General features: G+C 44.5%; 21 protein-coding genes and 1 pseudogene across 27 annotated transcripts in view; 12 read left to right on the top strand and 10 right to left on the bottom strand.

Annotated features, from left to right (window-relative positions):
- Positions 1-3216, bottom strand: part of LOC117862843 (3'(2'),5'-bisphosphate nucleotidase) — a 4044-nt gene extending 828 nt beyond the window's left edge. The window contains exons 1-6 of the mRNA XM_034746370.1: positions 2914-3216; positions 2333-2408; positions 1746-1816; positions 1458-1660; positions 184-394; positions 1-14 (exon numbers count right to left, since the gene is read on the bottom strand). The exon at positions 1-14 is cut by the window's left edge and continues 85 nt beyond it. Coding sequence (XP_034602261.1) covers positions 1-14; positions 184-394; positions 1458-1660; positions 1746-1816; positions 2333-2408; positions 2914-3201 — 863 coding nt within the window. The 5' untranslated portion in view covers positions 3202-3216. The remainder of the gene's footprint in view (positions 15-183; positions 395-1457; positions 1661-1745; positions 1817-2332; positions 2409-2913) is intronic.
- Positions 3217-7344: 4128 nt separating this feature from the next.
- On the top strand, positions 7345-9012 carry LOC117862444 (glycine cleavage system H protein, mitochondrial). Its single transcript, XM_034745924.2, has 4 exons — positions 7345-7575; positions 7918-8009; positions 8436-8606; positions 8759-9012. The coding sequence occupies exons 1-4, from the start codon at positions 7473-7475 to the stop codon at positions 8882-8884; spliced, it is 492 nt and encodes a 163-aa protein (XP_034601815.1). The 5' UTR covers positions 7345-7472; the 3' UTR covers positions 8885-9012.
- A 5771-nt stretch (positions 9013-14783) lies between these two features.
- LOC117862488 (multiple C2 domain and transmembrane region protein 5-like) lies at positions 14784-19142 on the top strand (annotated as a pseudogene).
- Positions 19106-23606, top strand: LOC117864889 (uncharacterized). Its single transcript, XM_034748957.1, has 4 exons — positions 19106-19971; positions 20089-20752; positions 23208-23282; positions 23577-23606. The coding sequence occupies exons 1-4, from the start codon at positions 19106-19108 to the stop codon at positions 23604-23606; spliced, it is 1635 nt and encodes a 544-aa protein (XP_034604848.1).
- Positions 23607-24831: 1225 nt separating this feature from the next.
- LOC117865096 (uncharacterized) lies at positions 24832-26626 on the bottom strand. The gene is made up of 2 exons (XM_034749177.2): positions 26344-26626; positions 24832-25326 (listed from the first exon to the last, which is right to left on the bottom strand). The coding sequence occupies exons 1-2, from the start codon at positions 26464-26466 to the stop codon at positions 25096-25098; spliced, it is 354 nt and encodes a 117-aa protein (XP_034605068.1). The 5' UTR covers positions 26467-26626; the 3' UTR covers positions 24832-25095.
- Positions 26627-29663: 3037 nt separating this feature from the next.
- LOC117865727 (uncharacterized) lies at positions 29664-33364 on the bottom strand. Of its 4 annotated transcripts, none has more exons than XM_034749967.2 (10): positions 33126-33364; positions 32364-32401; positions 31844-31983; positions 31390-31436; positions 31266-31298; positions 31031-31152; positions 30819-30949; positions 30425-30648; positions 30089-30303; positions 29664-29972 (listed from the first exon to the last, which is right to left on the bottom strand). In XM_034749967.2, the coding sequence occupies exons 2-10, from the start codon at positions 32364-32366 to the stop codon at positions 29886-29888; spliced, it is 1002 nt and encodes a 333-aa protein (XP_034605858.1). In that variant the 5' UTR covers positions 32367-32401; positions 33126-33364; the 3' UTR covers positions 29664-29885. The 4 variants fall into 4 exon arrangements, with proteins under 4 accessions (XP_034605858.1, XP_072151180.1, XP_072151181.1 ...); XM_072295079.1 differs by having other exon boundaries at positions 31844-31921; XM_072295080.1 differs by having other exon boundaries at positions 31031-31116; positions 31390-31414; positions 31844-31921.
- A 3963-nt stretch (positions 33365-37327) lies between these two features.
- On the bottom strand, positions 37328-42666 carry LOC117864996 (acetyl-CoA acetyltransferase 2). Of its 2 annotated transcripts, none has more exons than XM_034749059.2 (15): positions 42513-42666; positions 42339-42410; positions 41567-41665; positions 41288-41461; positions 41078-41183; positions 40686-40824; positions 39985-40062; positions 39840-39905; positions 39592-39677; positions 38963-39062; positions 38520-38630; positions 38402-38443; positions 38176-38262; positions 37707-37810; positions 37328-37521 (listed from the first exon to the last, which is right to left on the bottom strand). In XM_034749059.2, the coding sequence occupies exons 2-14, from the start codon at positions 42364-42366 to the stop codon at positions 37721-37723; spliced, it is 1206 nt and encodes a 401-aa protein (XP_034604950.1). In that variant the 5' UTR covers positions 42367-42410; positions 42513-42666; the 3' UTR covers positions 37328-37521; positions 37707-37720. The 2 variants fall into 2 exon arrangements, with proteins under 2 accessions (XP_034604950.1, XP_034604952.1); XM_034749061.2 differs by having other exon boundaries at positions 42339-42407.
- A 6316-nt stretch (positions 42667-48982) lies between these two features.
- Positions 48983-52975, top strand: LOC117865082 (BTB/POZ domain-containing protein At2g13690). Its single transcript, XM_034749165.2, has 2 exons — positions 48983-49614; positions 51496-52975. The coding sequence occupies exons 1-2, from the start codon at positions 48988-48990 to the stop codon at positions 52417-52419; spliced, it is 1551 nt and encodes a 516-aa protein (XP_034605056.1). The 5' UTR covers positions 48983-48987; the 3' UTR covers positions 52420-52975.
- Positions 52976-57227: 4252 nt separating this feature from the next.
- Positions 57228-64248, top strand: LOC117864024 (transcriptional corepressor SEUSS). Its single transcript, XM_034747990.2, has 9 exons — positions 57228-59058; positions 59140-59259; positions 59457-59505; positions 59605-59819; positions 60324-60392; positions 60493-60587; positions 61863-61956; positions 62160-62229; positions 62788-64248. Exons 1-9 carry the CDS (start codon positions 57874-57876, stop codon positions 63696-63698), a joined length of 2808 nt encoding a protein of 935 aa, XP_034603881.1. The 5' UTR covers positions 57228-57873; the 3' UTR covers positions 63699-64248.
- Positions 64249-64596: 348 nt separating this feature from the next.
- LOC117864027 (thioredoxin M-type, chloroplastic) lies at positions 64597-65566 on the bottom strand. Its single transcript, XM_034747992.2, has 2 exons — positions 65275-65566; positions 64597-65164 (listed from the first exon to the last, which is right to left on the bottom strand). The coding sequence occupies exons 1-2, from the start codon at positions 65471-65473 to the stop codon at positions 64845-64847; spliced, it is 519 nt and encodes a 172-aa protein (XP_034603883.1). The 5' UTR covers positions 65474-65566; the 3' UTR covers positions 64597-64844.
- Positions 65567-65981: 415 nt separating this feature from the next.
- On the top strand, positions 65982-71810 carry LOC117864025 (small RNA degrading nuclease 5). 3 transcript variants are annotated; one of them, XM_072295006.1, is made up of 15 exons: positions 65984-66594; positions 67548-67604; positions 67688-67753; positions 68050-68183; positions 68287-68393; positions 68921-69028; positions 69110-69180; positions 69410-69469; positions 69681-69736; positions 69892-69952; positions 70052-70319; positions 70389-70570; positions 70650-70942; positions 71229-71354; positions 71582-71810. In XM_072295006.1, exons 1-14 carry the CDS (start codon positions 66361-66363, stop codon positions 71350-71352), a joined length of 1821 nt encoding a protein of 606 aa, XP_072151107.1. In that variant the 5' UTR covers positions 65984-66360; the 3' UTR covers positions 71353-71354; positions 71582-71810. The 3 variants fall into 3 exon arrangements, with proteins under 3 accessions (XP_072151108.1, XP_072151107.1, XP_034603882.1); XM_034747991.2 differs by having other exon boundaries at positions 65985-66594; positions 71431-71810; XM_072295007.1 differs by lacking the exons at positions 70650-70942; positions 71229-71354; positions 71582-71810 and having other exon boundaries at positions 65982-66594; positions 70423-70566.
- A 3090-nt stretch (positions 71811-74900) lies between these two features.
- Positions 74901-76848, top strand: LOC117865345 (uncharacterized). The gene is made up of 2 exons (XM_034749518.2): positions 74901-75467; positions 76153-76848. Exons 1-2 carry the CDS (start codon positions 75293-75295, stop codon positions 76755-76757), a joined length of 780 nt encoding a protein of 259 aa, XP_034605409.1. The 5' UTR covers positions 74901-75292; the 3' UTR covers positions 76758-76848.
- A 1030-nt stretch (positions 76849-77878) lies between these two features.
- On the top strand, positions 77879-78781 carry LOC117865346 (photosystem I reaction center subunit N, chloroplastic). Its single transcript, XM_034749519.2, has 3 exons — positions 77879-78175; positions 78283-78408; positions 78492-78781. Exons 1-3 carry the CDS (start codon positions 77948-77950, stop codon positions 78579-78581), a joined length of 444 nt encoding a protein of 147 aa, XP_034605410.1. The 5' UTR covers positions 77879-77947; the 3' UTR covers positions 78582-78781.
- A 10129-nt stretch (positions 78782-88910) lies between these two features.
- LOC117865224 (cis-prenyltransferase 4, chloroplastic) lies at positions 88911-91128 on the top strand. The gene is made up of 3 exons (XM_034749377.2): positions 88911-89184; positions 89263-89330; positions 90497-91128. Exons 1-3 carry the CDS (start codon positions 88939-88941, stop codon positions 90957-90959), a joined length of 777 nt encoding a protein of 258 aa, XP_034605268.1. The 5' UTR covers positions 88911-88938; the 3' UTR covers positions 90960-91128.
- Positions 91129-95978: 4850 nt separating this feature from the next.
- LOC117865245 (cis-prenyltransferase 4, chloroplastic) lies at positions 95979-97137 on the top strand. Its single transcript, XM_034749400.2, has 3 exons — positions 95979-96263; positions 96358-96425; positions 96523-97137. The coding sequence occupies exons 1-3, from the start codon at positions 96018-96020 to the stop codon at positions 96983-96985; spliced, it is 777 nt and encodes a 258-aa protein (XP_034605291.1). The 5' UTR covers positions 95979-96017; the 3' UTR covers positions 96986-97137.
- Positions 97138-98465: 1328 nt separating this feature from the next.
- LOC117864886 (probable indole-3-pyruvate monooxygenase YUCCA11) lies at positions 98466-100195 on the bottom strand. The gene is made up of 4 exons (XM_034748953.1): positions 99584-100195; positions 99222-99458; positions 99002-99124; positions 98466-98651 (listed from the first exon to the last, which is right to left on the bottom strand). The coding sequence occupies exons 1-4, from the start codon at positions 100193-100195 to the stop codon at positions 98466-98468; spliced, it is 1158 nt and encodes a 385-aa protein (XP_034604844.1).
- An 8321-nt stretch (positions 100196-108516) lies between these two features.
- Positions 108517-109821, top strand: LOC117865737 (uncharacterized). The gene is made up of 2 exons (XM_034749977.2): positions 108517-109231; positions 109337-109821. The coding sequence occupies exons 1-2, from the start codon at positions 108736-108738 to the stop codon at positions 109519-109521; spliced, it is 681 nt and encodes a 226-aa protein (XP_034605868.1). The 5' UTR covers positions 108517-108735; the 3' UTR covers positions 109522-109821.
- Positions 109822-110516: 695 nt separating this feature from the next.
- Positions 110517-112581, bottom strand: LOC117865738 (dolabradiene monooxygenase-like). The gene is made up of 2 exons (XM_034749978.2): positions 111422-112581; positions 110517-111346 (listed from the first exon to the last, which is right to left on the bottom strand). Exon 1 carries the CDS (start codon positions 112283-112285, stop codon positions 111842-111844), a length of 444 nt encoding a protein of 147 aa, XP_034605869.1. The 5' UTR covers positions 112286-112581; the 3' UTR covers positions 110517-111346; positions 111422-111841.
- On the bottom strand, positions 110723-111622 carry LOC117864885 (zealexin A1 synthase). The gene is made up of 2 exons (XM_034748952.1): positions 111422-111622; positions 110723-111346 (listed from the first exon to the last, which is right to left on the bottom strand). Exons 1-2 carry the CDS (start codon positions 111620-111622, stop codon positions 110723-110725), a joined length of 825 nt encoding a protein of 274 aa, XP_034604843.1.
- Positions 112582-115777: 3196 nt separating the features above from the next.
- LOC117865302 (uncharacterized) lies at positions 115778-117983 on the bottom strand. The gene is made up of 2 exons (XM_034749460.1): positions 117848-117983; positions 115778-117736 (listed from the first exon to the last, which is right to left on the bottom strand). Exons 1-2 carry the CDS (start codon positions 117891-117893, stop codon positions 116037-116039), a joined length of 1746 nt encoding a protein of 581 aa, XP_034605351.1. The 5' UTR covers positions 117894-117983; the 3' UTR covers positions 115778-116036.
- Positions 117984-121087: 3104 nt separating this feature from the next.
- Positions 121088-123103, bottom strand: LOC117865144 (uncharacterized). The gene is made up of 2 exons (XM_034749266.2): positions 122948-123103; positions 121088-122826 (listed from the first exon to the last, which is right to left on the bottom strand). Exons 1-2 carry the CDS (start codon positions 122991-122993, stop codon positions 121274-121276), a joined length of 1599 nt encoding a protein of 532 aa, XP_034605157.1. The 5' UTR covers positions 122994-123103; the 3' UTR covers positions 121088-121273.
- A 2984-nt stretch (positions 123104-126087) lies between these two features.
- Positions 126088-128632, top strand: LOC117865009 (uncharacterized). The gene is made up of 3 exons (XM_034749081.2): positions 126088-126238; positions 126335-126745; positions 126835-128632. The coding sequence occupies exons 1-3, from the start codon at positions 126188-126190 to the stop codon at positions 128326-128328; spliced, it is 1956 nt and encodes a 651-aa protein (XP_034604972.1). The 5' UTR covers positions 126088-126187; the 3' UTR covers positions 128329-128632.
- Positions 128633-134194: the final 5562 nt, after the last annotated feature.

Genomic DNA, 134194 nt, shown 5'->3' with positions numbered 1-134194 from the left:
GAGCAAACACCAATCTGAATTATATTCAGCCATGAGTCAGTAAAAAACCAGAATTAGAAACTTAGTTAGCCAAAATGTGAGCAAAAGAAATTAATATATAAAACACAGAGAGGAGGAAGTAGGTTAAAATCATCATATCAAACAAAAAGAGCTATAACCTAGTTTCAAAAAAAAAACTATAACCTTTTGTGGCGGAGAACCATCTAGAGACTCTACTTCAGCTCCACAACCAATTGTAGCAGAAAAAAGGGCACCAACTTGATTGCCCGAAGAGCTACCATTGGGGTTGCTTATTGATGACAAAGGAAGATTTGGACAAGCCAATACACCCAAAACAATTTTACCTTCATCAAGCAGGGCCAGTGCAATTGCATATTGGTCACCCCTTAAGAAACTGATTCAAATTACAAAAAGATTGGATGAGAAAAGGGCATTTATTAGCATGGCAGGGAAATAGTAGTAGCTGAGGGAGGTAAAAGATAGGCAAATAAAAAGGGAAAATGAATGATTGAAAACTATTCTATAACTATAACTATTACAATGGTTTATTGGAAGAGTATAGGTAAGAATGCACAGGTATTCAATGTGGCCAGGCAACTACCAATACCATCAATTTACATTCCTTATTTGGAAAGAGAACCACAAATGGTGTGTTCAGAAGCAGTTCATTTAAATTCCATAGTAGATCAGTACTTCAACTAGGTAATAGTTTTGCTGGTTCCACTGCCTTCATGGTTCTGGTACTAGGTTGCTATGACATGTCAGACACTCAGATGTTAGTATCATTCAAATTCTTTGTGCTATGGTATGTCAATGGGGAAAAGGTTTTCCGATGTAGCAGTATGAAATGTGGTATTCTTTAGTAGTTCCACGACTAATTTTTAATTTAACGAAACTCGTGTGTTTCTACGTGCCTAGGCTATGGCTGACAACAAAACGATGGAATAGATAACAACTGAAATTTTAGCTTTTTATTTATTATTACGTAAAAACAGGAACACATATTAATGTAACTTGGCATTTACTGTATATAAAAGCTTACATCCAATTGTAGAAAAAAAATGTCCACACATGCCATGTCTGTCGATGACTCTATGCCATATTGAATTTACAGTCTAATTTAGTGTAGTCTAAACTAGATCTGAAAAAAATATGGAAAAATGCGTCCATTATCTGTCAATGGTAAAGAAATCAATCACAATAAATGAGCACATCTTAGTGTGCAGACATTAGAGAGGTGGGCTAGAAACACCAGTCCGCGAAATGAAAAATGTAGTACCTGCTACCTTATTCTACTAGAAAAGAGTTAAAGCAGTGACACTAGCTTTTGCAAGCCAGAAGACATTTCTATAAAAGCTATAGTACTATAGTAGATGGAGTAGTAGATAGTGGAAGGAATCTGCCATTTATTGCAGTCAAAGGATTTGAAACCTGTTGGTTTAAGCAATTGAACTCACCCTTTAGTACCATCGATTGGATCTAGGACCCAATGTCGTCCAGATGATCCTCCCTCAGACTTGCCATCATCAATCGCTGAGAGGATACCTTCCTTTGAAAATGAAATGTTATATGAACCATCATCAACGATGGTTTCATTCACAAGATCAGTAATTTCTTCCAAAATTTCTTCAGCACCATCTTTTCTCAATTCTTCCGAGTCCTATGCAAGCATTTGGTGCCATTTAATTACAAAATATATTGATGAATTCTACATGGAAACAGGTAAAAGAAAAGATTATAATTACCTCCTCAGCCACCAATGAAAATGGGCCAGATACTTCCATCGTCAAGGCAAGACTGACCAATATTTGAGACCCTACATGAGTGAAAAAAAATGTAACGAGTTAACAGCAAGTTTGAAGAAAGAACGAGTTTCACATATTAAGATGACCAACATATTATTCCAAGCATTCTCTCCACCTCTAACCATTTCTCACTAAAAAACATCTGTGCAAACATTAAAAAGCTACAAAACTAACTCCAAATTTGATTTTAGTACTGCCAAATATTGAATTACAAGCCCTTTCCTCATTACTTGAGCTTTTAGAGTGAATTGGTTAGTGCGTGCCAGAGGTGCTAAGTGCCTTTCCTTGTTACTTTGGAGTCCTAGCTACCACAATCCATATAAAAATTACCGCCAAACCTTATTCCATGTAGATCTAAGGGAGCCTGCCTGTGAGGGTTAGTGTTGAAGTATAAGTGAATTTCCCTTTTTTTGTGTCATCAGCTTAAGTTTTGGAGTCTTATGCATTAACGCAATAGCATTAACAATTCATTACTAAACAGAAAATTCAGGCACTTGCAGATATACATTTGCAGGATCAGCATGTACCATAATCGGCCACGGTGACAGGACTTTTGTCTGCCTTAGACTGAATACCCGAATGCACAATGTCCTGTTGCACTGTCTGGGGAGGAAACACAAAGAAATAGCAACAGATTCAAACAGCAGCGTCAAGAATCAAAACAATCGATTACAGAAATCAATCATCCTATCTGAAGGCTTCTACCAGATCCAAGACCACCCATACTAGCCTGTACGACTACACCAGCATTCAAATTTGGCAACAACTAAAAATCATGAATACATTGCAACAGCTGGTGTCAATTTAAGTACATTATATCTGGATCATGGACTGTAAGGTGTAAGCTACGCTGCAGTGCACGGTTCTTCACCATTCTTAGGAGCACAACCCAAAAATTCAGACGGTTCGAGGTAATTATGTGTTCTCAGTCAGTTTTTTTTTTAAATCATAAGCAGCGGATTACAGCCGCGGCTGGACCATGTTAATCGCGAACCAGCAACATTTTTCATTCTCCTGAGCGTTGACAATCGAAGAACGACCCGGCAGCGAGGGGCCGCGCCGCACGAGGGCGGAGAGAAGGGGAGCGCCGCGGAGGGGCAGGAGGCACCTTGCAGAGGCGGGCGGCGAGGGTGACGGCCTTCTTTGCCGCGGCGAGCTCGGCGGCGTAGGGGTTCCCAGACGCCATGGAGCGGACCGGCAGGACACGCGGCGACGCGCGGTGGGAGCGGGAGCGGAGGCGCGGCGGCGAGGCGGAGGAGGAGGAGGCGCCGCGGTGGTAGGTAGTAGGGAAGGTGGGAGGAGGATTGGGGAGGCGAGCACGGGCACGGCACGAGGTGAGAGCTCGGGAGGAGGCGAGGAGCGCGTGCGGGAGGACCAGGCCCGCGCGCGCAGCCATGTCCCTGTCTGCTGGCGAGCGAGGGGGTGGGTGTGGAGAAGAAGAGAGAAAGACGACAAACGAATCCAGCCCAACTCAGCCCAACGAGATTCCGCCTTTGCGCCTGATCGAACAGCCAATAATCCGTGGGCCACATTCTTGGCGTAGGGACGGACAGCGCCAATCCTATCGGGCTTCCGGCAGCCAGCTTGTTATACGGCTTCCGGTGTTTAAGATTCGTGTGAGGAGTTCAGTTCATTGGATCCCCAAACCAAAATCCCATCCGTGCCCTGCCCTCTTCTCCCAAGCGCCGCTACTGCTTTTTTTTATGCGGGTAGCTCGTGCTCCTTACGTAGTCGATGAAGTGAGTAGTTCAGTCTGCATCAATCATTATAACCTCCCGATCTGGTGCGATAGGATCTCGATCAGTGGTTGTTAATGGTGCCGGCTTCGTTATTGATGGCTTGTATAGCTCATGAATGAAAACTCCTGCTGAAACTTGAGCGCGGGTGGATCCGAGCTTTGATAGGACGTCCGTAGCAACGTTGTTATCGTGGGTGATATGGTGAAACTTCAAATCAGAGAATTTGTTCTCTAGCTTGCGTACTTCTAGGCAGTACACATCCATGTTCTCCTTGTGGCGGTCCCACTCATCGTTGATTTGATTCATCACCACCAGTGAGTCGTCGTAGACTAACAATCGCTTTATTCCTAGCGAGACTGCCAGGCGAAGCTGGTGCAAGAAGCACCTCGTATTCAGCTTCGTTGTTGGACACTTCAGGACGTACTTGAGTTGTTCACCTTTGGGAGATATTAAGAGTACTTCTACACCGGCACCCTCGAGCTTGAGTGATCCATCGAAATACATGACCCAATGCTCTAGACGTTCCGCTGGCATTGGTAGTTGATTCTCCTACCACTCTGTCATGAAATCAACTAGGATCTGGGACTTGATTGCAGTCTTGTCTTTCCATGTAGACTACACCGTCCTGCGCTATGGTCTCCATATCAGATGCGTCTCGGTGTCTAGCCTCATATTTAGAACTGTCCAAACCTTCTGGTGGGCCCATTGATGTATGTATGATAGACGTCCCTACCGGGCGCCGCCGCCCCTGCTTGCTACAACTGCCCCGGCCCGTGCGCCGCCGCCCCTGCACGTGGCCTCGGGCACCGCCACCCCTAAAGCGTGCCGACCTCGACGCCACCATCCCTAGGGTGCGCCGGCCCTGTGCACCGCTAGGGCACTGTTGCCCTTGGCCACATCGGTCCCGCGCGCCCCCTGGACATGCCGCCTCCATTGAGGATGAGGAAGAAGCTGCCTCAAGGTTGAAGAAGGTACAAAATTTTGAAATGTTGAACTTTGTTTGAAAAAATGTTGAACCGGATTTGTCCAAATGTTGAATTAGGAGGTGTAAGATGTCGAAAGTAGCTATTTTTCCAAAAATGTTATATGTAGTATTTCTAAATGTTGATCTATTTCTCAGAAAATGTTGAATATAATCTTCGAAAATGTTGAATTTATTTATCTATAAGTTGAGCCTATTAATTAGTCCTAATGGGCTTTAAAACCATGTTGCTTATCTAGCACACGGAAGCTACATTGGAGCTTCGTTGAACAGCCCATAACGCGGCCACAAGGTCCTGTTACAAGAGCTCCTATCGATGATCTCAAGAGGAAATTTTTTCTTTTTTATATTTTTTATTTTAGTATTTTGTTAAAATATATGTCCAAACATTTTTTTTTGCAAAACTATACCTATAGCCACTTGAATTAGCGGAATGTCTATCGTACCCACCTTACCGCCATTCAATTAGTTGAATGTCCCCTTTCCAACCTTACCGCCATTCAATTAGTTGAATGTCCCCTTTCCACGCTGCACATTTTAAAATAATTCTAACTTTTTCATACGAACTCGGATGGAGATAAACTTTATATAAAAATTGTAGCTCTCGACGAGATCTACAACTTTTTGATTCAAACATTTTTTTATCTGAAATAGTCTTTGTGCCAAAATAATCGATGCAATGTTTAGATCTAAACGTTTGAGCTACAAAGTTTGTCTTCGTCAGAGTTCATATGAAAAAGTTATGATTTTTTAAAAGTACATTACGCAAAGAAGGAATATACCACCGATTCAACCGACGGTAGGAAACATTGAACTAGCTATAACCATTTCAAATGACTATATGGGTATATATTTGCAATTTTTTATTGGAGCATTTATTTTTGTAAAATAAAAAAAATTCCTCTCAAGAGTGCAGCACCATCCAGAGGACTTTGAGTAGATGAATAAAATAGCCCTCCCAAATGCATAGAAACACTCATAGTATGTAATGCGTAACAAATGAGGTTAGAGAATACTTGACGAAATAAAACTTCTACACCCAGTATAAGTGTGGAATGGCTTCCAATTATTGGAAACATTGCGCGCACACATTTTCATCTGGATGAACACACATCTCGCCTCTCTCTCTTCCTTTTTTTGCGGCCAAAGATTGCACTTTATTAACTAGACAGTAGAGGCACTACAGTCGTTTGTGATGAGGTCTAGGACACCTGTAACCACTTGAATTAGCGGAATGTCTCTCGTACCCACCTTACCGCCATTCAATTAGCTGAATGTTCCCTTTCCATGCTGCACATTTTAAAATAATCCTAACTTTTTCGTACGAACTCGGATGGAGATAAACTTTATATGAAAATTGTAGCTCTCGACGAGGTCTACAACTTTTTAATTCAAACCTTTTTTATCTGGAATAGTCTTTGTGCCGAAATAATCGATGCAATGTTCAGATCTAACATTTGAGCTACAAAGTTTGTCTTTGTCCGAGTCCACATGAAAAAATTATGATTTTTTAAAAGTACATTACACAAAGAAGGAATATACCGCCGATTCAACTGACGGTAGGAAACATTCCGTCATTGAACTACCTATAGCCATTTCAAATGGCTATATGAGTATATATTTGCAATTTTTTTATTGGAGCATTTATTTTTGTAAAATAAAAAAATCCTCTCAAGAGTGCAGCACCATCCAGAGGACTTTGAGTAGATGAATAAAATAGCCCTCCCAGATGCATAGAAACACTCATAGTATGTAATGCGTAACAAATGAGGTAGAGAATACTTGACGAAACAAAACTTCTACACCCAGGATAAGTGTGGAATGGCTTCCAATTATTGGAAACATTGCGCGCGCACATTTTCATCTGGATGAACACACATCTCGCCTCTCTCTCTTCCTTTTTTTGCGGCCAAAGATAGCACTTTATTAACCAGACAGTAGAGGCACTACAGTCGTTTGTGATGAGGTCTAAGACACCTGTCCTAACCACACCGCTGTGTGAATGCTACGTCTAGCTAAGGCTGCCAACTCATTGGCTACGTTGTTTCATCTTTGCTATCTTCCAATCAACGAGGAGATGGGATTAGCTCCTTTCCTTTAGCAGTGCTAAATCCGATTTCTGATCTATCCGTCACCTTCTCATGAAAGCCTGGACCACCCGTGCACACTGCACAGTCCGATTCCACAATAACTGGGTCTTGGCACCATTGGGCGTGGCAAGTCAGATTCCTTCCACGCACGCTATGGGCTCCAAAACAAGGTGAAATGGGATTCTCGAGGCTGAAAAATTTATTCTCGTTAAATACGTTGCCACATGAACAAACGGATTCTGTTTCAGACGATGCCAAAGTTGTTTTTTTAAATGACAAATGTCGGTATACTTTCGGCTTCAAATGGCAAAGTGGTGCCGTCATCTCCGTTCCCATCGGTGATTGGTGAGAAAGAGATGAGAGAGAGAAAGAAAAAGCTTATTGGAAAAGAAAGAATCTACTTTATTATTTTTTTCGGAAAAGCTAGCACCCAACAGGGTATGGTGCCGTTGGTCTGCTGTAGCTGAGTAGCTGGCTCATCATATTCAGCAAATTAATTGACCATTTCTGTTCCTAGCTAATTACCTCCAATGATCACTATAACAAAATTAGTAATAACATTGTATAGTTTCTGATGTCACGGACCACTCACCCTAATCCTTGATCTTGGATCTGGTTGGGGAGAATTAAAGGCTCTGATCTAATCAAGAAAAGCTGAGGCTATGCACACCCCAGAACCATACAAACCCTATCCCTACACACCTTTGTTCCTGGGCCAAACAATCAAAACCCTCTATCCTCTCATAGTGCCCATCGTCCACTACCATCTACCGTACCTACTACCTGCCCATCCCGTAGTAAGAGATAGGAGAGCGAAAACGGAGAAGAACACTTGCACTCGCATTGGCAGTGCAGCATGGCTCTGAGGCTGTGGGCTAGCTCAGCCGCCAAGGCGCTCAAGCTCTCCGGAGCCAGGGCTGTCGCCCCGGCCTTCTCCATCTCCAGATTCTTCTCCACAGGTATGGTATGGTATGTAGCTGCCCTCTCTACGTCAGCAAGTAGATGTCAATATTCTCTGTCTCTTATGGGAAACAAACATTTGGTTCTGCAATAATGTATTGTTGTTTCTTTGCATTCTTGCATTGTGACATGCTTGTCTTTTTTTTTTGTTCGTATGCTTGTGTATGGACCGGTTCAATTCGTCCGTCCTGAGTGCATGCTTTCCCTGTCGCGTCACAACAAAAAACTAGCTCTTACAAAAGACAGAGTAGCAACTTGTTCTGATGGAAGTTGGTCTCTGAGAATGCTGAATGCTGCAACCAAAACCCACGGTCATGTTTGATATATGATGTGTTGTGCAGTTCATGATGGGTTGAAGTACACTCACTCTCATGAATGGGTCAAGCACCATGAGGACGGCGTCGTCACGGTTGGCATCACGGACCATGCTCAGGTGAGGGGAACCAGCTGCAACCTAGCGTTCTTCTTCCATCTGAATAAAGCGCAGTGTGGCTTTTCAAAAAAAAAAAATTCTAACTTTGGTCCCTGTAGCATAGCATATGAATAATGTATCATACTCCTTTTGTTCCAAATTATAGGTCGTTTTGATTTTTTTAGATTCGCAAATTTTGTTATGCACTTAGATATACCTCATGTCTAGATCTATGCATCTAGAAAAACAAAACCACTTGTAATTTGGGACGGAGGGAGTAGAATCTAATAGAATGATCATGTCATAGACAGACACATGCTTGGTGTCAGTGTTTGAGAGTGATGGTTTTGGCAATTTGCGTGTGTAGATTGTTGCAGCACTGCAGCACACCCTGCAACTTAAATGCAAAAGATTTTAAACGGAAACCACTTGGTTTGCTCGGTGCAGAGCCACCTTGGAGAGGTGGTGTTCGTGGAGCTGCCGGAAGCCGGCGCCCAGGTCTCGGCAGGAGGATCCTTCGGCAACGTGGAGAGTGTGAAGGCCACCAGCGACGTCAACTCCCCAATCTCCGGCGAGGTCGTCGAGGTCAACTCCAAGCTCTCGGAGACGCCCGGCCTGGTACGCCGTTGCCACACGCACTGGCCATGATCATTGATCACACCTCCTCATCAATTTCCTGTTGACAAACTCTCTCTGCATACTTACTGAGTTACTGATGATAATGCTTTGTGATCGATATTGCGATCATGTGCTCCTTTATATATATGCAGATCAACTCGAGCCCGTACGAGGACGGGTGGATGATTAAGGTGAAGCCGAGCAGCCCTGGGGAGGCGGACGGCCTGCTGGACGCCGCCAAGTACACCAAGCACTGCGAGGAGGAAGACGCTCACTAGAGCCAGCATGCGTTCTTTGCCTATGACACTGTGTTCTTGGTTGTTTCAGTCATTTTTGCTTTGTTGCAAAAACTCCACCGTCGTCCAAACGCAATAACCAGAGTTGCCATGCCTTCCTTTGTTGACAAGCGACGGGACGATGGACGTCCATTTACTAATTGCGTTGACAGTATAAGAAACCTGACGACAACAAGAACTTCACGAGAACATTATTGCTAATGGACATCCAAAGCATGCATTCCTAGCTGCTTGACTCCCAGAAATCGTTGAAACATCATAGGAATTGGGGCTAGTCGGCTAGTCGGTGGCTATGATGTATTTGTTTATTTTACTACCTGCGCCTTTCAGCTGCATAAGGAAAAGATTTGTACTTCCACACTCTGCGATTACTTATCGCAACTCTTTGTTGGAACTGTTGTTCCTCCAATGCGAATATAGTGAACTTTATGGTGAAAAAAGTAATCTTCCTACCACTTCTCTACACCAATGCTTGCACATTGTTTTTCATTTCCCGGGTGTTCTTGGCTGCCGGAACCCTAAACAGGTCCTGATTAGATTCCTCGGCTGCTCTTGGGAGTTCTGACCTTTTGCAATTTCCTTGTTCATCGCCTGGTTTTACTGAGATTCTACTCCACCGTGGTCGGATTTGGTGTTGACGATAGCTAGCTATAGCGTGTGTGAAAGTGCTGCCAACTTGTGCTAAAGAAATGCACCGGTAGTTTGAGGCACATGTCGACGGGGACCAATTTTCCCCTTTTCTTGCCGAGTTGAATCATCCTAGGCGAAGGTGTCCTTTTCTTTTTCAACAGATGTGTGGAGCATGCATATTAGTATCCGTTTGGCCGCATTCTATCAGGACAAGGGAATTTGGATGCTAATGTTCGTTCAACGTGTTAGTTTTTAATGGGAAAAATAGTCTGATAGAGAAAGATCCATCAGCTGCTCTCTACCTTTGGACTATCATTCTAACATTAGTTACAATACGTTGGCGCAACAGCATCGCGCAACACGCGCCTTCTGACCTCCATTCCTGAGCGTCCGACTCCTGTCTCACTAAACACAAGTGCACCGGCCCCAGGCCTAGTTGAGCTGCTTCACACAAGCCGGCCCAATATGGAGAGCAACAACAAAGTGATACTTGAGTCATCTCCCCCAAAAGACTAGCTAGCCCAATGGGTGAACACTCCCTCATACTTATAAGTTGTGCTACTCCGCTCTCCATAAGTAAGTTGGGACTATTCTCAACATAACTCGGCACCTTTCACAAATTGTTTGTAGGTGTTGTTGGAACTGCATCTTTCAACAATTTCTTGTTATCATCCTCAAGTGATGATTTATAAGTATAAGAAATCTGACTACAACAGTAACTTCACGAGAACACTATTGCTAATGGACATCCAAAGCATGCATTCCTAGCTTTTTTTTTCCGAAGGGACTGGGTCCCATTTATAAAAGCTCAGCTTTTACATCTCGCACCCTGGAGGAAAAGAGAATTACAACAAAGTCCACAAACCCTATCCTCCAGAAGTGCAAATTTACGTACAAGATCCTAACAAAGAAAAAATTTAAGAACACAGTCCTTGGATCTTTACGCATTGCTTCTGGACGTCGCACGTCTTCCGGATCCGCCGAAGTCGGGGAAGAAGCACAACACCCAACAGAAAAGCTCATCCAAGACACCCAACGTGACCTCCCACTTGTAGCCGCAAGTCGTCTCCCCTCTGGCACGCATCGGCCGCTGGCTACTGTAGCAGGAGAAAGGAAGAAGAGTCGCTCGTCACATGCATTCCTAGCTTGACTTCCAGAAATCTTTGAACATCACGGGGGAGGTTGCGACCGCTTAGGCCCCAATTCTTAGAGAGACTTTTTTTAAAGTAAATTGCACCCACCATATAACAACTTGTCAGGTGGGTGCAAATTGGTCCAAGAACTTGTAAAATGCTCAATCTAGTACAATAACTTGACAGGTGGGTGTAGATTGATCCAAGAACTTGTAAAAGGCTCAATTTAGTGCAATAACTTGGCAAATTGGTGCATCCGCAGTCAAATGCTATAACAAGTAATATATTTGCTGCCAGGCGCATTATTTGACAATCGATAATAGTGTCGCAATGGTAATGTATTCGGCAAGGACTGGAACCTTCGGTGTTCAATAAATTAATATCATGTCCTTGTATTAATTAATTTTTATACAATGATTTAATTTTGATTAGTAATATTTAATTTTCTATTTAATATTGATAAATTCGTCTTCACTACTTCTACATGTTTGATTATATGCTTCTTTGTTCGGCTCAAAAACTCCAATATGTTAATAAATACTAATAATACTTTTAGAAGTTGACATAAATATTTTCTAAAGGCTCATGTACTTGTTTAGAAAGTAAACAAAGTAAAATAAGCTAAAATAACAAAAATAAACTTGCTTCTCTAGAGTTGTTGAATACATGAGTAGAACCGCAGAAGCAAACTAAGGTCCCACGTCTCTCTTATGGACAAACTAAGGTCCCATGTCTCTCTTATAGACTTTAGTCTTTTCAGTAATGCCAATGGCATAATTCTAACATTTGATTCAGTTTTAAGTAATGTACATAGTTGAGAACCACACATACTGGTCACAATTAATGATTTTTATTGACAAAAAATAAGAATTATTGATCGGAAGAAAATTCACATGTCGATCTACTTTGCTTAATATGTTGTGTTGTAGAGTTTGGACCGTAGGTGCACCAATTTGCCAAGTTATTAAATTAAATTGAGCATTTTATAAGTTGTTGGACTAATTTGCACCCACCTATCAAGTTATTGTACTAAATTGAACATTTTACAAGTTGTTGGACTAATTTGCACCCACCTGACAAGTTGTTGTATGGTGGGTGCAATTTACTCTTTCTTTTTTTATGATAAAGGGACTTTTTTTTTGTTCCGGTCACTGCATAAGTTGTGCACTCAACCGTCCATTATTACAGATCTTATCTAATTATTAAACAAAAATTCCCAGCAAATAGAAAAAAATGTAAAAACAACCCGCAATGCAAAGACTAAGCACAGAGCATATCGGTAGACTTCCACCCGTGATCTGCCACTTGGTTCTACATCTTACAAAAATGGCACTGACAATTGTAGAGTATATTGCAGGAACAGATAAAGTATGCACGGCGTTTTTGCCGTTGCCCGTTGGACCTGCCCACAAATCTCATGCACGTGAGCTGCACGCTACACACGCTCGCTGGCACACGAGTTGAGCTGACCGCGAGGGCCATTTTAGCCAAGGCAATTAATGACCACTTGTTCATGTTTTGTCGCTTTCGAGTGCCATTAGTCAATAATAGAAGGGCTTAATCTCTAGTCAATGGCGACATAACATATACAACGTCGTCTCGATCCAAAGTAGGAGTATTAGGTACGGTTCATCACTTCATTGGCATGCAGATGCAGTGTGTACTCCATCACGTCTAAGCTCCGAGTGTGCTCTGCAGCCGACGCAGATCGAGTGAGTTCGTTCCTGCTGCGAGCCTTCGCGAAGGCTAAGGTAGCTCTGAGATCAAGATCTAGCTCGAACTAGCAAGGTAATTAACACCATGCATGCTTAATTCTTTGCTTCTTATTTACATTTTCGCTCCTTGGATGATCTGTAGCCACATTGCTCTCCATTACCACCTCTCCGAGTCAGTCAAGTCGCCAGACACTGAGCTTCGACCAAATTCATTTCGTAAAGATCACAAGGTTTGCTGCATATTTGGTTTGTTTCAGCTTATCATATATAGCTTGCACCCAGAACTCAGTGCTTAATTGTTCTGAAATGAGCATGCGCATCTGCTTGTAGCAAATTCAATTCGTCTCTTATAGCTAGTCCCTATGTAATCTTGGTGTTTACACATACAGCAAAATAATATTATTGTAAATCTACACTATCATTCTTAAATAGCCAAACTCAGCACACAAGATAAGTGCATATATAATCAAAGTCTACAATGGTTCGACTTTGAACAACTCAAAACACTGCTCCCTCCAATGTACGTAGCTACTTTTAAATTTGTTCTAAGTCAAATCTTTTTAACTTTGACTATAAATAGAAAAAAATGGTGATTGACTATGTAAACGTGTTAGCATATTCATCGTGAAATTCAACTATCATAGCGTGTAATTTTTATACTTGAAATACATTACTTTTAGAGAAATTTTTGTCAAAGATGAAAATGTTTGATTTTAAAAGTAGCTATATTTTAAGATAGAGAAATGAGTTATTTGTGAGTGGGGGAGCGATTGTTTTCTAGTATTTCACGTTTTTATTTTACATATTATACACTGCTCCCTCTGTGAGTGGCGGAGGCAGGATTTTGAAGTTGGGTATTCCCAACATAAAATGTGTAAACACAAAAATATATACAACAACATACATTTTAGTGCAAATGATTTACATATGCATAGACATCATATTAATTTAGAGAAAATAGTTCAATGATACTACAAATTTTGGACTTGAAATATGAAAAAAAAGAATTCAGCACAGCAGGTCTGGGCCCTTGGGCCTGAGCTCCTAGCTACCCACCTAGCTTGATCTGTTCCTACGTACCTCCTCTTGGCCATCTCTGCGGTGCCACACGCCTAGCCCAAGCTTTGGATTTGCGTGACACAGGTAACATGTGAGACTTGAGCAATGCAGAGAGACTGAGACACTAAGGGTATGTTTGGTTGCATGTAACATATGATGCATGTATGGATGATCCTGGATGGTGCGGTTAAACCAATTTGCTTGTACCATATAGAATAATATATTAAGTAGAATGACTTCATCCCAGATGAGTCTTCTGAGGAACTTACAAACAACGGAATTAAACTTAACACAAACTATATATGTATTTATACTTTATATATACTTGCTCTTTGGCAAAATAAGTTAGGTATTCCTGGGAATACAGAATACCCTCTAGCTCCGCCATGCCCGCTGTCCCAAAATATTAGTATCTCTAGTTACTGTGTTAAGCTTAGTTAAATTTATATACATGAGCATTAATATCTATCACATCAAAGTGCATTATATGAATCCAACAGTAGTAACTAAAAAAACTCAGCCAATCTAATACTCCCTCCATCCTAAATTGTAAGTCATTTCAAAAATCTTGGAGAGTCAAAGTATCTCAAGTTTGACCAAATTTATATGATAATATAATAACATTTATGATGTTAACTAAGTGTCATTAGATTCTTCATCAATTATATTTTCATAGTATACCTATTTGATGTCATAAATCTTTATAATTTTCTCTATAATTTTGGTCAAACTTAAGATGTTTTGACTCTCCAAGATTCTTGGAATGACTTATAATTTGGAATGGAGGGAGTATAATAAATGTTGTTTTCTCTTTTGAAAACTTAGTCAAATTGAAAATGATTTGACTATAAATACTTTATATTTTAGAACGGAGGGAGTAGTATCATCACTAATGTCATGTTTGCTTAGAGGTAGTTGGTGCAAGGGAATATGAGTTCAAAAGGGCTTATACTCTTTGTTTTGTGGGATAAGAATTTTGATGGGACGGTGAATGAGAATTTATAGGTCCAAACTCTCATTGATTATTACTTTCGAGGGACAAAATTTGATAATTAGGGTGGATATTGTGCTTTAAGTTGAAGACGACACAATCATCATGACTTATGATACTAAATTCATTCCAAAACCCATACACCAAATATGAATTCCCTCTCTTAATTCACTCCACAAACCGAGCAAGAGATTATATTAACAATCAAATTCCTATCTTAATTCCTTTTATCAACTTCTAATGCCACAACAAATTTTCGAGTAAGAAGTACAGTAAGTCGAGGCCGAAGGTCCGAGGAACGGAATTATACGAAAAATTCCTGCGTGGGACCCACCCTACCGGCCATGGTAATTGCAATCGTCACTTACCCCGTCGTTCCCGAGTACCGGCGGCTGGCGGCGCGCGGCGAGGCAAGTGCGGCGGCCGCGGATTCGGAGGGCCAGCCAGGCTCTCCGTCACGGAGGCGGCGAGAAGCTCAAACTAGAGCCGTAGGTAGCCATGCCTCTTGTTTTCGCATTGTTGGATGCCGCGAAGCAACATCGGCTTCGCGGTTTCCGCTGCGAGCGCATCCACCGTTCGAGTAAGGGGATGCCGGCGAGATCTGGGCGCAGGCGTCGGCGCGGCTGCAATCGCGGCCGCGGCGGCAGGGAGCAGGCGAACGAGGTCTGTCGGCGATGGCGCCGTGCCATTCGGCCGTCGAGGTGCTCCAGTTTTTCTTTTCCTTTACACTGATTTAGATTTTTTTTCCATAGCTTTTGTTGAGTCGTTGCCCTCTTAAATCGAAAACACAGGTTCGTATCTTTTCTTTCTCCCCAGAATCCATTGAACGTGTACTGAAACCTGCATTTGGAATCTGAAGAAAAAGCTTGCAAATGGCAACCACATGAAACTTTGATATTGGGCTTCAAAATGGGATGAAACTTGGTGAAAGTTGACATTTCGGTTTTGTTGGCACTAATTGCAATGTCAGTGTGTCCTGTAGTTGCTTACAGAAAGATATAAAATTGCAACAGCTGAAATCTTAAGTTCTCAGTTAAGCCACTTGTGCTTTCTTATGGGAAGCTGGTTCAATCATGTCCACACTCAACCGAATGAGAGAAGTTTTGTTGGAAGACTTACTTGAGGACTAAATATCACCTGCATAGTTCTTCAAATGTGCTGACTTATACAAAAATCACTAATCTGATCAAGAAAAATTTGCAAGTATGAAATGTACCTCGCCAGTCACAACAATAAAAAAAAATAAAAGGCAAAGATTTCTCAAATCAGCTTCAATAGGATAAGTAATAATAGCTTCTAATATGATAATTTATTATTCTATATTCTCTAAACAAATCTGCTTTCCTAGAAATAAGGTCCAAATAAGAGAGACACCTTCAAATATGTAGTACTTGTCGCCACAAAAAAAAAAGACTAGTTTCTCACTCCTAATGTCTTCAAACGTGAATTATTAAAGATTAGATTGAAAGTGTAAAATAATCAGCTTTAATATTTTCTGTTTTAATATAATATTGTCAACTTCACAATAATAAAGTAATGGTAGAAATCATATGTATCTGTACTTTCATCTGTATAACAGTTCAAAGTCAGATCCAAAGGAATAAACCATTACTTAAGTTTTAGGAGTAACAGGTCTCTTGTTAAAAAGAATCTAATATATTCCCGTAGGCCATCATTGTTCTAATTCAAAGAAATTACAAAAGCTGTATTAACTTTTTGCAGGCCACTACCAGCTCAGATTTGAAGATATGATGTTGAGGCTTAAACTGGTCGTGGAGGTTGTAAGTGCCAATGGCCTTTCGGACCGCCAAGAGCTACTGAATCCATTTGTTCAGCTTCATTTTGCTGGGCAAAGTTTCACTACATCGATCAAAAGGATGGTTCGCTGCCCTGTATGGTCAGAGAGGACCACTTTTGATGTGCTGGACAAACAAAGGCTTCCTTCTCTTACTCTTGAAGCTTCTGTCTACAATGCAATTGATGGCTGCCAGGTTTTCCTTGGCAAGGTCCGGCTTTCTGGGGCTACCTTCTCTGAATCAACTGATGAAGTCATCAAAGACTATCAGCTGAAGGGTGGACTATTCAAGCGATCAAAGGGAGTGCTACTTCTTAGAGTATTTCTGAAAAATGAAGCCCCTGTATCACAAGTTATTCGCCCTCCAGTTCCGCGACAACCCCTGCAGGTTCCTGTGGATGCTGTACCAAAGGAAATTCAGCCTAAGTTTGAAGATGGGATGATTGTTTGGCGTATACATTACTTGTTTGTACGTGTGGTTAAGGCTCGTTGCTTGCCTAATGTGGACATCGACGAAAAACCCGATCCCTATGTAGAGGTAAATGCTGGTAACCTTAGAGGCATCACCAAGTTTGCCCACGAGGAGCAGAATCCAGAGTGGAACTCAACTTTTGCCTTCTCCAAACGCCAGTTGGACAGCGCCCTAGAATCTATGCTGTTATCTATGATGGGGTAACATTTGGTTTTATTGGGTTGGTGTCATTTGACCTAAATGATGTTCCTTTGCGTTCCCAAAATGACAAACCAGTGGTACCACAGTGGCACCGTCTTATTGACGAAAGCGGAAGGACAACTCAAGGCGAGTTGATGCTTTCAGTTTGGAGGGGCACGCAGGCTGATGAGGCATTCAGTGAGTCATGGAAGTCTGATTGGTTAGAGGCAAGTGTGACTGCAAGACCCCACATTGTGCCCAAAGTGTATAATTTGCCAAGGCTGTGGTGTCTGCGTGTCCATATAAACGAGTTTAAATGTATTTCACTCGCTTCTGGAACCAAATTTGTAGAGGCATGGGTCAAAGTGGTGGTAGGTTGTCAGCATAAGAGGACAAAGATAGTGAAGAAGCCACTAGCCCATTATGTCTGGGATGAAGAACTGACATTTGTTGCTGCAGAACCATTTGAGGATGGCCTTCAAATTTCTGTCTACGCACATCTAGTGCCTCGCATAGGCGAGGTTATTGGTCAAACTGTCATACCCTTGGAAACAGTTCAGCGTCAAGTTGGGGGTCTCTCTACTGGACTTGAGAGGCAATGGCTTGATCTTCAAATTCCACCCAATGCATCAGATTCCGATGGTGGTGGGGTTGAGTTGACTGTGTCATCGTGCCGGATTAATCTCACTACCTGCCTCGATGGTGGATATGGTGCCCAGTATGGCTTTGGAGAGTACAAAAAGGACTTGAGACTAGCAGCTGAGAAAACCTCAAATCCTCCAGTTGTTGGCTTGTTTGAACTTGGTATTCTTGGAGCTCAGGGTCTCCCTCCTATCAGAAGAGGAAATGGGAGATTTTCGCTGCATCCATATTGTGTGGCAAAATATGGCCGGAAGTGGGTACGAACTCGTACCATCATCAACAACTGCCATCCTTCATTCAATGAGCAGTACTCATGGGATGTGTACGATACAGCAACCGTCCTGACCATTGGACTGTTTGATAATGGCCTGGTGGAAGAGTCTAGTTCAGGCAAGTACAAGGATGTCAGCATTGGAAAAGTACGGATACGCCTTTCCAATCTCCAACCTGGCCGGATCTATTCTCATGGGTACCCTCTTCTCATCCTACAGCCTGCAGGGGTGAAGAAATTGGGTGAACTGTACCTATCAGTAAGATTTACCACAAGATCATTAGTAAACACGGTGCGTATGTATGCATCCCCCAATCTACCAACAATGCACTATGAGGACCCTCTTTCAGTGATCCTGAAAGACAATTTGGAGCTCCCTGCTATCCAGATTGTCACATCCCGACTGAGCCGGATGGAACCACCCCTAAGCAAGGAAGCCGTGGAATACATGTTTGACGTGCAAAGCAACTTTTGGAGCTTGAGGAAAAGCAGGGTCAACTGGAACAGAATCATGTCAGTCCTCTCAATCTTCAACACATTTTGGAGATTTTTTTCCTATATTTGTTCATGGCAGAATCCTGCAGTCACTTTGCTGGCCCATCCTGTTTTCCTCCTAGCTCTTGCGTTTCATCAGTTCATACTCCCATCAGCGCTCTTATATATCTTCTTGATTACAATATGGAACTACCGGTGTCGGCCAAGTTATCCTTCGCACGCTGATATCAAGATATCTTTAGCAGACACAGTACACCCAGATGAGCTCGACGAGGAATTTGATACCTTCCCTACTTCTCGGACCATTGATTTAGTAATGATGAGGTATGATAGACTAAGGAGTATCGCCGGCAGGATACAGGCGGTCATGGGAGACGTGGCATCGTGTGGGGAGAGGATTACTTCATTGACAACATGGAGGGATCCAACGGCAACAGCAATATTTGGGCTCTTTACTTTAGCAGTAGCCATTATGCTCTGCTTTACACCATGGAAAATTCTTGTCGCAATAGCTGGAGCCTACACCATGAGGCACCCCAAGCTTTGGCGGAAGACGCCATCATTTGTCAGGAACTTCTACCAGCGATTGCCACAGAAGACAGACAGTTTGCTCTGAGTATCTTCTGTAATATGTGCTGTTTCTTGAGTCTGTTGGTTGCAACTCTATTGTGATACTTTCTCATGTTACTTTGTTCTGTTCCTTTTTTTTTTTGAAACGAATTGTTCTGTTCCTTTAGTCTGTTAGTTGCAACTCTCTTCTGTAAACTCTTTGTTGTGTCATCGGGCCTGGCTGTAAGATTTCATTTCCATGCTTAGTAATATGCGCCTGGTCCGTGTGGAGGTGCTGGTCACCCTCAGCTGCACCCTCCTCGTCACACTGGTGTTGCTAGGCTCCAGCCGGCGCGCCAGCCGCAGTGCCGCCTTCCGCCTTGTTGTCTGGTCGGCACTCATGTTGAGTTATCCAGCGGTGTCCTACACCATTGGGCTGATGCAGTCTGGCTCTTTCAGCAATGAGCTCGTTATCGTCTGGGCTTGCTTCCTCGGCTGTGCCGATGGCATTGCCTCTTGCAGCGTCGACGACTCTGACCAGCAAGCCCGCACCATGCTGAACCAGGCTGCCCAGATCATCTACGTGTTCTTCCTCCTCTTTTCTTATGCCACTTCTTTGCCGTTGCATCTGAAAATTCTTCTCTTGTTGATCTGGCTGTTGATTGTCGCCAAGCTTGGAGTGCGCCTGAAGAGCTTTTTCTCAGTTGGTAGGGATCGAGTCCTCTCCATTGAGAACCGGCTCATCACCATGTATATGCGAGATAAGAAAAATCTCTTGGTTAGCGGTGAGGCAGGCCTGGAGGATGGGCGCGGGGAGTACAAGTTCAGTGTCCCCAATAGCATCGTCACCATCGAAATGGTTTGGCAGTGCAAGGGACAGTTACTGAACTCAGACAACCCACAAGCACGAAGACTAAAGGATCTTTGTCTCTCATTTGCCCTGTTCAAACAGCTACGGCGACTCCTCAGTGGGTGCTCTTTGCGCCTGCGTGGACAGACGCACTTTGATGGATCAACCGAGTATGAGAGACACATCTTTCCTGATGATGATACTGGGAATGCTGTTGACTCCCAGGAGAGGATGCATCGCATCGTTGAGGTCGAGCTTGGCTTTCTCTTTGATTTCTTCTATGCAAGGTAGCCATCTCCCAGAGAAACTCTTGTCCCTGAAACCGTTCTGTTCTTGGCTGTTCTGACGACAAGCCTTTCTACCCTCTTCATCCCCACCTTTTTCAACTATCATTCCCCTGACAGAGACATGAGCATTTCCACCACGGGCTTCGACATATGGTTGACTAGAATGGTAATAATCTTGTTTGTGCTCCTGGAATTGTTTCAGTACTCCATGCTTGTGTTCTCCGATTGGCACAAGGTGACGATGCTGTGCCGGTATGTCCAAGATAAATTGTGGCAAAAGCATCCCATATTGGAGATGCTACTAGGTCCAATGTGCCGTGTTGCACTGAAAAGACAGTACTGGAGCAACTCGGTTGGGCAGTACTCGCTTCTGCATACCTGCATCCGCTCTGAAAACGAGCTCATGTTTCGCCTGCCTTTACCAAGTTTGATCAGACGTTTCCTGGTGAGGAACAGGATGATGACTCGCAGGGATCTGCCCATGACAGTGAAGCACGCAATCCACAGCCATGGTGCATGCTTCTCTTCACTTGTACGTGGCCAGGTCGCTTTGCAATATGTGGATAGAATTCAGACGGGCATCCTCCAAGAGCTTTGTCCAACCATCTCGCATCAAAGTGTCATCCGTAGCATGCTGATTTGGCACATTGCTACTACACTATGTAATTATAAATCAGAAGCCAGCATGGTGGCAGCAGAGAGGGACACCATCAGAGACCAGGAGGTGGCCACCACGGTCTCCGACTACTGTGCTTACCTTCTGTTTTATGCACCAGAACTGGTAACGAAAAATTACCGCAGCACACAGATATCGATGGAAATCCTGCAGAGCACATCGATCGCAGCAGTGCCTTGGAGGATGCCGTTCTACAGATGAGTTGTTAAACAAAAAACTCTCCAGTTTGCAACCAAAGGGCAGCCAAGACAGTGGCGATGACCAGGACCGACACAAATATTTCCGAGGAAAGGAAAATTATGACAAGTATGAAGCTATTTTGGCCAGTGGCAGAAATCTTGGATTTGATATACTTGGGATGTTTCCTGACAACGAAGCACGGTGGAAAATGCTTGCCATGCTGTGTGGACAGAGAAACTTATGTCTGTTGCACCATCGGATACCGTGATGGAGCATGTTAAGAAACTTGCCACAGGTGGTGAGTTCATCACACATGTCTGGGCCTGGTTGACGGATTGCATTATGACACAGCCAACAGAGTTCTTTCCTTAGAACCTGCAGCTGGGATATAATATACTTTATATCACTTTATTAACTGATCAAATCTTCCTGCATTTCCTTCTGTACATGTAATTTGCATACTTATGGAGTTGGGAAAATAATGATATAGGTAAAGTGTTTTTGATCGACGACAGACGGAATCGTTGGTTATGTGGCTTAACCACTCACCTGATGAACAAGAAAAAAAATCATTGAACAGAAAAACATGTTGTGCTTCCAGCTGTAATTAAACAAGACGTACAGGTTTTCCCACCCTTCCAATAAAAACTGGACCAATGTATGGTAATCCCATATCAATGAACAGTTGTAAGATGGATATCACACTATCCCGTACCAGCATTCAAATTTCAAGAGAATAGGCTCGAACGACAAAAGTCGATATACTTCTCATGTAATAAAATTAGACTCAGGTTGTTCCCTTAAAATCTAAAGATGATCATATGCTCTAATAAAGTACTGTTTGAGATTGTAATCAGTTTTCTATAAACAGGATGCACTTTTTGTCTATAGTTTCTTCGACCAAGAGCTATTGTGAAGCTCTTGTCTGAAACTACGATCATACAGATACATACGGTTTTGTTTTCTAAGTGCAGTTTTGTATGAAAATAAATGGATTGATTAAATTCGTCTCCAGTCTTTGTCTGACTGTCTGTCTGCTAGTTGCAGTTGCAGTAGAATTTTTTTTTTTTGAAACTTTAAATCAGCAGGAGTGCTGCCATATCATATAAGGGAGATAGAGAGAGTTCAAGGTTACATTGTGGTGATTAATAAAAACGGTTAAGCTCACAAATCTCAAAATGAAATGAATCTATCATTGATACTATGAAATTAAAGGTGCTCCACGTGCTCTTTGTCTCAAGCCGATTTCTTCCTTGATTAGGCCAAGAACTGATTGGGGTGTTGCTTGAACACCTCTGAATATTCTTCAGTTCCATTCATTCCACAGATTTCAGCATGTGTAGATCATAACAGCCGCAATTGCCCTTCTTCTTTCCTTCGTCACCTCCTACAAAGACCGGCGCCACCATTCTTGGAGATCAACGTCTGTCTGCGGTAGTGGCACCAGGTGGTTTGTCCAAGAATGAATGAGCTGCCAAACTTGAGCTGCATATGGACACTGGATGCAAAGATGCACAGCCGTCTCAGGTGCTCCCAGACAGAGGGGACATATGGGGTTACACGGCCAATTTCTCTCTGCCAGTCGATCAATAGTGAGAATTCTATTCTCCAATAGGAGCCAAGTGAAGAACCTATGCTTTCCCTCGGCCTGTGCTTTCTATATTGCTTTAGCTTGGAAGGTGTAGAAAGATCCTTTGAACTGAATAGCATATGCTGATTTGGTAGTGTAGTTGCCATATTGTGTCCATCTCCGTACAATTTCATCTTGATTGTCACTGAAACTAGTGTTCTAGACAAATTCCCGGAGGTTAATAAATTCAGCCAATTCAGTAGCAGAACTCATCCTCCATAGACCCCTCGTCCAGTTGTGGTCAGTCAATTCCTCGTAAACATTCATGTGCTTTCTCCAAGCCAATTTGTATAAGTTTGGCACAAGATCTCTTGGAGCCTGGCCATTCAGCCACGAAGAACCCCAAAATTTGGCCTTTTGGCCATTGCCAATCTGCACAACTGTACTGGCTCGAAATAACTGCAGATCTAGCTCATTTACAGGGGCTTCAGTGCCCACCCAAGGACAATCTGGCTCTTTCCACTGGAACCATACCATCTCAGCCTTAGAGCTCTACTGAACCTTTCCAGATCCCAAGCCTCCATATTCCTTTGATCTCTTAATATTTGTCCACTTGACTAGGCAATGTCCTCCATTAGTTTCAGCTTCTCCCTTCCAAAGAAAATTCCTTCTAATCTTATCTATTTTCTTTATTGCCCACTTTTTTAGCGAGAAGGTAGATAAGAAGTAAACAGGGATAGCTGATAGAACTGAATTTACAAGCACCAATCTTCCTGCCTTATTCATCAACCTGCCTTTCCATCTTGGCAGCCTTGCTGCAACCTTGTCAATGAGGGGTTGTACATCAACCTTTCTGAGGGCTCTGGTGTGAAGTGGCAACCCAAGGTAAGTGCAAGGAAAGCTTTTGACTGGACATTGGAAACTTTGCATGATCTCCTCTATGTTTAGTGTATCACAGTGAATTGGATAAACAACACTTTTGCTTCTATCAGTTAGTAAACCTGATGTTGTGCCAAAAGCTTCTAAGATATCAGCCACCACTCTTACTTCCTCACTGTCAGGCAGCTTCTAAGATATCAGCCACCACTCTTACTTCCTCACTGTCAGGCTTCAGAAATATAGCCACATCATCAACAAACATGCTGATTCTAGCTATAACATTCCTATTCTGAATCTCAGATAGCAGCCCCTGAGATGCAACAATGGTGAGCATTTTTTATAGTGGCTCCATGGTCAGGATGAAAAGCATAGGGCTTAAGGGATCTCCATAACGTTAGCATGTCCTATGTTTGAACCACGGTCCTCTTGTGCCATTCAGCAGAACTGATGTTGTAGCAGTAGATAAAAGGGTTGAGACCCAGTTTCGCCATCTTGCTGCAAAGCCCATATGTTGCAGCTCTTCCATAAAGTAATCCCACCTTACACTATCAAAAGCTTTTTTTATGTCCAGCTTTAGAAATAGAGCAGGTTTCTTAGCATGGTGTAGAGCCTAAACCATGTTCTGAATAAAGTGAAAGTTGTCTTGTATGCTTCTTCTTTTAATGAAAGCATTTTGTTTCCTAGAGATTAGATAATGCTAGTGTGGTGAAAGTCTGTTTGCCAACTGTTTGGAGATGATCTTTGCAATACTATGTGTCAAGCTGATTGGGCGAAAATTGCTCATACCAGATGCCGCGGGTGTTTTTGGAATGAGAACCATATGAGCCTTGTTCAGTAGCCATGTGAACCATGTGAGCCTTGTTCAGTAGAAATTTCAATCAGCAACACAAGTGAACCATGTGAGCCTTGTTCAGTAGAAATTTCAATTAGCAACACGTCCACACCCCTTCACATTACACGTTTTGCGTTACTGCTAATCCGTGGAAGTCGGAAAGGGAAAAAATTGAACGCTGCCATGAGGCAAGGCCGCAAGGGTGATACCTAACCTGACCCTGATGTGAAGAGTGAGGCCTAGCACCTCTGGCAGACGAGGGAGACGGCCTCATTGGCGGCGGCGAGATGGGAGGCTCACGGCCGGCACCGTCTGCGGCGGCACGGGCGGTGGGTGGCAAGGGCGCCGTAGGCTCGAGGAGCCGCGGGAAAGATGCTGCTGAGGTGGGAGGCAAAGCGGCGGCAGGTGGGTTCCACGTGATGGGAAGCAGGTCAGGCGGAGGGGAGAGAGATGCAGAGATGGGCCGAGAATTTCAGGGTGTGACAGCTTCAAAATTCAGATTGATTCATTCAGATAAGTTTTGGACCAACCCGGACAGCCAGTGGCCTAGAAAAAGAATACTTGCACCCTTGATGCAGATCGACACGCACCTCGAGTGCCCTGTTCCTCGAAAGACCAAGCTCTGCATTTGATCTCTCTTCAAAATACCGAACAAGATACCAATCATTGTTACGCATGCATCCTATCTAATTCCATAGATAAACTAAATATAGCAAACGGAAATATCGTGAAACAGAAGGACCATTGATTGTGAAGTTCTAGCTTTTGATATTTACACGAACGCTAGCTCTTCACATCTCTTATAGCTAATTAAAGCCTTGCGCCTCCAAAATTTGCCGCGCTAACCAGCTGGTTGATGCTAAACGCCGGCTCCTCTAAACAACGACAAACCAAGCCAGCAGCCAAAAGAAAACAGGAGAAGAAGAAGAAGAAGAAGAAGCAGAACTACGCACGCAGCGTCGTGTACTACTATTTCTACTATAAGAACTAGAAGGGCGCCGTAGCGAAGTCCTTGTCGATGGAACGCCGGCGGCGGCTACCACCTTTGCTGCCGCCGCGGCTTTTGGCGTCGTAGCAGCCGAGCTCGACGTCGTCGTCGGACGAGGAGTCGAAGGAGTTGGACTTGCTGACGGCCACCTGCACGGGCTTGAGCCCCTCGGTGAAGATCCGGATCGCCTCCTCCTCCGTCTTGGTGCTCACCACGTACAGCGCCGCCTCCTGCAAAATTTAGAAAAGAAAACGAAACCATGTCAAATCACTGTCCATCTTTCCGAAGAATCTGCTTTAGTTTTGTTCGTGTTCCCTCCACTTCCATTCGGACCCCCTGCTACGTACGTATAGTGCGCGCGTGAGTACGTTGTTAACATGAACACGTACGTGTGTGCGTACGTGTACCGTACGTATGCAAAGACACGTATGGAGGACGACGACGTACGTGGTGGGTCACACACGTCTCCGTCACGGCCGTGGACGTGTGGCCCGTCGGGCGCATGGGGTTCATGTTTAGGTCAAGTGACAGAGACCCCTTCGTGGACACGTAGCACGCCAATCATTGTACTGTGTGTATGCTATATACACGTTCGCTCGCATGCGTAGTTAGCCATATGCTACATTATTTTCTTTGTTTGCTTAGATAAAAATTGATCACCATGAGTCTATTAAAGCCAGGGAATAGGAAATGAGGCAAACACTACAAAAAATTGAGCCCTTTTAGAATTTTCTTTTTGTGCATTTGTGGATGGAGAAAGGTGCAGCGTGCACATAGGCGATAGGTGAGTCACTGGAGAGAAAGATGGAGCGATGCAATTGTACCTAAGCACGTGGAATGGACTGCCCAAGTGAACAGGCTTTCAGGAACAGTGACACTTCAATTATTGGAAATTATTCATATTATTTGTATCCTGGTACTTTTTTGAAAGGGAATATATACTTTTATAATGCTTTATAGTATTTGTATTTGTATTTTCGTGGTTGCCTAATCATTTGAAAATTTACAGTTTATCTTTAAAAAAAACAAGTAGGGGCCTTCAAACTGGATTATTTTTGGATCATGAATTGAATTTGCAATCTGGGAACACAAATTGATGATTAAGGAAGCGAGAAGAGCCCATTATTTTTGAGAGAAAAGATGTTGGGAGTCAGAACACATACGATAGATGCATCATCGCAGAATTCTGGCACGTACTTAAAGGATGCAAAAGAAGATTGTGTTGCATGCATGGACGCGGTGCTTACCCTGGCGAACTTGATCTGGTCGAGCGTCAGCGTCTTGGGCTCCCACTCGATGGACGGCATCCGCCCCGCCGCCTCCAACCTGCTCGTCGCCGCCGTCGTCGCTGCCATCTCCGCCGGCGCCATTATCGACTCCTCCTCTTTCGGTATAATACTCGCGTAAATACCGGAATGAAATAATACCCCGCGCGTAAATACGTAGGTATACCCCGCGCTCAGCTTCTGAATCGATGCGCGCGCTTCTCCTGTGCTCTCTGCTCCTCTCTGCCTGCAAGAGGCGCCTACCCCTACCCGCCGATGGAGCCGCGGGCTATATATACCAGGCCCCGGCAGGGGAGACACCCACGACGTGTCGCCGCCGTACGGGTGGTCCGGTGCCCACGTGGCGCCCCCGGAGTGGGGGTCGCGCCCGGCCACGCGGCGCCGCGCTGCGCCTGCGTTCGGACGACCGGTGTGCGGGCCCGCCAGCGTCCGAGGTACCTGTGGCTGTGGTTCGGAGTCAGCCACGGGCGGGGACACGTAGTGGCGTCTCCGTGGTGGCCACCGTCCACGGCCAATGGAGGCTCGCCGCGTACGCGGTTTACTCGCGCGGGGGCGCCGGGTCCCGGGATATTGCGTGCCGGGACTCGCTGCTTTGATCGATCGGTCGGTTCGTTACCAGTTTACCGGTAGGACCGGATCGGGATCCCACATGCATGTGCTGGGCTGCAGGGCAATCTCGCTCCTGTGGATAGGCACGGATGCATGTGCATGGCTCTTTCGCCAAACATCTCGGAGCAGAGAGCAGATCATATACTACTACGTAGCTGCTGCATGCACGTTACGCTTGCTGCAGCCGTGAGCAATTCACATTTGGTGACAAGAAGAAGAAGGGGCGAGAGCGAGGAGGAGGAGGAGGAGGAGGTCAAGACGGACTTGAAGCGGCTGTGCTCGATCGGAGTCCTGTTGATCCGGCCGCCGGCGAAACCAGGATGCGCTGCCACACACGCGACACGACGACGCGTGCATGCATATACTAAACACGTCAGCCCGTCGGGGATCGCGCCCGATCGTCAGGCTGCCGCCACGTCGACCTGCCTCGGATCTCCCGAGTCCCGGCCATCGTCGTCCGAATCGCTTTCGCCTCGATTCGATGCTGTGTGCCAGCGACTTGTGTGTCGCCTTCCCACCCGCTGCTAGCTACTGTAGCTGCTTCCCTCCTTTTCGACACTCTCGGGAACACGTACATACAGCGACCAAAATTTGTGCAAATGACGCGAGTGTTGCGTGCACCGCTGGCTCTACGGCTGCCGCACCGTACCATGCCAACAACAGACGCTAAGAACCGGCCAGGCCCGGCATGATCTGCATATGATCGATGATTGGGGTGGCCTCGTGTGGTGCTACTGTTGGCCATCAGATCTTTTCAGGACCAATATGCTTTTATTTTTATGTTATGTATATAACTATACAGAAGTTGCATCACCTGATTATTGTAACGCGATGGAGTTGACTAACAATATCTCTTGTTCCACGTTAGGTTTGGCATAAGTGATCGAGAGTTTTGGTGAGGCCGGCCGGTCACTCTTCCACCACCACCATTGGTCGTCTCTCCAAAAGAGTAGGACCATGCATGGCTAGCTACGTGTAGAGTTCTCAGCCCGTTTTCTGCTTGTCAATGCCTGCCCGGTGCAGTGTTGTTTATTCTGAGCTGCTAGTTGGTCGGCTGAATGCTATGCATGATTGAAACCTGGGTTATTATCAGCTGGCCCGGCGGGCACGTTCTTCTCTGTCTGCGTTAGGCGTTAGCAGCCATTGCTGTCCAATCAAACTAAGTGCCACAAGCTCGATCGATCAAGGCCTTATTCGTACGTGTCACCGTCGCGTCTCGTATGGGCGTGCAGGAATGGGAGCCGGCCGGGCGGCTGGGGATATCATCTCATCTCATCCCGTTACGTTTGTGCAACAACGAATGATTGCTCAACTCCATGATAGTGCAATTATTGATAAGTATGACCAGACCAGCAGGTGCTGCTACCTAGGACGGATCGAGACGCGCACATATGCATGTATAGATGTGTTTGCATCCTCGATCTGCTACCTAATATCTCTCTTCGATGCGTTCAACCTTTTTTTTCTATATAGTCTCGCACTAAAATGGTCGAATTATTCCTCCTTTTAAATGCATACTCCTCCATTTTTACGCACACATATCAAAATTCAAACTTTACAATATTTAACTATTGATTTTTTATTTTTAAAATGTAAAATTCATATGGTTGGATTCGTAATAAAATATAAGTTATAATCATTATAAATAAATAGTTAAAATGTTATTTGGAAGATCCTGCCAAGTCATATCACACCTTATAAACATGGACGGAGCTACCCTGCGTGTGGTACGGAGTCAGGCGCGGTGCGGACACGTGGCGTCTCCTGCCCGCGCCGGCCGGCTGCAGCCAATGGGGGCTCGCCGGGTACGCTATTTACTCGCGCCGGGATATTTGCGTGCCAGGACTAGCCGCGCCACCGGCCGGCCGGCGGTTGTTGCGGTTCCCACCGTGCATGTGCAGGCATGGCGAGGCCGCCGGCGGCCGTCACGTAACGAACGACGCATGCATGCATCATGGTAGGTGCACGTGGATCGAATGGCTCGACGAGTGCAATTCGCATTCGTTGAGAAGCAGAGGAGCTCAAGCCGGACTGCTTCTCGATGAGACCGTTTGATTCGATCGCCAAAGCAAAACGTAACTTATTACTCGTTTTGCCTCTGACCATGTCCCTCTCCTCCTCGCCGCATCGACAAGAATTCCCAAGAGTAGTTGCTTCCGCTTTGATCGAGAATGCACCATGGAGGCTTCAAGGCAAACATGGCTGCTGCCATTATATTGACGCTCCGGTGCACGGCCCCTCTAACAAAGCTTTTGTTAGACTGTAGCTGCCGGTATGTTTGGACGGCCCAGGCCTAAAACGGGCTAATGTATCGTTGCTTGTTTTTTTATATAAAAAAACACATATATTATATAAATAAAATACAAAAGAGATAAAGATATAGAGATATATAAAATAGAATTTGTAGAGATACGTTGAATCTAGTACGGCTCCCCTGAATCTACTGATGCATTAGGCCATCTGCTTAAAGTAATGGTGATGCAGTTTAACCATCTTCTGTAAGACGGATGTATAGGAAGCCCCCCAACGTAGACCGCCGGTTCTAGCCTCTTCTTCAATCAATTCATTCAATTGCTGTTACTATTTTTTTTAAAAAAAAAAGGGGAAACAACTCACCCGACATATTACATCGCGAATAAGCGAGGTAAATAACAGCAAAGAAGACGGTAATATGTACATGGAAGTTCAGCATATATTCATAAACAGGCATGAATAGCTTTATACATCATTTTCTCCACTGTGAAACATTCACTTTAAGATGCCACTAACCCATTACCCAACCAAGGGTGCCCATCCCACAGAACAAGGATAAAGTCAGTAGCTCATCAAGCTCTTCTCCCTGGTCGTGTCTTGTCGCTGGAAATATACTGATAATGCATTACTGCCTATGTTATTCAGCCCTTCAGTGAGTATTTCTTTCCTGTAAACGCTGCAAATTTCGGTTCGTTCTTCGGTTCCTCCTTCGCTTCCTTCTCAGGTGCCTACAAATTGATGGACTAAATGTCAACACAATATAGCAAACTTGGAAGCCTAAGGTGCTTGCTCCATGCATCCTTACCAACTCAAAACTAGCTCTCAAAAGAAAAAAAATACCAACCTTATCGGCTCGACTTCCACCAGAACCGAAGACAAGCTTTCCTGTGGTCTTACGCGATGAACCACCCTGTGACGTGTTGGGTGTTGAGGGCTGCACACCATTGGTTGCATTAGCTTGCCGCTTTGCAGGGGATGAGGCCAGCACATCTTTATCCTTAGAAGGCTTCCCATCCAGACGCCTTCCTAAACCGGTGAACTTTGGTTCTTCTGGAGCCTCTGCAAAAAAAAAAAGGGGAAAAAAGCAAAAGAATTGGAGGGCCTCTTGTCTAATACTTACAAAATAAAAGGCATCAAGAAGAGTAACCACGTCCAGTGATGTACAGAACAAGTGCATTACCGGTAGTAGGCTCTGTGTTTGCAGGAACAGCAGGTTTTACTGGCTCAGGTTCTTTATAGTCAAGTGGTGGAGCAAAGTCAACCTCACAATCAGTCTCAATAATACTTATAGCATTGGAAGGTTTTGTCTCCACTATATCAATGTAGTACTTCTTGTTATTATACGCTACCATAATGCTGTCACCTGTGGTTAGACAAGAAAAGTTCCTCAAAGTTTTCTCCAAGCTGCAAGAATGAGACAAACAGAGCATTAGTGTTCTTCAGGAATTTTGTACTTGCATTACTTGCAACGCATACTATGTAATTCCAGTTACAATACAGCAGTCATATAAGGAGGGAAGGGGTAAACAGACGTTCCACTAGGATAAGAAATAGTTAACAAAAAAAACACTAACATTGCTTTGGGGTTTGAGATGTCCAAAAAGTCTGTTGTATGAGGCTGCAACTTGACATATGTGCCCTTGGGGAGGTTGGCATTTTTTATGAACACCATATCTCCTTCTTGCAGAAGAAGATTTTGCATCATCTGATGGAATACATAAAGTTAGCTTTATTGACATAATGATATCCAGAGAAGAGCAACGGTATCCTAGAGATCTCAACGTACCCAATATGGCATGTAGATCATGCCTTCTTCTGCAATGAACTCCAGAACACCACAATGTGAAGTCCGTTCTGCTGCCGCATTTTGGACTTCAAAAAGCATAGGATACTCAATATGCAGAGATGCTGCAGAGAAACATAACACAATTTTTTGGGAGCCGAGAACGTATTGTCAAATGAGTGTGGGAAAAACTGTTAATAACATGTAAGATGAAGGAAGTAGTCTGCGCCTAACTTACCTAGACGATCAAGGGCTGATGGTGGCATAATAACTGAAAAGAAGCAAAGTAATAATCACGTAAATCTTCTGATGGCAAATAAAAGGGCATATGGAACTTGGAACACATTGAACAGAGAACATACTTTTGTCACCAGCCTCAAGTTGTGGCTGCAAAAACAGTAACATAGATCTATTACAATAAATTGCAAAAAAGCAAACCAAAAATGTTATATTGAAAGGTTGTAATTATTCTAGCAATAGATGCTGATAGAATTTACTGGCCCAGTTAATGATAGTTTAAATATATTTTACTTGATTCAATTCAAAAGTCATGTTGATTAAGGAAAGATAAGTTCCTCATTCAACAATTGAATGAAAATAGGCATTAGAACCCAACCTATGGAATATGATTCATATGCAAAGGAGGACAAAAGAAACACAGAATGGAATAAAAGAATTGATTACAGTATCTCATAACAAGCAACTATCTCATTAGTCAATATGTCCCTTGAAACTGGGTAGATGATGAAGTGGAAAACATATATTACTATATTCAAATAGAAAATATGGCACCTCATCTGAAGAAGATTTACAAACCTTGTCAATGAAAGATGCAGGGTAGCAGCGATATGTCTGCTCGAAAGTGCTTCCCGGGTAGCCATAGCCTTCGAAGTACTATTCATCATGAAGAAATGTATAAGGACTGAGGAGACAGCAGCGTGGTTCCACAACAAAGTCTTGTATGAAAGCATGCGCGTATGAAACAAGTCAGAAGACAGGCAACTCCTCGTTTTGAGTATTAATAACATACATGGTACATAAAAGAAACTGTAGCTTGGTTCAGATACAAAGTAAAATGCTACCATATTGGTCAAGCAATGGCAGCAAGTATCAAGGAAGAACATTGGGGATCTGAATTCACTGCTGCACGATGCACATTAGACGGTGATATAGACCAAATATCTATTGACATTGTTTGACTGTCCAGTGCTATCAGCAAATTCCAAGTGGGATGAGAAAGCTAATTACATGATTCCACGGAAAGAAATTCCCAGACCAATGGGTCGGATTGTTCAAAAATGGATAAAAAAAACAGATTTTCAGGTAAAGGACTTACCATTGTTTCCCCACACGAAGGTTAACCCCTCCTGCTCCCTTGAATATGAGAAACAAAAGGAAATAAATCAAATGATGCGACAAGGCAGAGATACAAAAGTAGGCACTCGAAATGTCAAGCATAAATAATTGCACTCACACTTGTGATAATGTGACAATCAAGAAAGGAAAGACAATATCAGTTATAAGCCTTGGTCAGTCTTCATCTTTTGACTGAGACTACGAATATGCAACATCAGACCAAAGAATTAAGACTCACGCAAAGGAGATTACATCTTTGCAAAATGCTCATGAACATGATGGCAACTGGTTATGAAGGTAGAGAAATAGATATCTAAGGTATAGTCAGCTATTTAAATCCAACAGAATCGATAACCATGTATCTGGAGCACACTTCAAGGTCCAAATACTCATTGGCATGGTTAGCGTACAACTTGAACGAAAACTCAACACGTTACTTTAGCAATAGACAGTGGTACGGCTGCTAGCCTAGCACCCTTTCAGTAATAACTAGGAAAAAAGGTATCATTTATTGCACCTACGGATGAATTGGCAGTATATGGACGCAAAGGGGCGATTTTGCTAGCACATATGAACAAGAAGGCAGTTGTTGACAAGGCGACGAACTTTGTCAGGCACAATTCCCTGCGGTCTAATACAAGCACGGTAAAGGGCCTCCCGTGCGGGGATCGGATGTGCAAGAGCGGTTGGATGGCCCCGGATTACACCGGAAGAGAAATTGAGTCGACAGTCGAGGTTTTACCGAGAAATCGACAACCCGGCGGATCTTGCGGCAGTCGGGGAGGCGGAGTGGAGACGGAGAAGATTGGATGGGAACCCTCCCCTCCCTCTGAGTTTCTTTGGGAAGAAGAGGAGGAGGAGCTCGCGCTTGGTTGGTGGCGGAGACCGGACTCCAGACTCCAGAGAGGGGAGAGAAAGAGGAACAGAGGAAGGACTCCTTCCTTCTTCCTTGTTGCCTCCGATCGAAGAAAGAGGACAGAGGAGCTAATCGAGGCCGCAACGAATAATCTAGAAGATGGGATTCCAAGACGAAGGCCTGCCAGATTTGCGGAAGGGCAGTAGCAGCGTATACAACGCCCAGCCCATGAACGGCCCAGGGAGTAGAAGCTTGTAGCCCGCACAACCACGGGTACTAGTTATTTTTTTCCTACTTCTTTTTTTATATTTTATTAATTGTTTCCTATATAAGTAAATGCATTGTTATTTCTAAAAAATGCATTGTCATTTGAAGTCAGCAGTACAAACTATTTATTATACAACAAGTCGAACTGATTTCAATACTTTGATAATTATAACATATTCGATATTTTATATAAAAATTTGTTAAAAAGACACATGTATTCAATCATTCAACAATGTGTGAAACTTAATTCAACAATTCACAAAACATGATTCAACATTAAGGGAAAAGCATAGCTCAACAGTCAATACTTGAATTTTTGAAAGAAAATACTTTACATATGCTGAAGTAGTATATCAAATTTGTTGAAATAGCATATCGTATTTATTGAACTTTTCAACAAATAATAAATGTATTCACATCGGATCTCATCTTGAAGCATTAATTCCAAACAACAATAATCTTCAAATGGATTTAAAAATAGATGAATGGTTGAAAAAATCATAATAAATGTTTGAAACTTAAACTATATTCCTTCAACCTTCCCCAGCGCTGACATGTGTCCTCCGCCCATCAGCACCTACTAGTGCACACACGCCAAACATGTTCGGTTCATAATGTGCCAATCAAAAGCCGCCAAACAACTTCCAGAAGTAGCAGCTCTTAAATTGAAATCACGTTCCATCCATTGTTTACTCATAAACATTAGCTCATGCCAGTGCACAAGTTGAACAGAATACAAGGAGCCTAGCCTTTCTCAAGCCTCAACCATAGCATCAAAATCTTCTACCAATTCCCGCTGATGTTCATATAGTAGAAGGTTTATTTTGGAACTTCTCAAGTCCAAAATAATTGGTGGATAGTTTAAAAAAGATTTTAGTAATAACTGAAGCATGAACTAATGATGAATATTTCTCTTTTCATGTCTCGTTGACCAAGAATCTATCCAAAATTTTAGAAATCATGATTTCTTACCCATTAGTTGAGGCGAAACTATTTCAGTAGTTTAGATTTCCATAAGCAATTTGTGTTGATAAAATCATTAAAAATGATAACCCTCTCCAAATGAATCCTACCATTATTCTGCTCATGAACATTCAAAATAAGATTGAAATCCCACATACATCTAGCCTTTTTCAAGTCAATAAGAAGGTAGCTCATTTGGAAACAAAATCCTTCCTAAACACATGTTTTACATAATCATAGACTGTCAACCACAACCATTCAAATTATCAATTTTATTTCTAAAAATAACACTCAAACTACATTTACCTGAAACAAAACCTTGCAGTCTGAAGTATCTTTTATGGTACCATAGATGATAACCTAGAATCTCGAGGTTTTAGTGTGAATTGGAAATCTACTCCCATGTCCAACATAGCCAAATCAACATACAAGAAATTATGTTGCTTAATTTGATGAGTTCTAATCAAATCAAACCTTATCAAGTATCAATCTTCTTAGGGGTTAAGGTCCAGTCACGCCACCATTGTGATAACCCTACAATAAAACAATTACATATCATTAAATTACATAACGATAACATAATGTCTTCCCAAGTTGATAGAGTTGCCCACCGTACCATAATACAAGATATGGCATGACCAACCATAACAAGGAATACATACTACCGAAGACGAGTTCCGAGTTAAACCAGGCATTGGTGATCGTGAAGAATGTGCTTTACATGCACTAGGAGCGCCCACAGGCAGCAACTCCGAGCGGTAGATAGCATAAATCCCATATCCGAAAAACACATTGAAAAAAAGCAGCTAATGTACTTACTCAAGTTCTTTCCCAACTTGATTGTAAAGAAATTGCAAATAGAAACTCTTCCATATGATGAATTAAAGGGGAAAGATGATTGACACACATGTGTTTTGTTTAAGAAAACTGTGGGGGAGTTCCCCACAGCGCTTCGTGTTAAAATTAAAATAGGAGATATTTACAGAGTTTAGGAAATTGTTTCTAGCCATTGTGTAATTGGAGATCTAAATTCCACTCTAACCCTGTGTAGTTGGAGAGAGACCTGGTCCTTGAACCTCATGATCCAAAGCCTTAGCGTGGGATTGACACCATCAAAGATGCTGCTGTTCCTCACATTCCAAATTTCCCATGCGGCTATAATGAAATTAAAAGTTCCATGAAAAGAGCCATCTGTGAGAGCTGTCTTGTTTGGATGATGCGTGTGTGTATGTCCTGTGAGGTATCCCATGTGATGCCTATTTTTTGCCAGCATTGCGTCGCGAATTGACACACACACACATGTTGCTGAACTGATTCTGCCCAAGTTCCGTCCCCAAGTGACCTGACCTATTATGTAGTTTGCTCCGAAAATGAGCCAACCTTTCCCTAGCCCAGCGTCCGCGTTAGCATGTGACATCTTTGGCTGCGGACCGTCCGGGGTCAGACCTAGCGCCAGATGAGTTGACCTATCACGTCATGAGGACCACGTGCACAGGTGCTGCTCTAGCTCTACGTGCCCGACCGGCAGTGACGGCGTTAGCAGGTGACAGCTTTGGCCGTGGACCATCGGGGGTTGGACCTAGCGCCATATAGGTTGACCGAACTGTCGCGTCGCGAAGACCATGTGCATAGGTGTTGCTCTACATGTCCGACCGGCAGCGACCGTTGGCATCGGTTGTCAAGTCCGGCGCTACCTCCAACTGTATCGATACCACTCCTCGACTCCCCGTTGTGAGAGTACCAAGTGCGGTTATTCTTGGGAAGTTCATAAGTGTGGCAAGATCACACTTGGGTAGGTGGCATAAGGGGGGATCTTAGTCTGCTGGTCTCACAGAATATGTTCAGCTTTGGGATGTCATGGCTAACATAGCGCTAGACCAATCCGAGGACCAGCAACAGTGGAAATTCCAAGCCTCAGGCCAGCACATACTAACTTCATGTGTATTTGGAAGGCAATTCTGGTACAGCACAAGGAAAGCTTTAATTCCCTGGTCATACTTGGAGCATGGATCCTTGGGAAACACAGTAATGCTTGTGTTTTTGAGGGTACTACTCTTAACATTCAGGATGCTATACAGACCTTTAAAGATGAAGCTCACTTGTGGTAATTAGCTGGAGCCAAGGGATCGGCTACCCTAGACCTAAAGAGGCCGGTGGTTTAGAGTTTGGGTTAGGTAGCCAGTCATCAAGTTCTTATGTTTTTTTTTTATCATCTGTAAGGTTCAAATCTCTCTGGTCCTGGGAGGATGTTTTCTATAATTGGACCATTCTCTATCTTTTACTGCAAAGATATGCAGCTCTCCCTCTCCTGCAGCCTGTGAAAAAAAATAAGTGCGGATGGGATTCACCCGTTCATTTTCGCAGATTATTAGTACTATAATTAGGAATTAGGTAGTTTGACGGTGTGACAGTAAATATTTTCTATTTGATAACAATTACAGCCCCAAGAATAGAGAGTAGGTACCTGTTCGGAACCGGATGCTTTTCAAACAGCCACAAACATGCCCCCACAATGAACAATGATCGATACATGGAATCCATTCTTTTACCTCTTGTTCATTTACATTCACGCACTTATCTAGTTTCAACACACACACGAAGCCAGCAGAAAACGCGGATTCCACATATCTTTTACTCATCCATACGGCGAAGCCCCGAAGGCAATTGGCAGCAACAGTAGCCAACCACAGAACAAGCAGCCACCGTAACAATTGGCTTGCATTATGTCACCAGTTCCCACCCATACTCTAAGCTACTCAGAGTAGGCTGGAACCCGGCATGACCGTTGGTTCGTTGTAGCATCACCAGAGTTCCAGTAATAAATTTCACACCAACATCTAAAACTTGTAAAGATTCCATACGAGAATCCTGCAAAGAGGCTGCTCCATTTCTCTTATTGCGGGATACTATGCAAGTAACAGAAGCACAACACACTTTATTGCTCAACTAAGCTAAGAAAGAATGTTCAACAAGCTACAACACAAAATAAACATCAACGTGATAGTACAAGATCGCCTCAGGAAGCTGGTGCTAACTACTGGAATGATTGCACCTGCAATGTCAAGTGGCTATGGTTAGCGAAATGGCACAACACTGAAAAAATAGAATGATTGCTCCATCAGAACCAGTTGAACTATGCAGACAGTAGCACCCCCCCACATAGCTCACTGTCATTTTTATGCTTCATCATGTAATTAATGCCATTGAGTTAGATATGTTCAGTGTGTTGAGTCTTACAAGGTCAGTATTTCTTATGCGAGCTCGAGAACAAGTGCTGATGCTCCACCTCCACCATTGCAGACACCAGCAACCCCAATCTTTCCACCCTTCTCCCTAAGAACCTGTTAAAAGGAAACAAGGACTGAGGAACGAGATGATGTCCCAAAACAATGTCTAAAGAAGATACCCGATTTTTCTTTCCAAAAGAAGTGAGAACAATGTGAAATTTGGATATGCAAGTTTATCTAGGATCCTAATTGAATATATTTTGCACTTTGGAAAATCACTAACAGAACCCACTAGCAATGTTAAGGATGACTTACTCTTCATGGCAAATCCTAAGCAATGCTCAAGTATTTGACAAAATTCATCATTTACTTTACAGATCGGCTTCTAGTTTTCTACTATAAAAACATTGGACCTCTTTAAACAAAAGGGATTGTAACTCAGAAGATCAGAAAGAATAGCATCTGAAGATAAAACTTACACCAAGAAGGGTGACCAAAATACGAGCACCACTGCACCCAAGAGGATGACCTAAAGATACAGCTCCTCCATGAACGTTAATCTTTTCCTGCAAGCACATGTGTTGTTAATTCACAAAATATTATTCTATGTATTAATTGTTGCTGATGCATAGAAAATAACAAAAGAACCAGGGTGTATTTCTGAAAAAGATGTAGGAATGGTAGTTTAATATAGGTGGAACTTACTGAAGGAATCCCTAGAAGCTTTTGATTTGCAAGGGCAACAGCCTGTATTGAGAAGTAACAATACATATTACTACCCAAAAAAAATAAGTAATCAGTAAAAGAAACTCATGGTATATACCGAAAAGGCTTCATTAATCTCGTAAAAATCAACATGAGATGACTCCAATCCAGCATTTGCGATAGCCTTTGGTATGGCAAGTGCTGGGGTGGTTGTAAAAAGCTCCGGGGCCTGTACAAACAACATCCATGGTTAAAAAGTTAGTATTCCAGAATACAAATTTCAAGAGGATAAACTTTGATATCCAAAATAGTAACATAAAACTGCTCCAGAGAAAACTTCCTATATCCTTCAATATTTAGATCACAATGATTTGCCTGTTCGGTTGTGATTGCTGCTGCAGCTGCAGCAGCCAAGTGAGGCGTCTGAGACTGGGCTGTAGGCCTTTGGCCTTTATGCAGCTGCAGCTGCAGCTGCTTGTGCAGCTAGCACAAGCGAACACAGGGTGATATATCGAGAAGCATACTCTACTCTTAAGTGAGATGAAAGTTACTGTAGCTTACTTGAGCAGCATCTGCATATCCTTTGATCCTTGCAAGGACTTGCAGGCCAAGCTCTTGAGCCTTCTGCCCACTCACCAAAACTAATGCAGCAGCTCCATCACTGATCCATGTAAAACAAATTAGATATGACTGGTTGCAGAAGCCTACACAAGCGAACAGTAGGAAGCACACTTGACAGTACCAGTCAATGAAAAAAATAGCCAATGCAAAGTGAGATGAAAGAGTGTCTAAGACAACCAACAAGAAATTATACAGGTAGGCTATTTTTCTTGATTGAATGGGCATAAGGCATTACACAGACATTTTCACTTTCTTACGTGATAAATCATTCACACCAATTATGTTACAAACTTACAACCCTGAAGAAAAAAGTTACAATTTACTTAACAAAAGGTAGAGCATAACAAGCAGTCAAACATAAATAGGAGAAGCAATTTGTAAGGACAAGTAGAAGCCGAATATGGCACACACATGACAACAGCGAAAAAGAACAAAATCCATGCATAATATAATAAACGAATATAATTGCCAACAATGTAATGTCTCGTTTCTCAGGCCTCTCCGCAAAACAACATATTGCAATAAAAACTTAAAGGTCTCAGAATAAAAATAAACTCAAGCAGTTATACCTTATACTAGAAGCATTTCCAGCTGTGACAGTACCACCATTCTCCTTGAAACTTGGACGGAGTTTCTTCAGTTTTACTGGGTCAAACTAAGAGAAAAGGAAACAGCACAAGGCATAAGTGAAGCTGTCATGTGCATTGACCTTACAATAACTGCTCACAAAGCTCTTTATATAAGGAGGCCCACCAGTATTTTACCAACTACTGATTTTGCTTTGTTCATAAGAACTTTGTTACAAAAGAAAATTTACCTTGGCCAGGCTTTCATCTTTCTCAATAAGTACTGGTGGTTTTCCCCTCCCAACAGGAACTTCAATCTGGTTGACAAAACATTATGCATAAGAAAAACAAGCAAAGCATATAATGTCTAGTTTCAACAAAGAGAAAGAAAATCACCGGAACAATCTCCCATGCAAAAGCACCACTGTCACGAGCAGCAATTCCACGCTCGTTGCTTTGGATAGCAAAAGCATCCTATGCACGAAAAAGTAAGATCAAATTTGCCAGAAATGACAAATATATTGCAATATTGAAGATAATACATTGCATAAGATACAGGAAGATTCCTAGGCAACTGATACCAGAAAATTATGTACAAGAAAAAGAAAACAGATGCAAGAAAATATTTGAGCTATAGAAGTTTAATGTTGTATACTGAAGAGCAGCTTTTAAGAGACTAATATCTATATAGCTCGAACAAGGATACAAATAGTCAAATAGTACTAATTTCATATGGCACATCTACTTTCATCTTTGGAAGCAAACAAATGAATGGTTCATCTACAGATCCAGAGTATCACATAAGCCCACCCTAGCAATCTTGCGACACTCCTAACAGAAAGCCATTGCTCATAAAAGGCTCCAAACTAATTGTTCACCATAAGGTACTGGGAATACTGATGCTGATCCAGACCACTCAGGATGATAACCAAGATAACGAAAGAAGATGTCTAAACTGATGGTAATGAAAAGGAAAATCAGGGCATCTCAAAAGAATTGCCATATTGACCACTATTGAATAACACCACTTTATCTGTTGACAAATATAGAAATAAATATATAACAGATAACATTTACTACTATCTGTAGTAAGAGACCTGATCTTCTCTTGTGAGGGCATGATTGTCAGCACAAAGCTCAGCACACATTCCCATGGCACAATCACCATATACATCCCAAAGGCCATCCTTAAGCATGCCATCAACAAGTGTGTCATGTCCAAAACGAGAACCTTTCCTGCATTTGTAATCAGCAAGCTTATCAGATTATAGCAGTTGAAATCCATTTTACTCAAGAACATAATATAATTTCAAAATAAAAGCAGGCACTTTTTAGTTGCTGTGCTAATAGCGAATGGGCATATCAATACAAACTAGTGTAGAAAATGCAGTGTAGATAAGTAAACATGCATGTATCCGCCAAATAACCTAAGCTTATGCTTCGGTTATGCAGAAACATATTGGACGTATCAAAACAGTACTTTGCGTACCTAGCTTCAGCAATGTACTTTGGAGCATTGGACATGCTTTCCATGCCACCTGCCACAACAATATCATTGATACCCAGTTGAATTGACTGTGCTGCAAACATAGTAGCTGCAGAGAGGAAAGAAAAGCAAGAGCATGGTCAGATAAAATGTCTCGCTTGAGGAAATTGTGAGAAGAGCATACGAGCCTGGACAAATGAATTAGGTTCAAACCTTTCATGCCAGATGCACAGACTTTGTTAACAGTGGTGCAGACAACAGTGTTTGGTATTCCTGCGCCCAGTGCAGCTTGCCTTGCAGGAGCTTGTCCCAAATTAGCACTCAAGACGTTTCCAAAGTAGACCTCCTGCACAAGGGCCGGATCCACATTTGCTCTTTTCAGAGCAGCTAACGGTCCCAACCAATGGTCATGTCAGTGTTAGTGGGGGCAAAACAAATATTTATTCCTTGTATAGAGCTATGATGCGCATGCAGAGAAGATTTGGATCTCACCTTCAATTGCTATAGAGCCAAGTTTTGTTGCGGGCAAGGAAGACAAGGCACCAAGGAAACCACCCATAGGGGTGCGGGCAACCCCAACAACACATACATCTGTGAGCGAGGAAGAAAAAGTTAGTGACTGCAGAACACAGTGAAACCATCTGGAATGCACCTCTCTCCCATTATATCCACAATAATTTGTAAAGCATGCTTATGTGGTTATGCCTCATGCCTACTGGTGGTACAAACAAACGTGGAAAGCAAATACTGCACTACTAGTGAATCACCTGTTCCAGTTGGCACTGCATTATAATAAAACAAAAACAACGCAGGAGCTGCTACAACCAATTAATGTGTACCACGCCCTTTCTATTGACACGGCCCTGCCCATGACATATTGACATCTGTGCAACCCGAAAAGGGTAAAAGGCCAGAACTTGTGCTAACATATACGTATTTTGTAGTGAAATCAGAAGGTTTTTAATACCAACAAACTTTGGAAAGCAAAGGATGCCCTCAAGCGAACAGATTGCAGGAAGACAAGGATAAGAGCAGGAGCATGGAACACCTAGAACTCCTCATGGCCGCAAACAGGCACTAGAACTACATGGAAAACAACCAATTCCTGCCTTGCAAGCTACATAGACCAAAAATTTGGCCGGACAGAGCCGAAGTTCGCCTCCTAATACGTCAGATCGCTGGAACTACAGTGGCGAGCTCATTGCCCAAGATCTCCGGCTGGTTTCGAAGTCTGTTTGAACAGAAGAGAAGAAACAAACAATACCTCTGGGGGCGATGCCGTCGGAAGCCATGTCCCCGCCGCCGGTCCGAACTTCCAAAACCAACCGAAGACCTGCTGCAATCGGATCGGATCCGAAAACAAACGGCTGGCATCAGGGCTCGGGGTGCTCGATTTCGCACGGCGGGAAGGGAAGAGAAGAGAAGGGGGCGGGCATACCTCGAGGGTGCTCGTCGCCGGGGAAGAGTCGTCGCCGCAAAGGCGAGAGAAAGAGAGGCGTAACGAAGGACGGCAACGCAGCGAACCCCCAGTACAGTGGAGTGGCAAGGGTGATCTGTCCTTCGTGTCCTGAAATCTGAATAATAGCCAAGATTCGAATCTGACGGGCTTTGGTTTTAACGAAAAACCGGTATTGGGTTTTCACCGGTTCGATGCAAAATGGCGGTCTTTTATGGCAACCGGGCCGGCTGGGAATGAGAGGAGTCGAGATCACCTCACCTCAGTCCTCAGGAGTGGCGATGGTGGTTGGGCTTAATGTCTGACATTGAGAGAGCTCGATGCTGGATGTAGTGGCCGACTTCTTGTTTTGGATTACACAGGTCCTATGGAAGAACAAAGAGTTGGTGATCCAGCCAGAGAGGGCTCATCTTCTTGTATTTTTTTTTAATTGAAATAGGACTTTCTATTTTTCTCCCAAACTAAGGATTTCTTACAAAGAAAGTACAGCAAAGCAAAATTGATCACATTAAGTTGAATTCAGAAAAGAAAAGCATCAACGATGCTATGACATCACACCATGGTCTTTATTCATTTGCCATTAAATAGGTAGGTTGGAGCTCATCAACCTAGTCAACGGAAATAAATTGGAACCTTTGCTGCCTTCTCTTAATTTCTTCACAACAACTTGTATGCATCATCCAACAGTGTAGTAAAACTCAACTATCTCTCGGCATGTACTTCTACGTGGAGGAACTAGTTCTTGTTTACTTCACCCCCAACTCCTAACTTTGATACTATGCAAAAAGAAGATTCCCCATCACATCAAACTTGCGGTGCATGCATGGAGTACTAAATGTAGACGAAATTAAAAACTAATTGCACAGTTTTGTTGTACTTTGCGAGACGAATCTTTTGAGCCTAATTAGTTAATGTTTGGACAATAATTCACAAATACAAACGAAACGCTACAGTGTGCTACAATGCTATAACAGTAATTTGGCACCTCCCAACTTTGGCAACTAAACAAGGCCCTATTCAATTTGAACTTCCAAATTTGCTTTATGAGCTGGGCTCTCATGCTTTCTTAATCTTTTTTTTCTGAACGAGGATTTTTATTTTCTTCCAATTCAAGTACTTTACAAAGGAAGGACCATAAAAGAAAATGGTGACATTAACTTGAATTCAGTAAAGAAAAGCATCGACGCATCATGGTCTTTATTCATTTGTCATTAAATAGGTAGAGCTTATCTACCCAGTCAATAGAAATTAATTGAAACTTAATTTCTTCTAGAGGAGAAGCAACAATTATTTGTGCTTAGACCTCCTCTCGGCTTAGAAAAGAGAAGCGTAAAAAAAAGCGTCTCTGATTGAAATATAATTCTAAAACGAACTGTTTTCAATACTTTCGATAAGTGTCAAACTTCTCTTTGTTAGGAGCAGATTTATGAGGTATACCTAAATAGGAGGCCAACACAAATTTTAGATGAGGAAGGTTTGGACAAAAGGCGCAGGTATCCTGCTTCTGCAGTGAAGATGCTTGTCAAATAGGCATATCTTGTTGGGATATGAGGTAGTCTACGCTAACGGAAAATAAAAATTTTCTACCACGTAAACCAGAAAAACTGTCGTATATGGATCACGGGATTACCACTCGACGCACAGATGCGGAAGTTGTAGAATCGCGTCAGGGTAGCGAAGTCGATCAGCGTAGTCGAACACGTCGACGTCGAGCAGCTCCTCGACAGCTCGTCCACGTACAGCGAGGTCCTCCTCGTGCCACGGCTCGTCGTGGCTCGTCGACGGCTCGTCCAAGTGCTGCGGGTGCAACACCTCCAAAGTATCCACACGTGCAGGGAGGAAGCGTCGCAAGCCGAACTACTAAGTCCGCGAGTTGCAACAAGGTGAGGGCGTGGGAGGCGCGACAGCTATGGTTCGGCCAAAAGGGATACCCCTTAGGGCGCCCCCACCCTCTATTTATAGAGGTTCCTGACGGGCCTCTGGATCCGAGGCCCATTAGTACTCCTAAACCTGATCCAATTCGGATCACATCCGAATTGGACTTCCAGCCCCTTAAGTGTGTGACCCTATAGGTTCGGATACGTATAGACATGGCCCGAGTACTCCTACTCAGCCCAATAGTCGGTAGCGGCCTCTGGCAAGACGTACCAACTCCTATACGCACACGAAGATCATATCAGACGAACCGTTACAACATCACGTATATACTATTCCCTTTGCCTATTTCTAAATAGCCCCTCAGTTGGATCGCGACTATTAATCACGCTCCGAATATTTTGCATTTACTCCCTTGGATTGCGATTATTAATTTAATCGCGATCCGAATATTTGCGGGCAGCCCCCTGTATTGGATGGAAACTTTGCGAAGTGCCCCCTCTGGCTTTCGCCACCGTCGATTCCGGCCCCGCCGCCGCCGCCGGTCGTCCCGGTCATGAAGCGCATCCCCCACCATCCAGATTTCCGCTGAGGCAAAGAGAAAGGTCCGGCGGCGCGAGCAGCGGCCAAGGCCAAGCCATGGCCCACGTGTGAGGCGGGGAGCCGAGCTGCTCGCCGGAGTTCGGAGCGCGAACCGCCGTGGCCGAGGAGGAAGACGAAAGCGACAGACCGCCGTGACAGGAAACGGGCCACCGCACTTGATGACTTAGACTATTCTAATGTGTTGGCCTGTTGGGCTGTCGCGAGTACGAGGCGGCTGATCCGGTCCTCCTCGAGGGAAGAACGAGCAGTGAATATTTTCTGTTGAAAATATATTGCTACGAAACGGGCAATCGAATACAGGCAACGGTTTTGATTCCAATCCAGTACGCAACAGTCAAATAGTCATAGAGGGTTGGGTGCCAACAGTAATCCCCCAATTCTAATCTGATCTGTATGCGTATGCGAAAGGTTAGGTTGTACATACTATGTGGTTAAGTGTGACAGCCAATTTTTTTTCCCTCATCAATGTCAATGGCATGTCCAACAACTAGGGACAAAATGGTCATTTGATTACTCCATTTTCTAACTCGATGTGTATACGTGGCGTTCCGTGAGAGAGACAATTTTGAACCAAAACAAAAGCTTAATTAAGGAGGACATGTATGGACGATTCTTCTAAACATGCATGATGTTACTTGGAGCCGCCACAAGTACAGTCATAATTCATGGAGCAGCAACAAGAATGAAAGCCTACAGCCTTGATAAGGTAACTAGATGTACAATTGCCTACACCCGTAGAGTATCTGGTGCCAATAGGTACTGTAGTATGTATGGGAGCGACAATGCACTATTTGGGAGTACACTTGCGTATAGCGGTATAGGCATACACAGTTGTATTGGTAGCCCATGCCTAAGAAGGGACGGCTTCGCGTGTACGCTATGTGATCGGTAGAAACGTAGAGCGGCTGTACAAGCTAAGTGCATACACCAGTATGTAGGTGGTAGCTAGTCTCTCAAGGTGGCTTGGAAGATCGCATGGAGAGCTAGGATAGAAGGATGGTGTTTTTTAGGCAAGGAAATGATTGTTAGAGGCAATAATGTTATGCTAATAACTTAGTACCGTAAAATTGCAACGCCGTTAGAGTTGGTAGAGGTTTGATACTTTGCAGCACCCAAATCCGGTAGGGGAGCAGCAGCTGGTTTTGGGATATAGGCACGGTGGTTGCGGTTGCTGAAATTAAACCAGCCAAGTAGTAGATGTATGTAATCCCGACCAACCGAATGAGCTTAATTAGTTTAATGGCAGGTGGCTAACCACCAATTTGGTTGGCTGGAACGTAAGCTAGGGTTTAATTAATTAATTGTTTACGCGCTGAATGGCGGGGACATGTCCATTTGCTCAGATCATCAATAGCCTGTCCACTGTCGATCGTACTGGGACGATACATCCATGATCAATGGATGCAAGATTGTTGAATTATTATTGTATGCATACTGTACTTTTAATTCGTTCACTCATAGTCATAGTCACAGGAGAGGTTTGTTTATTTGAGTCGATTCTTTGAAACAAATCCTCCATTTTCTTCCTTTTTTTTTGTTTGCAAGACGAAACAAATCCTAGCTACGTGATCCAATGATCCTCTCCCAGCGGAAGCTTGCGCGTTGCGGCGATCACAAATCTGTTTTAAAAAATGTTTGGAGACTGCACGTTTTATTTGGTCGTCATGAAACAAAGCATCCAGCCGTCCCATGCATGCAGCAGCAGCATATAATAAATAAAATGTGGCAGACAAAATGAGGCTTTGATTGATACTCGATCACACACTCCTGATGAACAGGGAATGACAGGAATTAGCAACAGGTGGCTACATGCATGTAGCCAGCATAACACATGCCATAATGACTACTATTAGCCGGTCGATGGAATTGCTATTGCCAAATAATCAAACCATACCAACCAAACCAAACCAAACGGAACTAGCTTAATCATTAATTGCAGGTGGCCAAGCAGCTAACCACTGTTTGGTCGACCAGCTCCTGCTGCTCTGTCCACGTATCGCGTGTTGCCGCTAGGGTTTAGTTCAGGGCTGGAAGCCGAGCACGGGCTAAAGGACCAAGTCGTTTCTTTCAGGCATTATTCTACTCTTTCTTTCAGGCGTCCGGGTACTTGTACTGTCGTTGAACGATGGTGACGTGGCACGATCCATCGCATCGCATGGGTGGCCGGAATGCTTCGTGTTTGGTTTAGTGCCGCCGTTTCATCATGCGCCGGGCATTAGTTTCTTATTACAGGTCGTCGTCGCCGGTGCAGCTGCCGCGCCGGTGGGCCGCGCTCACGGCCACCTAATAAGCTAAACGTTCTCGCTACTGTTGGATCCACCTGCCGGCCGGCCTCTTGCGTGCTTCCTTCAAGCCATTGCCTAGCTGCCAATAAGCTCCTCCAATTCTTTTTAATTTCCTTTATTTATTTAGCTCCAAAACAGCAAGAGTTAAGCCTCCGCAAGCAAATAGACTAAATAACGTCATCAAACTCGACAATTCTTCCACGGTAAACCAAGCACCGAATGTAGTTGTACTCGGAAGCAAAAAAAGAAAAAAGAAAAATCAGCCAGCGTCTAAGTGTGATCTTTCGTGAAAGGTAGAGATCAGACGAAACACCATTATGTACACGAAAAGCAGAGCCATAAGGCGAAGGCGTGCATGATGAGCGTGTGCAGGCTGCAACGGTAGGAAACTTTGACTGCGGTGGTGATGTTAGCAGCATTAGCCATGGGAGGGGAGGGAAAAAAGATTACGCGAAAGCTCAAGCTTTTTTAATTTGCCGCCTAAACCAAGGAAAGCGGGGGGGGGGGGGGGGGGGGGGGGAGCGAGGGGCTCGGAGAGAAAAAAATATAAAATGAAATGATGATGCCATTGCGCACAAAAGCTGCAACGGCAACTTTGCTTCCCGCTTTTCCTGTACGCCATCTTTATTACCAGCACGCCACGCCCCAAAACTGCTACACTCACAGGGTATTCATACCGCAAGGAATTGTCATACTCGTACTACACCTTGGACTAGTGGACTCCTTTGATGATCTTATATTAGGAAAATTGTAGGTGGCAAACAATGTAACTATGTAAGCCTTCATCAAAAAATGTTACTATGTAAGCATTGTGAGTTTTACTAAGACAATTCAAGCACTAGCCTAGGTATGTCTTGCCTAAGACTCATCAATTATTATTCGGTGATAGTATCTAAGTTGTAAGATTCAGTTAGTTAATATGCATCTTCTTCATTTAAAACTTGACCCATCTCTTCGAGGGTATCTACCTTGTTCCTCATAAACATCACACTCCATCCCAACTGGTAAATGAGTATGCATTCAATCTAACTGCAAGAGCAAGAGCATACTAACATACTCAATCGCGCAATTTCATGAGGCCTAGTTTTTAAAATGATACTTTACTTGGAATCAACGACAGGAACTAAAATTAGTATAAAGAATAACCTTATCCTCCGGGATGAGGATATGTGGTTGGAACAAGTTGGTTTAATTAATGTTAGATGATTTCCTTCAGCTTACGAGCTAAGACTAGCTTAATTGTGCATAAATTGTTATACTTTGAATATAGCAATACAAATGCAGAGGTCCTAAGATATGAATATATGCTGATACTATAATCTGAGCTCATTGAAATAAAAAATAAGTGCTACTTTATCTTATTTTTCCAATCAACGAGAAACCATTTCTATCCATTTTTCGTAACCGCGACTTTGAAGTCACGCTTTAGCAGGGCTTTTATTTTCAGCTAACATTTCGTAGGAGTTCAAACAACCAAAATTTTATAATTTGGACATGATGTGTCCAACCCAGTACAATCCCAACTTAGGAACAATCCCGATCATCATCAATTCATCATTCGCACCAATATACCCAAACCTTAGGTACACTTGTGATACCACCTAGCAAATATCGCCACATAAACAAACTCCTCACAGCTCGCACCTACATAACGTGCTCCCCTTCTGCTTCCCCCGACCGATACGCCAACCCAAATGCCGACGACGACGAGCGCGTCGCCGGCGGCCGCCGCGCACCGCCGCCGGAGCCGACGCAAGGCGCCCCCGCCGCGCCAGCCCTGGTGCTGCTCCTTCGGCCTCGACCCCTCCACCGCGGCCGCCGCGGCCGCCAACCGGAGCCCCCTCCCCGCGCCGCCGCGAGCCAAGCCGTCGCACCAGCTCGCGCCGCCGCTCTCCCGCCGCATCCGCTCCCCGGGCCGCGTCTCCCCCATCGATGACCCGTCCTTCGCTGCCACCGCGGGTTCGTGTGTTTCCGCGCGGCTGTCGTCCGTCACCGAGTGCCCGCCTCCCGCCCTGCCTCCGCCTCCGCCTCCGCCGCCCCCGCCGGCGGCGGCGGTGGAGAAGCCGAGGGCGACGCTGCGGCTGAGACTGGTAGAGAAAGGCGTGGTCTTGGAGGTGGACGAGGTGGAGAGGGTGCGCAGGGAGAGCAAGGTGGTGAGGAAGGTTCTTGGGGGACGAGGCGGAGAGGTGGCGGTGGAAGGAAAGGTCGAGGTGGAGTCCTTCAGGGAGGCGGTCGAGATGATGCTGGAAGACGAAGACGAGACCGCTGCGATGAGGCGGCTCGCTCGTGGTGGTGTCGCGCGTGCCATCGGCGTTCTCGAGGTGAGCTCTCTGTCTCTCTGAACTCTGATGTCATGTAGCCCCTGTTTGTTGATTTGTACGCCAATTTTACTCTTTAGTTCTTGGATATAGTTGTTTTGTTCATTGAATTCTGCATCTTCGGAAAGATTCCAACTTTTACTGTGGTGTTAATCTAGTGCTATACGTAGTGCTAATTTTAGTATTGATCTATTTTTAGAATGTGGTAAATATTAATATAGAGATGTTTGGTTATTGCCTAGTTGGTGGTCATTTTTAAATTGGCATAGTAGAGAAATACTGGTCTGATATCCTTGAACACAACCTGCAGGCAAACACCGTTCATGGTGCTTGCAAATTTGGTCATGGAAGTATGGAACCACGTTGTTGAGTCATCATTACACTAACATAAAGCATGGCTGGTAAAATTATTAAAATGTGATATTTTGGTTTGATATTTTCCCTATATTCCCTTGTTAGAACATCTTCAATTTACAAACATTAACGCAGCTATTTTTCAAGTTTCTCCTTCATTCTGTACTATTGTAGTCAGTTTTTCATTTCCACAAAAATTCCAGTCTTTTTTCTATGCCATTATTTTGGGCAATATTTCTTTTTCATCGTCTTATCAGTTTTAAAATTCAACTTGGATTTCAATATATTTTCTGCTGTCTCAATTTATTTAAAACCATCAGAATTCTGATTTTTCCCCATGTTACTAGTGCTTTTATTTGCGCACTTTTTGTAATTCGCTGCTTGCTCTAGTGATGTGAATCTTCCACTGTAGATGCAGAATTAATATCATTAATGTGGTGACAAAAGGGATCTTGCTAAACATTTTTAAAATTCGTTGGACCATCTCATGTACTAGAACATGGTACTCTTCGACTTATTCGGAATAAAGGCAGACCAACCGAGAGAAATGCTATTCATGTTTGATGAATTAAAGCTATTAATTATGCTTCTTAGCTAGAAGTTAATTTGGTTGTTGGTGCCTGAAACGGTACAAAAGGTTTGACTCTCAGTTAATTCTGGCTGTGTTATAAGTGTTTGTTCTTCACTCTGGAGCATAGCTTAGAGAGAATGCTTAGTTGTTGCAAGTTTGAGAAAGTTATACCCTTGCTTCCTTTTGCGCTTGGTATTGAGTTTACATTCATACAATCAAGCAATCAGATAAGTGAAGCAAACTCCTAAATATTGGTGTTATTTTGAGTTTGTGTAACCTGCTGAATCGACTAAGTTTCCACTGTCTTTCCCATTCCTGTCAATTACTAAGAATGCAATTGACATCACTGCTTCATTCTAAGACAACCATCTGATTGGATAATCAATATCATATATCATGTATCCCTGAGAACAAGAGAACCAATCTTGAATTTCTTGTTAGTGATTGACTTCTTCCAATTCACGGAAACCCCATTAGTCTGTTTTCACTGATCTGTACACCTATTCCAGATACATGGCCACCTATTTGTATTTTTGCCTTTTGGGGGATATGATCATAGACCTATTTCCTTGAGTTTGGGTGGTTTCACCAATACAAAAGGAGCCTATCTGCCTCATGTTTGAGATCTTCACTACTGTATGATGGCAAGTTTTCCAGTATAAGTATTGCACTGAAAAGCTACGTATGGTGCCGTTGGTTTGCAACAGCAACCATCGTGCTGATAGATCTACTTTCATATTTGAAATACTATCATATGAACTTCAAGAGGGCTATTGATTCATTCTACCATTTTGGAAACATTTGGAAGTCAATGCAGATTATGTTGAGTGTACTTTCATACTAATAGATCTACGCTTCTACCACTTTTTATGTTTGCTAATGTATGTCTGAAAATGTGAATGGGTTTCCTGTAGCTTATTCTAAACATATTTTACTTGATGCCTAAACAAATTTCTCAGGTATCCTTGTCACTTCTGTTTGACAGAGGAGTTAACAACTGTCTAATGTATCTTGAGGCTGTTCCATGGAATGAATCTGAAGAGGACATCATCAAGCAATTGCTTTCTCAGCATTCTTCGTACGAAGCAGCTTTCAGAAATCTGCTGGCAAGGTTACAACCACAAAGACCCACCTCCTCTGCAGAACTGGTAGTTGAACTAGTCGATTCCATCACAAAGGGGACCAACAATAATGCTCGGAAAGAGCTGCGGAATTTAGTCAATGGTATCCTGTCAAAGTCCTCTGTCTACATAAAGGGCGATAAAGAGCTGGACAAGAGGAGCATTTACTGTATCTGCCATTCTTGCCTGAATTCTCTGGTGGGATTGTTTGAAGAATCTTCGGATTTGGTCCATGCTGATGAAAGATCCATTTCTTCAGTCGGAAAAGGACCACTTGAGAGAATCTACAAGCTAGTTGAGGACATCAACTGGTTGCTGCAGATTCTAATAGACAGGCAGATGGGAGAGGAATTTGTTGATGTATGGGCCAACAAAAAGACCCTAAGCAGCATGCAGGAGCGGGTGTCACCAATGATACGTCATGAGCTGAGCCGGATTTCAGCGACAATTTTTATTGCCATGGGGAGTGGGAAGCTCCATTGTACTGGGGATAAACGGTTCAGCTTCTTTCAGGCCTGGTTCAGGCCAATGCTGGTAGATTTCGGTTGGCTCCGGAGGTACCCGAAGGGCCTCAATGTGACGACCCTGGAGGAAGGAATCGGGCAAGCGCTGTTGACGCTCACGTTGGCGCAGCAGCAGGTGCTGTTCATGGAATGGTTCGAGGCTTTCAGTGGGCAAGGCCGGGAGTGCCCGAACCTGATGAGGGCCTTCCAGGTCTGGTGGCGGCGGTCATTTGTAAGATCCTTAGGTAGCAGTAGCTGAGTGGGTTTCAGTTCTGCAATTCATCATCTGAATGTGTGCATGCGTATGTGCTTTGTTTATGCTGCGTGATACATGGTATGGTATAGCTGGCTGTGCCAGGTTTCCCTGACGAAGGCTGGGCTGATCTGTATTCATTAGCTCACCAGAGATGTAAGGAAAACATTCTTTAGTTCCTCCATGTGGGGCTGAAGGTATAGTATATATCTGCTGTGACGGTTGAGAAGCTGCACTGGATGAGTAGTGTTCGTGCAATCTGTTTAATAAGATTCAATGTGATCAGGACTAGCGGCCCACTGGTGCTCTGGTTGCAGCTTGCAGAACAAGGACAGGGTGTCCTCTGTCCTGAGCCGGAGATGATGGAGCTTTCCTGTCTTGGCTATGGTCTGCTTGCTCTGGCTGTTAACAACAGAGATCCATTTCGCTTGAGTGAGGTATCATCTGTATATATCACTACCGGTGTAAATGTCAATTTGCCTTCTTGGTTGCTTCCTGAACTGGATAGTGTCATATGCGAGGTATATTGTTGCTTCAATCATTTGTTTGTTTGTTTGTGCAACTGTGTTTTCCCACTGTATACGACGCATCTTGTGTAGTAGTATATCCATGGTTACTATACTTGCTAGAATGGAATGTTCAGTTGGGATTCGGCAAGGCACACGTTTCTGTGGGCCCAGCCTGCATGTGGGCCACAGGCCAGTGCTGTTGTATATTTTACTAGTTTGGAAAGGCATAATTCTTCCCAGCCTGGTTTTTCGGGGCCTCATGGATACCTGGATGGAATTGGGCATGGCGGCCAGATCTTTCTTTGCTTTTTCATGAATTGAGGATTCTTTAAGGTTCAGCCAGGTGGACATGCCATGCCACACCACGGTATGGCGTTGAGTTTCCGGTGGGCCAGGGGTTTGTTATGGGCTTATTATAGCTTTCAGTTGAAGTGTCATCACCCAAAGTGGAGAGAGAGAGAGAGAGAGAGCGATGAAGCATCCAACCACTGGACACGTGTCTCCTTGTGGCTGGCGCTGCCACTCCTGTGGTCACCCCTGCTCCGAGTTGCTGCTTGGTAGGAGCAGTGCTGGTGCTTGGAACCGAAGCCGTATTCGTATTTGGCACAGGTATTTCTTGAACGTGGAGACAGTTCGTGCACCTGCATCAATCGTATCATCGCCGTGAGAGGCCAAGGTGTGACACGGTGGAGCACACGACAAGCGTCCGTGCGAGTCAAGCCGTCAACGAAAACAATAGGGTGCATAGTCCAAACTCCAAACACCTGATCACACCTGGCTGCCGGTCTGCGTGTTGGCGGTGCAGGTAATAAACCGGTAACGGACCTGCTGTTTCTGCCGTTTTGGAGACGTTACGGATTTTTTTTTTGACACAGGTGATTTAAGAAAGCATGGCTTAATAACAGTGGATCCAACGCCAAGTTGGAGTTGCGTGTAACAGGACGGAGTAATAAGCACCACAAAATTTTGACAAAAGGACATGGACTGACTGACACAATCACACAACCAGCGCTCGAGCGATCGTCGTCGTCAGCTAATCGATCGCCATGGGAACCGAACCATCGCTAATCTCTCGACCGCCCTAGCTCCATGGCTCCATCCAACACAAGGCTGCTCCTCGATCGAGCATTCGAGCTACCCTTCCAAGCACAAGGAAAGGAATTGAAAACAGAATCAGATGTCAGTTGCATCCGCCGAACAAGCGCGGCCGGACCTCGCGGAGCTAGCGGCACACTCGGCCGCGTGTTGCACGTGATATAGACCGTTTAGAAAGACCTCTCTGACAGTAGCTTCAAAACCGGTGATGCTACAATACTGGATTTACCCAACTTTTATTTTTCTTTAACGTTTCTATATTTGTTTTTTTTACTTTCCTCGCCGAGTATGTGCCGTTTTAATGACAAAAGTGGAAAAGTGGGAGTACATGGAAGTATATAAGTTTCACAGGTAGTTTGAAATACATGGGGTACTTAGGAGTAGGCACATGAGACACTTCCACTTTTCCCACTTAATGTGCCAACAAGCCATATATAAATGGTCTCACTTTTATTTATGGCATATCACTTGCCTGTGCTATACTCTCTCCGTCCTGAAATATAAGGCATCCAAGGGTTCAAAATTTGTCCCCAAATATAAGACGTCCTAGGAGTTTTTAGCAAGTACTCAATCAACTTTTAATTAAAAACTTGCCAAATATTTCCCTTATTAACAGGAAAACTTGCCTTGTATTACCATTCGTCAAGGGTATATGAGACTTTTGCCCATCTCCTTGATCTATCCTAAAAATCTTAGGATGCCTTATATTTTAGGACGGATGGAGTAAACATTAAATATCAATGTGTGGAACTATGGACAGTGTGAGCTCGGCTTCCATAGTTTTTGTTAGCGGTGTGTACTCTTGATTTTTATGAATGCATTGTAGAGTATGCACGTGAGACAATTTTCAACTTTCGCATGTAGCATGAGGTGCCAACTGGCCAATAAGTCTCGTTGACAACCCATGCTTGGCCACTCTGCTCTAGGTAGCATGAGGTATCGACAAACCAAATGGTTTTCAATGTCCATGCTCGAGCACTTCACTTTTGGTAGCACGAGGTGCCGACAAAAGCCAAACAAATTTTGTTTACGACGCATTCTCGTCCATTTAAATGGTGCACGACCATCCTCATTGCAACCCGTTTGTAATGGTTGTAGTAGACAACTTTAGTATGGATAACGTAATGCAATTTTTGTGTTGCAAGTGTATGTTCAACCCTGCAATTAGTTTCGTTGACGGCGCATTCTTATCCATTCTACTTCAGTAGCATAGAAGCTGCTGACAAGCCAATAGATTTCCAATTGTGGCATGTGTGCAACCAAATTAAAATGAACGTACTAGGTATTGGCACCTAGACCTGAGCTACCTCGAGCCGGACCAGGCTTGGGCCGGGTCGGCAAAAAGCCCAGTTTCTTTCAGATCCAAAACCTCCGCCCAAGTCCGCCCATTAACTCTACTAGGCCAACAAAATTGGGCCCAATTTGGGATGGACTCGGGTTGGGCCACCATCATTTTCTAATGTAAATTTAATTCATTTTATTATTCGGGCGGGGCTCGAGCCCGTCCAGTTTTTTGGGCTGAGAAAATCAGCACCACGTCCAGCCCTAAATGAGTGTCGGGCGGGGTCGGGTTGGGTCGGGCCTATTTTATTCAGGTCTATTGGCACCCAAGACGACCATTTTTCGTGGGTCATATTAGGGTAAAGATAATTCGATTGTCTTGTAGTAGATGGCATGTGCTCGATCAAAGTTGAAAGCCCATGGCACATATTCTTGCTTTATTACTAGGAACACTAGGTAGCGGCATTGGCGTATTAAAAGCCTTTAACGTGGATACAGTAGCATAAAAATGAGCAAAGCAAGTCGATGTTCCGGCGCATAAAACAGAAGTAGAAAGTGAGAGAACGCATGATGCATCTCAAGTCAAATGTACGAGTGTCTGCTACGTTAGATCTCCATGCGACACGACACAAGCTTCTTTCGTGTTTTTTCCTCCCTAGGTATATCTCTCGGCTAGTTTATCCGAGAGTTGCATGACCTGCGACTGGTTCGCGGCTCCACGGCCGAAGTAGGCAGGTCAATCTCTTGGTTGGTGCATCAAACTATTCAACTGTATGAATAGCCGAGTATAGGAGTGTAGGGGGACGTTTGTTACATATCGTATCGAATGTTTAGTTACATATCGTATCGAACGTTTAGATACTAATTAGAAATATTAAATATAAATTAATTATAAGTTAAGACTAATTAGTTCATGATTCGATCATGTGATGCTACAGTAATATATATGCTAATTATGAATTAAGTAGGCTTCGTAGATTCGTATCGCGAATTAGTCTTCGTTTATGGAATTAGTTCTATAATTAACTTATATTTAATATTTCTGATTAGTCTACGACTAAACTTCGATCCTGAGTAAACCTAGGACCAGAAATCCATAGTTTTTGGAGATCCGAAAATTTTCCCGAAACTCAAAGGCACCCGGCGTGTCTGTTCCTGAACGAAAAGTGGCAGAATTTCTCGCTTTCATTTCTCGGTACTGCACCGTTGGTGTACTGTAGACCTGCTCGAGTGCTCGTGCTAGCGCAGACCTGTTCACACGGCGCCTTGCGACTGGACTGGTCGTGGGAGGACGTGACGGCTCCCATCACTCCTTCCTTTCACCGGCTCTGACACCCGCACAGCCTCGTCAGAGGCAGGCAGCAGCGAGGCGAGCACACACCACCATGCCGTCACGCGCCTCGCCACCGTCCGCGTCCCCGCAACCCCCGCTAACCCACCGCGATCCTCTCCTCCCCTCACCCCACGCCACTGACAGCCATACCCCACACTGCTACCCACCAAGGGGACCCCACCCTTTTGACTTCCCCCTCGCAATCGCAAGCTTCTCCTCCTCCTCTCTCTCTCTCTCTCTCGCGCACACCCAGCAACGCCAGCGGCGGAAAGAGGAGAGGAGAGGAGAGGAGAGAAGAAAACAAAACAAAACAAAGCCGCACACACAAACACGAACGCCCCCCCGCAGCCCGCCGCAGCGCCGGAGGAAAAGGAAAGGCGACGCGACACGAGCCGGAACCCACCCGCCGGGCCCACCAACCCTCCACAGCCACACGCTGGGGCCCCGCTCCTCCGGCGGGCCCGCGCGTCAGCGGGCGCGGGGTGCGCGGGGAGGCGGCGCGGGGTCGCGGACCCTGGCGGAATCCAATGCGGTTTGGGGGAGGTTTTTGACGTCCGCAAGGACGGGGAGAGGGGCCCCGGGGACACGCGCACACACGCACCCGAGTCGCAGGATTTTCTACTGCCTTCCCTTCTCTCTCCTTCCTCTCTCTCTCTCTAGCCTCCCCTCGCTTCCCTTCCGCTCGCGTCCGCTTCCGCTTCCGCTTCCTGCTCCTCCTCCTCCTCCCTCTCGTCGGAGGAGTCCAGTGTAGCCGCCGCCTCGAGGGAGTGCGAGCGCGTCGTCTCGGCAGCGCCACCTCGGCGCCGGAGACGGGAACCTCGGCTCGGTTGCGCGCCGCCGCGGAGGATTCATAACCGGATCGGCGGGTTCCGCGCGAGCTCCCTCGCTCGGATCGACGACGCGCCGGGGCGGAATTCCGGTGCCGGTTCCCTCTTTCCGTGAGGGGGGTGGTGCTGGGAGCTGAGAGCTCGGAGTTGTTGGCCGGCGGCGGCTAATCTGCGCTCCCTTCGTTTTTCATCTGGCCGCGGGGTCGCAATCTGCGCCCGCTGCTCGCTTGCTCGGCTCGAGCGGGTTTGTTGAAGCCGAAGCGGGGGCGGTGCTCTCCCTCTGGTGGGCAGCGGTTGCAGTCCGCGGTAGATTTGCTGCGGCTGCGGATGCTCCGGCGCGCGGCGGATCTCGACCGGTCCTGCTGCGCGGAGTGAAGGGAGGGTGCGGGTCCCCCCCGGTCTGGATTCTCGGAGGATGGTGCCGTCGGGGCAGCCCAACCCGATGGGCCCGGCGGGCCAGCAGGTGGGCGCCTCGCTGCTGCGGACCAGCTCCAGCCTCCTCGGCGGCGGCGGCGGCGGCGGGGGAGGGGGCCAGCCGGGGATGGGGATGGGGATGGGGATGGGCGGCGCCGGCGGGGTGCTCCCGTCCCAGTCGCCCTTCTCGTCCCTCGTCTCGCCGCGCACGCAGTACGGGAGCGGCTTGCTGGCGGGTGCGTCCAATGTCGCGTCGCTGCTCAGCCGCCAGCAGTCCTATGGGAATGGGGGGATTGGGGCAATGTCTGGTGCCGGAGCCGGCCTTCCCATGGGTGGCCTGCACCAGCAGCAGCAGCAGCAGCAGCGAGGAGGGATCGATGGTGTTGCTGATCTGGTTGGCGCTGGAGGGCCGGATTCCATGGCGTTCCCGTCATCCTCCCAGGGCAGTTTGGGCAATCAGCTTGGCGGCGAGAACTTACAGCAGCAGCAGCACCAACAGCAGATGGATGCACCGCAAGATTCACAGAATCAGCAACAGCAACAGCAACAGCACCAGCACCAGCACCAGCACCAGCACCAGCAGCAAATGTCGATGCCCTACAACCAGCAGCATATGTTGCCGCAAACACAGCCGCAGCAGCAGCCGGCGGTGAAGATGGAGAATGGAGGCGGCATCTTGGGCGGGGTCAAGTTGGAGCAGCAGATGGGGCAGCCCGATCAGAACGGCCCCACACAGATGATGCGCAGTTCCAGTGGTGGTGTGAAGCTCGAGCCTCAGCTGCAAGCGATGAGGGGCTTGGGTGCTGTCAAGATGGAGCACCAAAGCTCAGACCCATCGGTGTTCCTGCAGCAACAGCAGCAGCAGCAACATATGTTGCAGCTGTCTAAGCAGAACCCTCAGGCTGCGGCTGCCCAGTTGAGCCTCTTACAGCAGCAGCAGCAGCGGTTCCTACATCTGCAGCAACAGCAGCAGCAACAACAGCAGCAGCAGATCCTCAAGAACTTGCCTTTGCAGAGAAACCAATTGCAGCAGCAACAGCAGCAGCAGCAGCAGCAACAACAGCATCAGCAGTTGCTTCGTCAACAAAGTCTGAATATGAGAACTGGTAAAACACCAGCTTATGAACCAGGAACATGTGCAAAGAGGTTGACACATTACATGTATCACCAGCAGAACAGGCCACAGGTAAATATTCGACATTTGTTCCAAACAGATTGTGATGTTATTGCAACTAGATGGATACTTATGATTCAAAATATGTTACAGGACAATAACATTGAGTACTGGAGAAACTTTGTGAATGAATACTTTGCCCCAAGTGCCAAAAAGAGATGGTGTGTTTCTCTCTACGGAAATGGCCGTCAAACTACTGGAGTTTTCCCTCAGGTTTTGGCTTCCTCTCTGACAATAAATATAGGCTGGTGGTTCGTGGTTGTTTGTCATATCATGAGTGTTTTCTATGATTGCTATAGGAAGCATATAGCCTACTGTTAAAAAAAATGTAAAGCAGGGTTTGCATAAAATAGTACAGTTTGGCCTGCTGGATTCTTATTTTAAGCTGTGTAATGTCTTTTATGTTGTAGGATGTTTGGCATTGTGAGATATGCAACAGGAAGCCAGGACGAGGCTTTGGTGGGTATAATTGTGATTTTAATCAATCCCCTCCTAAATATTTTCTGTTTCTACGCGATCATACATCACTACTTTTTGACGGTGTCCTACCTATTATAGAAACTACTGTGGAGGTCTTGCCACGGCTGTGTCAAATAAAATATGCCAGTGGTACACTCGAGGAGCTTCTGTATGTTGACATGCCACGGGAGTCCCAGAATTCATCTGGACAGATTGTTTTGGATTATACCAAGGCAATCCAGGAGAGTGTCTTCGAGCAATTACGTGTGGTTCGTGAGGGGCATTTAAGAATTGTATTCAACCAAGACCTCAAGGTAATATTCTTTAGTTGAGATACTGTGTTATTTTTCATTGTAGCGTTCCCTCATAAAATATGGCATTCTACGGGAAACTAAATTATAGTCTGGTTCAAGCTACCAATCTAGCCTATCAATTTTGTTGAATATCAGTGCATTTTTTGCCTTCTCATCTGATTTAAGAGAGATGTTTTTAATTAATGCAGTTGCTGAAATTTCTTACTCTATGCATTCTTCAATGCTGCCATGGCATGCCTGCGTTTACTTTGAAAATGCGTTGTAGTAACACAGCCGTAACTCAGAAGTCTATGGGGTAACCTTTTGTCTGGTTTGTGGAAGGAAGAAGGATTTAAAAGGAAGGCTTACTAGCAAAGCCACCTCCAAACATAGAATAACGTACACTTGTGAATAAAGAAAAAAAACTTAAGATGATGTAAATTTATGTAGGGTGGGAGTAGTTTGTTACACTTAATAGATTTAATCCCATTGGCTAAATTGCTGTGTGCATTGTCCTCTTGTTAGATTGCATCGTGGGAGTTTTGTGCCAGGCGTCATGAGGAACTTATTCCTAGAAGATCAATCATACCACAGGTACCATTTTCCGAAACATAATGAATCTTGCATTTTTCAGCTACATTGTGAATTTTGATCATGGAGGACTTAATCTCATCCACCCGGTCCTTTTATTTAGGTCAGTCAACTTGGTGCTGTGGTGCAAAAGTATCAATCATCCGTTCAAAATTCAGCATCACTCTCAAATCAGGACATGCAGAACAATTGTAACTCGTAAGGACTCTTCTTTTCATTGATGTGCTTATGCTTTTGAACTTTAAATTCAGGTCTCTTGTCAAATTCGATGATAGTTAGGCTTTTGTTCTGAGCTCAGTATTCCCATCTCCCAAAAATGCTATGCTGATTTTAGCTATCCAAACTTGTGGCGCATGGTTTGTTGGTCTTTGAAATGTTTTGCCTCTTGCATTCTAACATTAGCATTTCCAATACTTGTACCCCTGAATACATCGACCATAGGTTGAAATCTCGTAGTAGAACCAGTTCTTTTCTGTTTGCTATATTTTAATAAGAAACTGGAGTCCTGTTTGAATTATGATTTACATGTCACAACATTCACATGAACAAAAGATCATTGCATGTGAGTATCTAGTATTTCAAATTCCAATGCCATGTGCACAAGATGGAGGATTCCAAGGGGGTTAACTAAAACTTGCATGCCCATGATCGTATGTATAGAGCGCTTTGGAAGCTGCCTGTATAGCATTCATGTCATTTGCATGAGCAAATTTAGTCCACACTAATATGCTACAAACATCGAGTCAGAAAATTCTGAAATTATCTCCGTGGAAACAGGGGCACCACAATACTGCATGAGCAACTAAACCTGTTGCTTTTGAATGTTTGTACTTCCTGTAACATAAGGATTGTACAAGGCATTGAACAGTCCCATATTTTCTATGGTGTTATGACCTACCTAGCTTTTAAACTATATTTCTATCTATGTACCCAACATTTTATACTTCAAGTGGTGCCTACCCTTAGTTATATGGGCTCATTGTTAATTGCCTCTGGTTTGTTCATTTACTATTAATTTTCCTGAACTGTTACGTCATATCTTTCTTGGTGCCGAGTTGATTATCTGTAATGGACTAAGGGTATAGTACCACAAGTAATGGTGTATCCTGCATGGGTGTTGGGCTGTAGCTGCTCTGGACCCAGGATAGTACAGCCTACAGGAACTATGCAACACGCAATGATTTCTTGCCATGAAAGTCACTGGCCTGCTGTCCACGTGATGTTCATATAGGTTATACGGTCTGACTAAATCTTAACAAACATTCATTGCTTCTATAATCTAGTACGACAGCAAAATACTAATATTTGATGTTATGTTATATACTCCCTGAATTAAGAGAACTGCCTTTATTTCCCTCATTATGATTTCTGCTTGTCTTGGTATGTGTGTGCCATTGCTTTAATTTCGCAACTTCTGTTCAACTATTTACTCCTTCCTATTAATTGTTCTAATGCACTAAAATGTTGAACTAGGTTTGTCGCATGTGCTCGCCAGTTGGCCAAAGCACTGGAAGTGCCATTGGTGAATGATTTAGGATACACGAAAAGATATGTCCGCTGCCTCCAGGTACTGACTATTTCATGAGTCCTTGGGTGTTTCATTTGCTTCAGTTAATAATTATGCCATACAATCTTGCAATCTGTGTCCACAACACCACATGATTCTACATGGCAATGTAGATTTAGCTACCAATTTTCATCTTTTTATGTCATCTTCCTAGTGGCAGTATGTCTCCCTGACCAATCTTATGTCTAAATGATGATACTCAGATTGCAGAGGTCGTAAATTGTATGAAAGACTTGATTGATTACAGCAGGCAGACTGGGTCTGGTCCAATAGGTGCGTCATTACTTTCTTTTGTTTCCCACTTTTGTGGCTTAATATATTCTTGATTTGGAATGCCATTTTCTTCAATATGAAGAAAGAGTGTCATTTATACCAATGCCCTCCTATTCTCACATCCATAATCTGCAACCTGTAGTTGTTTGCCAGGTTTTATTAAATTTCGTTAGGGACTACTCTATCTGTTTTACCTTTGATTTTGAGCCATCCTAATCACATGTGTGACACTAGCTCGTAAGTATTGGGATGTGCAATGTTCCAACATAGAAGCAGGATAATTAAAGAATGTGGGTAGTTGCTAGGTCATCACATCTTTGTTTTGTATTACACTTACCTAGTTAGATCTCCGTATCTTTTTCTCATGGCTCTTGTCCAGATGAACAAGAAATGAATATACTATTGGTCATAATGGTATATAAACTTAGTTACTGGCTACAAGTTAGCATGATGTATGGGAAACTTCTCGATATTTCTAACATGGCAAAGCCTTAATAATCATGCTGCTACTGCTTGTTCCTCTGTTTTTTAACAAATGGCCATGTTATTTTTCCCCAGATAGCTTGCATAAATTCCCTAGAAGAGGGGCTCCAGCGATTAGTTCCCTTCAACCACCGCAGCAACCTGAGGAGCAACAACCTGTTCCTCAGAGTTCAAACCAGAGTGGTCAAAACTCTGCTCCTACAACTGGAATGCAAGTTTCTGCCTCTGGCAATGGTGATGCCACATCAAACAATTCACTCAATTGTGCACCATCTACATCAGCACCATCTTCTTCATCTGTTGTTGGTCTCCTCCAAGGCTCAATAAATTGCAGACAAGAACATCCAACAAGCAGTGGCAACGGTTTGTATAATGGTGGAAACAATGCTGCAGTTGCTAAGGCGAACTCAACAAATTCAATGCAATCAAATCCACAAGCATCGTTTCCTTCATCAGTGCCCTCAGCATCAAATGGCAACATGATGCCTGCACCCCAGCATTCAAGCCAGATGAACTCGCCGACCATGCCCTCAAACCTACCTCCTATGCAAACACCTACAAGTCGACCTCAGGAACCTGAATCAAATGAGTCGCAGAGCTCAGTCCAGAGGATATTGCAAGAGATGATGATGCAATCCCAAATGAATGGTGTTGGACCAGTGGGAAGCGATATGAAGAGAGCAAACACAATTACCCCTGGTCTTAACGGGGTTAACTCCTTAGTTGGTAACCCCATAACAAATAACTCTGGAATGAATGGAATGGGATTTGGGGCTATGGGAGGCATTGGTCAATCAATGAGAACAGCAATGGGGAATAATGCGATGGTGATGAATGGAAGAACCGGGATGAACCACAGTGCACATGACCTGACGCAGCTGAGCCACCAGCAGCAACAGCGTGATATAGGAAGCCAACTACTTGGGGGCCTCAGAGCTGCAAATAGCTTCAATAACCTTCAATATGACTGGAAGTCATCCCAATAGAGTGAGCTGGAGTTTAAAGGCTCGCATCTGATATGATACAAGTTATCCTCACTGGGTTCATCACTGACAACAGAAAAGTTACATCGCCATAACCCGCCCCCCCTCGGAGGCGGCGGGCTCTTTACTGATGGTGCATGCTACATGTTACAGCAAAAGGAAACATTAGCGGTGATGGGTTACGTGTTACAGCAACTGTCTGTATGGCTGTGTTCCTTTGTATTTCGCCTGTGGAATTTATGTCTGCTTAGGCGATCCTACCACAAGAATGAGAGCCTGCCTTCACTTGCTCTCATCAGGGCTGAGTGTTTGGCGGATTCCAAACTGGGTGGAAGATGAGAGCGTCTTTCCCCTGTTTTTTCGGGTTGGATGACATGAGTTTTCTCTTCCAGTCTGTACTCTCTACTCTAGTGTACCATGGCTCACCGGAAGTTGTGAAAGCATGTGTACGGCGGCCTTTGATGGCCAGGAATCTCATCGTAGCTGTGCTGTACTATGTATAATCAGTTATTTAATTACTAGTGGAAAGCATCAGGAAAATTTTCTGACGGTATGTGAAGCTTGAGTTTTTTGTTGAGCGCTCAGTTGATTGTTTTGGACCAGCAGGTTGGCCTATTGCTGTTACGAGCATGCCATTGTTCCGCTCTATTCTTGAACGCCGTAGTATCAAAACGCTCGCTTGGAGCTGTGTTGTGTGTTTCCATGTGTGACGACATGCTTGCATGCCGAATCTTGCTAGGCTGAGGACATGCAGGAGCCCAGGTCCTGGTCCAGTTACAGGATAGTGTGTCACTCTTTATTTGCTAGTCAAAATAGAACAGTTGCTGAAAGTAGGATTGCCGCAGCAGCGGCAAAAGCACTCACGATACGAGTGGGATTGCAAACTAGTGGTGCATGGTAGTAACAATAGTAATATACACACATGAATTAATTGATGTATAGTGAAAATCATGCACTGAAACTAATTGATGGACTTGGATTGGACATAGTATAACCGAGAGCAGTAGCAGACTGCTGCCTGAATTAACGCATCGCATCATCCGTATGCAACAAGAGATACATGATGGCGTATGTGCGGGAGCACGGGCACGTATGTATTTAAGTCGATGGTCATGAATCCCAGTTGAGGACATGCTCGTTGTGATGGAGCTAGCTGCCGATGTACTTGTCGATGAGGGTCGTGAGCGTGGTCTTCGGGACGGCGCCGATGACGCTCTCCTTCTTGTCGCCGCCCTTGAAGATGAGGACGGTGGGGATGCTGCGGATGCCGTAGGTGGAGGCCACCTTGGGGTTGTCGTCGGTGTTCACCTTGCAGCACTTGATCTTGCCGGCGTAGTCCTTGGCCAGCTCGTCGATCACCGGCGCGATCATCCGGCACGGCCCGCACCACGGCGCCCAGAACTCCACCAGCACCGGCGTCTCGCACGCAATCACCATCCCATCCCAGTTCGCGTCGTCCGCCACCAGCACTGCAGGGCCATCACCCATTACCATACCATACCATACCATACCATACCATACCATCGGAGGCTCAATAAAAGCCATGACACATCAGAGCATTATTTTAATTACGGAGTACCTTCGTCCACGGCGTTCTTGGACTGGCAGACGTGCCGCGGCCGCGGTGTGGCGACGCGGCCGACCGACAGCGGCGCGGCGGCGGCGGCTCGCTTGGACGGCGCGAAGCTAGTGCTGCTGCCGCCGGCGAGGAGCCTGTCCTTGCCGCCGGCAGGGGCGGCGTGCAGCGCCCACGCTCTGAAGCACGTCTCCAGGGCCATTGTTGTCTCACCTCGCGCAGCAGCACACACGGATAGAATGGGCAGTGGTGAGTGACTAGGTGGAACGGAGGAGGATAGGATTTGTTTTGCCCGAATCGTCTGCCAGCCATTGGATGGATATTTGGGAGCACGGCTAGGGTGGCATTGTGAGGTGGGCAGGGCCTCCCGCGCTGCGTGTGGATGAGGTGTTTTCCAGCTCCTACTTTGGGTGGTGTCCTTTTTTGTGGCACCATTTCTCTGGTCTGCTGGCTGGCTTGGGCCACCTCTAATCCAAGTAACATGGTAAAAGATCTTGGCAGAATATCATAGTAAACCTAGATGCTACCTCTTTTGGCTCTGGCTAGAATTATAAGGTATTCCAAGATACAAAATTTCCTGCTATTGATCCACAATTGTGCTAACTATATGCCTTAGCAACAATATCTGTACATCTTTAATGTGCCATTTTTAGTAACAATACATCCGAAGAGAAATTTATCGTAAGTTCAATTAGTAGAGCCACGCCGCCGGCCGCCCATTCTTGCCAGCTCCTCGCACATTTCTTTCTTCTTCCGCACAGCTAGCGTTGCCGCCGCCAAAATCCCCTCGCCGCCGGCCACCGAGACGCACAGCGAGCAGCAAAATCTATCTCCGGCGCCCACGTTGTCCTCTTCTCTCCAGTGCGGTCGGGTTTCTCCGGAGGCGGCGTCGGCTGGTGCTCCGAGCTGCCGCTTCGCCGCGGCGCCGCCACATCCAGTGGTCCTCTCCGACGACGAGCTCAGAAGCGCTACTGCGCTACCCGATGTCTCCGTTACCCTGTCGGCCAGAAGCCCAGAAGCTCTCAGCCTCAATGCGGCCCAGTAGGGAGTCTTCGGCCCAACAACCTAACGGGGCTCCTCCTTCCTGAAATGCTCTATTTACAAAAGGGCCCCCAAGGTCGCAGCCCAAGCCCAACAGTAGCCCAGAAGAAGGCGAATTCGAAGGTCAGAGCGAGACTCTTGTTCTTCGGAGGGCTTCCCTGCAAGTTTTCAGAGCGGCAAAGCCCTAGAACCTCCACCGCCTCGCCGCCGGCGGCTACCATGTCGACCCCCTCCGGGAACGGCGGCAGCTCCTCCGCGTACTTCGACGTCTACGGCCGCAACGTGCGTGATCTCTTTCTTCTCTGCCCACTTCGGAATATTAGGGTTTCGGTGTAATATGAAGGGGGATTCGTGGCCAAGTAGGGCTGAATTGGTTCATTGTTGGGAAATATCGCAGTTTTTCATTGGCTGTTGCTCTGTTAGTGGAAAAAATTATTTCTTTAATCCGCGCTGTATAGAAAAATTGGGCGCCGCATGGGGTTTCAGCTACAGTATGTTAGTTTGATTAATTGGAATTCTTTCAGTAGAAGTCCCGCTGAGATTGAAACAGGGGATCTGCCATTGCATCATGATTCATGAGATTGTGATTTACCTCAATGTTCGTTTAACATACATTGGATTTATAATGAGGGTGGAATTTTGTGTAAATGCTGCTACTGTTGCGGGGCTTGAACTGTACAATTGAAGTTTGCGCTGTAGTTTCAAAACAATTTGAGCAAATGGATGTATGGTGTGAAGCAATGCCATCTGAACATTTTTCGAGAACACAGCTTGGAAACTTCGATAGCTTGTAGGAAACTTTTACTAGCAATTTGGAAGGTATGATCCCTGAGTCCCTGACTGATTGTTGGCTATGTAGCAGAGTAGGATTCCTCTTGTTCAATTAGTAAAATGATGCAGCACTTGCAGTAATGCTATTTGTACTCTGTGTTCAGAGCCTGCTCGTCAAATTAGATACTTTCTAAGTTGGATGGGGCTCACTTGTCTGTAGTTGAGCTATCTACATGGCCTAGTAATTGATTACTTGGTGATGTCATGCTGGCTATTTATTAATGTATACTCTCAAACCTTTATTTAGTCGTAAAGTTGGCTGTTAGTTGACTACTTGTTGGTGAATAATTCTTGTGCTGCTGCCCTACTTACTTTGCTAATAGACATTTCATCTGTGCTTTTTTATTCTCACTGAAATGTTGTGCTTCCAGCTCATACTGTTTCTTCTTCTTTATCCTGTCCAGGCCAAGCCTGATGTCGTTTTTAAGGAGGCTGCTTTAAACTCTACGCTAAATCTGCAGGTTTATTCTAACAAAAACTAATTGAAACTTGACTTGTGAAAACTGTTCTTGTTTTCTTAAGGAGTCATTTCGATGTGATGCAGGATGTTCAGGGTCTAGTCACTTGGGTTATTGGTGATGGCATGCTTCCTTCTTGGGTGTTTGTTAAGGTACTTGTCCTTCTGATTATGCACTTTCAAACATGTCTTATTTTTGAGGTATTGACATGTTACCATAGTTTTCAATTTGTAGATCTTGGTCTTTTCTTGATGTTATCTTCATCACACACTCAATAACTATTAACTGAGAGACCTTCTCTTGCTGATATATGTATTCACCGCACTTCCGAGAACGACCTGCTTTTCACTGCATTCCATTTCTTTGTCTATTAGTTGTAGGTATTTGTAACCTCCCGCAAATATTAGCTCCCTTGAACAGTACTAATATTTCTTTTGTTGGTTTTCAGAACAAGCCTCTTATACCTAAAGTCATCCTGCTATATGTTCCTGGCCTAGATGCAGCTTTATATATGTCACAGACGCGACTTCTTTCTTCTCTGAAAGAATTATGTGGCAATCCAAAACCTGTACTAGCTTCTAGGTATGTGCATTTTGTGTTACTGTCTACTGTTAGTATAAATATGTAATTTCTTGTATATGGATCCATTGTACTATTTATTGCTAATGTAATACTGTTCTAGCAGCTGTATACCGGATGAGAGGCATACCATTGATGCACTCCTAACCTGCAGAGTAAAGAGAAAGCGTGATGTAAAAACATCAAATCAATCAGCTAAACCGGACGGAGAAGGTATGAGGTCTTGACTTCACTTAGCATTCTACCGTCATTGTGGTTTAGAATGTTGAACTGTGTTATGCTTCACTGGGCTAGTGTTGGTCTGTTGTATTTTTGCCATGAACACGCAGGGATAGCTGCACATCTTTATATTAATGAGAAAAAAAAGGTAGAGAACCCGTAGTTGGTCTGTTATTATTGTGACAGCCGCTAGAAGATTTGAGCTGGATAATGGCTGGCATTCTTATTGAGGACTCTCTTACTGATTTGACAGTTTCAATCCTTTTTTTTATCAGAGTCATATCAGAGTAGCCAATCAGTCATATTTCTCTTGCTGACCACTTATCATCTGCTTCTCTAAGCTGAAGATGCCTCTTCTTTTCTGTACTGATTTATTCTATTTTTTTGGTGCACATGTATGTTTATTGTTTATTGACATTAAATAACTTTATCCAGGGGAAAATTTGCACTTCTGAACCTGGATTGAGAATTTATATTATGTGCAACCAGACAACCGGTTAATATTTTCTTTTTGATCTTAGGAAAAATATCAAGTCTGGATGATCTTGGGGACATACCGTTTCCTGTTACATATTACACACTTTCAGAGAAAGACTTAGAAGACAATGGCTATTCTTTCAATTTATCAGGTTACCTTCTAATGTTTTGTTTCTCACCGTGCCCTTTAATGCCTATTATTCAACTGACATCTGTTTATCATTCCATTTTAGGTTTTGTCCCTACTGTTTCAGCTCCTTCAGGTTCTTCTCCACATAAAATTCTTGCACTTGACTGTGAAATGGTATTGTGACTCCTACTTTCCGTAACTGTTCACTGATGTATGTTTTGAGGTCTTTGTCTTGTTTAAAAAATGTAGTGTGTTGATCTGTTAAATTTCACTACCGTTATTATATTTGGAGCAGGCATTACTATTATTGGTACAATTATACCCTGTGCCATCATTTATTTATTATTCATACATATTGCTAAAATTCTTTGAATCTAATAGTGATAGTTTGCAACCTTTGCAGTGCGTGACAGGAGCTGGATTTGAACTTACAAGGGTGACATTAGTTGATATTAAAGGGACGGTATGAACTTTGCTTTCCTTAGCTTAGTTATGGCATGTTGAATAATTGTTTCCCTAGGGCTTAATTGTGACCACCTGCCCTTCCTCACACCCTCAAGGGATCCATGCCAATAGTATGAGGAAAATTTTCTTTGTATATGCTCCCGCATGATCCATTCTTTTCATCATGCTTTGCTGCTCTATGAGTTCTGACTTTGTTCCAATCTTTTCAGGTAGTGCTAGACAAACTAGTTAAGCCTGCCAATCAAATCATCGATTACAATACAAGGTATATTATGATGCTTTCACCTCCCCTTTATGGTTAGCAGGCACTATATTGTGTTTTTATGCTAACCTTTTTCTTTGTTCCTGTGAGATATTCCAAATGATATACCTACTAAACTCGGAATGGGTTGTTATCTGTCTTGTTTCTGAATCGAACAGGTTCAGTGGAATAACTGCTGAGATGTTGGCTGACGTGTCCACAACCCTACAGGAGATTCAGGTTACTTCTTAGTTTTCTTAATGACCTTTTCATATGTATATATATTAGGGTGTCATGAAACTTTGCCTGTACTTTACACTATTTTGTTTGTGTTCCCAGGAAGAATTTGTTGGACTTGTCCATAAAGAAACCATTCTTGTTGGGCATTCTTTGGAAAATGACCTTACGGCATTACGGATATCCCATGGTTTAATCATTGATACAGCTGTTTTGTACAAGTATAATCGAGGTGCTCGCTGCAAGATTGCTTTGCGTGTCTTGACAAAAAAATTTCTGGGCCGGGAGATCCAGAACACTGGATCTGGGCATGATAGTGTGGAAGATGCAAGAGCTGCTCTAGAACTTGCTATATTGAAAATAAAAAATGGTAAAAACTAAGAATGCATTTCAGCTATTGCTCTCAGTTGTTGTTACCTTCTAATTACTAGTTAATCAGGTCCTGATTTTGGTTCCCAACCATCGTTGTCAAGGCGGAAGTTGACATCCATACTGCATGAGAGTGGTAAAAAATGCTCCCTTATTGATGACGTGTCTGTTCTTGAGAGATATTCAGATACTTCTTGCAATTCAATTGCTGCTTTTTCGGATGATGATGCACTCTCCAGATCAATGAAGGAGGTTGGTGCAATGCATTTCTAGGTGTAGATATTCTTCCCCAAATGCTTACAGGTTTTCATAAGTTGCAATCCTACTGCAGGTGAAGAATGACAAAGTCAGCTTTGTTTGGACTCAGTTCTCAGGATTGATCTCCTACTTCCGCAGAAGAGTTCAAGATCCGGAAAAGTTGAAATCATGTGTCGCAGAGGCCATTGCATTAAAAACATGCGATGCGAAAACTGCTTCAAAAAAAGCAAGACGTCAAATTTGTCCTGAGTTAAAGGAAGTTTTGTGTGGATTGGATAAAAAGATAAGGGAATTATATGGTGCCCTACCTGATAATGCTATGCTTATTGTATGCACTGGCCATGGTGATACACCTCTAGTACAAAGGTAAAGTTACTCATGTCAAATTGGCAATGCATATGCCTTTTACCCTTTCTAGTTTAACTTGGTCTGTTAACATTGAAGTAAAGATGCTCACAAGCTAATGAAGCTATTACTTAAGTTACAAAAGCATTGTCCTGTAGGTGACCTAAGTAGCTTTTGGTGTGAGTTTGTCTGTAGTGCTGTTTTGTAGCAATTGCTTAATGAGTTAAAATGATGCTTTTGTATTAGGTGTTTTTTAAAGCATATGCAATGCCAAACAGATCCGTAGTAACTGTGCTACTTCATGCAGATTGCGTAAAATGCTTCACCATGAAGAAAACACAATAGAAAGCCGAGAAAATATTGTTCAAGCTTTGGGAGATTTACAAGCCCAAGCAGAAGTTGCTCTATGCTTCTGCTGTGTTAAACATTGAATGTAAGCATCTTTCTGCCCTCCTTTCCCCACATGTTTTTCTGGAAGCTTTACTGTTCTGAATTGTTTCTGTTGAAAGGCATCTTTGAATTAGTGTACTTATGGACATGACTTCAGCGATTGGAGAAGGGTGTCAGGCATGCATGCTGACTTGCTGACGTGGAAACTTCTTTAACATAGATTTGTGGATTGGATTTTGAAAGATATGCTCATTCTGCCCTTTTTGTCAGGTTAGGAATAGAAGCTGTAGATTTCAGGGTAGAGCATAGTGATGTAGCATTGGAACCAGATCTATTGGTGGCAAGCTATTGAGCATGTCAGTATATTGATTCGCATCCCTTTCGAATTGAATATACGGAGGAATGTAGGAAACTGTGTTGCAACAATCAGATTACTGTGATATCAAATCAAGTTCTGCAATTTATAATACTATGAACCGTACGATTTACAGTTGCGAAATATAGCAAGCTAAAGCATATCGATTACATTCCTTTTCTCCTGAATATACGAAGAATATTATGAAATTGTGTTGTAATAATCGGATTATTATGATATCAAACCAAGTTCCGTAATTGATGATATACTGTGATCCTTACCATCTATCAAGTTTTTGTATTATATATTTGTATGACCCAAGGAATCTACGATATGATGGTAGCACCTTTCTAGATATTTCTGATATCAGTTACATGTGCCTACCCTAAGTGTTCCCAAAATGGCTCTCTTCTAACTAGAGGGGAGTTGTATATTTGTGTAGTTAGTCTGGGCACCAAGGAAAGACCTTATGACATTATTTACAAATTGTCTCCAACTTCGTGCAACATTGTTGAACTAACATAAGTTTATTCAAGTTGATACTGTTATACTTTAAGTCAGGCTTAGTTGCGGCATTTAAGATACATTTATGCATATATGCACTTTTTCCAGCTCAAATTCAGTGTCCCAAATATGGGCAGCTGTTAGCACCACATGGCACATAGAAGCTGGGAACTGAACTACTGAAGTACTAATTTATGACTAAACCAAAGGTTAGGGTTGCCTGTTGCTTTCACTAAAGCTTCAAGAGGGTTTGTTGTAAAAATTGGGTGTAGTTCTGGAGTCAAGTACGTGGCTCTCTTTTGGTAGAAGAAATTTGGGTTGCTTGTTGCATGAGTGCTCTCTGGCAAGTTCTTAAATTAGTTGATGGTGTACTTGCAACTTATGTTGCTTTTTTCAATAAGTATAAATTGGTGGTAGAAGAGATATGAATGTAGAGGTGAAACACGATTGAATAGCTAAAAGGAGACCAACTAAATATTTTGTAAATCATGAGTGACCTCCATATGTCTTTGCATGGCAAAGGAATTGCTTGCTTGAGTCAAAGCTTGCCATCACTAACTTGTAAAATATTTCGTATAGCTTTCATAATCAAACATTTGTTCTTATAGCAACCATCTCGAGCATTAGTGTGCACTGGTCATCGAAATTGAGGGAGCATGAGATGATTCAGAAATTTCAGCAAGAATGCACACGCGTATGAATGTGAATGGGGGGTATTTTCGCCTGCGGCATAACAACTGATTTTTGCGTGGTCCCTATTAGCGTGCCAATTAAAGGCTTCAACAAATCAACCTCATGCACTTAAGGCAGAAAGATTACATGATTATGTTAGTTTATTACATGGTCACGGATGTTGAGTGAATCTCTCCCAACTCATTTCACACGTGCCCCAAACTACCACATTAGGACAGTCTCAATGGGAGTGTTATGGGGTTTCATGGGCATTAATTCCCATGCCATATCAGCAAAACTGCTGACGTGGTAGGCTAATTATAAGGAGAGAGGAGAGGAAAGTTTCATCCTCATGAAACCCACTTGGCACAGTTACAAAGTCCCATTAAATTCAATGAAACTTGCACTGAGCATGTTATGGTTTCATGGCAAGACACATTTGATTATAGAACAACGCAAAAATTAAATGATGTAGGCTATCTATGAAACTGCGTAATGAAACTATGCACTGAGAGTGACAGTTTCATTTCATTGAAAAGCTGATATGACACTCTTGGCAATGATGTGATGAAACCACACGCTGAGATTGACGTACAAATCTTCCCAGCTCATTCACATTGATGAGGTATAACACATCTGGTTAATCTTTTGGTTCGTATAAGTCCGCGGTGTACCTTTCACACATGCCCCAAACCACCACATTATGCAAGCTGGTGTGAATTCAGTTGTATATACCAAGACTTGCTAAGGTTGGGAAAGAAAGCATGCATGGTTGTGGAGATGTACATTGGTTACCCTGGACAATTTTCTTGGCATCCTATTATCCATTGGCCACTGGTTGCTTGTCCCTCTCAATTCAATGTTGGCTTTGAACAAGAATGGTTCTAACTTGGCTTCTCTCCTGATTTTCTTCTCCTTTTGAGTCCGTCCACTATCAGAAAATATAGTACGTGACAGTGTTAATAACCTTCTAAGCCCAGAAAGTAACCTCAACTTGTTTTTGTGGAGAATTAAAAAGAAGTAATTTCAGCTAGTGAAAGAAAAACAGAAAATGGCACATAACAAACAGAAAGAAACTTTTGTTATTCAGTTGATTAATAGCCAGAATTATCTCAGAAAAAGCATGTTGTTAGCTAACCAGCGCTATATATTGTTTTTGCTTTCTGACAAATGTTACAGTGTGGCAACTTGCACAATACTGATTTGCTAACTTCTGAATTGTCTTTTCATTGTTTTACCAGGCACGAAATTGCTTGCACAACACTTCATTTTGGTGACCCTCCCATTTGTTCAACTCCACACCACCTTTATAAATAAAAAATACTTCAAAAAACACTTCTTCACATCACAAGCTAAAGTCATGCACCGATCCTCAGAATGTAGGACTCGTAAGCTTGGATTTGGTAACCACAAATGGCTTTTATACTACCAGCAGTTGTAATGGTGTTTTCATGTTTCAGTGGTTATCATGACCTTGACTGGGAGAAAGTAACCTAAATGTTGTTATAGCTACATGGTACAACACACAGGAATCTGTGTTAGTACTTGAAATGATAAATGATTATACGTTAAAACTCCGGTGTTTCTTATACTGAGTCATATATATGTGTTTTTTTTGGATAGCATTACCTAAACAATAATAAACCTAAAGTGGTTTCAATACCAAATGCGTACATGTGAGTCCACAAATAAAACCAATCATGAAGTTACAACATTAGTTCCTTTTAAATGATAGAATAACCGATGTAAAACATTTATTTATTATCAACAACGACAATTATGTTAGGCTTAATATTTGCCATTTTGTCATTTTGTCTTACATAATTCACACTAAAAATAATTAGTAAATCACTCATGTGGGAAAAAAAACCATAATTGATTAGCTCCAAGGTAATGCTGAAATGAACACAAGAATGAACGTAAAGACAAGGTGCATTTGAAGACCATCAGTTATTAGCATTACTAATGTTATGCATGTATGGGAGAAATATCTCGTGATCAGTCATCACTGACGACTAAAGAATATTGTTAAGGAAGTTATGCATGCAAAACGCTAAACTCCATAAATTAAGAGCCAGACATGGAGGTTTGGCAGTTCATTGGCCAATTGCGGCCAACACGCAAGTTGGTGATATGCATAGATGAAATGAGATGTGCATGGGCAAAATTAATAGACAAAATAGGTGAACTGAAAGAGGCGGCTTGTTAAGCCGCCCTCTTGTCGTGTAAAACTAAACAAGAGTGACCTCCACCCAAACCCTAAATGAACATGCTTACATATACATTGCCATGCTCCTAACCACATGCATTTCAGGCTCTCTCATTCATTAGTTATCATCAGCTGTACGTTTTGCCTAGCTTCTCCTTGCTTCAGCTAATCAGTACTTTGGAAGAAAAAATAGTTCTATGCTAGAAGCTTCATTCCAAAGCCATTCCTCCACCTGAGACGCATGGCGCCGTCGTCGTCGACGACGGCCACGCCGGTTAGGGCGAACTCCAGGCCACCGTCGTCGTGCCCGAGGGGACACTGGCGGCCCGGTGAGGACGATAAGCTGCGGCAGCTCGTTGAAAACTACGGGCCGCAGAACTGGAACTCCATTGCCGAGAAGCTGGAGGGCAGATCAGGTAGGTTTCTGTGCTGCCTGTTTCTTGCGTTTATTTTTGCGTGAGAGGTGCTAGCTAACTCAGATGTTTTTTTAAAGTTAATAATTCCCTTTTTCTCTGTGTTTTTTTTGTTAAATCTAGCATGTTTCCTTAGATGGGGTGATAAGAAAGTAATAAGACGTTGATAATAATTATCTGTACCTGTATAAATATGCTTGTGTATAATCTTTGTCTGTTGTATCACTTCAAGTTCATGATGCACCGTACCCATCCATCTTTGCCTATGCTAATTTAAACATTTTCCTTTCTTTTTGATCATGTCATGTAGCATATATATCCTGGAGCTGCAAAAAGTGCATGCTAAATTAAGAAAATGAATGCAACAAGAAGGCATGCATGCTTGCTTTATACTTTAAATATACCTACGTGTGTTTGTTAGATTATGCATGACCCATGCATATATACATGCATAATTAAGAACATATCCTGCTGTAGCTGGTTTTCTTGCTTGTGCATTCGACTCTTGTTGATTTCAAATGAACACTAAAAGAAAAATCCTTCTGTGTGTATATGAAGTAAATTGACGGAATCATTCGCAAGATTAAAAAATCTTGCAGGGAAAACATGGCAAGATTCAAGATTGGCTCGATCGCGTTACTAATAACCATTGATACATGTGCAACATGCATGGCAACTGATTTGGCAGGGAAGAGCTGTCGTCTCCGGTGGTTCAACCAGCTGGACCCGCGGATCAACCGGCGGCCCTTCACCGCGGCGGAGGAGGAGCGGCTCCTGCAGGCCCACCGCGCCCACGGCAACCGGTGGGCGCTCATCTCCCGCCTCTTCCCCGGCCGCACCGACAACGCCGTCAAGAACCACTGGCACGTCGTCATGGCCCGCCGCAGCCACCACCACCACCGCTCCGCCGGCACCCTAGCTCTCCTCGCCGGCTCTGTATACTCGCCTCCGCCACGTCGCCCGCCGTTTCAGTGCTTCCACTTCGGCGCCCCGCCTGCGGCGATGAAGACCACCGGCTCCCTCTCCCTGTGTTTCGCCACGCCCGGTTCCGGTCCATCGTCCAGCCTCAGCAGCCCAGGGACGTTTAGTGTCATCAGGAACTGCAACGTTCCCACTACCGTCGCGTTCTCTTCTTCAAGAGAAGTGGCCGCCACACCGGACGACCATCGCCATGACATGGGCAGAGACGACCATGGCCACCGCAAGGACGATGACGAGGATGGTGATGGAACGGCTTCGAAGAGGAAGGACGTGGACGTGCCGTTCTTCGACTTCCTAGGCGTCGGCATCTGAATCTGAAGAAAAAAAATGTTGGTACATTTATTTATGGATACGAAGTTATACGGTGGTACTTCCTTCGTTCCAAATATAGATTGTTTTAACATTTTTAGGTTCATATATAACTATATATTGCTATGCACCTAGACATGCGTTACATCTATGTGCATAGCAATATATATAAACTAAAAGAGCTAAAACAATATATATTTTGAAATGGAGGGAGTAAGTATAACTTAGGATGTTAGCTAGGCAATTATGTGTTGGTGCACCATACACTGAGATGCACGAGGGGACCACATGTCAGTAGCATGTCCTTAGCTTGCACTCTTAGTTTCCTTCTTCTCTCTTATATATGCGCATGTAAAATTGACATGGGGAAAAATGATGATGTGGCTGAGTATAGGAGCACTGAGGGAATTTAGACCAAGATAAGAATTTATAAAAAAAATTCCCAACAATAAGAGGTAGTTAACTAGTTATGTTGACACTTTTCCCTAATAGGCGGATGTTCTTGCTGAGAATGTAAACAAGTCTGTTAAGTTGGCAGCTGAATAATGGACGGAGGTAGCCAATTATTTATAGCTAACTAGTATAAACAATTACAGTGTGCTGTAGCTACTGATGGTTCTTTATGTAATTGATATCATTCAAAGGTATGCCATTTCTATCCTAAATTTTAGTCCAACGCAACAACTTGCCTGCCTGTTCAAAAGTCGATCTGGAAAAATTAAAAGTGACTGATTCTTTTCTTGTTCCTTCATCACCTACACCATGCCATCCTCTGACGTCTTTACTGCGAAGTGTGGTTAACTGAGAGTAGAAAACAAGAATCTGGTAAGCTAAAGGTTTGTGGCAGACTGCCTGATCAATTGCAAAAGCTGACAATACAATCTGTGGACTGGGTGGAATCTCCATGCCACCTAGGCAAGCAATACCACCCTCAAGATCCGCAGACCCAAGGGGCACCCGCCACGTGTCACACGGGACCCATGGCCATTTGGATAATGGGTGCCACCTGTGCCAACCCCAGCCAATGGGGTCGCAGCAGCCTCACCCTATCCACACGCCCACCACAACCTATTCTCCCTCCACAAGCGTCTGCCACCCACGATCAAAAACAAAACCATCGCCGACCCACTCTCCTTGCTGCCAACCAAGCACGCACAGCCACAGCCATACCACACCAAGTCAAGGAGAAGGTCATGGCCGGCGTGAGCTCATCCAGCGTCGTCGGGCTCAAGCCCGCCGCGGCGGTGCCGCAGGCCGCCTCGGCGGCGAAGCGGGTGCAGGTCGCGCCCAAGGAGCGGGCCGCCGAGGGCCGGCGCGCCGCGCTGCTCGGCCTGGCGGCCGTCTTCGCCGTCACCGCCACCACCGGGTCGGCCAAGGCCGGGATCATCGACGAGTACCTCGAGAAGAGCAAGGCCAACAAGGTCGTCATCAGTTTCTTCATTTATTTCAGAATTGTTGCTTTGTTATTTATTTGTCTGAAAGTGAAAGCTGACAAGATTACATTTGTGGTTTGTGCTACGATGGTCAGGAGCTGAACGACAAGAAGAGGCTTGCCACCAGCGGCGCCAACTTCGCGCGCGCCTACACCGTGGAGTTCGGCAGCTGCCAGTTCCCCTACAACTTCACCGGCTGCCAGGACCTCGCCAAGCAGAAGGTCCTCATCGCAATCATATTCATAGCTCATCTCTCACACAGATGATCTGAAATTCTGAATCCTCATCTGTATACGCCTTGCAGAAAGTGCCGTTCATCAGCGACGACCTCGAGATCGAGTGCGAGGGCAAGGAGAAGTACAAGTGCGGCTCCAACGTTTTCTGGAAGTGGTGATTGGCCGCGAACTGGAGGGACTGCTTGCGGTGTGACGTGATGCCCAAACTGCAGGGAAATTTGGATGTGTGTAATTTACCGTCATTATATTTGTATCATCTCATTTATCTGATCATGCACGAACCTCTTGCACCGGGGAGAGTGAAACTGTAGCATCCTTTCTTGCTTGGTTGACGACTCTTTTCATCGGCTTTATTCAATGACTTCTTCCAAACAAAACGAGGATGAGAAGATTAAGGAAGCTTCAGTCTATTATGAAACTCTACGACAAACCGGTACATGAGAAAAGGAATAAAAAACAAGCCCAAGCCAGTATGTAAACAAAAAGGCTGAGTACATGAGAAAAAGGAAATAAAAAAACACGGGCATCTGTCATCTGTGTTCTTCAGATGGATCCACATTCCTTAAAAAAACCCCGGCGGACGTCGCGCAGCTGTGGGAGCGGATGGCTGAGATTTGAGCGGGGGATTTGTGGGTAGGATGCAGCGTTGCGCCGTTGCCCTTCCGACGGGGGTGGAGGGCAGGGAGCACGGCGACGGCGGCGGACGGCCCCGAGAGGATGGGCGTATCCGAACCAGGGGTCTTTTTGAATGCAAATATTGTGTGCCGAAGACGGCAGCCGGACGGCGGCGGGGTCGCTGCCGCCGGCGACCTCGGTACTCCCCCGCCACTGTGCTTCCCGTCGTCGCTCCCTCGCCACTGTGCTTCCAAAAGGCGGTAAAACTCTGAATTTCAAAAGGCTCCTGTACTGCTGCTTGCATGACCTGGGTGGGACTAGCCTGAGTTGGGCAAGGACTTCATTAGGTATATCATACTACTGAATTTCAAGTATTGATGTCTTAAACTATGAAACACATTTTTTTCCGCTTAGTAGCCTTATAATGTTTTTTTTTGCATTAGTTGTATAATCTTTTGCAGATTATGGCATCAGTCTTGGGCTCCAGACCTGCTCAGAACAAATTCAGCAAACAAGAATCTTGGGATTTGTAAATAGCTCCATGAATTTCATGCGATCCCACATTCCCTTCTTACCCAATCCAGGGTCCAAAGGTTGCTGATGTCTTGAAACATATCATTTCATCATGCTGACACAGTTAGTCGTCACAAGACATTCTTCTTTGCTTTAATTTGTAATGCACTGAGTCGATTCTTAATAATTTCCTAGGATGAGTTGAACCTTTCAGCATATGCAGGTGCTGCTGTGCAGAAGCACTCTGCAATGTCCTGCTGATCATCTGTTGCTGCAACTGCAACAGGTATGAGTGTATCATCATGCTAAATTATGTCTCTTTGACAATCAAATCGGCACCTGAATCCTTTGAAAGCTAGGAAATCGCCTCCTAATCGCAAGATTTTTTTATTTTTTTAATACGAAAAATTAACGTAATTAATATGCCAGATCTTAGAAATCTCAAAAATATACCCCAGTCGCCTGCCCAATAGACGAAATTCTATTTTTTTTCCGGTCAGTGGACGAAATTTAGTGATTTCGTCGAACCAACGGACGAAATAATGAATTCGTCGGGTCATGAGGCGATCTTATGTAATCCAGACGAAAATGTTGTGGGCCTGATGTTTTCGTCAGCCCGCTGGACGAAATTACCATACTTCGTCGGCCCATGAGACGAAGTAAGCAAATTTAGTCTACCCGTTGGACGAAATCTCCCTGGTATTTGTCATCTCCCGACGCTCTCTCACTCTCTCTCTCCCTACCCTATCTCTCTCTCGGCGGCCGGCGGCGCAGCAGGCGAACGCGCAGGGGAGCGATGCGTGCGCGCAGGCGGCCAGCGGCGCGCGGGCGCGCGGTGCTCAGGCGGCAGGCGGCGCACGGCGCACGGGCGTCCCGGTGGCCAGCGGCACAGGCGCGTGGGCGTCCATGCGGCCAGCGTATTTTTCTGGGCGATACTTTGCAGAGCAGGGCATCAACCTAATCCATCCTGTGACATGCAAAGTTATAGACATTCTGGAGATAAGCCAGAATATGTGCATTTAAACATCCCAAAATATAGCTACTTCTATCATTTAAATTTTATCCTATAATATAGCTATTTCTTGAATCCCCAAGTGGCTTATTTGGTATAAGAGGTCTAAAATGCCTTCCATGCAAATCAATTATGACATGCAGATCTGCATGCAAGGCTACCACCGTTAAATAAGGTATAATTATTCTAACGAGAGGCAATATAGACTTTTAACCTACATTCTTAATCTGTCTGAAAAACTCTAAAAGTAGCTATATTTTGGGACGGAGGAAGTATTTAGTTATGGCATTACGTGATCTAGGAAAAAAAATAGAAATAAAAAGGGCTTTTGATGTGTATCCCTAGTGGCCTTAGCACAGTTGGCTGAGGTTAAATTTTGAACTTGAAAAGCTGTGCATCTCTTCGTTGACTGCAGAATCCTCTCTTGATATTCTTTCTCGCTAAAGTGACTGTGTTCTGAAGCTGCTACCTGCTGGCAGTAGCAGTAGCAGATGAAGCGTCTTTTTTTTTCTTCAAATGGAACTAAATTTCGTCCACTCGCTAGACGAATTCTCATTTTTCATCTCATGGGTGAACGAAATCTAGATTTCGTCGTACTATTTCATCAGTTAGTTGGATTACTATTTCGTCAATTGGTTGGATTATTTATATTTCGTTCGCTTGGTAGATGAAATTACCCTATTTTCATCTAGTTGGTCGACGAAATCCTTATTTCGTCTACCTAGTAGACAAAATCTCTCTTTTTCGTCCATCGAGCAGATTTCGTCTACTGGGTAGTATATTTTTGAAATTTTACTCATCTAACGTATTAATATGTAATTACGTTAATTTTTTGTATTAAAAAAAATAAAAATTCCTAATCGCAACGCTGAACATTCAGCGCGGCGGCATCTTGTGATCCTCTGCACAGGATCAGTCATCAGTCGCCAGACGGTGAACGGGGCACCGAGACCGCCGGCCGCACACGCCGGCGATGAAATGCATCGCGGCACACGGAAGGATAGCTAGCACGTACGCGGGCTACTACGGCCGTCGCCAGTGCCACCGCCTGCGCTGACGAGGTCCGGGAGGAGATCAAAGCTAAGCTGCCACGCCCAACCCCGGCGGACGGCGCGCAGCTGTGGGAGCGGATAGGTGGGACTTGAGCGGCGGATTTTTGGGTAGGATGTGGCGTTGCTCTTCCGATGGGTGTGGAGGGCGGGGAGAACGGCGACGGCGGCGGACGGCCAGGACTCGGGAGGATGAGCGTATCCGACCAGGGGTGTTTCTGCAAATAATAGGATCGTGAGTATTAATCGCGATCCAATCTGGAGGGTACTTTGTAAAATGTAAGGGTGTAAATGTATATATATATCGGATCGTGGCAAATTAGGGGTCTGTGTAGATTAGCCGGGGTCTATTTGCAGATATTTGGATAACCGCGATCCAAACCGGGGGCTCTCTGCAAATATTGTGTGACGACGACGGCAGCCGGACGGCGGCGGGGTCGGTTGCGCTGCCGCCGGCGATCCCACTGTGCTTCCGCGCTTCCCTCCGTCGATTTTCTCCAGATCCCCTTGCACGGCGGCGCCGCCTCTGCCAGGCCACGCTACGGATCACGTACCGTAAGGATCAAGCTCGCCGCGGCCATGACGCCATGTCGAAGCCTTCCCGTGGAGATTTGAGATGGAATTTGGAAGCTAGAATAATTTGGAAATCAAAGAAGGATCCGTCTCTGCCATTTCGAAGCCGAGGAACGGAAATGAAATCACCCGCTCCGGCAGCCTTCGTCGCAGTCATTAATCCCCTTGCCCTTCTCCCCCGGCGCCGACAGGCTCCGCCACCGCAGGACGGCGCCAACCACTCACGCTGGCCAGAAGTGCGCGTAGCAACCAATGGTGCAGCGCAGAGGCGAGCAGCGTAGACATCCCAAGCTCTTCAGAAGCGACTGATGAAAAGATGACAGTTTCACCTGAGAGTTCAGCTGCATCCGGAGCTGCACGGACCTCAGCCCGCCCAGCACTGGCCTTAGCTTCTTCAGCCTCCCTATAGATTTCCAAATGGGCCGCCCGGCCCTAGCCCGGTCCTAGCACGAAATGGCACGATGCTTGTTCCGTGCCGTGTCGTGCCGTCATGCCGAACAGGCAGCTCAAGCTCGGCATGACGACCGTGCCGCGGTGGCACGGCAGGCACTAAAGGTCAATGACCACTTAAACTGAACAACATAAGTTATTCATCCTCAAAAGAACAACATATTTAACTTCAACAGATTAAAATCATCTTAAACTTCAACTTCACAAAATCACAGATCAACATCACAGAGAGAGACAGGAGATTATAACTTATAAATTTGAGCTGGTGCAATGGCTGCCTCATTAAAAACCTATCTAGGTAAAACTCACACCTCATGAAAAAATCCTAGATAGGAAAAAAAGAGTACAACCCAGCTCAATCAAATTGTAGTTCAAGACTTCAAGTCTTTTTTTTGCCCCTTTTTTGAAACATTCTCCTAAATACGCTCCTGGCAGAACCATTTCAAAATCTGAACCCTCAGCTTGGCGCCATCCATGCTGGTGCCAAGCTTACACGTCTCGGTGCCAGCCATCCTGGCGCCATGGTCCATGCACAGCTGCTAACGTGGACGCCGATGTGGCGGGGGCTTGCCGCCATCCATCATGGCGCCAAGCCTTGGCGCCAGCACCAAGCTTGCCGCCGTACATCTTGGCACCAAACAATTTTCCCCGTACCTCTTGGGTTCGAATAAAACAAATATAATTATTCCGAGGAGTGTGCAACAAACTATGCTGCGGTTCAACTGGCTAGGATATGGGCTTCTTATCCCTGTGTTGAAATTTTTTTTCTATATTTTATTTTTTTTCTCTGAAGGGTGGACGTTTGGAAAAGCAGGCATTTGGCTTAACATTCAGTGAAATTTGGGACAGCCTGATAACAATGTCTAGCTCGCAAAAAGGTTATGCGATTGCTAACTAAATCGATGAATCATTACAGTGCATAAATCACAAACTAGATTATGCAACGAGAGCTTCGATCAGCTTTCAGTGGCCCATGCAAATAAACCAAATTAGGACCGTGCCGCTCCAATTTCCAACGGCCAGCAGATTCACAGTAGCTAACTAGCTAGTAGAACAAATTAAAATTATTCTGAGTGATTTGATACAAACTATTATATTTTTTTGAATCATCAGATTCAAAATTAAAGTTCCCATAGGATTCCTTCTCCACTTTTGTTTATAAAGATATCCTTACAATGCATGAAACATGAGAAAAATACAAGTGAAGATTCTTTCAGTCAAATAAATCGACAAAAAAGCGAATACCTGTCAGTCTAACCGTACTCGTACGCGAACATGCATGTCACGCCAGCTAAAAAGAATCAAAACTTGGCCTCTGGGAGGGAGTAAAAAAATAAAATGTAGAAAAAAGATTCAACATAGGGTTTGAACTCAAGTCTCTAGGATAAGAAGTCCACATCATAGTTAGTTGAACTATAGCATAATTTGTTGCATATTTCTCGGAATAATTATATTTGTTTCATTCGAAACCCAAGAGGTACGGGGAAAATTGCTCGGCGCCAAGATGTAGGGTGGCAAGCTTGGCACCAAGATCCACGGTGCCAAGGCTTGGCGCCATGATGGATGGCGCCAAGCTCTGGTGTCCGCGTCAACAGCTTCTGCGCATGGACCTTGGCGTCAGGATGGCGTGTAAGCTTGGCGCCAGCGTGGATGGCGCCAAGCTGAGGGTCCAGATTTTGAAATGGTTCTGCCAGGAGCGTATTTGTGAGAATCTTTCACAAAAAGGGCCAAAAAAACAAAAAAGTCGGTTATTATAGGCCAGTGTTACACTTCTGAATTATCAGCGACATCTAGGTACAAATTAGCAAAACTTTCCTCAAGTTCTTCATCCTCCACTAAGTTCTGAAATCTTGCTTCTGCAGCCTCCCAATTCTTGACGCAAGAAAGCATCTCGACCGTCTCCGGTTTCAATCGACGCCGCCTCTCCTCGATGATCCTACCAGTAGTGCTGAAAACAGATTCTGATCATACTGTGGAAACAGGAACAGAAAGAACATCTCTAGCTAAGATGGACAGAACTGGATAAGTTCTTTTATGCTCATGCCACCAAGATAAGATGTTGAAGTTATCATCAAAATGGGTGACAATGTCACTGTCCAAGTAGGTAGAGAGTTCATTGCCAATACCCATACTAGTTGCAGTAGTGCTTGCTGCTTGCATTTGCAGATGACCTTCTAGATAAAGCAAGAGGCAAAGAGGGAGGAGGGGTGGAGAAAGAAGCATCACGTAGTAGTTTTCAGGGCCTAAACCTTGTTTGGGAAAAATTATGTCTGTGATAAACTAGTATTACAAACGGCGTTTTTTTAAAAAAAATCCTTTGTCATATATCATAGATGATTTTTTTTGTGAGTACAATCTAAAGCGTATATACCAAACTCTAGTTCTCTGTTAAAAAAAAGAACCACCCATTCCACTATCTTATATTATCGCCTGATATCTTGATCAGTGACTCCATCCTTTGTTGTGGGCGATCGAGATCTTGAATTGTCATGAAGCGACTCTGAGTTATTTATTCTGCAGCTTATTAAACTGCACTGTGTCAGCAATCCCATCTTTGTTGTGGATCGAGAGATGCCATCTTGATTGTCAATAGGGGAACCAGCGGTTTACTCTGTACCCCCTCCGTTCTAAATTGCAGGTGGTTTTGATTTTTCTAGGTTCATAGATATTATTAGGTAAAATAGGCATCTTGATCCCTGAACTTTATACAGAGGGTCAACTTCATCCCTCAACTTTCAAATTGGTCAATTTAGTCCCTCAACTTTCATTTCTGGGTCAAACTCATCCTTGTGTTGATACGTGGCTCCAAATTGGTATGAAACTGATACAAAAGGTCCATTTTACCCTTAGTTATTTTCTCTTTTCAATTTTCACCTTTAGAATTACAATAACGTATTTTTCAAAATAAATATGAGGATGCATATGTTTGCGGAGGGAGTATGAATGCATACATGGAGCATGTATAACGTACCACGAGTATGTGAGCACATGTTGATTTTAGAACATGCCTACACGCAAAACTAAACAAGAGTGACAGATGAAATTGTTCCGAGGAGCTATCTTGGCGCCGTACATCTTGGCGCCAAACAATTTTTCCTGTACCTCTTGGGTTTCGAATGAAACAAATATAATTATTCCGAGGAGTATGCAACAAACTATGCTGCGGTTCAACTGGTTAGGATATGAGCTTCTTATCCCTGTGTTGACTTTTTTTTCTACATTTTATTTTTTTTCTCTGAAGGGTGGACGTTTGGAAAAGCAGGCATTTGGCTTAACATTCAGTGAAATTTGGGACAGCCTGATAACAATGTCTAGCTCGCAAAAAGGTTATGCGATTGCTAACTAAATCGCAGAATCATTACAGTGCATAAATCACAAACTAGATTATGCAACGAGAGCTTCGATCAGCTTTCAGTGGCCCATGCAAATAAACCAAATTAGGACCGTGCCGCTCCAATTTCCAACGGCCAGCAGATTCACAGTAGCTAACTAGCTAGTAGAACAAATTAAAATTATTCTGAGTGATTTGATACAAACTATTATATTTTTTTGAATCATCAGATTCAAAATTAAAGTTCCCATAGGATTCCTTCTCCACTTTTGTTTATAAAGATATCCTTACAATGCATGAAACATGAGAAAAATACAAGTGAAGATTCTTTCAGTCAAATAAATCGACAAAAAAGCGAATACCTGTCAGTCTAACCGTACTCGTACGCGAACATGCATGTCACGCCAGCTAAAAAGAATCAAAACTTGGTCTCTGGGAGGGAGTAAAAAAATAAAATGTAGAAAAAAGATTCAACATAAGGTTTGAACTCAAGTCTCTAGGATAAGAAGTCCACATCATAGTTAGTTGAACCACAGCATAATTTGTTGCATATTTCTCGGAATAATTATATTTGTTTCATTCGAAACCCAAGAGGTACGGGAAAAATTGCTCAGCGCCAAGATGTAGGGTGGCAAGCTTGGCGTCAAGATCCACGGTGCCAAGGCTTGGCGCCATGATGGATGGCGCCAAGCTCTGGCGTCCGCGTCAACAGCTTCTGCGCATGGACCTTGGTGCCAGGATGGCGTGTAAGCTTGGCGCCAGCGTGGATGGCGCCAAGCTGAGGGTCCAGATTTTGAAACGGTTCTGCCAGGAGCGTATTTGTGAGAATCTTTCACAAAAAGGGTCAAAAAACAAAAAAGTCGGTTATTATAGGCCAGTGTTACACTTCTGAATTATCAGCGACATCTAGGTACAAATTAGCAAAACTTTCCTCAAGTTCTTCATCCTCCACTAAGTTCTGAAGTCTTGCTTCTGCAGCCTCCCAATCCTTGACGCAAGAAAGCATCTCGACCGTCTCCGGTTTCAATCGACGCCGCCTCTCCTCGATGATCCTACCAGTAGTGCTGAAAATAGATTCTGATCATACTGTGGAAACAGGAACAGAAAGAACATCTCTAGCTAAGATGGACAGAACTGGATAAGTTCTTTTATGCTCATGCCACCAAGATAAGATGTTGAAGTTATCATTAAAATGGGTGACAGTGTCACTGTCCAAGTAGGTAGAGAGTTCATTGCCAATACCCATACTAGTTGCAATAGTGCTTGCTGCTTGCATTTGCAGATGACCTTCTAGATAAAGCAAGAGGCAAAGAGGGAGGAGGGGTGGAGAAAGAAGCATCACGTAGTAGTTTCCAGGGCCGACCATCGTCTAAACTAAACCTTGTTAGGGCAAAATTATGTCTGTGATAAACTAGTATTACAAACGGAGTTTTTTTAAAAAAAATCCTTTGTCATATATCATAGATGATTTTTTTGTGAGTACAATCTAAAGCGTATATACCAAACTCTAGTTCTCTGTTAAAAAAAAAGAACCACCCATTCCACTATCTTATATTATCGCCTGATATCTTGATCAGTGACTCCATCCTTTGTTGTGGGCGATCGAGATCTTGAATTGTCATGAAGCGACTCTGAGTTATTTATTTTGCAGCTTATTAAACTGTTGTGTCAGCAATCCCATCTTTGTTGTGGATCGAGAGATGCCATCTTGATTGTCAATAGGGGAACCAGCGGTTTACTCTTTACTCCCTTCGTTATAAATTGCAGGTGGTTTTGATTTTCCTAGGTTCATAGATATTATTAGGTAAAATAGGCATCTTGATCCCTGAACTTTATACAGAGGGTAACTTCATCTCTCAACTTTCAAATTGGTCAATTTAGTCCCTCAACTTTCATTGGTATGAAACTAATACAAAAGGTCCATTTTACCCTTAGTTATTTTCTCTTTTCAATTTTCACCTTTAGAATTACAATAACGTATTTTCCAAAATAAATATGAGGATGCATATGTTTGCGGAGGGAGTATGAATGCATATATGGAGCATGTTTAACGTATCACGAGTATGTGAGCACATGTTGATTTTAGAACATGCCTACACGCACCGAGTTGTATATATACCAGAAGAATATGAGTAAATACTTGTTTGAGTATATATATTTTGCCTATCTATGAGCACATGCATAAATGACTTTAAAAGTACGGGTAGATACACTTTTTAGAAACCATATTTTGTGTCAGTTTAAAAAATATATTATTACGTGTATGTATTAAGGGAGCATGAGCATATACATGTTTGACCTAAATGAGCTAAGGGTAAAATGGACTTTTTGCATTACTTTTATGCTAATATAGAGCACCACATCAACACAAGGACGAGTTTGACCTTAAAAATAAATGTTGAGGGACTAAATTGGTCAATCTGAAAGTTGAGGGAGGAAGTTGACCCTCCGCGCAAAGTTCAGAGACCAAAGTACCTATTTTGCCATATTATTATGCATATATTCCCTCCGTGCAAAGGCCAAAGTTCCAGTTAGAGGGTTTGGTGGGTGTAGCCTGATCAGCCACTCGTATCAGATCTATTCCCTTGCGTGCTTCAAATAATTAAGATTCTCAATATTTACTGCCAAAGAAGGTGCAGCACTCTGATCTAGAATGAAAACAAAGAGGATGGATCTTACGGCTATATAAGGGTGCGTTTGGTTGCATGCACCACATGATGCATGCATGGATGATCCTGGATAGGGTGGTTCAACCAATTTGCTTGTATCATATGGTTAACTCTAATTAGTAGAATAATGTATTAAGTGGGATGGTCTCATCCTGGATGAGTTGGCCCAATTCACCCAACCAAACAAAAGGATATTATTATTTTGAATCATTTCATACATGAATCAAATGATACAACTAACCAAACACACCCTAAGTATATATTCATTGGTCCATCCATCCCCTTCATCCCGCGGTCGCTGCCATGGCTGAGAACGATCTGCCCAAGAAGCTTGTCCAGAGCGGGCTGCGCGCGGAGTTGATGCCGCAGCATGTGGCCTTTGTGATGGACGGGAACAGGCGGTGGGCGCTGGCGCGGGGCCTGACGACGTTGGAGGGCTACGAGGCCGGTACAGACACGCTGAAGAAGATAGTGGAGCTCTCAACCGCCTGGGGCATCCGCGTGATCACGGTGTTCGCCTTCTCGCAAGACAACTTCAGACGCCCCCAGGCAAGTGGCTGATCTCTATCGCCGGCTAGCTTCTTAATAATCGGCCAGATCTTGCGCTTACACGGCTCTTGCCTGCAGGAGGACGTCAACTACACGCTGGAGTCGATCGAGCGGGGCATCCGTGATACCATGGACGTGTACGCGAGGTAAGCACTCACACACCACATAATTACTTAGGCTTTGTTTGGCACAGCTCCACGCCTAAACTCCAGCAACTCCATCAAAAAATTCAGCCAAACACCCCAACTCCAAAACTCCATGGAGTTGCCAACTCCATGGAGCTGTAGTGCAAATGGAGGTGGAGTTTTGGAGCACCTCTTTTGCTACTCCAGAAACCACTCTTTTGAACCTCCTCGTGGAGTTGGTGGATAATTACCCACCAATGCCACTGGTTATATAGAAAAAACGGTTCGTTCTATTTTCCTCCGAGACTCTACACGCTCGTCTCCACCGGTCTCCACCGCGCTAGCGCCGCCCGTCGCTCCCGTCGCCGGCCGCCGTGGCCCCTCCGTCCTGCGCGCTCCGGCCTTGGAGCCCCGCCGTCGGCCGCCCCCACCGCCGCCTGCCCCACCCTCGCCGCCGGCCGCACCCCCGCCGCCCGCCCGATCCCCGTCGCCGGCCGCCCCCACCGCCGCCCGCCCGAGCCCTACCGCCGGCCGCACCCCCCGCCGCCCGCCCGAGCCCCGCCGCCGGTCGCACCCCCCGCCGTCGGCCGCCCCCACCGCCGCCGCCCGAGCCCTGCCGCCAGCCGCACACCCGCCGCCAGCTGCCTCCACCGCCGCCCGCCCGAGCCCTGCCGCCGGTCGCACCCCCCGCCGCCCGCCCGAGCCCCACTGCCGGCCGCACCCCCCACCGCCCGCGCTAGCCCCGCCGCCGGTCGCACCCCCCGCCGCCCGCCTGAGCCCCACTGCCGGCCGCACCCCCCGCCGCCCGCGCTAGCCCCGCCACCGGCCGCACCTCCCGCCGCCGGCAGCACCACCCACCTGCTGGTGCCTTCCCCTCCTCCTCCTTCGGGTGACCAGTGGGCAACGGCAGAGAGAGGAAAAAGAAAGGAGGAAGAAAGGAGAGGGAGAGGATGACAAGTGGGGCCTGAATTGGGGGCAACAATGGCAATTAACACTGAAATTGATTTTTTTTGGAGCTGAGAGTACCCATCTAGCCAAACACCCCATTTTATTTCTGGAGTTCTGGAGTGGAGCTGACTCTACCTGGAGTTTTGGAGTAGAGCAGCTCCACCCAGAGCTGGAGCCATGTCAAACAGGGCCTTAACTTGGTACCAACACTTCAACTGATCTTAGTTTGTTGTGTACAGGAAAGGATTTCGGGTGCATGTCGCCGGTGATCGCTCAAGAATGCCAACTTCTCTGCAGGACGTTGCTCGTGAAGCTGAGGAGATGACCAGGAACAACTCGCAGTACCATTGCATAATCGCTGTCTGCTACAGCGGGCGGTGGGACATCGTGCAAGCGTGCCGGGAGCTCGCCACCAAGGTGCAGGACAACATGCTCCGGCCGGAGGACATCGACGAGGAGATGCTCGCCGGCCACCTCTCCACGAACGCTCTGGGAGAGTTCGGTTGCCCCGACCTTGTCATCAGGACAAGCGGCGAGCTGAGGCTCAGCAACTTCTTGCTGTGGCAGTCGGCCTACGCCGAGCTCTACTTCAGCAACACCTTGTGGCCTGATTTTGGGGAGGATGACTACCTCCAGGCGTTGAAGGACTTCCAGAGCAGAGAACGCCGGTTTGGCCAAAGAAAATCATCCCAACAGGAGTAGAGGTGTGGTATGCTTAAACGATCTGAAATGTAAGCGAGATCTTCTCAATGCTAGCAAGTTGCTTCCGAATAAAAAGAGGATGTGTGGTTGTTGACGGAATACTGAAAGGTTGTTCAAGAAAAAGGGATCTAGTAACAGTTAGTCCTGTTTAAGTTGGAGTGTTTCCTTAGTCGTTGTCTGCGTCTAGATAGTCCTGTTTAAGTTGTTGCAGTTCACCACAACAGCCTTGTTGTGTTGCCAACGGGGCCATCGGTTGGGTTGGGGCCCCGGCGGTGATTTTTGGGCCCTGGCCCGCGTGTGTGGCGACAAGAGTGCCAGAAAAAATGTGACGAGCAAGATGGGCCATGGTCGTGATATATGTCGTCGTCACATACTGCAACTGCGTAGTAATATAATCTCCGTCCGCATTACATTTTTTCAAGAGGGTGAGCGTCAAATAACTAGGGACGTGACAAATCGAAGACATAATACCATAGTAGTAATACTTTATTACCATGCCATCGCATTCCAACGACTTTATCACATTACACACCATGCGTTGCACCCGCGGGGGAAAGCGCCTTCAGTACCGGATCCTAACCTCCCTTCAATACCAGTTGTGCAAACGGTATTACTACTTAGGGCTTTAGTACTGAGTCAAACAACTGGTACCAAAGGTCTTTTTTTCTTTTCTATTTTTTTCTCATTTTCTTTTCTATTTCTTTATTCTATATTAGTATTTTGTATTTATTTCTTTTACGTATACTAATTCTAATACACTCATATATATATAAAGTTGTATTTATCTATAATATTACATTTGATATAATATTATATATATAGACATCTTCTGCATTCACATTTATGAATAATATTACATTGCATCAACACTTGAAGTTCAACATTTGGATCAACTATTCTGAACCCGAGTCCTGACGGTGACGCAGATTTGATCTATCATTATGGAACTTCCCCGCAGGATTTACTACCTTATCCAGAAGAAATCCACTGAGTTGTTATTGAATTCCCCTAATTTTTTCTATCTCGAGGAGTGCTTCCTTCATGTCTCTCATTTGTGTCATTGACAAAGGTTATTATATAGTAGATCAATAGATCTGCACAATTAGAACTAATTTATTGTTAACAAATTTATATTCTTACTCTGAATTCATTGTCGGTTATACGCTTGGGACCTACAAAGCTATTGATGAACTCCCATACGTAGTATCCGTATAAATTATTCCCCGGATTCTGTCTCAAGCACTATATATATGGCAAAAGAAGTTATGAAATATTTGTTATGTTCAAGAAAGTATCGAGATGTGGAAATTCAACACATACCGGGAATTCAGGCTTGAAATCAAGTTCCTCCTTGAATTCACTTGCGTGATGTCGATGGAAGCGAGCCCATGCTTTGTTAAGAATGTTTATGAGGTTTTTGTATTGATCTCTTAATTTACTCAAAGAGTCCATGATATAGACCGAGCTTCGATCAACCGTGATAATAAGGAGTATCCAGTGGAATTTGTACATATATGCATAGCCAAAGCTAGTTAGTCTTATATTTAACTGCTAGTTCGAAAAAGAAAAGAGATGGGAAACATGCTCACTTGAAGTTGTACGGTAGAAGTATGTACTTCTTGTAATGTTGGTTGTCTAGGAACTTATATATGTTCTTCAAGGTCCGATTTGATCTATCTCTTATAGTTGACTCGTTTATAATATCCGGGTTCATGAAGCTGATGTCATAGTATCCTTTCCTCTAGCAAGTTTGAATCTCTTTCCTGCATAATATAAAATCGAATAGGAGTTAAGATATCGCACAATGACTAGAGCAGGGATTTTGAAGTTAGAGCAAATTAAAGACTTACAGAACCTAGGAATTGATGAGTGACTTGTCAAGTGCGTCTTGATTGTAAAAGAAATATAGTTCCTCCAGCGGTACATTTATAATGTCTTCCCTACGGAAATAATGTTGATCTCCAATCCGAACTTCGAGCATGAGTAAACCATTGGCTAAAGCCTCCATGTACCATTGGGCAATTTGTACATCTTCGTTGGAAGACGGTCCACCAAGTGCGGCCACACAAGCGGTTTCCCTAACTCAAATTTTCATTTAGCAGCCCCAGGGTGCTTTGGGACGTGATCCTTCCCTCGAAGTTGAGCTGGGGTGAGATTTGTATCTTTGGCAAATAGAAGCAGATTCTTATCAAACTCCGAAAGTACCTAGAGCGGGGCAGTCGATTGGTTGGATTGGATTCCGAGCCATGGAATACTTGACCCACTTTTCTTCTTCGTCTAAAAAGTCTTTGTTATTGAGCGGTCGTAATCAGATAGCGGTGGTTTCTCTACCTTTTTCTCCATGCTTCTAATGAAAGCTCGAAATTTAACCTTATCAAGTGGTGGATCTTTCTTCACGGGATGCTTTGGTGCGAAGTGAGCTTTAACCTCAGCATCCACTACTGCGGTGGAGCATAATGACCACCAAAAGAAGGTTCTTGACCCGCCGCAACAGCATCTTTATGACATCTTTGCAAATAACAAAGCATTGCTATCTCCCACGTGCTCATTTTCTTCGGCTTATCATGAGGGCCAATTATGAATGACGATCGCCCCCACCATTTTTTCGCTGCGAGAGGAATGACGATCGCCCCCACCATCGTCACTATCTCCAACAACAGTAGCCATCTCTATGTACCACAATTTATTTAGCTCATATTTGCAAATGACTAAACTATGAACAAATTATATTTTTCCCCATAATTTATTTAGCTCAAATGTAACATCTAAATATAAATAAAAAGTTTCTCCATTGTAGCTTATTCTAAAAATGGCTAATTGCACACCTCTATTTCATCTTATTATCTTATTTCATCTTATTATCTCTATGTACCATAATTTATCTCGCTCATATTTGGAAATGACTAAATATGAAAAAAATTATATTTTTCTCCATAATTTGTTTAGCTCATGTTTGTAAAGGACTAAACTATGAAATTATTCCTCTAACCTCATATCAATTTCTTTGACTAATATGAAACATAGCATAAAAAATTGTTGCTTATTCTAAAAATCACAAATGTGAGCTCTAAACAACATATGCATATAAATAAAAAATTTCTCCATTGTACCTTATTCTAAAAATCACAAAATACTCTAGCTCTAAAGCATAAAACTTAGTATACTAACTATGTATCAAGGGAGGAGAAGTTTCTAACCTTTAGAACACTTGAATGAGTGAAATCCACACGAAATGATCAAAAATCTGGCAGCACCTCCCCTATTTCGCCATGAATGGATGAAGCCCGAGCTGGAGGAAATGGCTCGGGAAGGAGGAAAAAGACGCCTAATTTATAGGAGGGAGGTTAGTACTGGTTGGGAGCTACAATCAGTACTAAAGGTCACCCATTAGTAACGGGTGGAGCCTCCACCCTATACTAAAGGTTGGAGCTTGCAACCGATACTAAAAGAGATCACGGGGGGCTCCTGAGGAACTAGCTATTAGACCCGTTACTAATGCTCACATTAGTACCAGATCAAAAACCAACCAGTACTAGGGCTAGAACCAATGCTCAGTTTTCCAGTAGTGCTATGAAGACGACACAAACATTACACACGATTACAACACTGACGACACACATCCATAGTACTATTATCCATTACCATATAGTAGCTCCAATCAAGGAACGAACATGCATAAACTCACGACGGTAGAACAGATAGGGGGAGTTAACAACCCAGCAAACTTAATTCAAACCAAAGACGACCACACTGGAGCGAGCAAGGCAAAGTAAGGAGCAAGCCAACACAGCCGACCTCTCCTGGTATCTTAACCCCAAGGAAGGCAGTTAATAAAATGGTCCCATCGAATCCAGGATGGACTTGATGTCTGCAGCAACAGTCTTTGCATCACAGGAAATACCAGACAGCCCTTTCATTGCCAGCCCAACACAGTAGAGGCTATTTTCACCTTTCCAATGATTGGGGAACTCCCCTCCTTTGGGCATGCCACTGTCGTTCAGCAAGCCCTCACAATTCTGCAATTTTTTATAACCGCACAAATTTTCGTAAGAATCCAAAACATTTGGATCAACTTCATACTTCAACTTTTAGATTTAGATTGGCCAATTTAGTTCCTCAACTTTTATTTCTGGGTCAAACTCGTCCTTATGCTGATACGTGGCTCCAAATTGGTATGAGACTAATACAAAAGGTCCATTTTACCCTTATTTATTTTCTCTTTTCAATTTTTACCTTTAGAATTATAATAACGTATGATCCAAAATAAATGTGAAGATGCATATGTTTGCCGAGGGAGTATGAATGCATGCATGGAGCATGTATAACGTACCACGAGTATGTGAGCATATGTTGATTTTAGAACATGCCCACACACACATTGAGTTGTATATATACCAAAAGAATATCAGTACATACTTGTTTGAGTATATATATTTTGCCTATCAAATTCGTATGAGCACATGCATGCATGAATGACTTTAAAGAGTACGGGTACATACACTTTTTAGAATCCATATTTTGTATCAGTTTAAAGAATATATTATTACTTGTATGTATTAAGGGAGCATGAGCATATACATGTTTGACCTAGATGAGCCAAGGGCCAAATGGACTTTTTGCATTAATTTTATGCTAACATAGAGCATCACATCAACACAAGGACGGGTTTGACCCAAAAATGAAAGTTGAGGGACTAAATTGACCAATCTATAAGTTGAGAGACGAAGTTGACCCTCTGTGCAAAGTTCAGGGACTAAAGTGCCTATTTTCCCAGTTAGAGGGTTTGATGAGTGTAGTCTGATCAGCCACTGGTATCAGATCTATTCCCTTGCGCATATCTATGTAGTCGATCTGACCATGCATGCTTCAAATAATCCACATCAGGCCACGCATGATTTGAAGTCAACTCGTCACATGTTTTAAATAAGATTCTCAATATTTACTGTCAAAGAAGGTGCAGCACTCTGATCTAGAATGAAAACAAAGAGGATGGATCTCACGGCTATATAAGTATATATTCATTGGTCCATCCATCCCCTTCATCCCGCGGTCGCTGCCATGGCTGAGAACGATCTGCCCAAGAAGCTTGTCCAGAGCGGGCTGCGCGCGGAGTTGATGCCGCAGCATGTGGCGTTTGTGCTGGACGGGAACCGGCGGTGGGCGCAGGCGCGGGGTCTGACGACGTTGGAGGGCTACGAGGCCGGTGCACAGGTGCTCAACAAGATAGTTGAGCTCTCAGCCGCCTGGGGCATCCGTGCGATCACGGTGTTCGCCTTCTCGCAAGACAACTTCAGACGCCCCGAGGCAAGGCCCTTTTATTTGACTCGCTACTTTTGGCACCCAGCAGAGCTTGCGCTTACACACGGCTCTGATCTTGCATTATTCTTTGAATCTGCAGGCTGAGGTCGACTTCCTGATGGAGATGACCGCGCGGATGATCCGTCATTACATGGACGAGTACGAGAGGTGAGCACACTTGCACTGCTGATCGAACGATTTGGGCACTCACCACACAATTTGGTATATGAACACTGCAGCAGCTGACTTTAATTGTTGAGTACAGGGAAGGAATTCGGGTGCATGTCGCCGGTGATCGCTCAAGAATGCCAACTTCTCTGCAGGACGCTGCTCGTGAAGCTGAGGAGATGACCAGGAACAACTCGCAGTACCATTGCATAATCGCGGTCTGCTACAGCGGGCGGTGGGACATCGTGCAAGCGTGCCGGGAGCTCGCCACCAAGGTGCAGGACAACATGCTCCAGCCGGAGGACATCGACGAGGAGATGCTCGCCGGCCACCTCTCCACGAACGCTCTGGGAGAGTTCGGTTGCCCCGACCTTGTCATCAGGACAAGCGGCGAGCTGAGGCTCAGCAACTTCTTGCTGTGGCAGTCGGCCTACGCCGAGCTCTACTTCACCAACACCATGTGGCCTGATTTTGGGGAGGATGACTACCTCCAGGCGTTGAAGGACTTCCAGAGCAGAGAACGCCGGTTTGGCCAAAGAAGATCATCCCAACAGGAGTAGAGGTGTGGTATGCGTAAACGATTTGAAATGTAAGCGAGATTTTCTCAATGCTAGCAAGTTGCTTCCGAATAAAAAGAGGATGTGTGGTTGTTGACGGAATACTGAAAGGTTGTTCAAGAAAAAGGGATATAGTAACAGTTAGTCCTGTTTAAGTTGGAGTGTTTCCTTAGTCGTTGTCTGCGTCAAGATAGTCCTGTTTAAGTTCTTGCAGAGTTCACCACAACAGCCTTGTTGTGTTGCCAACGGGGCTATCGGTTGGGCTGGGGCCCCGGCGGTGATTTTTGGGCCCTGGTCCGCGTGTGTGGCGACAAGAGTGCCGGCAAAAATGTGACGAGCAAGATGGGCCATGGTCGTGATATATGTCGTCGTCACATACTGCAACTGCGCAGTAATATAATCTCCGTTCGCATTACATTTTTTCAAGAGTGTGAGCGTCAAATAACTAGAGACGTGACAAATCGAAGACATAATACCATAGTAGTAATACTTTATTATCATGCCATAGCATTCCAACGACTTTATCACATTACACACCATGCATTACATTGATGGGAAAGTGCCTTCTGCGGTTCCTAACCCCTATTAGTACCGGTTGTGCAACCAGTATTGCTATTTTGGTACTAAAGAGGGCTTTAGTACCTAATACGAAACATAGCAATTCAAAATTGCAGCTTATTTTAAAAATCACAAATATGAGCTCTAAATAACACCTGCATATAAAGAAAAATTTCTCCATTGTACCTTATTTTAAAAATCACAAATTACTCTAGCTCTAAAGCATAAAACTTAGTATACGAACCATGTATCAAGGGAGGACGAAGTTTCTAACCTTTAGAACACTTGAATGAGTGAAATCCCCACGAAATGGTCAAAAATCTGGCAGCACCTCCCCTATTTCACCATGAATGGATGAAACCCGAGCTGGAGGAAATGGCTCAGGCAGGAGGAAGAAGACGCCTGATTTATAGGAGGGAAGTTAGTACCGGTTGGGGGCTCCACCCAGTACTAAAGCCCCTCAGGCTCATTAGTATCGGGTGGAGGCTCCATCCGGTACTAATGGGTGACCTTTAGTACCGGTTGGAGCTCCCAACCGATACTAAAGGGGGTCACGGGGGCTCCCGGGGACTAGCCATTAGACCCGATACTAATGTTCACATTAGTACCGAATAAAAAACCAACTGGTACTAAGGGTTAGGACCAATGGTCAGTTTTCCAGTAGTGTTATGAAGACGACACAAACATTACACACGATTACAACACCTACGACACACATACATAGCACTATTATCCATTACCATATAGTAGCTCCAATCAGGGAACGAACATGCATACACTCACGACGGTAGAACAGATAGGGGGAGTTAACAACCCAGCAAACTTAATTCAAACCAAAGACGACCACACTGGAGCGAGCAAGGGAAATTAAGGAGCAAGCCAACACAGCCGACCTCTCCTGGTATCTTAAACCCAAGGAAGGCAGTTAATAAAATGATCCCATCGAATCCACGATGGACTTGATGTCTGCAGCAACAGTCTTTGCATCACAGGAAATACCAGACAGCCCTTTCATTGCCAGCCCAACACAGTAGAGGCCATTTTCACCTTTCCAATGATTGGGGAACTCCCTTTTGGGCATGCCACTCTCGTTCAGCAAGCCCTCACCATTCTGCATTTTTGATAACCGCACAAATTTTCGTAAGAATATGGCACCACCATTATTCTCTGAAGAGAATCCAAAGCATTTGGTAACAGAATGCAGTGCTTTAAGTTTCTGGTTAAGCTAGTAAACAAAAATAAAAGTAGCTTTTCCATAGGTGGTGGAGGTTTGTATGTTTTTCTTAGTAACTGCCCTCTTGTAAGCATTAGAAAAAGGGGTAAAATCATACTAGATTTTTCATGGTTGGCAGAGGTAGACGCTTTTAAAGACTGCCACTATTGAAGTTTTCATAAAAGGTAAAAAAAAATCATTTCTTCATTAATGACTGCTGCCAGGCTGCTGCTGATATACATACATACCTTAAGCCACCTGTTTGCAGTGCTTTTATAGCCTGTGGCGAATACAATAGAATCAAAGCAGCAGTTTTTTCCATCCTCAAATTCTATAGAATCTTCTCTTATGCAGGATACTGAACTAAGCACCTGCGTTGCACAAAAATCATGAATAAACTTTATCAAGTTTAAATTGGTATATTTTTCAACTTTTAGGTCTACTATTATACCATGTAAATGTGCTCACCTTGATAACACCTTTCTTTATTAAATCAACTGTGCCAACATCTATGACTGCTGACCGTCCAGTCTTTGCCTTGAGAAGAAATGGCCCCATATTAGGCCTGATGATCCCATATTTGGACAGATCACCGTATCGAATGTTTGCAAGAGTCACAATAATGAAATCCACAAATTTCACAGGAAGGCGCCAGTTCACTAGTTTCATCCCCAAGTTAATCAACCCCTTGGTCATAACATGCACCTGTATTTACATAATGAAGTTAAGTGGAGAATCAATAAAGTATACCATGCATGATTCATATTCCAAATAAACAGCATGAGAAAAATAAAATCAACATATTTGGAAATAAGTGTAGTAATTCATACCGGACTACGGATAACCACGGAGGTCTCCACTCCATGGCTGGCAAGGTCATAGGCAATCTCCATGCCGGAGTTTCCACATCCAATCACTAGAACTTCTTTTCCAGCATAGTTATTCCATGACTTGTAACCTGATGAATGTATGACTTCACCAGGGAAATCATGTAGCCCAGGGATCTCTGGAATGATTCCCTCACTATTCTCACCTGTTGCTACAACCAAGAACCTTGCTGTATACTCAATCACTAGGCCAGTTACTTTGTCATGTGCCATGACGTCCCAACAATTGCTCACTTCGTCATACTTGCAAGACTCAACTGAAGTGCTATACTTAGGGAAAATGTTGAAGTGATCGACATAGGCATCAACATACCTCACAAACTGTTCCTTGTTGATGTATGTAGGGGTATCACTTGGATATGACATGTGAGGAAGCTCACAGAACTCCTTGGCAAGATGGAGTTTGAGGCGATCGTATGTGCGTTTGCGCCAAAGTGAAGCACTGCAATCCTCACGTTCAACGATGCAATAAGGGATGGAGAGCTGGCTGAGGCATGCTGCTACAGCAAGACCTGATGGACCCGCGCCTACGATCAAAACTAGTACCTTCTCCATTGAGAATTTTTGAACTGGGGAAGAAGATGAATAACAAAAGCAGTGTTGTTCCAGAGGGGAACTTGGTTTGGTAATATATGATGAGTTGTGTGGGAGCTGTTTGAATCTATTTATAGTAGTAGGGGGGAGGTGTACAATGTATCTGTCCCTCACTACATAATTCTTATACAATTAGTAGCGTGAACATTATGCAAGACTACTTCACATTTAGCGTGAATATATATGGCACCATTAATTCATTCTAAAAATTTTATATGATGTCATTAATGCCATTAATTTCATACTGGGGGGAAATTAATAAACCTATCATATGTTCTTTGCAACCATAACTTTTGGGGTTTACAACTTTTTTATTTAAATTGGCAATTAAGCAAGTACTTCAAATAAGTTGTGTTTCCTTTGAACACTTTTTGGGGATTATATTAACTTAAAAGTACTTATTTTGAAAATATTCTTTCATTGCCATGTCGTTAGATGAATAATCCCATAGTTAAGATTTTCTCTAACTATGTCAACTAACCAATCATACATTGATTCCTACATTGAGTTATTTTTTATCATCACTACACGGACATTTTTAAAAGTGAAGTGTTGAATTTACTCATAATTAGATTTTTTTCAAAACACATATATATCCTTTAAATGAAACAGCTAATTTATACTCATTACTAGAGAAAACACAATTCAACCTCCTCTAATGTTTGAAATTTCCTCCGTTCCTTATAACCAAATCTTTTGCGATGTGCTTCATTTTGCCCAAGCATTGTATCCCCTCGCTATAGATTCCTTTCTTTCATTTGGCGCAGGCCCAATTTCCATGGGCCAAATACATATTTGGGCCAAATTAAGTTAAAATGGTTCCGTTACGTTTAAGTAAACGATGCGTATATGGGGATGGCGTATATAGTGACCATCCCCGCATCTAACGCTTGTGTATATATATAGCTTGTTCGCGCAAGGAAGTGCGCTGCAGCACCCCTTCCCCCCACTTCCCCCCTTCCCTCAAGTCGATATCATCTCTATCTCTACCCTTCTCATATATATAGCTGGCAGGTTCTAAGCAATATACATTGTAATCAGTATTACCCTAGCCATCAATTTGTTTTCAGGTTCTTATCTCCCCTGCACCGTGCATGCCTTGCACCCAAGTAATCACTAAAAGCTGGCCCTGCAAGAGCTCAAGAACTCAGCATATGATCAGATCTGCAACAGCCATCACCAGAGAAGGCGCAATGGCTAGGCGGAGGCCTTCATCATCTTATAACAGGTTTCACTTCATTATTAAATTAACTACTTTGGCCTTCCTTCACAAATACTTTCACTCTTTTCTTTTGAAATGTATATAACGATTCAGAATAATAATAACAAATTCTCAAAGTTATGAAACTATGTTTGTTTTAAAAACTATAAGCTTGACAACATATGCATGCATATTATTGTGATTCTGATCATAAAAGTATTGCCTTTCAAAGTAGATTTGGTAATAATTATATTATTAGTGTTTTGATGTGGTTTTCCTCCTATATGTGTTGCTTATTTAAGTTGGTTTCCAATTCAGAAAACTAGGAAATTAATAATATGGAACTTCAATACGCAATTAAATTTTTTGAAGAAACAGACATCACAAGGAATAACTTTCCTCTCATTGCATCTCTTATACAAAAGTTTGCTTCGGAAAAGATGAACAACTTTGAAACTGTTGCTTTTTGTTACATGTATATCCAATTATGGAGAAAGGGATCAAGTTGCCAAATCGATCACTGCTGTCATGCTAGAAAACCAAACTTGTGGAAGTGTAACTTGTGGGATTGCAAAGTTATAAAGTCAGAAACTGAAATCACTTTACATACTGTGGAGCTTGCTACACACTATATATAATCTCATATTTGGCTCTGGCTCTGCATGTATAGTGCTTCATGCTGTTCGTTTAACTTTTATACTTCCCATTGCTTATGTCAACATGCACTGGTTTATATGTCACATCTTAAAATTTTTGGATTTTAGGATGTGATCTGAAAGAACAATTAAACAATAATTTTCTCATAGTTTTAAAATTTTTTCAACATTTATTTTCTTGACAGGAAATTTAGTCTAGGAAAAATAATTGGTTGTTTTTCTGAATTAAATAAAGTTATTCTTTGTGTGTTGCATTCTTGCAGATGCATTCTGGTGTTTCATGAGTGCAAAAAGTTTTAAAATACATTTAGATGATGACCAAATCCTTCTAAGAATTTTATAGCTTTTTCTAGACCTCATTCTCATTTTTCCTAGAGCTAAATGTATCAATTAGAAGGCTCTATAATTCTTTTCACGAGCTCCAAGTATTTTATTTGGACTCTTCGTGTCCCAAACTATCTCTGAGATTTTTCCTAGATTTTTGGATTTTCAGAGTATTTTTCGTGAATTTAATGGGTTATCTAGAAATTTCTTGATTTTCCTTTTCACGAGAAATCATTATTTCTGAAAATAATCTATTCTTTTTCATAACGGGCCAAGCCCGTGGGCCGAACCCGCGTCAGCCGCTTAGGCCCGCTTCGGCCCAGCCAGGCCCGTGCGCCGCCGCCAGTTCCCTGGCGCTGCATGGCCACCGCCGCCGCCGCCGCCTTCTTGGCGTGCGCGCCACGGCCATCATCGGGCCCCGCGCCCTATAAAACGCGACAGCCGAGCCTCTCGTTCTCCCTGTTGCTCGCGCCGGCCGCGCCTCGTTCTTCCCGGCTCGCACAGCGCCGCCGCCGGCCTTCGCTGTGTCGATGCGCCGCACCTCTTCGTCCCTGGAGCAAGCCACCACCACCTCGAAGATCCCCTCTCCGAGACGAAGCCGGTGCACCGCTCCTTGTCGTCGTCAAGTCACCGGAGTGCCGCGGCCCTCGCGAAGAGCAGAGCCACCGCCCGAGCTCTGTCCGCCCGATTCGCCGCCCAGGGGCACAGCCGAACGAAGCCGCCAGGGCCACTAGCTTCGCCGAGCTTCCGCGCCTCTTCTCCACCACCCGCCGTCGTCAGTCGACCGCCGGATCAGCTCCGCCCGCGCGAAGCCCCGAGCCGGCCATCTCCTCCGTCCGCCGTGCGCCAAATTCCGGCCGAAATCCGTCCGCCCCGTCGCCGATGAGGACCCCTGCGTGACGCCCTCCATCTCCTCTATCTCCTGCGCCACCCGTCTGCACCCTAGGCCGCCCGAGTCGCCGATCCGCCGGCCGCAATGGGAGCCAAAGCTCCGAGTTTTTGTTTTTTTTTGCCCCTAGAAGTCCTGTAATCTTTAGCTTACCTCCTATGTCTTGCAACTCTCAGAAAGCTTAGGTTTCTGCAAGCCAATCCAATCCGAGCACTTTAACAGATCTAATCCTAGGCTTTCACCCCTTTGACCTAATGGCGAGTACTATTCCATGTGTCTTGCCAATCTTCTCTGCAAGCCCTTTTGATGTTTAGTTATTGCATCTAAGTACCTGAAACCTTGTAGTGCTCGCCATTAGGTCAAAGCCCCCTAGAAAGTTTAGGTTTCTGCAAGCCAATCCAACCCGAGCACTTTAACAGATCTAACCCTAGGCTTTCACCCTAGGCTTTGACCTAATGGCGAGCGCTATTCCATGTGTCTTGCCAATCTTCTCTGCAAGCCCTTTTGATGTTTAGTTATTGCATCTAAGTACCTGAAACCTTGTAGTGCTCGCCATTAGGTCAAAGCCCCCTAGAAAGTTTAGGTTTCTGCAAGCCAATCCAACCCGAGCACTTTAACAGATCTAACCCTAGGCTTTCACCCCTTTGACCTAATGGCGAGCACTATTCCATGTGTCTTGCCAATCTTCTCTGCAAGCCCTTTTGATGTTTAGTTATTGCATCTAAGTACATGAAACCTTCGTTTTAGCAACGTCTATATCCGTTCTTGTTGCATTATATTCATGATAATATAAACTACACGTTAGTGGTGATATTTTCCATCATGCATGTTTTTAAAATAAATTTAATATTAATTTGATTAATACTTGTTAAACATGTCTTCTTTAATTAAAACCTACTTAGTGTTGTAACCGCTTTTTCATAATAGATGTTAATTTGATTAATGCTTATTTAAAAAATTCTTTAAATTAAAAGCTAATAAGTGTTATACCTTGGTTTTCAGTCAAACTTAAATTGAGTAATGTTTATACAATTTGCTGTCGAAATAAAAGCTACATTGGTTATATCTCGATTTTTCTTTATTAAATATTAATTTGACTAATATGAATATAAATATGTTTTTAATTATATTTGGTTAGTTCAACCCGAATCATAAAGCTATGCACTTAGATGTTCCGGCGGAGTTATTTTCCGAATAAATGATTAATTTGTATAATTTATACGAACACAGTTACAAATAAAAATTTGATTAAGTTTTATTGTGGCTTTTTCAGATACTAATATAATTTGAGTTAATTCTAACATAAGATGTTTCTCTAAAATAACCTTCACACATGATTTTATTGAGTTAAAACATATCTAGCCCATAGTCTTTTCTTGTTTGATATTAATCTCTCGATAGCTGTGCCTTTTCAACCTTAATTCCGATTTAAGCGTTTCTTGCATCCTCACGATCTTAGAATCGAGCCCTATCCTTTAGTACGCTCTTTTAAAGCTTTTCTTTTGCTTGGTGTACTGTTCTTAGTTGTGCTTATTTGTTTGTTTGTATGCTTGTGCTTGATGATTGTTGCGAGTAGAAGGAATGTCGCTTGAGAGCTTTGAAGAACAAGAGCTAAAGATATCTGAGGAGCTATATCTTCGGAGAAATGCAAGTGTGTCCTTATGCTTTTGTCCAGTAACTTTATTTAATCACTATTGCATATACTTGCATTTAATATTGATGGGTCCTATTAAGGTTTGCCTAGTTTTTATGATCATTCCTTATCAACCTAGGTTTATCTTTCTGTTGGGTAGCTATGCTTAGCTACTATACTTGGGTACGGTGGTTTTAATGAACTCAATGATTAAACTTTTTTTATTAATGCTATACTTTTCATTAATACAAGATCACCATGCTTAATTGGAACATGGAGCGACCACCCAGGAAAATAGTGCAACCACAAGGACTACATGGCTCTGGTCTTGGCTAATTAATTATAAACTCTAGTTTGTGGTAGTTTTACCTAAAAGGGGCAAGAGGAGGAGACAGTAGTTGGTGTATAGCTCAACCCTCAAACTGATCTGCTCTATGGTAGCTTCACAGTTTAAGAAAGATTTATGCATTGCGTTGATCATGAAACCTTAACGAGCTATCTTTACTAGGGAATTTTTGTAAAGGCCTCATAGCATCCCTATGTAGTCACACCTCGGTAGTGTGATAAGTGCCTGATCAGCACAACATGGTTGGGTCTAAAGTTTTTCTAAACTTTTACGCGACTTGTGGGTAAAGATGTATAATCTCTGCAGAGTGTAAAACTGATATATCAGCCGTGCTCACGGTCAAGAGCGACCTTCACCCTCACATGATAATTGAACTTGAAGATGGACTTAAATCGTAGTTATGGTTGTGCCATATGCTTATGGCCTATGTTTATGCTTAATTTTAGGTTGGTATATATTTATACTTTAGTAATCAGGTGCTAATAAAATTTGACCAACTAAAAATACTTAATGCAGTTAACCAGTCAGCTTTTCCTTGTTTAAGCCTTGCATTCGTATTTTCCCCACACTTGCTGAGTACGACATGTGCTCACCCTTACTATAACCAACATTGCTCAAAAGAAGAAGCTAGCTGCTATGAAGTTGTTGTGAAGATGATGCTGAGTTCTAGGCATACGCAACCCCCAGTCGATTGCCTGTGAAGTTTGGAGCCTCCGTTTCCAGGATTAAGCGTATATCTCTGATTGACTCTTTTTCTTTACTACTGTTATTCACTTGTGATGTCACTATATATATGAAACTAAACTAGATCCTGACATACATATATGTAGCACTTGGTTTTGTTTTAAAACTGGATGTGACATTATATGGTTGGCCTAAATACGTGTCCCTCTAGAGTTAAAAAGAAGTGGGCAAGCAAAGTACTCCCTCCGTTCCAAATTATAGGTCGTTTTGGCTTTTATAGATACATAGATATTATTATGCATCTAGACATAGGGTATATCTAAGTGCATAATAAAGTTTATGAATCTAATAAAGTCAAAACGACCTATAATTTGGGACGGAGGGAGTAATAAAGTAAAACTGAAAACCTTTATATGCTTTGGAATAAAGGATAAAGGAGTAGCCGTGCAATACATGTCAAGAGGTATACGGTGACATGTCATCTGCTTATTAGGTTGATTTGCAGTGTGTGTGAAGATTTTTCTTCAGTATGTACAGGTGTATGGTTACCAAATTCTGAAACCGTAAGCAGTACTATGATCACATTTAATTTTAGTCTGTTGCTCAATGCATAGTGTGCAATATCACGCTCTTAGTGTAAGTGTATAACTTGCAAGTATTTCTTTTGTCATCGTGTACAGGTGTATGGCTTGCTAACTGGCTGCCTTTTGATTGAGTAAAGAAAAGGAAGCTTTACTTGGGGGAATTTGAGATCTCATATTACGCTCTGTTTATTATAACTTGTAAGTATTTACAAATTCTATCGTTGTGTACAGGTGTATGGTTTGCCAACAGACCTGAAAACTCGGATAAAAGTAGAGGAACAGCTATGCAGTATGATCACATTTTCTGCTGCACATGGAGTGTGAGTGTGTGACATATCATGCTCTCTCTTGGATTAACATGCCAGATTTGCAAATATTTTTATCCTTATGTGCTGGTGTATACGGCTTACCTTGTGCGTGTATGCGCTGTGCATGACAGTGTTTCTTGTCTAGACTGATGAGTACACGAATACCTTTCAGTTTCAGGAGTTTCTCCCTTTTCACTTTTGTTTTAAGGGTCCGTCCGTTTTAGCTTTTCTGGAGAATGTATTACCTTTTGAAGGCATATACCTTGATTGTTTCTTCTTGAACATAAAAGATGGGATTCTTTTCGTTCAGAACCAAAGCTGTTTTTCTTTTCTTTTATTTCATTTGTGAAGGTTTCCAAGAATCTAAGAAAATAATTCTCGGCCTTGGTTCAACACTAAAGGGATCCTTTGGTTGAATTGAATGTCCCAGCAAACTACACAAATCATGGGCACTGGGTTTTGGTGGATCTGAAGAAATCACAAAAAACACTTTTATCTGTGTCAGTCGTGAGGATTTCAGAGCTAGAAAGTGGATAAAATCGTACAGTCAATCCTCCATTATCATATGAAGAGGTGCTTTCCAACTTAGCCACCATTCAGGTTGTGGCTTCGTGCAAGAAAATTGCCTACTTTGAATGGGCATAAGCTAGGTCGTGGAGTAACGCGAGTGAGTAGCATGGGGTGTTTGCAAAGGCACTTCACCATTTTAATCATCTAAAACCAATCTATATTAATTGAAAAATGGGCTTTATGATGAACAATATCCGGTAAACGAGGGTATTGTAGTAGTAATGCTCTTTGCGAATCGACCATCTATCTCTTCGATCTGTTTTTCCTAAATTGAAATGGTCATGTTAGTGTTAGGACATTGTTCCATTCCACCCATCTTGTACTCACAAGACTTTCTCCTTTCTTACCTGATGAATGATAGAGGACAGATCCTGCTGCAATTTCGTTGAACAACGCATCGTAAACTGCAGTCGACTTAAATCCTAAACTACGACCAAAGCTGGTGAATATTTAAGTCGATTTATGTGGACAAGTGTTCCTAGCTTCTACTCCCTCCGTCCTAAATTACTATTCGTTTTGACTTTTCTATATACCTAACTTTTGCTACGTATCTAAACATACATACATACATAGCAAAAGCTATGTACCTTGAGAAACTAAAACGAATAGTAATTTAGGATGGAGGGAGTAATAAGCTATTTGATTTGTACCATGTGGCCTTAATTAGAGTTTAGAGGAAGGTCTCCTGGCGGTGGGCTGGCCCGGTGGACATCAGTGTATACGGCTTGTGGTTGGGTGGGGGTGACAAGGCACAAAATGGTGAACCCGTGACGTCGAAGACGAGAGAGATGGTGGATCGAGTAGACATGATGAACGTGGCGTGGCTATTTGCCATTCGTTTTTGATCGAACTGTCCCTTGTGAAACGAAAAATATCAGGCGTCTGACACTTAGGTTTCTTCCAAAAAAAGCATGACACTTAAAATTCATTGGAGATCTGCAATGTCCTCTGTATTAAAAGCTACGAGTACCGAATAACACGGGAGGTGACGGTGTGTGCCGCTTTGTTGTTGGCTCATCTTGCATTGTGCCTGAAACCTTTGTCCGTCACGCTCAACGCTGCAGAGCAAAAAGCTCTTAGTATGAACCGTCCATTTCAAGACCATTCCTTTCGACGAATGCGAGCCGATCACAATACCTGCTTCCGTTTGTTTCAAGAATTTTAATTTCTCCCACGTTCAACATCCAAGTCGTTCCACATCTTAGAGCAGAGCCTCTCAAACCTTATCCCTCCCTAGCTCTCTCCCTCTGCTCAACGAGACGACGACACGTTGGGGGCATGTGAGCGCCACGCCTCCGCCCTCCCCATGCAGCCTCCCACGCCGCCGCTCGCCACCGGAGCAGCCGCGCTTTCGGCACCGCCGCCACCAACCACCACCCAATCACCGTCGTCGGCGTCGACAAGGACAGCAGCAGGGAGGCGGCAGCTGCTCGTGTCCGGCCTTCTCCTCGCGGCGACCGGCGGCGCGCGAGCTGCCGCGGCGGCCGGAGGACGAGGAGAAGGAGCTCTGGTGGGGTACGACGGGCCGGTGGTGACGGAGGCGGAGCGGGCGGCGAGCGCGGCGGTGTCACGGCGCGTCGGGGAGGCCGTGGGGCTCCTGGAGCTGGGGCGGGAGCTGCAGGCGCGCGGGGAGTTCCCGGAGGCGCTGGCGTCGTTCACGCGCGTGGTGCGGGAGTACGCGGACCTGGCGCTGTCGGAGTACGCGCGGGTGGGGCGGGCGCTGGTGCTCTACGAGATCGGCGACCGCGACGAGTCCATCGCCGAGATGGAGGACGTCTCCATCGCGCTCAAGGGATACCCAGGTCAGTCGTCACTCGTCAGTATCTCCATGGATGCAGATGATGCACAATAATCTATATATCTATCTCAAGTAGTAGAATATACATAATATATACGTATATTTGCAGAGATCCACGCGGCGCTGGCGGCGGCGCTGTACGCCGACAAGCACGCGGCGCTGCTGGCGGAGAACCAGTTCGCCATCGCCACGCTGCTGGACCCGCACTACACCGACCTCACCTACGTCAGGGACACCAAGCACTGGCCGCCCAGCCTCGTCGCCTCGCTCCACGACTTCATCACGCTCTCCTAGTCTAGCAGCTCAGCACTCCCAAATTAAAAATCTCGATCAACTAGTAGCTGTATACTTGTATAGCATAAATACATAGCGCACGCACCAACTATTTGGTAAGTATATGGTATGGTCATATACATTGTGTTTGATAGGAACCAAGCTATCATCAGTCAATAGATTGGTTTATCGCTCGAGGAGACAATGCGACATTTTGAAGATTCTCTCGACCAAGTAGCATGAGTTGGGCTGCTTGCACTTTGATAAATACTTGGGAAAATGTGTGCAATTTAGGAACAAGATTGATTGCTGTTGCAACAACTTGCACTCTAGTTCTCTACTATACTCTGTGCTTAGTTTCAATGTTGCAAATCGCGGGCTATAGAATTTAGCGGAGTGCTCCCGAAAAAGCTATAGATATTATAGCGCAGCTATAACAGAAGCTATGACCTTTAGCGGTATGCAAAAAACTAGTAAGATTTAGACCTAAATATTATTAATTTCATTTCATGAATTTCAGTTCATATTTCATAAGTATATGTAGCATATATGCAAACATAAGCAAATAAGTCACAACTCATAAGACAAGTCATAAATCATAACTCGTAGTTCATTAATCACAAGTATATAAGTTCGTAGATCAACTATAGCGGAGTTAGCGGTGCTAGACTATTGAATTGAGCAGGGCTATTTCACACTTTAGCGGAGTTAGTGGCATTAGTGGTAATATTTGCAATATCGTCGCGGCATCTGTCTTAAAAGCTATAGCGGTGCTATAGCGGGCTATTTGCAACATTGCTTAGTTTATTATTGATTTCCATATCTTAATTAAAATTTGCAAGGTAAGATGAGGGTTTGGAGAGTTGGAAGTATGTGGCAAAGTTATTGCCAGATCAGCTGCAGACAAGCTTCAAATTAAATCATCTAAAGGGCAAAAAAGAAACTCGGCCGAAATTGTCTCTTTTTTGAACTCGACGGTCAAAATTGTACTCTGATGACACTTTGAGGGCAAAAAATGAACTTCTTCCGAAAGGAAAAATGTAGTTCATTGCATAACACTTATGTAACACAGGTCCTAACACTTTGCCACAATAATCATCATATGTAATACAGGTCCTAACACTGAATTTTTGCAATCTGAATAATCATTAAAGCATGCGGTGATTCCTGCCATATATACTTGTCCATGCACCATACTATTATGCATGTGTACCTTAACTTTTTAAGCAACAGGTGGAGGAATGAAAGTAACGGGATGCAACATAAGGCTTGTTTTCTTACTTGCAACCACTCCTACAGTCTCCCATACGTCGACATCTTTAGGCTCCATTCCCTGAGGAAGCTTCCAATCGAAGTGGTAGAGAAGGCTTGCCAGTGCAAGCTCTATGTTGGCCAGCCCAAGGTTGATGCCCGGGCACATACGACGGCCGGCACCGAACGGGAGGAACTCATAGTTTGTCCCTCGGAAATCTAGGTTATTGGTCTCGAACCGTTCTGGCTTGAACTCCTCAGCATCGTCCCAGTACATAGGGTCCCTACCAATTGCCCACACATTGACGAACACGGTTGTGCCCTTGGGGATGTCGTAGCCCATGACTTGAGTCGTCTCCCGGCATTTACGTGGGATCAGGAGAGGTGAAGTGGGATGCAGCCTTAGGGTTTCTTTGAACACTAGCTTGAGGTAGCTAAGCCCGGCGACGTCATCCTCGGTGACGTTGCTCTTCCCTTTGAAGGCCTCTCGCACCTCGGCCTGCGCCTTGGCCATGGCCGCCGGGGAGCGGATCAGTTCCGTCATGGCCCAGTTCAGAGTGGTCGACGAGGTGTCGCTGCCCGCACCCAACATGTCCTAGAAGAAGAAACGATACTTATATATGACTGTGCACGAGCAGGTATTCATCAGCAGCTTCCTAGATCGACTTACAAACATGAGAGCCGTGATGGTCTCGTCGGTGAGCTCGATGGGCATGCCGCCCTCGTTCTGGAGCCTGAGCAGGACGGAAACGAAGCTCTCGTGGTCCGTGATGGCTTCCTTGTTCTCCTGGATGATCTGCTTGAGGATGCGGTCAATCCTCCGCCGGCACGCGAGAGCCTTGCGCGGCGCCGTGCCGAGCATCTGCATCATCTTGGAAGACGGGTAGAGGTCGGCGACGGTGATCCCCGACGACAGGCGAATCGCCCCGTGGATGGCGTCGAGGTACTCGTCCTGGTACTTGCACCGGCTGCCGACGCACTCCCTCACGAAGGTGTCGTTGACGAGCTTCAAGACCCCCTTGGAGAAGTCCACGGCGGCGGCGGCGGCGGCGGAGGCGGCGACGTCGTGCAGGAACCGCGCCACCTCCTCCTAGCGGATGTGCCTGAACGACTGCACCCGGGCGGCGGTGAGCATCTCCTGCACGACGACCTTGCGGAGCTGGCGCCACCGCTCGCCGTAGGGCGAGAGTATCAGGTCGGTGGCGTCGTAGGCGGCCGTGGCGAAGGTGGCGGGGGCGAACCGGTCGGCGAACGCGGCGTCGTGCGTCTTGAGGATCGCCTGCGCCGCCTCCACCGACGACGCCACCACCGCGGGCACCTCGCCGAGGCGGATCGCCATGAGCGGCCCGTGCTTGTGCGCCAGGCCGCGCAGGACACGGAACAGCAGCGGGCTGCGCATCAGGTGGTGGAGGCTGCCGATCACCGGCAGCGTCCACGGGCCGGGAGGCAGGTTGGGCCTGGGCTTCCGCCGCTTGCAGAGGACGACGACGAGCAGCACGGCCACGGCCACGGCGAGAAGCTGCTTGTCTTCCATTGCTGCGGCGGCTTTCTAGTATTCGATTCGACATGGCGCCGGCTGTGGCTTGATTTATAGGCAATATTAGCGAATTTTCATTGCGGATCGAGCTCAGTTTTGAGCACGTGTTCTCCGAGCTCAGTCGCTCGCAACGAACAAAACACGTCTGCATGTCGATCTCCAGCCCTACTTGTTGTGAGGGAGTACAATGGTAATTGCTGATGCTCGTCAGTACCCCATCCACATCTGGTCAGCAGATATTTTGATCACTCACTCTCCTCTCATCCCATTATCTCTGGTCCTCTCCCACCTGTACCAACCCAACACAGCAGAGACGGATGACCACTCACTCTCCTCTCATCCCATCTTATCTCTGGTCCTCTCCTACCCGTCCCAACACAGCGACGTGTTGACAAACAAAATTAATTTGGCTCCTATTGTAATTTGGACAGACATGCATAATTTAGCTAGTAGATTTGTCTGGACGGCCAAATTAGTGTCTTGGCAATTAAGATTATCCGCTGAGGGTTTTTTTAGGCCAACACATGAGTGCGCTAGATCGCGCAGGTCGCGAACAGACCGAATAGTCAAGATGCTGTACAGGCCGGTTAGACTGATCCAGCAACCTGGACAGACCGGTTTTCTGGGTTTTGGCTCGAGTTAGTCGTTCGAGGGGGTAATTGCCACACTTACATGGTGGAGGACGGCTAGATTCATGAGCAAACCAGCAAAGAGATAACCAACGCACTTACGTGGCAAAAAAACGACTAGTTTACGAGCAAACTAGCAAAGGCCATCGAAGCTCTCGCTCGGGAGGGACCTCGTCAGGGCGTGGACATCGCTGGCGTGCCCTAGGTCGACCAGCAAGCCTAGAACACCCTCTATGGTTGTGGAGAACAGTAGATGAACAGCATGGAGGTTGGAAAAGGATTAGGGTTTAGGAGATAAAAATAAATTGTAGATTGGTTCGATTGGGATGCCCTCAATCGGCCGTGGCCCTTTATATTTATAGGGTGGGGAAATCTTGCCCAAGTAGGAGTCGAAGGTTATATAAATCCCGTGTCAAAATACAACTCCTAACTCGGATTAGGCTGGATGGACCGGTCAGACCGCCCATCCAAACCGGTCTGACCGGTCATCCCAGGGTGAATCTTGTCGAAGCCATAACTCTCTCATCCGGACTCCAAATTAGACGTTCCACATATGCATTTTGATCGTCTTGACGAGATCTACGCAATGGTGAAGTACATTTTGCATTTTGAGCACTTTGATCTGACTGGTTGGGTGACCGGTCTGGATTGCCGGATCGGCTACAGGACCAATAACTGGTCAGATCGCTTCAGTAGGCTGGTCAAACCGGTTGGCTTTGTCATATCAGCCATATCTGCTAATTTTGGTGTTGTTACAGGTGCTTATTTGTCCCTTTTAACAAAATCACGTCCAGAGCATCCAAAATAATCCTTTTGTCCTGCACAATTCATATTCAAGCCAAATTTTGCAAAATACCAAGAATTAGTACCAAGCAATTATGATCTTAGCCTCACACATATCGGGCCGTGCCATTTTTGGTCGTCAACACATACTATTCAAGAATTGCAACAGGGTCAAATGGAAGAATCCGCATCGGAATCTATGTGGGGGTGCAAAAAGGCAAGCTCGATCAATATCCACTTATCCAGTTAAGTCTTTGGCATTATGAAGGTGGCTTTGAGATCGTCAAGTGCACTGAATTATTTTGACAAGGCAATGTGCATATTTGCACGGAGCTAGCATTGTTATACCAAATTATATGCGATCAATTTTTGTAAAGAAATCCTAATGCAACGGCAAAGACTAGCAGCCTTTATATATAAGGGTGACAGCTAAAAATACATCTACTATTTTCTTGTTCTTACTTATTCCTAGGCTTAGCTATTCTTTTATCCTGATTAGCTTGTAAATAGGTCGTGTTCTTCTGCGTAAACGAGCGCTCTTTGTTGGTTTGCTTGAAAACCATTTGTTGTTGCCTTGTCGTAATCAAGACAATATCTCTTTGTTGGTTTGCTCGGAAATCACTCGTCATTGCTTTGTAGTAATCGAGGTCTTATCTTTATCGTCAGTAATATAGAAGCATATATTTGTGTGTTCACGCAAAATGATTTGTGTGCATCAACACAATTGACGGTTCTCCTGGGGAACGACTTGAACTCGTCCTCGGATGTCATTCAGATCCTCATAATCTCAAAATGCATTATTTCACTCATCACTAGCGTCAACACTAGTCTAAAACGTTAGGGAGAATAAGGACTCCTCTCGATTCTCACCCCTTTCCCTCCCATGCTCTCTTCTCCTTTGGCTTCAACCTAGGCCGCTGCCCTCCCCAGTCAACAGTTTTAGACAACTCCGCACAAAGCTAGCCACACTTGCTGGCCGCAGGACTCCTGGCTGCGCTTAGAGACCCGGGTGTCACCCCGAGCCAATAAAGTTCAGGAGCTAGATGACACCCGTGATAAGTTCAGGAACATGAAAATGTATTTTGCGAGTTTTGATAAGTTCAGAAACTTGAATGACATCGCAAGACAAGTTCGGGGATTTGGAAATTAAGAGTTTGGGGACCTAAATGATAGGAACTGTCTACCGGTAACCCGGGTGTTATTCTGGCCACAATCACTCTGGTGATTTGTAGGGGAATAACACCTGGTTTTGAACTGGAACAAAATCCAAGTGTTGCAAAGAGATATGTCACCCGAAAGTTCTAACCCTAAGATTCTGATTAGACGATTAACAAAAAAAAATATATAAACAAGGAAAAGTAAAATAAACAGCTAAACATATTTTTTCTATGGTTAGCCAAAGAACAGATAATTTTGGGTTAGTGGAAACCCTAAAGATGCAAACACAACATGCAAATTTACATAGATTTAAAATTACACAATATACAAATTGAAATTACAGGAACAATATCACTGTAGTGTAAATTATTAAGAATCCTAATGTATATGGAATCCTAAAGTTACTTTACTAATATAACGTATAATGAAAGGAGAGAGAGGCAGGAGAGATCCTTGGCAGGCAGGCAGGCTGAGGGTTTGAATGAGGAGCAGGTCCGGTTGTCAGACCGCAAGCTGCTGCCAAAAAATTAAATGCGCTGCGGTCTCGCAAAGATAGGATAGCGTCCCCCACCACTGTGTCTACTGGTACTCCGACTCGCAATAATCGCAATAATCACGGGGCAGCATACCCGCCCGCCTGCATAAAAGAAGCCCGGCTTTGATTTGGATTAGATGGAGGAAAAAAAACAGATCGTCAAATCCGACTGTGCTAAATTCAGGTGACAGGAGCTTGTGAATCACCCGAGCAACGTATAGCTTTTCCCAAATGATAATGTTGAGATAAGTTCAATGATTGTCCATGTATTTTTCTCGTCAAGTAACATTCAGTGATTACTCCCATTTTGCAGAAAGGAATTAAAACAGCCCCAGCTGCTGCACTATATATTATATAGCAAGGAATTAAAACAAGAAAGGGAGATTAATCACAACTGATGACGTTTATCTTCACTTCAATTCAAGCAAATCTGTTACAACTTAGAAGAAAATACAATGGGAAACGACAAACGTAGCACTTTGAAGCGTGCTTATTGGACACGTACGTAATATGGCAAGTCACAAAGAAAGGAAATGAGCACGCGCGTGAATGATGAGGAAAGAACGGAGCGAGCTACTAGGTGCTTAGGTCGAGGATCTTCTCGATGGCCTGCAGCTCGGTGGAGATGGCGGCGACCTCCTGCTCAATTGACGTCCTCGTCGGCGGTGGGCACCGGCGCGGTGGGGTCCTTCTTGAAATTCTTGGCTTGTTCGCGGTAGGTGTCCATGCGCGGCGTGGCGAAGAGGCGGACGTCTACATCGTCGCCACCCCTGGCGGCGTAGCGCTGGCGGCCGTGGGATATCGATGTCAGGGCGTACAGGCGAGCCTTCGCCTCGTAGAGCTGCTGTGTGTCCATGAGCCTGATCAGCTGCAGCAGCTCGGCGCGCAGCGTCTCCACCAGCTTCTTGCTGTCGTCCTCCGACTTCACGATGCCCTCCGGCGCCTCGTTGAGGTCCTTGCCATCGGTCGGGGTGCGCGGCGTGGCGAAGAGGCGGACGTCTTCATCATCGCCGCACCTGGCGGCGAAGCGCTGGCGGGGGTGGTGGGCGTACAGGCGGCCGTGGTACGTCTCGGAGGCGAGGGCGTATGCGCGGCCCTTCGCCTCGTAGAGGTCCTCCGTCTCCATGAGCTTGATCAGCTGCACCAGCTCGGCGCGGAGCGCGTTCACCAGCTTGGGTCCGTCGTCCAGGCGGTCCAGCACGATGTCGTCCAGCGCCTTGTGCGCGTCCACCAGCTTGCCCCGCGCGTCGTCCAACTGGCCGTCGTCCGCCAGCAACCTCGCCTGCTTGATGACCTCGGCGTGGTTACGCCTGGCGATCTCGGCCTGCACCTGCCGCACCCTACTGCTTGCATCAGGGGCCTGAGATGGGCTCGGGGTGCGCCTTATCAGGATGTCATGCGGGATTTGGGGGTCTCGCGGCCTCCCCTGGGCGGTGAAGCTGTGTTGGACCTCGGCCAAGGTCACCTCGTACTCCTCGCTGACGGTGGCGCTCACGTCCTTGAGCGTGAGGGTGACGAGGACTCTGCGCCCTTCTCCGGCGAAGAGGGTGCCGAACTTGACGGTGATCACGCCGGTGGCCGTATCGGTGTCCTGCGTGTAGTCGGTGCCGGGAGCCACCACTATGGTGTCCACGTCCGCCTGGTCCGTGTAGGGATTGGGCGTGATGGTGAGCTCCACGTCCTGCGCCACCACGGTGAGGAGGCCACTGAGCAGCTGCGAGAAGGGCAGGCTCACCTGGGACCCGTCTGGCACCGAGCTGAAGGTCCCGCCCGGTGATTTCCTGGCGATGTCGCTCATTAGCTGGTGGTCCATATCCCTGCCAAAACCAAACGTGTACATGGCCACCTGGCCATGCTCGACCTGCCTGGCGTTGCCGGAGGTCTGGTGCCCGCCGGAGACGAGAAAGATGTTCGCCGTGCGGGCCTTGGTGTGGACGCGCTCGGCGATCACGGCCAGCCCGGTCTCGAGACCGGCCTGGATGTTGGTCCCACCGTTGGCCTGCAGGCCGTCGACGAGGGCGTTGAGGTCTTGCTGGGCCGCTAGGGTCATGGACCGCAGCGGGCTGAGCCTCGTGGCGACGTCGGAGAAGGTGACGATGGAGAGGCGGTCCACGGGGGTGAGCTTCATGATTACGAACAGCATGCCCTTCTTCATGCTGTTCATTTTCTCCCCGTCCATAGTGCCGCTCACGTCGAGCACCGCCACCAGGTCCAGCCCCTCCCTCACGGTGGTGGAGGATGTGGCGTTGATCTCCACCTCCGCCGTCACCGTGTCCGCGGTCAGCGCCGCGTCATCCTTGAAGTACTTCACCGGCTTGATCGTCACCAGACCCTTGCTACTTCCTGCACCCACACCCATTTGAAAAGCAAAAAGATGATTCGGTCAATCATCATCTCTACATTCGTTCGTTCGTTCGTTTGTGTATGCATGGAATTAGGGGTGACGGAATGTACCTGTATTGGTAGCAGAAGCAGGCGTCTCATCGTCGCTGAATGCCATTACTGATGAGCCTGGCTGCTACGGCAATTAAGCGGGATCGAGAGTGTGTGAGGGAGTACAAAGGATGGCAGAGCACACCTCGTTTCAGAGGCTGTGGATGTATATATGTATCCCCCTCCCCCCTATATATACACATGGTATTTGATTACATCACACCAAGCAAGAACAATCAGTTTTCCATACCCTTTTAAAAAAAACGACCTAGAAGCTAAGACTCGGCTAGGTCCATGAACAAGATGTCTTAACAAACAATAAAATGTCCTATGCTTGCATCAAAGAGAAAAAAACAAAGCATGTTTCAATGACCTAGCTAAACTTGGTCCTCTTAGAAAGTATTACAGAAAACAACTAGCTGTAGCCCCCTTAATATTGTGGAGGTCATGTTAAGTTATTGATTGAAAGCAGATCGCATCACCGACCGATGTGACATATAGAAGTTAATACCAGCAAACATCTAAATTACTTAAAACATACTCCCTCTGTCTCAAATTACTAATTGATAAATTTTTTGATATGGATCTAGATGTATGTATGTCTAGATGCATAGTAAAAGTTATGCATCTAGAAAAGCCAAAACGAATAGTAATTTGGGACGGAGGGAATTTTTTTTGAAGAATTACCATACAACTGGCATAGGTTTGAACTCGTACTATGTAAAACCGGATTGATAGTGACACGGGAAAGGTGATAGGAAAGGCTGAATATTACCCATAATAAGAATATCTCGTAAGACCTCCAAGTCAGGGTCTGACTATGCTTAAAGGACAACACCGTAAATTTATAAAAAAAAAAAGCAAGACCAGTCAAGGACTCGAACGTATATATGGGAGAAGGTTCCACCACAAGTAACCATGCTTAGTTTGCACAACTCGCAAAGCTTTGATGGCTCTACTGATCATGTGAACAAAGCCAAGTACAGGTACCGTAAACTTCTAGAAAAATGAGAGATGAGTCAAAGACTGGAACCCAGATGGAAGGTTCCACTATAAAAACCTAGCAAATTTAGGTATGTTCAGTTTGCGCAATCAAACAGCATTATTGATGTCTATCTACTCATGTGGACAAAGCTAAGTAAAAATAGTTTGAACTCGCATAAGGGCCCATGTATAGTTGTCTCAACTCTCATGTCAAGCTTTTCATTTGGTCTCTTCTTACACTTTTGAAACACCATGCTTCTAAAAATATGCTTATTGTCTAGCTACCACGTGAACTGTGTATATACGCATATACTCCGTCCTATTTTTGTTATCACTATGTTAGAAGAGTTAATATGAAAATGGTATGTTTAGAAAAGAAAAGGCTTATACAACGGCCCCAACTTATCTAAACTACTCCCTCCATCCCAAATTATAAGTCGCTTTAACTTTTTGGTACATCCACTTTGCTATGCATCTAGACATATTGTTATGTCTATATACATAGCAAAGTGAATGTATCAAAAAAGTCAAAGCGACTTATAATTTGGGATGGAGGGAGTATCAAGGTAAGACCAATTCTACCATGCCAGAACAAAAGCAACAACAGATCAACACCTACCAGAAACGAATGAGCTTATGGTGTTACAAATTTTTATCTGTTTGACTTGGAAGATTTTTTTTTTGAAGGAGTGTTTGACTTGGAAGAATTAAATAGAACTAATAGTTGTACTCTTTCTGCTCGTTGCACATGCATGATGTCATGATATTAATAGATATGCTAACGATTAGAGCTGGCCATTTATCTCTAACTCTGATTGAAATGACGACATGGACATGTGCATATAACGTTCTGAACACAATAAAGGACTTGTCTTGTGATCCCAAAGAGAGAAGACAAAGACTGCTTGCAAGGACCTAGAGTTAGTCTGTTCTTAGTTTAATTACGACATGACAATTAGTTTTATGACCTAATGTGTACAAATAAGATAACGACTGAGAACCAGAGAAATAGCTTGGGGTGCATGATTAGCTGATCGAGGTGGGGTGTCCACAAGGGATCAAATTAACATTCAAACCGTAGACTTGGCATCATGTGTATCACATCGGATGTTTGGATACTAGGTGCTAAACTTTAGCAGTGTCACATTGGATGTTCATATGCTAATTAGGAGGACTAAACATGAGGACTAATTAGGCTTAATAGATTCATCTCGTGAATTAGACTCTCTATATGTGCAATTAGTTTTGTAATTAGCCTATGTTTAATACTCCTAATTAGTATCAAACATCCGATGTGACAAGTGCTAAACTTTAGCGGGTGGTATCCAAACACCCCCTAATGCATACAGCCATGGACGTGTATGTGATGACATTGTTAATCCTTGATTTGAAGTTCTGAACAACATTTAATCCTTGATTGGTTGGCCACCGACGGCATCACAATATGAACTATTTTCTCAAGACTACATAAAGATAAGGACCTGGGATGAACACGTCATGCCGCATGACATATGTACGTTGCCGTCACATTCCACAAAAAAGTAAATTAACAACTAATAAATCTCTCTAAGATAAAAAATAATATAGAGAGAAATTAACCTTGACAAAGAAGTAATACCAACCAATTCAAACAAATACCAACATACCATTATTCAAAGTAAAGGAATTCACACATTAACAATGCCTTAGTTCATGGTATGGTGATATTCTTGTCCTTGCAAGCAGAGCATTGGAGGCTTTGGACATTTCGCAAAACATAGACTGATAAGCAATATTATTACATAGTGTTTATAATTATCTCCTCTTATTTATATGCTCTTCTCCTTTTATTTATTTGTGATCAACTATTGCTGAACCTCTATAAGAACTTGGTTCATTGGTTGTGTGTGTTTAACGCAGAGATTGTATATATTTCGATTTTCCAAAAAACCATATGGCCCTTGTGTTCCAAGCTATCACCGTAAATATTTATATTAAAAAAGCAGCCAAATTAGAAAAGTGGCCTCGGAAGGAAGCAAAAACGCAACAAGGTCCTTGGAGGGGAAGCTAGAGTCGTCGTCATCATTGTCGCCGGAGTTGACCAGCTTGCTAGCGGAGGGCTCTAGGTCCAGCACAGATGCATGGGCCCGTGGCCATGCCATGTGCTAGCTAAAAGGGGTCAGAGGAGCATGCAAGGACAAAGCACACCGGCGACCGAAGAGATGTTGGTATAGTCGTCAGTGAAGGTTGAAGATCTGACCATGTCCAGGACCCCTGGTGGAGACAGAGACACCGGACTAGCGAGTGAGACGGTGGCATCTTTATTACGTTATCGGAGGATCGGAGATTGAAGCATGGCTGCAAACAACTGTATAGTAATGTAGACGGTTGAAACCAAAACGAATGTGCACTCTGAGAGTGTGTACTTATTTGGAAACGAACTCTTGGTAAATTAAGACGAAAGGAAAGAGCGGTGGAAGGTGGCTAGGTGCTTGGGGCGACCATCTTCTCGATGGCCTGCAGCGCCTCGATAGCGTTACGGAGGGCCAAGGCGAGCTCGGTGGCGACGGCGCCGAGCGGGTTGGCAGCGACCTCCTGCTTCACATCCTCCTCGGCGGACGGCACCGGCGCGGTGGGGTCCTCCTCGAATTTCTTGGCCTGCTCGAGGTAGGCGTCCATGCGCGCCGTGGCAAAGAGGCGCACGGCGTCGACGTCGTCGTCCCTGGCGGCGTAGCGCTGGCGGTCGTGGGACGTCTCGGAGGCGAGGGCGTACGGGAGGCCCTTGGATTTGTAGAGCTTCTGGTTGTCCATGAGCTCGATCAGCTTCAGCAGCTCGGCGCGGAGCGCGTCCACAAGCTTCTGGCCGTCGTCCAGCACGATGTCATCCAGCGCGTCCTGCGCGCCTTCCAGCGTTCCCCGCGCCTCGCCGAGCTGGCCTTTGTCGGCGAGCTTCCTCGCCTGCCTTATGGCGTCGGCGTGCCGGCGCCGGGCAATCTCGGCCTGCACCTGCCGGGCCTTACCGCTCGTGCCAGGGGCCTGGGATGGGGTCGGGGTGCGCCTGATCTGGATGTCCTGCGGGACCTGACGGTCCCGGGGCCTCGCCTGGGCGGTGAAGCTGTGCTGGGCCTCGCCTAAGGTCGCGTCGTAGTCGTCATTGTTGGTGTCGCTCACGTCCTTGAGCTTGAGGGTGATGACGACCCTGCGCCCTTCTCCAGCGAAGAGGGTGCCGAACTTGATGGTGATCACGCCGGAGGAAGGGCCCTTAGGGATCGTCGTGTAGTCGGTGCCGGGAGCTACCTCGATAGTGTCCACGTCGCCCCCCTCCGTCTTGGGCGTCAGGGTGAGCTCCACGTCCTGCGCCACCACGGTGAGGAGGCCGGCGAGCAGCTGCGAGAAGGGCAGGCTCACCTTGGACCCGTCGGGCAGGTTGCTGAAAGTCCCGCCGGGAGAATTCCTTGCGATGTCGCTCATCAACTTGTGGTCCGTACCACTACCAAAGCCAAACGTGTAGACGGCCACCTGGCCAGGCTCGACATTCCTGGCTTCAGTATCCTTGTTTTGGTGCCCGTCGGACATGAGGAAGATGTTGGCGGTGCGGGCGTTGGTGTTGACGCGGCCGGCGATGACGGCCAGCCCGGTCTCGAGGCCGGCCTGTATGTTGGTGGAGCCGGTGGCCGTCAGGCCGTCGACGAGAGCCTTGAGTTCGTTCTGGGCGGTAGGGGTCATGGAGCGCAGCGGGGAGAGCCTTTTCCCTACGCTGGAGAAGGTAACGATGGAGAGGCGGTCCACGGGGGTGAGCTTCATGATCACGAACTTCATGGCCTTCTTCAGGCTCTCGATCTTGGCCTTCTCAGGATACTTGGAGTCGCCCATGCTGCCGCTGACGTCGAGCACGGCCACCAGGTCCAGCCCCTCCCTCACGGTGGTGGAGGACGTGGCGTTGATCTCCACCTCCGCCGTCACCGTGTCCGCCGTCAACGCCGCATCATCCTTGAAGTACTTCACAGGCTTGATCGTCACCAGACCCTTGGTCCTTCCTGCACCCACACCCATATGAAAAGCAAAACATTATTCCAACAATCATCATCTCTATACCCATGGAACCATTCGTTCGTTTTTTTTGGTGTGTACATGGAATTAGGGGTTGACGGAATGTACCTATATTGGTAGTAGAAGCAGGCGTCTCATCGTCGTTGAATGCCATTACTGATGAGCCTGGCTGCTACGGCAAGCAAGGAGGGATCGAGAGTACAAAGGATATAGCAGAGCACACCTCTATGGCTCTGAGTCTGTGGATGTATCCCCCCTATATAGCAACTCTCTACCAGAACAATTCGTTTTTCATACCCTTTTAAAAAGATGAAGTCCACGAACAAGATGTCTTCACAAACAATAAATGCCGTCCTATGCTTGTATCAAAGAGGAAAAACAAAAGCATGATTCAAGACCTAGTTAAACTTGGTCCTCCTAAAAACTATTACAGAAAGCAACGAGCTGTGTAGCCCCTTGATATTGGGGAAGACATGTTAAGTTATTGAAGCAGATCGCATCACCGACCGATATGGCATATAGAGGTTAATAGCACCAAACATGTAAATTACTAAAACATATTTTTCAAGAACTACCATGCAACTATTAAAGAAGACAACCTTAGCCCCTTAATATTAAGTCGACTACATGGATTTCAGGTAGACATGTTAATCAGTTATTGAGGATTCAAGGGCAGATCGCATCACTGACCGATTTTGCCATGCCACATTATTGAGGTTAATATCACCAAGAACCTCTTCCGCTTAAAAAAATCACCAAACACCTAAATTGCTAAAAAAAACTTTCATGAGGAACTACTAGGCAATTAACACAGCGTTCAGGCCTTATCTAATCAGGTGAACCAAGTCTAAGTATGAATAGGTTGAACTAGCTTATGGTAGTTGTTTTATGTCACAATTCACTTAATCTTGCCTCTTAGACTTAGCTTACTTGGCACCGCGTGTTCAGAATAAGGCAATAAGCTTACCACTTAGCTAGCTCCTCCATGGAACAAGGCAACAAGCAAGCATATACAAAACATATTTTCTTGCACTTTCATTCTCGCTTTGTGTGGTATTATATATATTTGGAACATAAAGGCTTATAAGCTAGCCTCTAAACATATCTAAACTACCAACAAGGAAGGACTTCCACCGCACCAGAATATATGAACCACAACGAGTCGAAACAGCTAGAATATTACAACTCTTTTATATGTCGCTAACTTGATGACTTAGAGATGACCTAGTCTGGAAGGAGAACGATAGGTAGGAAGGCATCGCTCATTTCCTTAAGTCATGTCTACTATCTTTTTTTAAAAAACATACACTATTTTCACTTTGCTATGACAATGCTTTGATAATAATTATATTAAGAACATATCATTTATACAGTACTAGAGTACAATTATTACAAACCTTTCTTAATATGACTCTAACCAGTGGCGGAGCCAGAGCACAGCGACCCTAGGTGCCCACCCAGGCTCACCATTTGCTAAATCCATTACTAATCCTTACTCCCTCCGTCCTGAATTATTATTCGTTTTAGCTTTTCTAGGTGCATAGCTTAGATATATATTATGTCTAGATACATTGCAAAAGTTATGTAACTAAAAAAGTCAAAACGAATAGTAATTTGAAACGGAGGGAGTAGCATATTCGACGCCTAGCTATTGGTTAGCACCGTACGTAGAGCTGTAAGTGAAGCTACCAGACTCATCGAAGTTGTTGGGTCCGCCACTGACTCTTAACAACATCAACTATGTGTCACAAAAGTAATTTATTAATAGAAATTATTGGCTAAATGTTTCTCCCACCTTGTAATTTAAAAAGGATGGATTATCTCACAAGGAATGGTACCTTCTCTAGTAATTACACATACCCAAAGACTATGGGTGGGTCAAGTCTTTTTTTCGCCTCTTACAACTCCAACTTGACATGTTGCAGGCATGTGGGTATATGCAATGGAGCCAAACGATTACGAACACGCCATCTATCTCAGGTGATGAACACAATGACGTGGGAATACAGTAGTCGTCAATGCCGACATCAAAGAGAAAACAAAAGCATGCTTGTATTGACTCAGATTTAATTAGTTTAGTTCTTAATTAACACTAAGGCAATCATGACCATGCCTTCTATTCATCGGCGACAGGTTATTGTGACCGGTGCTGTTTCCCTTTTGTGTGGTCTTTTGCTTATGCCATTTTATCATGTTGGTGGTGCTACATTCTTGGATTAATTAGATGACCCGTTTAGGTCATGTTTCTAACGGTTTTACAGATGACAAAAGCAATAACTTGTTTTCAATATTACAAAGCACTTCCGTAAAAAAAAATGCACCTCAAATTCGTTTGCAACATGCGTGCATGTGAGCTACCATTGGGTTACATGTGCATGGGAATGGTGGTGGTTGGATGCATGTATGCATGCATGGAGGAGCTAGTTATCATTGAGCAATGACAAGTGGACATGCATCATATATATAACATTTCTTGAAAACGATAACGGAAGTTGCTAGCAATTACATACCAAGCGCCAGTCGTCTTTTCTTTGTTTATTATTACTACACCACAGTCATAGACCTTTAAAATTAGTCGGCATCAATCTCTAGTTGATTATGTAAATACCCTAAGAGACGACTTTGGTCAAAATTAAAACAATAATACACGTACACCTTAATTCCTGGTTGGATCACGCCGCAATACGAACCATTTGGTCAGACTCTAAAAACAATAGACATAGCAAACGTCAGGCATGATATATGTAGGCCAACGTCACACGGATCGGAGTCCAAATAACTTAGTAAGTCAACATCTAATACCGAATAATCCGGAGAAACCATGAAGCTATCCACAAAAGAATTTGTTGTTCTTTATTGTCTCGCGGCGGTATATGACCAAATTCATTTGTAAAATGAGAAATTTTAGTGGTTTTGGTTCATTTTTTGCTTTTTTTATTTTTCATGGGTATTGGCATTGTTCTCGATCTTAAGCATAATTTCTAGCTCCTGAAGAGAACTTTCTAGCTTCAATTCCTTCCCCTCGGGATACCGTCATGCACTCCTTTTTTATTTCATCTACTAGTGCTACGTCACGCTGGATACTGTATGTTTAATTTGGTTGCTTAATTTCATGCTTTCACACTTTTTGTAATGGACCGGACGCCTCCATAAAATTATTTCCTTATTAATTACACCTCATTTCTTGCTGGTGACCTTTGGACGAACAAGCTAGCAAGCTGCGCTTCCATATATACCATCCATGTCCTCAACCCCAGAACAAGAAGCAATACTCTCACACACAGTTGCTACCAGGTGATCCACGATCGGCCGGCTTAGCCGAGTACTCCTACTCCTAGCTGGGAAGAGATGTCGGCCCCTGGGGAGGCCGGCTCGCGAATCTGCCGCAACACCACTTCGGTAATACATGTTCATTGATGTAATTGTAATTGTAATTGTAATTGTAGTTGAACACCCGTTGATCGATCGGGGTTTTCGATTAATGTAATGATTTAGGTGAAGGTCCAAACGTTCATGGGAACCGGGGCGGTGCCATGCACCGAGACGCGCAAGAAATTCCCGGTCCTGGTGCGGGTCACGGCCGCCGCGGCGGAGGAGCAGATCAGCTCCGCCACGCCGCACGGCGTGGACATCGTTGCGGTGCTCGACGTAAGCATGTCAGCGGACAAGCTGAAGCGCACGAAGGACGCCATGAACATCGTCATCAACAAGCTCGGCCCCGAGGACCGGCTCTCCATCGTGTCGTTCGGCAGCGACGACGTGCGCCGCGAAATGGAGCTCACCGGCATGTCTGACCATCAAGGCCGGAAAGACGCTAAGGACGTGGTCAAGCGGCTACTCACACAAGGTGGGGCGAGCAGTATGGGCCGTAGGGTACCGCCTGCTGCTCTGCATGAGGGAGCTCAGGTATCAATTCCGGTTGTGATGTCATATGAACACGCCGCCGCATCGATGGTTTATTTGTTTGATTCTTAACTAGTTTGTTTCACGTTCAGATTCTAAGGGAGCGTCAAGATGGCGAGAAGAGCAGCAGCCGTGTAGGCTGCATCTTGTTCCTGTCGGACGGTCTGAACACCCAGATCTTGGACGACGCATCTATTAGCAGCGACTTCCCAGTACACACCTTGGGCTTGGGCGCCGACCACGACCCCAAGGCCCTGAAGCACATCGCCGACAAGACCTCCGGCACCTACTCCTTCGCCAACAAGGACATGGCCAAGATCAAGGACGCCTGCGCTCTGTTCACGTCCATCCCGGCGACATCCGTGGAGATCACCCTCAGGGCTCACGAGGGCGCTCTCATATCGTCCAACGAGACGGGCCCCGACGACGGACGGTCTCTCGCGATCCGCATCGACAACATGTATGCCGGCGAGAAGAGGAACTTCATCGTCTACCTGGCACTGGAAGCTACGGCGGAGGGCAGGCAGAAGCTCCTGACCATCGGCGGCCGGTACCAGAACCTTAGTGAGAGCAAGAACCTTGATGACACTGATGATGTTTTCTTGATGCGGCCAGATGAAAAATCCTCCAAGACCGGCCGCCAAGTTTTCCTCCGTGTCCCTGATGTGGCGGCACAAATCAAGATGTTGTTCCTGGGTATCTCCGGCTCAGTGCCACAGCCGACCGCGGCGACGATCACTTCCAGGTTGCAACAAATATGGCAGGATGTGTGCCACTCAACGGAAGGCAAAATTAGAAACGCTCCTGAGACCATGGGAAACATCAAGGAGGCAGGTTACCAAAAGATGACCAGGGGCATCAACAACTTCTACCGGTACAAGGTATCAGGGCTGCCTTACAAATTGTCATGGCCAAGGAGCCTCAATTGGCGGCGTGCAACCACTAAGAACAACGAACCCGAATCTCCCAAGACTGGTGATGTCGTCCTGACCCCAGGGCAAGAACCAGAAGAAATTGCCCAAGATGGAAACCACGGCAACGCCGCCACCACCGCCGCTGCCACATGGGAAAAAATCATAGCTCGGGCAAGGAGACACCCCTGCTCTCGTTTGCGCCCGGGTGTTGCAGTTGTGCTTGTCCTGACCTCGCTCCTTCTGATGATGCTCTACTCTGGGCTTGAAGGAAGCTCCATGGCAAAGGGCATAGCACAGCTGCAGTATCCAATGCTTTTGTTCTCCAAGAGCAACTATGCTGCTTGGGATGCAAACAAGGCCATAGATCCCAAACAGATTCCCGCAAGGAAGGACCAGGAGATGGCGTTCCAGTTGTCTGGGAAGAAGGCAGACAAACCGGCATGGAAGGCAACGAAAGCGACTGATGAGAGCTCGTCGCCAGGACAAGGGTGCTGCAGAGACAATGCTGATGATGCATCAGACAAGTGCGGCGAATGCCATGGTCGTGACCATGATACAGATAGGGAAAGTGATTTGGTTGCCAAGATCTTGGACATTATCCTCTCCAGTGTCAAGGGGAAGGAAAGTGAGTTGAAGTCTCTTCTGGTTGAAGCTCGGTGTGATCATGAGTAACAGTTCTCTTCTGATGGTATATATCTGGAGAATAACAATCAAGCATTGCATGTGAAGCATGGAGAATAAAGAATAATTAAGAGGGTAAATCTGGTGCTATTAATCACGATTAAGCGTTTTATGATGTAAAAGGAGCGCCTGAATGTTCATTTGTTCCTTCTCATGGACCGCTGCTATGTCTGCGAGTTTTTTTTTTTTGGTTTCTAAGATCGAGTTCGTGCATGTTTGAAAGGAGATTTGTTCCTTCGCATGTTTGTTTTTATAGTTCTAACCAAACTATACAACATCTTTTCTTTGAATGCAACTATGCTACTCTTGGGTCGCGATCTCCAACGACTAGTGTCCAAGATATGTTTGAGAGGTGGGTAAATAGTCCGTGGGAGTGTAATCTCAGGAAACCATTCTTGATTGCAGATTACCATGTGTTGGGCTTTATGGTGATGTTGTAATGTTGTGATTTTTTTAAAAAAACACCAATATATTTTATTATGTAGGTTATATACAGGGGCAACATACTAGATCAATTATGGTCACTTCTATGGAAGGTGCATATGCATGAGGCATACAAAGTCGAGAATTCAACTCTTTGCACCTTTGTAATAAGCATTTATCACATGCAATCCCTTCTCAAATAATAACATTTCCATACAAAGATGATAATAACAAACTAGAAATAACATAGGTAACACGATAACACAATTCAAATTGCACCGAGCCAAATACTCAAATAGAGTACAAGTAGCTACTTAGTTATTCTCAACCGTGTTGTTTTCCCATTTTTTATAGAAGTCATCTCATAGAGAATGATGGCGTGCTCTATTATTCAAAGCATATGATTGGTTCTTGTGAATTAAGAAAATACTAAGTTTTGGTCATTGAGAACAGGTTTTGTTTTCTCCATGATAGGCCATGCCGTTTGTTGCAAACATATTATATCTCTCCACGCCATCATGTACACACATCATTGATCCAGGTGACACTTTAACTAGTTGCAAATGGTTGAGTAGACTCCAAAGTTAAGTAACTAAAATGTTATATGCATGTTTAGTTCATAGTCACACTCGCAAAACTTTATGCATACAAGTCTTACATATCAAAAGTTTAGGTGGCCAAGCTAGTGATAAGATGTGGGCTAGACATTTTATGGCATATATTATATACAACTGACAATACAAACTCATTAAACCCATTTATTTGTACAAGAAACTACAATATATTACCTACATGACATAAGAATGTACTAAGGTTTGCAAGCATTATAGCATATACCTCCTACTTTGCTTTTTATGAGACGTAGTTTGGTAATTAATTGTCATGAAAAAATTAAAATTATTGACACAAAATTGATTGTTTCACGTAGCAATATTTAAAAAACAAATTGTATATAGTTAGCAAGAAAGAAAAAGTAAGACAAATTATATTGTGGATGGCGCTTCATATGTTTTTTTCTCTATATTATTTTGGAGTTGGAGAGATTGATTTACTAATTAACTTGTTTGGAATTATATGACGTCATCATATCTATGTCATGCATGACATACTCTTTCCAAGTCCTCTTTTTAATGTAGTCTTGATCAAATAGTGTATACTGTGATGCCATCGTCGATCTAGTCAGCTCAAATGCATGCTTGTATCTTGCGAACATGCAAATGTGTTGTAGGTGCACAAAAAAATTGACACAGAAATGATTGTCTAATGTAGAATATTTAAAAAGACAAATCCTATCCATTCATAAGGAAAAAAATACAAATTTTATTGTGAATGGTGCTTCATATTTTCTTTTCTCTATGCTTCTGTTTGGCTGAAAAATAAGCGGCTGCGGCTGCTGCAGCCGCTTATTCTTCTCTCGCAAAATTTTGTAGCTACAGTACTTTAGTACTTTACTTTGTGAGATAAGAATAAGAATAAGCGGCTGCTGCAGCCGTAGCCGCTTATTCTTGCAGCCGAACAGACTATTTTATTTCGGGGTTGAAGAGATTGATTTACTAATCAACTTAATTATTTGTGATAATGTGACGGCATCCTATCTAGTCATTCATGACATACTCTTCCCGAGTCTTGATCAAATATTTTATATTGTGATGCCATCGTCGATCTAGTCAGGGATTAAAAGTCAGCTCACATGCATGCTTGTGACTTGCGAACGAGCAAATGTGTTGTAGGTGCACAAAAATAATTGACATAGAAATAATTCTCTAATGTAGAATATTTTTAAAAACAAATTCTAACTATTCATAAGGAAAGGGAAAAAAGACGAATTATATTGTGAATGGTCCTTCATGGTTTTCTTCTCTATATTATTGTGGGGTTGAAGGGATTGATTTACTAATTTGGAATAATGTGACGGCATCCTATCCAGTCATTCGTGACGCACTCTTCCCAAGTCTTCTTGTTAATGTAGTCTTGATCAAATAGTTCATATTGTGATGCGATTGTCAATCTAATCAGGAATTAAAAGTTAACTCACATGCATGCTTGTGACTTACGAACATGCAAATGTGTTTTAGGTGCTTTTTTTTATATGCAAGTCATCATCTCTCATGGATAGATGCCTTCTTCTAATATTAAAGGCCTATCATTATCTTGTAGTCGTTAAACAAAGAAAAGACCAAGGATTAAAAGAGCTAACTGACTTTTCCTTTATTTGATTTCTTTTTGGAGGACCGAGGACAAATTACTAATTCATTAGAAACCAACTTCCAATATACTTTTGATTTTGATGATATAGTCTGGCTTTATGTTTTATTCAAATTAATACTTCCTCAATTGTTTTACTGAATTTCATTTGATCTAGTTCTGGTGTATATATTCATTAAACTACATAACCAATTAAATCGGTGTAACGTGCGTAAAATTTACTAACTCAAATCACCCGCTAAAAATTTGTTTCAAAATTTTTCAACCGTTGAGCTCCCAAAAATCTCTTCCTTCCCGGTGACCCCGCCGTCCCGGTACCCAACGTTGTCAGTCATCTTTTTCCGTTCCCCTCAAATTTCGCCGCGTGCCTGTCTAATCCGTCACGCTTGCCTGACCGTTTCCGCATTTTTCGCCAACTTCCTCTTCTCTCTTTCCTCTTCTTTCTTTTTTTCCCCTCCCTTTTTCCCTTTTTCTTTTTGTTCTTTCCCTTCATTCTCTTTCTTCCTCCTTCCTCCTTCCTCCTTCTTTCTTTCCTCTCCTTTCCCTGGCGCGCACTCTCTCTGGCGCCGCTCTCCCCGGCGCCGCTCGCTAGGCACCACTCGCCTGGCGCCGCCCGCCCGGCCCACGCGCGCTGGCCCACCCGCCCCCGGCCACACGCCACCCCGGGCCCGCGCCCACGCGCCAGGCTGCCCCTCGCGCCGCGCCTGCCTGCCCCAGCCGGGCGCATTGCGCGCCGGCCACCGCACACCGCTCTCTCACCAGCGCACCTTCCCACGCCGGTCGTCGCCCCTGTGCTCCTCGTCGACCGAGCCGGCCCCCACCACGCCATCCACGAGGAACTCCGCTCCGGCACGCCACCAGCCGGAAGCTCCAGCCGTCATTAAGCTCGTTGGCCCCGCCGCCTTGTGCGCCGTCGCCCCTCTCGCCGCCTATAAAAAGGGGGCTGAGCCCCTGCCGCCTCCACACCACCACCGGCGTCGCCCCTACCTACCGCCAACACCGCCCCGGCCCCCTGTGCGCCGCCGTCCCGCGGCAATACGCCACCGCCGCCCCACTACACGCCCGGCGCCCTCACCTCCTCCAACACCATCCGCCTGAGGTGAGGCCTCAAATGGAGTCCCCTCGGCCTCCTCTACCTCCTCTACCACTCGGCCACCGCCAGCGTGGTCCGGCCGCCCCCCCCCCCCCCACACACACACACACACACACCGGTTTCCTCCCTCCCCACCTCCTGTACCGAACCATGGAGGAAGAAGAGAAAACTTCCCTTCAATTTCGATCTAACCCCCTAGTTTCCCCTATTTGCAAACCGGCCCTCCCACCTCTCTCAAAGAAACCTCACGGATACACCCTTCCACCTTTCGGAAATAATTACAAATAGGTCCCTGGTTCTCGTAGTTTAGTCCTAAACCTTGTTTTAAGCCCTTAACACTCCTTTAACTCGTCATTTCATGCGCCAGACTTCCTCCAATTGATCCCAAATTCGACCACGGCCTCCTCCCATATACTTCCGCCGAGGTATATCCAAATTTTATGAAAATACTCACTCCTTCAATTTTCCGTTCGCATTCTCCGTTTGTAGCTCAACGGGTAAAATTTTAATTCTCTTTTATTTATTGTGTGCTCAATTGTGTGTGCCGTAGATCACGGAGTACCCGAGGAGGAGCACGAGGAGGAGTTTGACCGCGAGCCTGAGCCCGAGGACCGGTACCGCGAGCAGGAACTCCCGGAAGGCTTTGAGAACGGCAAGTCCCATCTCACCCTTTGATGCATATTTATCCTAGTTTTTCAAACACTACCTATTGGATTGTTTTACAAATTGCATATTTTTTTACTGCTGAGACATGGTTGGATAGTCACCCCTTAATTGTTATGATTATTCCTTGCTTGTCCTATAATTATCTCTAAATATGACTTGCTCTGTTTGGATGATAATTACTGCTAGAATGCTTAGGACCTTGCTACTCAATTCAATCATGACCATAATGTGTTTTGTTAAAGAATAAATGTGTGAGTGTTTTAAAAAGGGAAATTGGGTTTTTCAGAAGTAAAGGAAAGAAATGCTTAGATGAGATGGATGGGTGTTTCATGTGTGAAATGCCAATATGTTGTGCTCGTACCTTGGTGGTTGAGCAAGGTTGGGAGATATCCATCTTGTCATGGTTAAGGACCGAGTTGATGTGTCATCTTGCCTAACCCAACCTTCGTGCAACCACTCGACCGTTGTATGCGGCAACGGCTTAGTATAAATCCCACTAGCTAAACTGTTAGTCTTCGGGTGAGCTAGTGAGCAACGGGCGCCCATGGAAAAGGAGTAAGATCTTTGTGACTTAGGTCCCGGTTAAGACCTTGTTGGTAGGTCGTTAACCCCTTAGTTGCTTCCGTGTGGACTAATCAGTCTTAGCTAAGGTGGGTAATGGATTTGTTAGGATCCGCACCGGCAATAAGGTGATCGTGTTGCGGTACCCTACTTGTGGAAAAAGTGTACAACCTCTGCAGAGTTAAAACCTAACCGGGTAGCCGTGTCCACGGCATTGGACGAGTTATGGCTTGGTCACATAACTAGCACTTGGAGATGGATGGTTTTTATGGCGTGTGTTGGATTTTGGAAGTGTCCGGCAATTGTGTCGTGAGCTATGACGGACGAGGAGTCCGATAGCAATAAAATTTGGATCCTTTGTGTAGGATCAACCCCACTTAATGTTTCGGTTACTAAAGGAAATGCTTTGCGAAAACTCTTTTGAAAATGAACCCTTGCATGTGTTGAAAATCTAGCTTTATTGCAAATGAACCTTAACCTCATCCTTGTTATATCCTGTGCATGCTCTTGCTTGTATCCCCCTCCGTGGATGGGGTTGGACTTGTTGAGTACTTTCATACTCACCCTTATTTTGTTGCTTCAGAGGAAGACCCGGACTACGTCGCCGAGGATCTCGAGCAGGAGGTCATGTCCGCACCCAACGCTGCCTGTGGTGTTGGCCTTTTGTAGGATGCTTCCGCTGACGCTTAGTTCCGATTGCAACCCGGAGTCCGACTGGACTGCAACTTGGATTTTGTTGACACCGAATTATCGGACTTCTATAGTTAGTTTCGGAACATGAAGCCTTCATACTTCGAAACTAGGGGGCCTGTGTTAATACCAAAATTTGGAAATATGCTGTGAAAGGAAGGAATCGGCCGATGATGCAAAAAAATGATGAAATCTCCTAACTAAGGCTATTTGCGAGCT

This window comes from Setaria viridis, chromosome 7 (assembly GCF_005286985.2).
Source record: "Setaria viridis chromosome 7, Setaria_viridis_v4.0, whole genome shotgun sequence".
In the NCBI taxonomy this organism is placed as follows: Eukaryota; Viridiplantae; Streptophyta; class Magnoliopsida; order Poales; family Poaceae; genus Setaria; species Setaria viridis.
Note: the sequence above shows the minus strand (reverse complement) of the source record. Positions and strands in the feature narration are given on the sequence as shown.

Bases quoted from the DNA above. Each gene is read 5' to 3' on its own strand.
- LOC117862444 (XM_034745924.2), top strand. From the start codon at position 7,473: ATGGCTCTGAGGCTGTGGGCTAGCTCAGCCGCCAAGGCGCTCAAGCTC. The intron at 7,576-7,917 runs GTATGGTATGGT...TGTGTTGTGCAG, and splicing joins CTCCAGATTCTTCTCCACAG to TTCATGATGGGTTGAAGTAC. The intron at 8,010-8,435 runs GTGAGGGGAACC...TGCTCGGTGCAG, and splicing joins GCATCACGGACCATGCTCAG to AGCCACCTTGGAGAGGTGGT.
- LOC117864889 (XM_034748957.1), top strand. From the start codon at position 19,106: ATGCGCCTGGTCCGTGTGGAGGTGCTGGTCACCCTCAGCTGCACCCTC. The intron at 19,972-20,088 runs GTAGCCATCTCC...TTCCCCTGACAG, and splicing joins TTTGATTTCTTCTATGCAAG to AGACATGAGCATTTCCACCA. The intron at 23,283-23,576 runs GTAAGTGCAAGG...TCTGAATCTCAG, and splicing joins GTGTGAAGTGGCAACCCAAG to ATAGCAGCCCCTGAGATGCA.
- LOC117865096 (XM_034749177.2), bottom strand. From the start codon at position 26,466: ATGGCGCCGGCGGAGATGGCAGCGACGACGGCGGCGACGAGCAGGTTG. The intron at 25,327-26,343 runs GTAAGCACCGCG...TAAATTTTGCAG, and splicing joins ACCAGATCAAGTTCGCCAGG to GAGGCGGCGCTGTACGTGGT.
- LOC117865727 (XM_034749967.2), bottom strand. The intron at 31,153-31,265 runs GTAAGTTAGGCG...GTTTCTCTGCAG, and splicing joins ATCAGCCCTTGATCGTCTAG to CATCTCTGCATATTGAGTAT. The intron at 30,304-30,424 runs GTAATGCACTTG...TTTTTTTTGCAG, and splicing joins AAACACAGAGCCTACTACCG to AGGCTCCAGAAGAACCAAAG.
- LOC117864996 (XM_034749059.2), bottom strand. From the start codon at position 42,366: ATGGCTTCCGACGGCATCGCCCCCAGAG. The intron at 38,444-38,519 runs GTATATACCATG...TTCTCAATACAG, and splicing joins AGATTAATGAAGCCTTTTCG to GCTGTTGCCCTTGCAAATCA. The intron at 37,811-38,175 runs GTAAGTTTTATC...TCCTTTTAACAG, and splicing joins TTTTGGTCACCCTTCTTGGT to GTTCTTAGGGAGAAGGGTGG.
- LOC117865082 (XM_034749165.2), top strand. From the start codon at position 48,988: ATGCCGACGACGACGAGCGCGTCGCCGGCGGCCGCCGCGCACCGCCGC. The intron at 49,615-51,495 runs GTGAGCTCTCTG...CAAATTTCTCAG, and splicing joins GTGCCATCGGCGTTCTCGAG to GTATCCTTGTCACTTCTGTT.
- LOC117864024 (XM_034747990.2), top strand. From the start codon at position 57,874: ATGGTGCCGTCGGGGCAGCCCAACCCGATGGGCCCGGCGGGCCAGCAG. The intron at 59,506-59,604 runs GTGGGTATAATT...TACCTATTATAG, and splicing joins GAAGCCAGGACGAGGCTTTG to AAACTACTGTGGAGGTCTTG. The intron at 59,820-60,323 runs GTAATATTCTTT...TCCTCTTGTTAG, and splicing joins TATTCAACCAAGACCTCAAG to ATTGCATCGTGGGAGTTTTG.
- LOC117864027 (XM_034747992.2), bottom strand. From the start codon at position 65,473: ATGGCCCTGGAGACGTGCTTCAGAGCGTGGGCGCTGCACGCCGCCCCT. The intron at 65,165-65,274 runs GTACTCCGTAAT...ATGGCCCTGCAG, and splicing joins CAAGAACGCCGTGGACGAAG to TGCTGGTGGCGGACGACGCG.
- LOC117864025 (XM_072295006.1), top strand. From the start codon at position 66,361: ATGCTCTATTTACAAAAGGGCCCCCAAGGTCGCAGCCCAAGCCCAACA. The intron at 67,605-67,687 runs GTTTATTCTAAC...GATGTGATGCAG, and splicing joins ACTCTACGCTAAATCTGCAG to GATGTTCAGGGTCTAGTCAC. The intron at 69,953-70,051 runs GTTACTTCTTAG...TTGTGTTCCCAG, and splicing joins CAACCCTACAGGAGATTCAG to GAAGAATTTGTTGGACTTGT.
- LOC117865345 (XM_034749518.2), top strand. From the start codon at position 75,293: ATGGCGCCGTCGTCGTCGACGACGGCCACGCCGGTTAGGGCGAACTCC. The intron at 75,468-76,152 runs GTAGGTTTCTGT...CTGATTTGGCAG, and splicing joins GAAGCTGGAGGGCAGATCAG to GGAAGAGCTGTCGTCTCCGG.
- LOC117865346 (XM_034749519.2), top strand. From the start codon at position 77,948: ATGGCCGGCGTGAGCTCATCCAGCGTCGTCGGGCTCAAGCCCGCCGCG. The intron at 78,176-78,282 runs GTCGTCATCAGT...TACGATGGTCAG, and splicing joins AGAAGAGCAAGGCCAACAAG to GAGCTGAACGACAAGAAGAG. The intron at 78,409-78,491 runs GTCCTCATCGCA...TACGCCTTGCAG, and splicing joins AGGACCTCGCCAAGCAGAAG to AAAGTGCCGTTCATCAGCGA.
- LOC117865224 (XM_034749377.2), top strand. From the start codon at position 88,939: ATGGCTGAGAACGATCTGCCCAAGAAGCTTGTCCAGAGCGGGCTGCGC. The intron at 89,185-89,262 runs GCAAGTGGCTGA...TCTTGCCTGCAG, and splicing joins ACAACTTCAGACGCCCCCAG to GAGGACGTCAACTACACGCT. The intron at 89,331-90,496 runs GTAAGCACTCAC...TGTTGTGTACAG, and splicing joins ACCATGGACGTGTACGCGAG to GAAAGGATTTCGGGTGCATG.
- LOC117865245 (XM_034749400.2), top strand. From the start codon at position 96,018: ATGGCTGAGAACGATCTGCCCAAGAAGCTTGTCCAGAGCGGGCTGCGC. The intron at 96,264-96,357 runs GCAAGGCCCTTT...TTGAATCTGCAG, and splicing joins ACAACTTCAGACGCCCCGAG to GCTGAGGTCGACTTCCTGAT. The intron at 96,426-96,522 runs GTGAGCACACTT...TGTTGAGTACAG, and splicing joins TACATGGACGAGTACGAGAG to GGAAGGAATTCGGGTGCATG.
- LOC117864886 (XM_034748953.1), bottom strand. From the start codon at position 100,195: ATGGAGAAGGTACTAGTTTTGATCGTAGGCGCGGGTCCATCAGGTCTT. The intron at 99,125-99,221 runs GTGAGCACATTT...TGTGCAACGCAG, and splicing joins TAAAGAAAGGTGTTATCAAG to GTGCTTAGTTCAGTATCCTG. The intron at 98,652-99,001 runs GTATGTATGTAT...TCAAAAATGCAG, and splicing joins CTGCAAACAGGTGGCTTAAG to AATGGTGAGGGCTTGCTGAA.
- LOC117865737 (XM_034749977.2), top strand. From the start codon at position 108,736: ATGCAGCCTCCCACGCCGCCGCTCGCCACCGGAGCAGCCGCGCTTTCG. The intron at 109,232-109,336 runs GTCAGTCGTCAC...GTATATTTGCAG, and splicing joins CGCGCTCAAGGGATACCCAG to AGATCCACGCGGCGCTGGCG.
- LOC117864885 (XM_034748952.1), bottom strand. From the start codon at position 111,622: ATGATGCAGATGCTCGGCACGGCGCCGCGCAAGGCTCTCGCGTGCCGG. The intron at 111,347-111,421 runs GTAAGTCGATCT...TTCTTCTTCTAG, and splicing joins CCATCACGGCTCTCATGTTT to GACATGTTGGGTGCGGGCAG.
- LOC117865738 (XM_034749978.2), bottom strand. From the start codon at position 112,285: ATGGAAGACAAGCAGCTTCTCGCCGTGGCCGTGGCCGTGCTGCTCGTC.
- LOC117865302 (XM_034749460.1), bottom strand. From the start codon at position 117,893: ATGGCATTCAGCGACGATGAGACGCCTGCTTCTGCTACCAATACAG. The intron at 117,737-117,847 runs GTACATTCCGTC...GTGTGGGTGCAG, and splicing joins TGCTTCTGCTACCAATACAG to GAAGTAGCAAGGGTCTGGTG.
- LOC117865144 (XM_034749266.2), bottom strand. From the start codon at position 122,993: ATGGCATTCAACGACGATGAGACGCCTGCTTCTACTACCAATATAG. The intron at 122,827-122,947 runs GTACATTCCGTC...GTGTGGGTGCAG, and splicing joins TGCTTCTACTACCAATATAG to GAAGGACCAAGGGTCTGGTG.
- LOC117865009 (XM_034749081.2), top strand. From the start codon at position 126,188: ATGTCGGCCCCTGGGGAGGCCGGCTCGCGAATCTGCCGCAACACCACT. The intron at 126,239-126,334 runs GTAATACATGTT...GTAATGATTTAG, and splicing joins TCTGCCGCAACACCACTTCG to GTGAAGGTCCAAACGTTCAT. The intron at 126,746-126,834 runs GTATCAATTCCG...TTTCACGTTCAG, and splicing joins CTCTGCATGAGGGAGCTCAG to ATTCTAAGGGAGCGTCAAGA.